This window comes from Caloenas nicobarica, chromosome 4 (genome assembly GCF_036013445.1).
Source record: "Caloenas nicobarica isolate bCalNic1 chromosome 4, bCalNic1.hap1, whole genome shotgun sequence".
NCBI lineage: Eukaryota > Metazoa > Chordata > Aves > Columbiformes > Columbidae > Caloenas > Caloenas nicobarica.
This window is the reverse complement of record NC_088248.1, coordinates 12521295-12633560: the sequence shown is the minus strand read 5'-3', so window position 1 is coordinate 12633560 and position 112266 is coordinate 12521295. Positions and strand designations below refer to the sequence as shown.

General features: G+C 41.6%; 2 protein-coding genes across 2 annotated transcripts in view; both read left to right on the top strand.

The window, feature by feature from the left end:
- Positions 1-6508: 6508 nt before the first annotated feature.
- TNIP3 (TNFAIP3 interacting protein 3) lies at positions 6509-69706 on the top strand. Its single transcript, XM_065633875.1, has 13 exons — positions 6509-6571; positions 17565-17650; positions 27215-27347; positions 38114-38200; positions 39790-39879; positions 40998-41063; positions 42399-42530; positions 46255-46383; positions 51486-51602; positions 54622-54747; positions 57660-57818; positions 61008-61068; positions 69675-69706. Exons 1-13 carry the CDS (start codon positions 6509-6511, stop codon positions 69704-69706), a joined length of 1281 nt encoding a protein of 426 aa, XP_065489947.1.
- A 20918-nt stretch (positions 69707-90624) lies between these two features.
- NDNF (neuron derived neurotrophic factor) overlaps positions 90625-112266 on the top strand; it is a 23283-nt gene continuing 1641 nt past the window's right edge. The window contains exons 1-4 of the mRNA XM_065634468.1: positions 90625-90798; positions 109754-109948; positions 110978-111102; positions 112024-112266. The exon at positions 112024-112266 is cut by the window's right edge and continues 1641 nt beyond it. Of these exons, the coding sequence (XP_065490540.1) occupies positions 109755-109948; positions 110978-111102; positions 112024-112266 (562 nt within the window). The 5' untranslated portion in view covers positions 90625-90798; position 109754. The remainder of the gene's footprint in view (positions 90799-109753; positions 109949-110977; positions 111103-112023) is intronic.

Genomic DNA, 112266 nt, shown 5'->3' with positions numbered 1-112266 from the left:
GTTGTAGGGTAAGCAAGCAATGTTGTTGCTACTTTTGTTTATTATATTTGGGGATAAATGGCAATTCCAGTAAGAAGTAAGCAGCTTAGAAGTTTAATAGATCAAAGCCAATCTTAAACTGAAAATATTATTCAGCAGTTATGTATCTCTGAAGTTCTGTACAAAATTAAAAACAAACGAACACAAAAAGTAAAGAAAAAGAAAAAACAATCAAAGAAAAACAAAATCAAATCCACAACAAACCTAAACCATAGTCATTCATGTCTTCCCAGTAATGAATATTACAATTTCTTCAGTGTGAAGCACAGTCTGGTTTAGCTTCTTTTTGTGTGTTTATGTGTTGGTTATGGATTCAAAATTGAATTGATTTAAAAATGTTTCTTTCTGGCGTGGAAGATTGCTTTGAATTTCCTTCTTTCATTATAAATCTGACTATCCTTGTATCTACATTACTGTTGGTTTAGCCCCTGTTACTTTAAGATGCTGTCATCTGAAACTATGGTCTATTGGTTTCTTTCATCTGGAGTGACTGCTGCAACTGTCTGTCATGATGGAGTTTTCATCACATCTCAAGTCTCTGTGTGCACACAGGAGACGGAAAATTCAGTTTTAGTAGCCTTTGGTTCTGCCTTCTCATGTCTGCTGAGATACACAGACATTCCAGGTGTATTCTCCAAATGCTTACTTCGCTTCCCCTTTCAGCTCTGGATTTCCTTCTTTATTTTCAGAGTTTACTTGAGAGCTCCTACAGGCTCCCCCCGTTCTGCTGGTGACAACTACGTCTGCATTCAGCACTAGGTGAGACAACTTGTTCTCTGCTTCTCTGCTGCTTTTGGACTCTGAAAGACCTCCTGGCTTTTTTTTTTTTCCATGTTCTTTTCTGGTTTTATCTGTCACTTAAGCAGAACTCAACGGATCCAGTTTTACTCTAGGCCGTCTAGGAATGCAAAAAAACCCCCCCAAAACCCCAAAAAACAAACAAAAACCACCACCACCAACCAAAAAAAAAAAAACCACCAACAAAAAACCCAACAAAAATCGAACTCAAAAGACATAATTTGAAAGCAAGTTGTATCAGTGTCTTCAGTATTAAGATTTGGAAGGTGATGGTTATATATTGAGATGTGGTGGCTGAGCATTGGACCATGGGGTGGCTGAAGGCCCGCAGTAACACTCAAGTTTGAAAGGAGTCTCACTACTGGTTTTACAGCATATTGCTGTAAAGGAAATAAGTTAATAAAAGCCACAAGGATGTACTATTTCCTATAGCCTTTGACTAATGCTGTAAGAGAAAGAACATTTAAAAAATACTCTTAACTGAAGGTGAGGGGATTTCCTTAGGAAGACTACTTTTAGGGGGCCTTGCTCTGAACCAGTGACCTCAGGAAATAGTCATTTCCTAACAGCATGAGGAGTATCTGTGCTGATGATTGGGAGGACACAGACAGCTCTATCCTTCAATCCCCAAAATGCTTTTGGGTTTACCTTTCTTCAAAGGTATTTGAGTGCTTAAGACTCAGAATCACATAGCAATGCCCTAAAATGCCAAATTTGCTTAGCTGCCATCCCCTTAGGGTAACAGGACCAAATGAGCTGGGCTGCCCCCCAGAACAGCATATACTGCAAACGGGGACGGTGTGGTGCAGAGGTGCTCAAGTGGGTCCCTGTTGAGACACTCTGGATCTGGAAGCTGACTGGCTTGGCCAGTGCAGGTCAGCCTTCTCCAGTGAAGATCACCAGTGCCTGACACTGGGCTTCCCCACATTCCTCCCATGAAGATGTCTCAGGGTCCAGCAGTGCAGACTTGTCTCATGTTATACTGAGCAGAAACTGTTAAGCCCCATCACAGTGCGAAATCCATATGGGTCAAAGCCAGGTCTGAGTGGAGTGGTTTGTCTGTGTCTCCAAGGTCCAAAGGCCTGGCTGCAGAACTGAGACTTTTGTGTTGGGTGGTGGCCCAAGCTAGCTGTTCATGGGAGTCGCATCAGGAATCTGTGTCTGTGGTCTTGCTTGGACTCAGCTGGATAAAACATGGCTATTGGGAGCTGAGTTGGCTCTTGGCAGTCCCATATGGCATCTATGTGCATAGCATGGAGCCTGGCTGGTTTGGAAAATTTGGACATGAGTGCTTCTGTCACTTCTGAAAATGGAAAAGTTTCCATGAATCCTATAGAAATTTTGAAAATAACACATCATTTATGCAGTGAGATCTCTACACAGACAATTAAGGTTACCTTGGCACTTTAATTAGACTATGAACTGCTAAAAGTCAGATATTTTGTTTTAATTTCCATGACCATTACTATTTTTCTCTTGTGGTAGAATGTCTTGTCTAAAAAATCCTTTCAAACATATTCAGTCACTTTTCAAGATCCATCTTAAGTTTACAAAATATTAATAAGCTTTTTTAGGAAATTTGGGTGAACTAAACTTGGATCCTTGCTAACTTTTAAAAGACTTACGGGTAGTAGTGGGATATTTATTGGGCTAACTGGCTCTCTGGGGTGGTTTAAGGCTTCTACTGCAAAGATTTAGGGTAAGATTAATGGGTGGATATGTAGCCCTACTTGGTAAAATAATCTTCAGTACTTAATCTTTTTTTCAAGGTTTTAATTACTGGGAAAGTACATAGAGGAAGTAAAACTGTACATTTGCTATAGCATCCCAGTGCTTCAAGCGCTTGTCTCTTATTTTCTTTCTTTTCTCTTTTTCAAGGAAAAAGAAAAGAAAAAAGAGGCACCTTATCTCCACTACAGCAATTCATTTTTCCTTACATAATTTATAAAAAATTAATCATTTTAACAACCTTTTTATTTACTGTTCAAAGAATTTTTACATTTTTCTTGATTGTTCCCCAATGCTTACACACTGCCTCTGTCCATGTTTTATGAGCAAAGTCTGAATAACACAAGGGTATGGTTTCCATAAAATTAAGGTCATATGAGGTGGAAATAGCAGCCTAAGATCAGGAGTTCCTTCATTTTTATAGTCCTTTCTTTTGGTAACAGGAAACAGTGCAAAGGCAGTTTGCTTGTAGGATGATAGATAGGAATGTTTGCCCTTATACTTTTTGTGTGTGCGTTTGTGTCTGCGTGCTTATGTGACGGAGAACTGCATTAGAAATGTTTAGATCTGGCTTCTAACAATGAGAGAACTCTCTCTAATGTGGCTATTAGCTTCACCACACACTTGTATGTCTTGCACAACCATATAGCAAAGTTGTAAGCAGATATTATTCTTGATTTTACAAAAAGGGAAAATTAGATTCATATGCTTTATGAGGGGGGGAAAAAAATTCTGCTGTCTGTTGAGTATTAGCGGTTGTGAAAAGGAGGTAATCAGATCCTCCAGAGCAGCCAAGAAAGAGTACAATTTTCATCTGAAACATAGCAGACGTGTCATCCCTCACCACCCTCCTCTCCTGCAAAGTGCCTTTCTTGCTGTTCACTAACAACCAGGATACCTCCTACGAGATGCCTTTGCTTTCCCTGTTTGCCTTTGGTCAGCTGCAAACCCAGGAAGAGGTATCTTCTGCTACTCTGCCACCTGTGCTGATAGCAAACACTGGCTCTTACTGGGTACACTGGATCTTGTTTCCTTTGTCCTTTGATTTTTAAGCCAGGCTCTCATATCTCTTGTGTGTGACAATTAACAACCTATAATACTGGTGGTAGCTGACAAAGGCAGGCTAAGCTTACTGTTCAAGGGAGTGGCTTTTCTGTACAATGCTGTTTGATATTACTGTGTATTACCCTATTCAGTATCATTCTAGTGTTTCTTTACCATGATCATTAGCTTCTAATAGTGCCTTAGTTAATGTGACCAAAACCTCTGCTATGCTTGAATTCCACAGTGCTCTATACAGAGGGACAAACAAATGTAACGGCTAGTTTTGTAAGGATTTTTTAAATTTTAAAATACACATTTTTGCATTATCTATTTTAGAAAGCCTGGATAGTGTCAACAGTGTGTGCCTTATGCTTAGAGTGTGCAGTGATGTGGTTTGTGATATTCCTTCGTTCTTTTCATCACCTTGAACTCAGCTTTGATCATCTTGCAATCTGTTCGTGGCATTTTCTGTCGAGGTGTCCACTGTTCCAGGTAAACATAGTAAGTCACTCCACTCTGCTGCTGAAAAGAAAATGAAAGACGAGGAATTTGGTTTTGTGGTAGATCATCTAGCTGAGCAAATTCTTTGTATGGTTTTGTAGTAGTACCAGGTGTTCTAGGCTCTGTGTCTTGTCTTATTTTTGTAGCTCAGCCATGTAATCACAAAGGCAGGAAAGTGTCTGCAGCTTGCAGTTTTCAACAGTCCCTGAATCTGGGTGAACATGCCTCACCTCATCCAAAAAACCCCTGTCTCCATGAGGTAAAGATCATGTTTCTGTCAAACCACTAGATGTTGCTTTCAAATTTCACTGACGTATAAAGTAGGAAACTTAGTATGGCTTCAGCGTTGGCTTTTCTCTCTTGATAATTGTCAAGCAGGTTAGCCCATGTATAGATAGGAATGAAATCTTTCTGACGCTTATGACAAACCCCTTTCACGCAGGAGTCAGACCTTGCCTAAAACTTTATTTAACTCCTGTTTAGAACAGAATTTAAACACTGCAATATTTCAGTAAAAAAAACAGGAGTGGTAGAAACCAATGGGTGGGCAATCACCTGGAGAATGAGGCGGCCTTATTGGCCAGAAGAAGGGTTTGTAGTCAAACTTGGTTGACACTGAGGTGTGTGCTTAAAGTTCGTGGAACTGAAAAATGTGATGGTAGTGATGCTCTAGTGGAACCCGTTGCTGGCCTGCTCTATAGCCTGTGTTTGTACTTGCTATTGTATTAACTTCATGAACATCTTCCTGAAAATCCAGATAAATAGCATAAGAATGTATTTGAGTAGTAATAAAGAATTGGTTGAATCACCATCCAAGACCTCATAAAGGAGCTGTGGCATTTCTGATGTTTCTGCAAGGAAGGGAGAAACTGTTTTGGGTGGTCTTTCATTCATGGCTAAGCAGTAAACCACAGAGGGAGCAGGAAAAAAATGGATGGGAAGTGCCTTGACATTTAGTACATCTCGGGCAAAAATTGACTGAGTCCAAACTAACAACAAAGCAGTTCACTGAAATTTAGGGTAGAACTTCATAGCAGCATCTTCTTCCCTGGGAAAGTCACTTCTGTGAGCACAAAAATGTGTTTCAGTTCTGTCTCAAGTGTGGATAAGAGGTACCCACACTATTAACTCTTTAGTTGACCTCAAAAATACAACAGCTGGAAATGAGGATAGCAGTCAATGTATTTCTGTCAGTGAAGCAGAAGAGAGTATTTTAACTTGACTAAAATGCAAATGCATGGGAGCAGTTCTCAGTCATGCACCAAAAGTAGAGGAGGACAGCTGTAGACAGCAAGTGACACTCGTGTCGAGAACAGTGGGCTGTGTTGTTTCAGCAGAATGAATTCTTAACACCCTAAGTGTGGCATCAAAGTATAACTTAAACCTAAATCTCAGAAACTTCCTGGGCAGTGAATCTGCCTTCAGCTTCCTCTCAAGAATACTGGAGTTCCAGAATGTTTTTGAGCACTTTCGAAACTGCCTTTTTTCCAGTCTCTTCTTCTTTGTAGTGATCTTTTCTCTCCTGAATAATACTTACACGGCAATTAAGCCCTTTACAAGTCACCTAGGATCCGGTACTTTAAGCTGCTGTCTTTGCATTATATTAAATTTTCTGTAACTCATTTCCTTATTTTTCCCCTATGGAAAGCCCCTAAACAAACAGTCCTTCAGTGGACAATAAAATAATTTGAATGGCAGCCATCCAATCTGGGCTTTCTCTAGAAAGTGGCTTGGGTATGCATAAGAAGCAATGAAACTTTTATTATTCAGTTGAGTATGGTGTAGCCAAAGGGGTTTTCCTTTTACGAATGGGGGAGTGGGGAGGTCAGGTAAAAAGATGCACATGTGATTTCTGCTGTACCCCCACAATTTTCCACTGTTAAGAGACAGGGTTCCCTCTTCAGTTTTTCCGTTGACTACTTTTCTCTGCCTCCACAAAACATTTTGTTGTACCTGCTTTGCTGTGATCAAAATGTCATTACTTTCATATCACTAACATTTACAGGAGTTAAAACTGAAACGATATATTTGTTTGAGTCAAGGTGGCTGTTAAGGTGGTGTTAACAGGAAAGGAAGAGCCCGTGTTTTCATCTCCCCTTCTCTGGTGGCTGCAAGGATGCTGTTCCCGATCAGTCTCTGCACAAGGCAGCTGTTGCTGCTACATGTGCTCCACGCATGGCTGTTGAGAAGTGCTGGAAGTAGCCCAGCACAACAGTAAACATGTGCGGCTCAGAATGACTCTGTTTGCAATAATTTTCCATTTTATTCAGGGAATGCTTCCCAGAATTAATTGGCCTCTTTGATCACTTCCCTTAACTCACGGGTTGGCATGCTGCCTTTCAGATAAGAAGGCACCTGACCTTGAAGGCTTAACTGTCGTGGCTTCACCTGGTCCAGGATGAGGAGAAATCTTATTATTCCTGGCCTCCTTGGCTGGAACCACAGTGATGCAGTTGAACAGGTGACGGATATTAAGCCCAGGAACAGCACACATGGAAAGTTTTAATTTAGTCCCATCATTGTTGCTGAGCTGATAGATGGTGACAAAATGACAACACCACCCCGAACTATTTCCACTCCCATAGAAATTAAATGTGTTGGTCAGTCCAAAGTTGAAAGCTGTGTTTGCGTGCAGTGAATGCCAAAAACATAGAAAGCTAGATTCACTGTACTCTGTGTGAATGCATTACTGAAGAAGTAGTAATGCTATTCTCTAATTACTCAGCCATCCAGTGGGAAAAGCATTTCCCTTCCTCAGAGGTGTATGTCTTGCCTTCACTTTCTTTTGCTGCTTGGAAGGATCCGTGTACATGCCACTCGCCTCCCATGACAGTAGTCTAGCAGTGTGTTACTGCGCGTTTGCTGGTGGGTTTCTTTCAGCCTCCCCCGTGGAGGCTGTTCTGCTTTTTATAAATGCTTATATAAAACTAAACTAGAGATCAGGGTAAGACAAAGTGACTGATGTGGAGCTAAGTGAATAGGATACTGTTCTGAGAAAAGGAAGATGTCGGTGTTGTGTCTGTTGTTTGTTTCTAATTTAATTTTCTTTTTTATTTTTTAATTTATTTTAACCAGGCAGACAGTAAATCTGAACTCTGGCTGTAAGTGTCTGAACCATCAAACTGAAGTCACTAAATTTTCTCCAACAAAATAACAGTAAATACTTCATATGTAGTGGAGGACAATTATTGCAAAAACTGTAGAAATTATCCTGTAACTCCAGCAGTTAAAATGTTTATCCAGGAGTTATGAACACAGTTAAATTCCCTTCAGGGAAAGATGGGGAAAGAGTTGAACCTTGGTCTCCCACATCCTGACCCTGGCCTGTTGTTTCCTCCACTATAATTGCAAATGCCTCCAGAACAGCTCTGTTTCAACAAAACAGCAGTGAACTGAACATGAATTTGCAACTGATTACTCTCTATGTGCGTGTGAGTAACAGCGGGTAAATGGTTTCACAGAAAAAGATCCGCTGTGTGCTACTGAGGAGCTGTGATATTTCTGCGAGGAGGATGAAAATGCTCTCAGGGTAGTTAGATCACTAGTATTTCCAACCCAGAATTCACAGGAATCTCCTAAAAATGTCAGAATGGTTTCTACACCTTGGTGTAAAACTGCACAGATTTTGTTATCATCAAAACCGAAACCAATACAAAAATCAGCCTTAAATATGAATATTTTTCTGAATATACCTGCATTTCACTTCTAGGCATGACAATGTTACTTTTTATCATCTGTGAAACTTGATTAATCAGCTCCTATGTGCAGTGGACTATAGCCTGAAATGAGTAGTATACTCTTGAAAGTGCTGCATCACTTCTTGTCCGGGTGAAGGGAAGACGTTTCTGCAAGTCTCCGCCTCTATACACCCTCTTACTCAGAGAAAATCAGATATGATAACGTAGTGTTTCTGGTTGGGGGAAGAGCTGAATGTCTCTTCTGATGAGGAGACTATAGCTGGCTTAACCGAGCGCTGATTCTGCAGGGAAACCTTTAGAATAAATTCTAATTAAAATGCATTCCTAGAAGTGAGTCCCTGACCTATCTACTCCTTACAGTAAATTCTTCTGCTTCTAGATTAATACTTGTGTTCTATACCTTTTGCGCTGATGCAACTTTTCCACCGTGCTAGACCGCTGCTTTTCCCACAGAGCGGCTCTTGCTGGTGCGTGGGTGTGCCATTGTGTCACTGTTCCATGGTAATCTGAAGAACGAGAGGGAATCCTCTGTGGTCTCTTACAAGCGGTGCTTTCAAGTAGGTCTGTGTGGGCTGTGTTTGAGAGATATGAATATGCTCTCAACGTTAGAAAAACTTTAAGAAAGGGGTTTCCCTAAGCCTGGGGTGTAGGTTAAACCTTGAGGTAGATAGGTATATATATATATATATATTTGCCTCCAAACCACTTAGTTCTCATTTGATTCAGAGGCCTTTATTGAGACTAGTCTGTCCTAATCTAGCAGCACAGAGACGATCACCTTCCCTAAATATGGTGAGTAACTTCTGCATTAATATGAAGTTTATATCAGTGGGTCTCTGCCTAGCCTCAGAATGAAGTCATGTGCCTCTTTTCTCTCGTCCTCTACCAAAGAGACCTCAGATCCAAAACTTAATATTTTAAAAGTTTATTTTTCTAAATTGCTTTTTAATTTCTTCATAATTTTTGTATAGAATAACTGTAGCAGAGTTCTTTTACTTTCTTTTCTTGCACAAAGTTGGACAATGAAAGATACAGGAATAGTGAAGGATTATTGCCATATAGAGCATTAAGACTAAATAGTTATTTTAGAGTAAATCTAGTGATACAAAGATTTGGTGCACCTGTACTGGGCTTGACCCTCATCCCTTCCTTGGGTAATGCGTCTGTCGAGACCTTTGGAAATTTAACCTGTTCTGTAGAGTTTGGGGTATTCCCTGTGCTGCTGACTGACTGGAGCAGGCACAGGATTCCCTTAGCTGGGTATGTCATTAGGGAACAGGAGGGCCTTTTAGCCACATCTGATACAACTTGTTTTCTATAATCCATGTAGCATTTGAGGTTGGACTAGGGCTCTGGGCTGGTTGATTTTTTTTTATTTTTTTTTTATTTTTTTTGCCTGCATTTTTTCTGTAAATTGGCGTTAATGCTGTGTCTCAGAAAAAGTTTTGATGCATTGCAATCTTGAGTAAGGAATACTTGTCGTCACAGTATTATAAATTTCAAGTGGTATATTTTGGATTAGTAAGTGTAAATGAGGTGAGCTATGAAGACTATTGAGAAGAGGTTTGTGTGGAGGGAGAGGAAAACAAACGTGTTTTAATTCTTTGATAAAAATGTAAAGCTGCGGTACTTCTATCCATCGTAGTGAGAAGTAACCCTTCTGTTTTCAGAGCCAGCGTTTGCTGCCAGAAGGCATGTGTACCCTTTGTGCTAGGACAGCCGTAGGAATTCCAGACTGCTCCACTTCCCACCTCTCAAATTGAAGAAAAATTTGTCAATATTCTTGTGAGGACTACAAAATGCTCACAGCAAGCCATTTAGAAGTCTGGGGAAAGATTTCTTCTTAAGGGATCACCTTCCCCTGACTTGCTTCTGGATCCTTAGTACACCCTGATATGCTGCTGGCAGAGTCCCAGTTTCTAGCAGCAGTAGTACGGTGTTTCCAGAAGTGTGGCCACGGGCACGCTAGAATGTATAGAAAGCAATATGCATTTCACAGGTCTCCGAGTTGCTTAGGACTGGTGTTCCTCCAAGCCAAGCAATACCAAAGTTTTTTGCAGCTAGCTTGCTAGATTGTTCCTACATTTGTATGGGCTCTGCTTTTTGATTTTTGTCCTGGGATTTTGAAGCTTGGCTGGAGAGCATGAAATCAAAATAAAATGTAGCTGCACCTCTCATCTAAGTCAGATGCTTCTTCCCTTCTCACTGTTAAACTTCAGTTCTTGTAGTTGCATAGTTTTTTGTAGGTAGGTCTACCTAGATCTTGAACTCTTTTCTCACAGACTCCCTTCCTTTCCAGCCACATGGGCCCCATCCTTGGAGTGGTTTCCTTTCTGTTACTGGACTAACTCTTTGTACTCCAGAGATTCGATTCCAAAGTCATTTGAGTTGATCGATCCTAAATTTTTCTCTCTTGACTTGAATCGCACAAGAAAGTTCCATCATTTCTCTTTCCTATCACAGCATCACAGTTTCACTGTAGTGAGATCTTAGTAAAAAATTTTTCAGAAAAATCATCTCGGGCACTATCAATGAATATCATAGTTATTAATCCTGCTGTTGTCCTGAGGCATTTTTCCTTTTCACTTCTGTATTTTATCTGAGTCTTTCCTGTCCATACTTTGGCAGTGAATAATAATAATCATTTTTACTGCACAATTTAAAGCTGATATTTAGCTACTACGTAAGTTCTTCCCATCTTGCCCACCTCCAAATAATTTGTCATGCTAATTAAAGTTGGATACAGAACAAGATAAAATACTATTGGAAAGACTCATGGAGTGCTATTCCACGCAATATGCCTAGTTTGCAAGTGTTTCTCTGAAGATCTGTGTACTTGACAGATTTCTCTGTATTTGACAGGTCTATGATTGCTTGATAAATGAATTTTAAACAAATCAAAGATATTTATTTTTGGGGGGTGTATTTTATCAATATGTTTTATGCTTTTTCGGAACTAATTTGTATTCTATGAGCAACAATTTGCTTTCACGGAAGTTGTGTACAATAGGTATTGTTCAAAGTATCATTGCCTTTGCCCCCAGTTCTGTGTACAATAATTGGATTTAGTTGAACCTAACATTTTCCAGGGAAGAAATAATCTCTTCTAAACATTAAAAATCAGGAATCCATGTGCAGTATCTAGAAAATTAGTGACAGGCTGCATTTAAATATTGAAGGGGCTCAAATAACTTCAAGGTTAAAATTTGTTTCGAAACACAGAAAAATTTTCTATAGGCAACATCTTTAGTTGTCATCATACATTTTCTAGCAACTTCTTAACATGTCGTAAAGCTCCCTCAAACAGAAAAGCTTAAATCCCCTGAACTCATAACCTTAAAATAATTAGAGGCTAGCATTTTCACCTTTTTTAAAAAATAGCCTTAGATGATGGGAGAGATAAGGTGATTAAAGAAATCCAGAGAAGTACTGAGGATGTTTTGAGGTATGCTGTGTGTATCTTCCATGGCTTGATATTTACAACTTCCTCTAGTTACTTCTTATGTGACTGCTTTGCATGTTAGAAGTGTAGTCAAGATATTTTTGGCACTGAACTTATGACTCGTAGCCTTTCAAATTAGCCTGTATGCTTTAAACTCATCTGTGCAGATGCCCAAAAGTTTGTATCACCTGAGCCCTGGGCATGACTGTGGTTGCTTTTTGGTTTTGTGCCACTGATTTCTATTTGAAGAACGGCTTTATACTCATTGGGGAATATTTTTCTCACTTCTAGATGTAGTTCTCGTGATCTTCAGTCCAAAGATATTTACAAACGGACCAATCTCCAAAGAGAAAAATATGCCTGAAAAATTGTTTTTCCTTCTGTTTTGATTTAAGAAAAAAGTGATATATTGATTTTTAACAAGGTCATGTACTTTAAAACAATGTTTTGTACCCACCACTTTAGCTAGTTTGTGTGTGTCAACAGAAGTATTTTCAGACACCCTGTGGTGAACCAGCACTTGTAGGACCAAAGAGCTATGCAGCAGCCACTGTCTTATCTGTGCGGAGTCACTCTGCTACATCCAGTACGAGAAAGCAAATGCAGAGATTACACTGCACGTTTTCCTTTCCTGGATTGGAGCCAGAGGACCCACAGTGCAGAGATTCCCTGGAGTCCCATCTGCTCTCTGCTGAAAGCCAGGCATTCAGCTCTAGGTAGAAATAGTGTGTTCAGCCTTTAATTGGCTCATTCCTTGGTCTGATCCACTTCAAGGGGTTTCTACTGGTTTGGGTTTTGAGTTACTTCAGTTGCTGCATAGTTTGAGATTATCTCAAGAAATGTAAATAGACTGCTTCTCAAGTTGTGGATATCACAGCTTTGTGGGAGGGCATCTGTGAATTAATTTTTTTGGGGTGTTCACTGTTCTGAATCCACTGTTACCCTAACCAAGGAGAATTGTACTTAATGGTGAGATCAGTTTTAAGTATTTAAGTATTTAAGCATTAAATCTTCCTCCATCACACAGGGCTGGTACCATTTTCATTTTATCTGAAACAAATAGGGCAAGACAGAACTAAGGAACCTAAGTACTCTATTTTGTCAAAAATCAAGCCTCAAATTTAAAATTTTGATTGGAAACTGTGTACTATTGAAGTTTCAGCACTTTATCAGGAAATAACAGGGAGGATGAGAGGACTGGCAGATCTTGCTCTGTTTGTCAGTGGCTTTTTCTGGTGCTGCATTTACATGACTGAAGCTGCATTTTTAGCAGAGAGTGTTGGAAGCAAAAGCAGAAGTAATGCAACGGCTGGTTCAAGGCTGACTGTACTGAACACTAGTGCTATTATGAATACCAAACCTGGGAATATCTAGGTAGGAGGAGATCAGAGAAATATTATGTGTTTGACTTCTTCGGAGCAAAAAGTCTTGAAGGCTTTATTGCTGTTTCAGACGAGTTTCAGTGAGTGTTGCTTAAGATCTGTTTCATCTACTGCTTTTAAAAATTTCTTTGGTTGTTCTTCCATTTTGATCACATTTACAGTAATGATCCACTTCTCCCTCCCACTCCTCCTACATAACAGCCACACACACAGATGATGTAAAACCTGATGGTTGTTTATCAACAGCATTTATGATTATATATGTTCCACTTTGTTTCGGTGCTATTTTGCAATACGGGTAATACTTAAATGAGGTAAGTTTACTTGGTGGGGCTGTGACAGGCCCTGGATCTTTTGCAATACAGAAATGAGTATCACTGAAAGGGTAACTTATTAGTGGATTTATTCCTTATGTATCATTTGCTAGTATATATTTCCGTTTATTTGGCATACCACTGTTTTCTGCTCCTTCCACTGTGACAATATGTCCGTTTATGTGGTGATGGCCTGTAAAATTGAATCATTGAGCTGTTCCAGGCAGGAAAAAGCAAAACAAACATGTCCTTTCCCTTCTCTGCCTCTATTTAGGCTGACTCATTTCTGACATCCATATTACATTGCATCCCTACAAAATATTGCTTTGTTACAATTGAAGAACAAGTGAATTACAGAGTGGGCTTGTGGAAAATGAGCATCTGTTTGGAAAAATAGGATGCCTTTACGCTAGAACTAGACTTGGAGCAAGAAAAGAGAATGGTGCAAGAGCCATGCAGGATTTAACATTTACAATAGTGATGTTTGTGAAGTTCATTTTGGATAACATTTTTAAACTCCAGCATGATGAGTGCCTTTCTGTCTGTGGTCATTTTTGTAATTAAGATTCTATTAGAATTAGTAAGTCGTCTTGTCATTCTTGAGTGTTTCCCCCCTCCTTTCTGTCTGCTCTCCAAATGTGATTTTTGTATCTGGAAAACTTACTTGTTTTTTAATACAAATTAATAATCCAACCAAAAAGTGCTGTTTTCAGCCTATTTGAATGTACCTAGGAAGTACTTAGGGCTTAGATTATTATTGGAAAAGTTATAAATTTGGCGGGTGAGCACCAAGGGAATTTTCCTTGCTTTTTACCAACTATTTTCAAAAAAACCCATAAATCTATGAGCAAAACTGATCCTGTTTTACTTCAGGGTATTCAGGTTCTTAAAAGCCTTGACAGAAAACAGAAAATTTATGTAATTCTGAGCAATTTTTTGCATTACTATTATAGTCCCCTATTTTCTACAGAGCCTTAATTCTTTGAAGTAGCTGAATTTTATCCATCTTGGCTTCAGTTTGTCTGATGTAATAAAAACTTACAGCATTAAATTGCATATTATAGTTGTAAAAACTTATAGCTGTTTTAAAACCAAACGCTTGCACGTGGTACAATAACCTAGTTGCATCTCTTTTGTTCAGATTCATAGCTGTAGCTTTAGCACAACTTGTGCTGCCAACACAAGTCAGATTCATTGCAGTAAATTTTTTGTTGTAAAGAATAATTTAATTTTTAAAAAAATAACAATAAAAAAGAGACTTTCGGAACTAACATGCTCTACCAAAAAAAACCCCATAAGAAACGAAAGGCCAAGACATTACTCCGTATCAACATAGTCCCTTGTGCATCAATACTTTGGTAAACAATGAAAGCAAATCCAAGTGGGTGGTCATGCTGCAATGCTGCTAAGCTGGCACTAGCCTGACCATGCTCAGCTGGGTGGATCATGCCAGCTTTCATCGCAGATAATCTTTTGCTACTTTTCCCCATATCTTGGAGAATAGAAGAGGGAGGATGCACTCCCATGCCGTGAGAATGAAATGGCTCCTGATAGCTGGGCTGGCTTGTATAGACGTGTTAAATCAAGGTGCCCAGCACTGAGGGACACGTTGCAAAATCTGCATATGACTAAGAGTCAGCAGATACATACAGCAGACTGTGTTGAGCCGCAGGGGAGGGGACCCCCCCACCCCAGCAGAAGTTAGCAGTAGGACTTCTGGAGAACTGCTTAGTTATGCTAGCTGGGCGTGCAGCTGGGCCACACAGTGATGTGGGAATTGTCAGCTTTAGCAGCTTCTTTCCATGCGTTTCCCTGGCTTGGCAGAGCAGGGCCAGGGAGAATGCAGAGCACCCACCCTGCGACCCCAGAGCATTCCCCAGCAACAGGGGGTGCGCAGCACCTCTTCCCTGCCTGCCCCTGAGCCTGGCTCGCTCTTCTGTCACTGCAGAACCAGGAGCTGACATGCCTGATAAACACTTTTTCCTATGTTCTTCATGTCTTTTTTTCTTTTCAGTTTTTCAGAACTTTCTTTGCTTCTTGCTGTATCAATTCTACCAGCATAGGTATTTTCTTTTCTGTAACACCTAACCTATATCTCTTTAATGTGGCCTATTTTTCAGCACATGGGCTGTAATACTGTGCGTAACTTGACAAATGCATCTGAGGCTGCTGAAATGTCTAAGCCCAGTGCGATGAATTAGAGATGGACTAGTGGTTTGAATTCTCTGATTTGTTTTTGTTTGGTTGTTTGCTTTTTTCTTCAGATAAGTACGGGCAGATTTCATCTAGGCATTTCATTTTATTTCTCGTTCAGTGGGGGCTGGGAGCATTAATTCTCAGTCAACATTTTTCAAATTTTATATTTTTAAGTTAGACATCTACAAGCCAAGTTCAGGCAGTCCAAAACAAGGCTTAATTCTCAGTGGTATTAGTGTCTGCAGCTTCCACTGAAATCAAACAAATACAGCTTTCCATACTTCAGCATGTTTTTGTTATGATTAAACATACTCGTAAAACTCAGACAAGCTGGAATCAAGTTTCTTTTTAAACTGAATTGACATATTTTCTTAATAGGATCCCTGTAATTAGTGATTACCAGATGCATTTAAAATGTGTGAAATGCCTGCAGGAATGAGAATTAAGATGGGGGAGGGATGCCAAGCACCTCAGATCTTCTCCTCGCAAACTTTCATTTTAAATTTCTACTCTGCACATAGATGAAGCAGCATGGTTTCTATAAAATGTTCAGCTGTGGTTTCACGTAGAGTTGATGGTACCAATAAAAAGAGTGACTTGTAATTTAAAACTTATTTGGTTATAAATAGCAGATTTTGCTCTTGATGGCTTCCCGCTTTTTTTTAGTGGTCACGTTGCTATCCTTATGATAGGTGTTATGGAATTGCTTAGGTCAAGATTAGCTGTAACCTACCAGTTTGCTAATTCCAGCAACTATCATAATGCTATTGTTTGTCATTTTGATCTGAAGAGAAGAATAAGACTTTTAGTCTCCTCTTCTGGTGAACTACAGATGTCTCATATAGCCCGAAGAAATGTACCCAGGGCTCTTACCAGCCGACAGCACGGGAACAGAATGACTCCTCTGGATGAGGGAGCATTGGCTCAGTCTGTTCTCCTCCTTGTGATGGAGAGGTGATGGTACCTCATAACATTTTAAAAGCTTGGTGTTTTTTTCCTGTTTGAAGTTCGAACTGAAATATCTGAGTGAGGACTGCGTACTGTTATCCTGATACGTGTCCTTTCCTCTGGGAAAGGTGTTTTTTCTTCTCTCTTTTCTCTTTAGAAATGCAGTGCCAAGACAGTAGCTGGCCCTGACCAGAGGGAAACTTGTTTGGAGCCTGTATACATTTGGGAAGTTTCTTTTCCCTAGGTTTCCTGAAGCAGAGAGTCAGGCATGGATTCCAATTCTTCTTAAATAAATAACTTGTTTGCAAGGCATGCTGTAGAGAGCAGCTCGAGCTGGGTGCTTCCAGAAGAGGGACCCCTAGTAAAGAAAATCCTGAGCAATGATACCCTTACAATCTAAGCTTCCCACTCCTTACACATCATTTTGGACCAACTGTAAAATTAGATTCTGGGGTCTCCCCATCGTTAATTAGATCCCTTAATTTTCATCAGGCGGGCTGTTTCTTATCTCTCTGGGCACTTGTTTGTCCGTTACCAGTCAGACTAGATGTCAGTCTAAGTCCCGTCCTTTAGTAGTTGTTTTGCACCTGCAGGTGGGGAGAAAAGTAAGTTCTTGGCAATAACCAAAACATTCTTCTGTTTCTCATCTTCTTTTAGATGTGCGGTTCTGTTCCTTTACTTATCTCTAGGGATGTAGGCCATGCTGATGATCAAAAGCTCCTTTATCTTCTTGCTTGAACAAATTCTGGGGTCCTATTTTGCTTAACAAGGCAGAAAGTTCAGAAGTTCATAGCTTGTGGCCTAAGTTACTTATGCTAAGTGAGTTCTATATAAGCTATTTCTAACTAAGTTCTATAAGAAACAGTATACCAAATAATTCAATAAGCTAAAGCAGTCTATTCCCTAACATACAGTTCTTGGACAATGCACTAGTGCACAATAACTCACACATGGCTTTTTTTTCTCTCCAAGTGATGTAGATCAGACTTATTACTCAAATTCACTTAAATTTGGAGCAGTAGTTTTACTGAATGTTTCCATGAAGCATATGAATTTTCTGATCAAGATGAGGACATGCTTGATCTCTAGAGTATTTAAGATAGTTGATTATTTTAGGATGAATAATATGAGCCCTTTTGGCAACACTTCCAATGTTCCTCCCACTGCTGACAGCTTTCCTCCTTGGGGAAAATCTTGCCACCACAGCCAGAGACTGGTATTGCTCCTACCCTTGCAAAACTGTACCTGACAGAGTGGTGGAATTAAGAGAGGATGGTGATGGGAGGGAAAAAGTAGATTCCTGGCTTACCTGTCAGCCATTTACAGTATATGAAAAGGAAAATAGAAATGTGTGCAAGACATGGTTATCTCTTCTTGTTGTAATTGTGCACTTACATTTTTCTTCCTATATAGTTAATATTTTTATTTCCCCTCTAAGTGTGCTTTTTTTTTTTTACCTCCCTGTTTCTAATAGCTTCACTGTGAGCACCTCAGAAGGAAGAATAAAGATGCAGAGGATAATCTAGAATTGTGGCCCCATCAGAATGTTGAGATGGAAAGGTATTTACTATCTTAATTTTACACATAGAAGCTTCTTTTGTCTTTATTTTTTAAAAAGCGATTTACATTACATTATTGGAAATATATAGTCGAGTGTTTTCTGCATTTGACAATCAATTTATCTTCCAGAGACCCAGGTTACTACTTTTTCTTCTGCTATAATCTGTCCTGTGGAGGTCTGTATCGGTTCTGTTCAAGTGAAACAGAAATTTTCTGTCCTCAGAACAGCAAAATCATAGAGAATAGTGTAGGTGAAAGGGACCTCAAGGTCATCTGGACCGACCTCCTGCCCAAAGCAGGGCTAGTTAGTTTAGGTTACTCAGGGTCTGTCTTGGTGAGTTTCAAATATCTCCAAGTATGGAGATTTCACAACCTCTTTGGGCACCTGCTTCTTCATGAACTAATGTTAGTTCTATTGATAATGACAGTAAAAGAGGTTGTACTGTATGATATAAAGAGCTCATCTTATGGCTACAGCCTCTAATGAGGCTGTGATAATGGTAAACCCTTTCTAAGACTGTCAGTGAGTAATAAGAAGCTTTAAGAAAATCAATAGTGCTGAGTATTTCAGTGAATACCACTGTAGGCAGCAAGATAAACTCTGGCTTCAAAAAAAAAAAAACCCACCAAACCATAAAAACCAAACCTCCAGGCAGTTGAGGATGATTAAAAGGTAGCTTTAAAAGCTATTAAGTATAGGGTGTGGATTTTAGAGAGAGATAAAAAGAAAAATTATTTTAAGATAACTGTAGATTGTTTGGGGAAGCTTAAGAAATAATACCCTACTCTTCTTCCTGTCAGAAGCATTTTTGTCCAGGTTAGTTTATTGTGAAATAACGGGATTTGAAGTCCCTTGTGGGCTGGGATTTCCCACTTATTCAAGACGTCAGCTGCTGCCAGTGTAGTTTGACTCTGTGGAGGGCGAGAGGCACCAGGTTCCTGTCTGGCGATGGCAGCTCCGATGAAACCGATACCAGTCGCTGGCAATTCAAGCCCTGGATCTGTGACACAGACAGCCATGCAATGAGCTTCCTCCCCCTTTTGGCTTGGCTGCCTAACAGCTACCGCAGGCAAGAAGTTGGCCTGACTTAACAGAGTTGGTTGTCCTCTGTCAGCTACTGTATGTTGAATTTCCTGGCCGAATTTCCAAATGGTGTTCATCTGTTTATTCTGCTTGCACTGCTAGTAAGTCACTGAAAATGTTAGGTCCCTGTGGGAGACACTAAGCCAAATGAATCATGGATGTGTTTTTCTCCAAGGGTGCAGCCCAGCTGTGAGCCCAGGTCAGTAAGATGTTGGTGACACATCCACATTCTGGCCAAGGCTGAACTAGGAGGCAAAACAGTCAATGCATAGATCTCGTTCAGTTTGTGGTGATGCCTGATTTGGGACAAGAAAGAATAGTGGTATAAAGTACCAGTTAAAAATGTCAATGATATAATTGCATCAGAATCACAGCTTTCCACAGAAATGAGTATGCGTGAGATGTGAATAGACTCGTGGTGCTCAAGCTATAGCTGTGGAGCAAGCAGCCAGTCCAGAAAGGGCTGTTGGAGGGAGATAATTTCAAAAAGGTGCCTACTGAGGCTAGGATGGTGTCCTAAAAGTTGTGCAAGTTTTCTAGCTATTGGTCTCAATAGAAGAAGAGCAGGCACCTGAAAACATCTAGACCTGTTTCCCTTCTTGTTTTGTAACTCCTAGTTTTCAGTTCTTTCAACATTTTTCTGCCATCTCCCTCCAGCTTTCTGCATGAATGCATTCTGGTGGGGGAATTCATGTGCTCAGAAAGCACATGCTACTTGGTGGCTCTTCTTGACCAGCTTTCCATTTGATTGATTTTCATGGCAATACTTCAATTCCCTTTCCACCAGTGATCCTCAGACAGCTACATGAGTCCTGGGTGACAGCATTTTTTTTTTTTTTTTTTCCCTACTGCCCCTGCAGAGACCCAGTCATCTGTAACTCACTCATGGCTCATTTAAAGCCCAAGAAAGAGAGTGAAAATAATTAAATTGGCTTTCTTGAGGTTTGAAGTCGGCCCAAATATTGTCCATCAGGAAGAAATTCAATTACTGTCTTGGTAGCATAATTAAGCAGAAGATCCAAGTGAAAAGGGTATGTTGTTATTGTCCTGTATGCCTGGGGTACAGAAGTGAGGCAGCCGCATTGGAACACAGTCCCAAAGGACAGGAACCTCCAGGCATGGAGGGGTGCAGCACTTTGTGATAAGTAATGTGTTATGTAAAATGAACCAGCCAGTTGTCCTCTTCTTGCAGGTTACATGTTTGTGGGGATTAGTCAAAGACTGGGAGATGCTAAGTGTCTATTTATCAGTAGCTTTACTTCTCTTTCCACTGAGATGTGACAGATTATAGGTGCAGCTTCACTTAATCACTGGGCCTTTTTTTGTTTTCTTTTGGCTTATTTTCAGAGAAAACCAGATGTGTTTCCATTAAGAACATTCACCTCTTTTGTTGTTGTGATTTGTGTAATTCTTAAAATTAAGCAAAACTATTAAAGAATAATTGTTTCTGTTCACATTAACAGCACACAGCTTCTCCAGATGTGGGATTTAACAGCCAAACAGCTGCTGGCTATTAAATGTGCCTTAAAAGCTCCATTCCTTTGTCGTAAAGGGAGCAGAAGTGTAGGGACGTTTATGGGGTGATAGGCAGATGTTTTGGCTAAATCAGATTTGAGCGAAAGTTTAAGTGGTTTCTCTGCTATAGTCGCAGTATGTACATGTTTTAACCCCTATCATACACCTTGCTTTATGGAGCTCTCTTCTTGGGACTGCAGTGAGATTATTTCTTATCTCACATGTCCCAAGCCAATAGTGCCAGCACTTTTTTTAACATCTGGGACAAGTCCAAAAACAATGCAGTTCTTCTGCTAGGTGGATCTCAGCTGCTGCTGGTGGCTGTTTTTCCAGCTATGCTTTTGAAATAGAGGGTGAATTATTTTTAATGAAACTTGAGTCAAAAAATTAAGTTGGAAATAATTTGAAATAGCATGTTGCTTTTGGTTTGGTGGTTAGTGTTCTTTTTTGCTGTTGTTGTGTTTCCCCCCCCTTTCTTTTTAAGTATATCCTCATAATCATAAAAGGGAGATGTTATTTTTGTGTTTGCATCAGTGCAGTACACTTCGTACCCAATAAACTGTTAGTTGTGGTGGTTTGTTTTTTTGTTTATTGGTTTGGTTTGGTGTTTTTGGTGGTGGTGTTTTTTTTTTTTTAATAGTGGTAATTGTGAGGGGGAATGTAGAACTAGTGGAGCTCAGTTTCAAGAGATCTGGCTCAAATTCCTAACCCTAAACTCTGAACAGAGATTTGCTCACTGGGTGTTGAGTACCGGAATAGCACCACTGATTCTTAGGGAGCTGCACCACATTGTAACTATTGTCTGTCAGCTCAGGATCTACTAAATTTGTAAGAGTTCATGAGGCTGCAGATTTTTTTTTCTGTAACAAAAGTATTTTTGTTTTCTTGGCAAAATTTCTTCCCATTGCTTTTTGGACTGGAAATTCTTTGTCATTCAGTCTTAACTGGAAAAGATTTTAATATAAAAATCCCAATGTATTTACATGAAAAAAATGTAATTCTACAAAACTAAATTAAAAGAGAACAATAATCCTGTAAAATCAGATGGAATGTAAAGGAATAGGCTAGTTCTACAGTTAAATTGTAGTTTTTAAGAATTATATGTTTAATTTTATTCCTATTTTAAGTCTGTTTCCAGCAGAAATTAGATTAAAAATTCTGTAATATAGGTCTCATTCTCCCCCATATTCTAAAGGCCTTTTTCTGAAGTGAAATGTGCCATCATAAATAGGGGAAATATTAGCCGAAATGGTTTGCTTTGAAATTTGCCATGTTTTTAAATTTATCCAAACCAGCTAATCTTCCATACTTCAAATGCAGAAATTTATTTATTTACATGGGTCTGCATTTCAGACTTAGCCAAGGAAGAATCCTACATGTCCCAAATGCCCACCCAAGGGGATGAAGCATGTGTTTAACCCCTACACTCTGGAATTCATTTCCCGTCAAAATAGGACTCTGTGGTGTTGGCGTCTGGCTGTAAATCCTGGCCTAAAACATCTCTCTTTTTTTTTTTCTTTTTTTTTTTTTTCTTCCCCCGCCCCCCACAATTGTGTATGTGTGTATTTGCCCTTTCACCAATCAGAGGAGAATGACCGGAGCACAACAGCCTTGAAATTTTTATTTCAAATAGATATGTCTTCTGTGTTGTTTTCATGTCGCAATAATTGCCGAAAGATGCATTGTAGGTATGTCCATTGTTGCCACATAACTACTATTTGTAAGCAATAATGTTGGTTCCCAGTAAAAACCAGAGAGAGCTAAGAGCTCACAAATGGTACCAGCTGCACAGCTGGGACTCTGCGTGGGGCTCATGCCTGGCTATTTGGTAAACATATATTTCTTGGCTATCAATCTATGCTACTACAAGCGCGAAGCATGCAGCTCACAAAAAGAGCATGGATGCAGGCCATCGGGAGCTGGAACTGGTTGCTGCTCCATTATTGAAAGCATGGATTGGTGGCAGTTGTTTTGTCTTCTGCTGCTTCCACTAACCAGGAAAAGACTGACTGCAAGGAGAGCCCTTGATGCTATTTGAAGCCATTGGTGTCCACAGCTCATGCTTCCTTTCTGGTGCCATCATATTCCGCATTTAGTGATAGTTTTGGGCCAAATATAGGGTTTGCTCTGACTCAGTTACATGCATAATTTGATATAATTCCCTGTGTGTGTACAACCAGCACTTCATTGCCTAACCCTGTGAGGACAGACAGATCAGCATAGTTTATTATGCCATGTGGCTTTGATCTGTGTAGTAATTTCGGTCCCATTAATGTACAAAGCATGTGCTGGGCACAATTATGTCATGACTCTCAGCTGAAAAACTGAATTGCTATTAAAATTATGCAACCATTTATAAATAACTACAAAAAGCTGATAAAGCCTAGAAATTGAAGTGGTGCAAAGACATACCATAGAGCAAAAAGTCAAAGCCATTTTAAAGGCAGCTAGGTGAATACAAGGGGAAAAATGAAAATGTCTGTAAACTGGTGCACAGTTAATCTCTAGCAGTGAAACTCTACATGTGCGTGGCCACTTGCAGACAGATGCAAACAGACCTATGGAATTTCTTATTCTTGGAGAACATGTCTAGAATGATATTGGCTACTACTTTTCAGATACGACATGGAAATTAGGAGTAAGGCTGTGCTTTCTCTTTTTTCTGTAAGCTGCTAAAACTTAGGCAGGGAGACCAGCTTCCTCTGTTAACATCTGTAGGTTCTGCTTCCATGTGAAATGTCTTAATTTTCCCAAAAAAAGGAAGTTCAGCAAGTAACTCAAAGTTTACAAAGAGGAGTTAATCTAACCTTTTATTGGCTTCTGCATTTATCATAACATAATGTGTAAGTAGAATGGGTTGTGTATTTTCTCTATCTTCCTGTTTCTATACTTTAGGAAGCTTTTACACATAGAAGAGGGATAACTTTGCTTCATATGACCACATGAAAATGCTTTTAATATTATGTGATGATTGATTTTACAAAACATGAAAAACTACCTCCAAATTCGAATAGATTTAATTTTTCTGATTTTTTTTTTAATTCTAGCAGATTGCCTATTTGCTTTCTTTGCGAAACCGTAATTTAATTGGTAAAATTTGAAGTACCTCTTCTTAGAAAATGTTACCAGTGATGTAGTACAGTAAGGACATTAATGCAGAAACATAACTGTGAACTTCACAAAACAAAAGTAGTTTGGAAAAACTTGCTTTATGTGGAAGCTAATGCTGTGTGCTCTCTAGAGCTCACCAGGGGAAACCCAGGTAATCATCAGGAACTGTCTGGTTCTGGGGTAGCTCCTAATCACCAGCACTCAGACCACCTGCGTGCTTTGAAAGTGTGGACTGTAACGTTTTACATCACCATAAGTATATCATTCCAGTTATCTAAGTGACTAATATAAAATACAGCTAAATGGAGTAATATTTTCCGGTCAGAAGACCTTAGTCTGAAAACTGAGGGAAAACCAAATGCACTGAGAATTCCAGTCAATGAAATAATTTTTCTGATTTTCGCGACAATGTCGAAACACCAGTGTATTACAGAGCAGCCATCAATTTGTAGGGATTTGAGTCTTTTGTGGTTCCCTTTGTTTTACCAAGGCACAGCTGGTTCCGGCTCTTGCACAGGCACCTCTAAGCCCAGAAAAGAGAATGCAGAGACAGGATGGGAGCAGCTGGGAGTAACATCATGTACAGCCAGAGCCTCCGACTGCGGGGAGCAGAGGAATGAACGCTTCCTGTCTGAAAAGAAATATTTAAAGCCAACCCACCACCTTCGTGGGGTATTTCCCAGCTTGATTCACGCTCTGATCTCAGGAGGCTGTGGTCACGCATCTCCTCTCTCTGTGGCTGAACCTGCAGCAGAGATGAGTGCAGCTTGCCTAAATACTTGCTGCTGCTCTCCTGCCAGCAGTTGTTGCTCGTCTTACTGTGCTCTAGATTGCACCTAAACATTGCTACTTTATGTTGAAGAGTTGTTTTAGTCGAAGCTGCTTTATTTTACTTAAAAGGTTTAAGGAAACCCTGACTGCTTTGACCAAGCCAGGTGAGTGGGCTGTGCTGGCAGCCGGGGATGGTAATTTGCCATAGAGAAGTAGCGAAGGTGGAAAGTGGCTGGGGCTGTAAAGGAGTTAAACTCTTTGGCTGGCTTTGCTGTAGCTAGAGCAGGATGTGTGACCGCAACCCCAGGCAATGAGCAAAATAGTCTTTACCAGAATCCACTTGTAGGGCAGAGTTGTTTCTCTCAGCTAAGGGTAAGCTGGTTACCCTACTGATCTCACACAGGAGGTGTGTGGAGCAAGAAAAGAGGAGAGAAACTAGCCTGCATTTGGCTGGTTGCTTAAACACATTTAAAAAACCTGAAGTTTCAAAAGCTCAGTCTGAAAATGTTGGCTTGTGGTTTTAGCAGTTCTATCCTACATGCCTCAGTACTGCTCAGTAATGTTTCACCTTGCTTTACTTAACCTGTCCATTCCTTTTGCCACATTTCTTGGGTCCCTAAGGAGGCTGCAACAATAATTTCTCTCTTACTGTGTATACATAGTTTTACACACTTTTCCTAAAACTGCACCATGAGTGACTGGTTCCATGATGTAGCTTTTCAGTTTTTTCCAAGCATCTGCAAAAGCCCACAGTGCTCTGCAGAGTGTATATCCAATTCTTTCACTCAAAGCAATCTCAGGTGAGGTCAGGCATGGGAGTTGAAAGGAGCTGAAGATGCTCTTTTGCAGGGGAGTGCACTTGAGAGTGAAGGGGTGTTGCTACATAGGTTGCAAAGTTCACATTACACAGCTGATTAAAAATGAAGGCTACAAGCAGAGTGCTTGGTCATGCTGCTGCCTGAGAATTTATTGTTGGGGAACCTTAGTGCAGAATAGTTTAAAAAAAGAAAAAGTGCCACTTGCACTGGTTTGTCCAGGATTTTGCAACATTTACCAAGATAGAAAAGGGCTGGATTTCTTTCTCAAGTTTCCTTGTTTTCCTTCTGTAGCTCTCCTCTTGCTGTACACGCGTTTGTGCTGACAAGGCTTGTGGTTCCTTGATTGTGTGCATGGCCAGAGTCCTGCTCATTTCCTCAAACTAGAAGCCAAAGGGAAGCTGAGAAGCATGGAGATCGCGTGCTGGCCCTGTGGTGAGCAACCTTGCTTGCAAGCCCAGCCCCACGAGCCGCCACGTGGTCCCGTGCTGCTGGGGCTCACCTGCCACCCACGCACAGCTGGGGCTGTGGAAACTGCCACAGGCGTTCAGAGCAGCTGCAGCCTGCTGCGCCACCGAGACATTCATAAAAATGTGCATCAAGTCTTCCTCTTACTCGTCATGGCTTTGGAAGGGAATTATGGCCAGTTAAAATGGTCTAACAAAAGAAAATACTCTCTTCAGCTGGGTACTCTGTTTCTTTGAACTTGTTCTAGTTGCTATACTGGTTAAAAAAAAAAAAAAAGGATAGTACTAAGAAATATCTTTCTGCAGAGAAGAGAAAAAATCACATGACGTCCTCTAGTGCTTCAGAACTTCCAGAGCTGAGGAAACCTGGTCTTGGTTCCTTGTGTAAAAGTCCTATTTCGTGTGTCAGAGGTCTAGCTTTCAAAACATACCCAAATATCTTGTTTCTGCCATTAAACTTTTTTTTTTTGTGGGTTTTTTTTTTGGTGCAGTCAGGCTTCATGGCAGCTCCAAAACTGCCATGAAATTCCCACTTACTTGATTATTAGGTGGCAAGTAAAAAAAAAAAAAAAACACTGGAATTTTACTTGTCCTTATCTGCTGCTGTTGGTATTTTATTGTAGTACATCTGCAAATGACTTTGCATTCATGCTTAACGAAGATACATTTTTATTACAGTCTCTGTAAATACGAAGAATAAAATTAATCACTTTATGCTGTCAGTACGAAATCTGCCACACTTATTTACTTTTATATTAGGATAGATGCATTTGTTTATTGGATAATTTTATCAATTGCCCTTCCAAAGTTTCCTCAGAACCTGCAGTGTGATCCCTGTGGATTGCCTGTCTAAACAGAAATGAGTATAACTGTTAAATTTTTATCGCTCTTGTTTTTTTCTGCTAGCTCCAATGGAGAATTTATTATTTTCTGCCTAAGTGTTCCTGCTATAGCAGATTGGTAATACTTTTGAGTCTTGCAGTTTGCTTTCTGGTCATGCATTGCTTATATTTTAGAGTTGGTTTAAGCTGATTAGGAAATGGAAGTCTGAGCTTGTAAGAGATGAGTAGTTCTTGAAAACTTGGGTTGGGTCTAGAGTTCTTGGAGTTTGTTTTAATAGTGCCCTGGTCCATTCTCTGAAATTCACATTTCACCATTATGTTGTACCAAGTGAATCAGCCCTAATTGCTAATTAGTTCTACAAATTTGAAGCAAGCCCTTAAGTGCACTTAAGTCCTGAGTGTGCTTAGCAGAGATACTGAAAGAAAATATTTTTTCCACCAAACAGGGGAAAAAGAAAAAAAAAGAAAAGAAAAATGTATGTCAGGTATCTGTTATGAGGTGTTACAGAAAAGAAAGTGTATCACCAAAAAACTTGGTGAACTGAGCACCTAGTTTGGAGTTCAAAACGAATTTAACCATTTTGATAGCATTTCTGTTAAAGTTGAACTCAAAATGCTTGAAATCGGAGGTGGATGGGGGTCAGGGCACAGGGCAGGCTTCATATATTCCCCAAAAGTGTTGACTTGGATTTTCTAGATGCAAGGTGGTAAAATTCATTAAGACCGCTTGTTTGAATATTTTAAATGGATTTCTATCCCAAAGCACTTAGAGATTGCCCGCCTGTGTGACACTGCTCTTGTGCCTTCTGATTGTGTACCAGGAAGGAAGGCAGCAGGAGCTCGGTGCTCGACCAGTTCTCTGTCTGTGTTGTCACATTAAGAAGACAGCTGACAAATTTACTCTCTCTGTGCTTCAAGCTTTTGTGCAAAGTATAACATTGCTGTTTCTTTTTAAGCAGGTGTGAAAGTAAAGAGCTTGATGTTGAAATAAGGAACCTGATAGAAAAGAACAACGCTTCCCAGTCCTGTGAGGACCCTGAACCTGTTGCTCAAGAGCATATGAATCCTCAGAGAATTTTGTGTTCCCTTAAGGTAAATGCAGTCTGCTTTTGAATGTCTGTCTGTCAGGGAAGAGCATTCAGGGGATGTTCCCTGTGTGACTTGATTATGCATGAAACTTATTGGTTTCTGATATGATGCAATGAACTTACTACATGCTGTTTTCCTGATACAGCTACTCTCTGTTACAAGGAAGTCTGAGTGGGAAGACACTTTTTATAGTGCTTTAAAAGGTCAGGTAAACATGCTGGTTAGCTTAAGTGCCACGCTCTGTAGTCAGCTGTGCCTTTTGGATAATGTAGACCCACAAAACTGCATACCCAAAGAACACTGACATTTCTTTAGGTTATCGCATTTGGTAGTTCTGATTTCACTGAGGATGAACAGAGATGTCGGGGACGAAGATATTTGGGAGTGTCAGAAAGGCATTTAGGTAAATAGGAAGAAGAAGAAAAATGATGATTCAAACCCCCACTTCTGTGGTATTACAAACAGAAAGTTGTAAGCCACCTGCTAAGATGGTTGTCTTTGCTTGCAGTGAAGCGGTGGTTAACAAGCATGACAGAAATGTGTTCTAGTTTTCCTTCTTGGTTTCCCTCCTATCTCTTGAAATAGCAAGCTACTTTTTATTGTGCAGTAGGAGGACAAAAGGAAATTCCAGTTTTCTGCAAACTGGCAAAGGGAGGAGTGAAAGGTGTGGAGGATTAAGCCACGAATGCCATTCAGCTGCAAGGGATGACACAGGTACCTGCCCGTGTGACTCTGCTGGGGGAAAGGAAACCTTTGAAGGCAGCAGCGTGGGGCGTGATGCAGGAAACTGGTGAGGAGGTTAAGGAGAGATGACTCCCTTCTATGAAATACGAAATTACACATAGCTCCTTTCACATGTAAACCGCCATCTCCAAAATGACTCATGACCTTGAGGCACGAAGCAGAGCTGAGCCTAAGGAGATGCCCCAAGGTCATACTAGTGGGATTAGAAATAGTGAGAGAGAAGCCAGAGGGAAGAACAGGGATTCCCAGCCCCAGGGAAGGAGTAAGCGTGGTGAAAGAGAAGTCAGTGCAGAACTGAGTAGCACTGAAGTATGAAATTACAGGGCAGAACAGCAAGATACAGATGGTCTCTGGAAACACCTGGTCCCGCATATTAGCCTCACTCCAACAGAAGGAGAGGTTGGAAAGGGGAGATGTTGGTGTGGGGAGGAAAAAGAAAGGATATACTCACCCTAACCTTTTCTGTGGGATGCTTCAGCGCTTCACACAGAACACTGTGATGGTATTTCATCTGTAGTGCTTTTATGTTTCTTGCATTTATAGCACTTGTTTGCCCATGTAAGGTGTGCGTGGTTTTCATAGCTTAAAGGAGGCAGGCTTATGATATTTCCACACTAGAACTATAGTAGCTATTTTTTTCTTTATACTTTTAAGTCAAACAGCTTATCACTTGGTTGCTTTTTGACTTGGACTTCAAGTGGGTGACAGCTTGACAGTTGTGATAAGATCCAACAACCTCAGTATAAGATTCTAGGAGTACATGTATCAGATTGTGTGTTTTGGAAAAGGAGGTAATATTTTTAACAAACCTAGTATACTTTTAATTAAGAAGCTTATAAAATAATATTAAAATTAAAAAAAAAAAAACCAACAGCTAAACCAAAAATGTTAGTTTATGAAATGAAATGCTGATTTAGACTTAAAATTAGGGCAAAATTCTATATTTAGGAATTGGGAAAAAGTTAATAATGAAACAAAAGTGTACCCTTCCCTACAGTGTTGTTTACCCTATCAAGAAGCAATTTGGCAGAGCCAGCAAGTCACATTTATTCTGTAACACTTTTTTCTGCAGTGAACATAATAATAAATTGCACACTGCAAAAGAGCATTTCCTTCTGAGCTTAAACCACTTTTGAGACTGTTATCTGGAAATGTCTGTAAGGAAATTCCTTTTTTCACCAGTTTCTTTTTTTTTCTTTTTTTTACCCCCACAAAAACATAAAATATTGTTGTGGTTTTTAAAGGCAAATATCAGAGAGAGAACACGTAGGTCTGCAGAATGAACTAATTCTCAGCACATCCTTCAGCCTATGACTCCTTTATCTGTAGTGTTTTAAGTGCAGCTTGCCATGATGCTACGTTCCTCCCTCCTGGAGAGGGAAAAGAGGGAGGAGATTAGAGAGAAACATCCTTACCGGCAGGTCACAGCAATTAGAGCCTGTTGGTGTACTTGGGTCCCTGACACCCAAATGTGGTCCATTGGTCTGATATGAGGGACTGAGTGCCTGCGTTGTCTATGTAGTTTGTCTAAGTGAGCAAACTGGTTTTTTTAAGTGGTAAGCTGAAATGAGAGGTGAGACCTGAGTGTGGCATCATTATTTTGCACTGATTTAGGCTCTTCTTAGTTTAATAAAACATGTTTACTTTTGCTAGAGCCATGGACCAAAGAAGGGAAACATATGATGAAATCTTTACTGATTAGAGCAATTGATGATTTCTAATTCACACATACTTACCTATTGCCCCTGTCTTCTGTAACATCACTTACTTATTGCTGTGACGTGCAGCCTGAGTGTATAGGAACAAGAAGGACTGCAAGCTCCAGTCCTGCAGAGGCTGCAGTCTGTGAAATTGCACGTCCTCAAAATGTGCCTCGGGAAGCAAAGGGCTCCTTGTTCTGCCTTTTATAGAGGGGGAAACTGAAGGCCAAAGGGATCAAGCAATTTGCTATTTTAATATAAAAAACCAAAGAAACACATCTCTTACCAGAAAGGCAGCTTCCTTTTTTCAAGTTTAAAGTTGATTACATTTCAGCTGGAATAAGCTAGACTAAATACTATGGACCAAAATACAAATATTACTAAAAAGTACTCTTGCAGAGTTTTTTCAGTATGTTTAGGGCTTCATCAAGACTTTACACAGATAAAGGGTATTTTCTGGGAGAGGCGAGGGCAGATGAGAGTATCAAATAGGAAGGAAAGAGTAGCAACTAAAATAAGTAGTGGTGTGTCAACGTAAATTTGACAGAGTCAATATATTTTATGGGATCAATTGGTAAAACAAACAAGCAAATCCCACAAAAAAACAAAAGCCAAGCAAAAGCCCAACAATAAACTTTCAAGCACCTAAACTGTTTTGGGTATGAAGTGAGGAAGAAATATTTTTCATTTAGGGTCTGTCTATACTTGCAACAACTGAGTTGTAAAACTCAAAATAGCCTGTTTGCTACAGTTAAAAATTGTCATCCAATTATTGTACCATGAAACTGGGATTTTAATCATGAGGCCTGAGTATGCAAATGCTTAGGTAATGGAGTAGCTGTGCCCTTATGGTTAGTCTCATTGGTGATGATGGAAAACGGCGGATAAAGGAAATACTCAAACAGAATCCTGTGCTGTGTTTTACCTACTCTGAAACCACATCTTGCTCTAATTTTATCTGGTTCCCACATATGAAGAGACACACTTTGCATCTGCACATATTTTTCTGTCAGAGTACCTAACTGAACAGCACAAGAGATAGAGGCTGACATACAGGAAAATCCCTTTCTAGCACACTTTGCTGGGTAAAGCACATGGACCAGGTTTAGACAGGAAGAGGTAGATTCTTCTTCTGGTTTAAGAGCCGATTTTATTCTTCAAGTAAAATTCCTTAGATTTTACCATTTTACCCTGTGCACCAGAATGGGAAAAGGGGTTGCAAAGAATATTGCAGCGAGAACTATTGGCATAACAACAGCTACAGGAAAAAAGCCAAGAGAGAAGCTCAACCAGAATATAAGTAAACAGAGGGCTCCCCAGAGGCCACCAAATTTTAACCCGAGTAATCTCAGAGTAAATCTAGCTTCTAAAATTCTGCAACTGAACAGTGCAATAACTAAATTAAAAAAATCCAGAACAAACCTTGCAACAGACACCTGATCAGCTAGAAAGAAAAAAAATAATTAGATGATTTTGCCATTTTGTCATCATCAAGGAAAGATTTCGTTTTACTTGAATCAAACATTCTACTGGTTTTTGGTTTCACTGCAGTTACTGAACAGCCGTAATTTTCAGAAGTGATAAGTTGCTTTCGTTATCTTAATTTGTGAGTGCCTATTTTGTAATACTGTAACAGAAGCCTTTCCCAGAATAAAGATCCAACACCCTCAAAATGAGAACTTCTCTCTTGTGGTGCTGATGCTTGTGACAGGGTTCAGTATTGGCTATGGCACCAATGCTTCGATTTTTCTCCCATTGCAAGCTTTCCAAAGATGGCTAAAAGCATTTTACACTCAGGAAGGTCAGGTGTTCCTAGAGTACAAATGAAAAGAATTCTCGGTTTTAAACAGGGGGGAAAAAACCCGACCTCAAAGCTGCTACTAATAGAAGTTATAGAATACCATAGAAATAGACTAGAAATGAATAAAAGGCTGCTAAGCAGTTCAGCCCACTTTGGCCTTGCTGGCAGGGTTGTGTGCTGCCACTTGTGAGTGAACTTGGTGAGTTTCCGAGGGGCAGAAAATCCTCAATGGTCCCATTTCCTTCCTGGGAAGCATTTTCTGTAGCCGGTAGCTGGCTGACTTATTCCTGTTCCTCACAGCAGCCTCTCTATGGGAGGTTTGGTCTCCCAGCTCCCTGCCAGGCATTCCCTGGCAGCACATTCCAAAGTGTCTGAGATTTTCTTCCCTGAGTGTGCTCAAACTGACTGCAATACAAGAGGGTGTTTCCCACTTCACCCAGTCTTTAAAGTAATACAAGACCACTGTGAACAACAACGAAACATAAAACAGGTACCATCTGTCTTAATGATCAGAGCTGCCTGATGATTTTTGAAAAACACATGACCAGTTCTGTCACCACTGCCTGTAGTGTGGACAAAAATAAGAAATTCCAAGGATAATGCTTCATAGGCTAGGTATGTGAACATGGATGGGGAGAGCAAAAGGAGTGTGAAGAGTGGGAGAAAGTTGGGTAAAGGTCTGACTAAGGATTCAAGCTGATTAAGAGAATTTAAATGTTTTAAATTGTGATTTACAGACATTACAGAAGGTTTCAGACTGTTAATCAAACTTACAGGTGCAGGTTTGCTCTGTATAATATTTTCTTAATATTTTCATGTTTTGATCAGTCACAGTAATAGAGATAAACTAGTGGAAGCAAAGGAACAGAAGGGCTCATACAGATGTTAAGGAAACATTTTTATAATACACATAGATAGAAATTATCAATCACTATTCTAGGAGGAGCCAGATCTGACCAGCTTTCCAAAGACAGAAAGTGTGATCATTCTTTTTGTATTATCTTCATTTTGTACAGCTAGAGAACTCCACTTGCTCCTCTGTCTGTTTCTCGCCTTCATTTTCTGTGTTTATGTAAACTATGCTCAAATGTAAGGAAATGTTGATTTATATTCAGTGGTGGCTAATGCTACAATTACACCTCATAGCCCAGCAGCGGGAGTAATGACATTTTGTTTCCTTGTTTGAGATGGATAGAAGGACTCTGCAAAGGAAGTGACTTTCTGGAGAGAGAGTGGAAGTAGAAGTAAGGGATGAGAAACAGATGAAAAGAGAATGCACGTTACTTACACTTTTCCTATAAAATGTGTGGTGGACTCCAGCTAGATAAAGGCCTTGTATGTCTGTGTAGGTTAGGGAGGCTATAAAAACTAACACAATTCTGTCTACTGCAGGCTGTGATGTGGTTTTACATGTGTTTATGGAGAAATCAGAGGTAGTTATACTGCAAGAGGTTGCAAAGTTTGTATTTCTCCACTCAGAGACTATTCCCTGCAGTCTGTTTTCTCGTTTGTTTTTTTTTTTTTTTTCCCCTCAGTGTAACCAGTAAATGCTGTGACATGGAGTGATTTCTTCATTTAAAGAGGAAGAGATTGAATAATCCGGGAAATTAAGGTTCACACAAGCATTACATTGAGATTTATAAAACTTGCTGGCCAGTTTGTCACTGCTGTTACATCACATATAGCAAGTCTTGATTTTTGCATATTAGTCCCTAAAGCAAGTGTGATTTTGCCACAATAAAATCTGATGTTCAGTTGTCTGTGATGAGAGAATGAGGTTTAGATTGGATATTAGGAAAAAATTATTCACAGAAAGGGCTGTCAGGCATTGGAACAGGCTGCCCAGGGAAGTGGTGGAGTCACAATCCCTGGAGGAGTTTAAAAGGCATTTAGAGGAGGTTCTTAGGGACATGGTTTAGTGCTAGAGTTAAGTTATGATTGGGCTTGATGATCCTGAGGGTCTCTTCCAACCAAAATGATTCTATGATTAGATTTTCCCCACAAGCCGTTTACTGCAGTGTTAGAGATGGTGTTAATGTGCATGGCAGTGTCCAGCATATATATGGTCAGGAGTCTGTCCATGGCTGCTAGAGCTGCTCAGATAGCTCCTGGGGGCCAGTCATCTTCATCAGCATCGGTGCACATCCTTCACACTGTGCACAATAGACACACTTGTTTTCTCCTCTGGTATCTTCTCTACTTTTCTGTAAAAAAATTTACCAAACAGTGCAACACCTAGCAAACATATGCTACCTTGCGTTTGGACAAAGCTGCTAAATCTGTGTTTTTCCTCCAAAATTTACTTTCACAGTGTTTTGTGCAGACCTGTTCACACTTTGCAGACACCTTCTTCAGCTGTTGCTTTTGCTTCCTGCAAAGCTTCCTGTGGCTGTGTAACACTAGGACAAATTTTTCTCTTTAACTGCTCTGGTTCTGTTTTGCAGGCTGAAAAACTTAACATTTTTTTTGAAAGTTTGCTTGTGTCTGTAAGCAGTCTTTTGTGACTACGAAGTCTGGTCTTCAACTAGAATTCTCCAAGTAATTTAAAACTGCGTATTTGATTTGATAGCTTCAAACCACGTATGAACGCCTTAAATTTATTTATTTATTTGTTTACTTCTGAAGTCTGATACTTGTCAAAAAGAGTTCTTCTTTCAAGGATTTTTATATATCTCAGATTTCTGAAGTGCTGTTGTACAACTAAGTTGTTCCTCATTGTGTAGCAGTAGACCAATAAAAAAATGTAGAGTCTTTATCTCTGCAATGCCAAAGAAAATGAATGTTGTCATCTCCTGGTCCTTCTTTTCAGAGCCATGAGCTATTTTCACAGAGGACAACAATTTTGCTTCAACCTCTCCCAGTTATCACTAGAAAAAGACCACCACCTCTGGAAGGGCTTGAGCTTTTGTTCCCTACTTGTTGGCATTTCTGGTATCCCTATAGACTTTAGACATAGTCTTCTCTTTCCAATACCCAGTACTGTTCTTACTTGGCAATCAGTACAGAAAAACACTTGTGAGGTAGGGAACAAGATACCTACCTCCTACCAAGCTGCTCGCACAACTGAGCAGCACCGTTGTTCTTAGGCAGCACATTCTCTCCCTTGAGATGTATTTCCTGTCAAGTTTCTTAAAAGGCAGTTGACTTTAAGTACTGTGGGAAGGAGCATCACTGTTATCTGTGTGCATGCTATGCTTGCCTAGCTAGGCACTGAAGAGTACTTAATGTCATTTCTATTCTGTCATATTTTGTATAAAATACCTGTAGTGAAAAGCAATAGCTAAGATGGCGCAAGAAAGCTTGGCACTGTTTTTGAATGTGTATATGTGTTGCGGTTAAGATGGACAAATGACATAGACAAAGTTCTTCTTATGTACAAACAGCAGTCTCCATTTATTGCCACAAACACTTTTTTATATAGTCTTTACCAGCTCGTGTCTTTTTGCTATTGGTTACAGGCTGCAATAGTAACATATCATTGGCTAATTTTGCTATCGTCAATGTTACTCTTTTACTCCCTTCTTTCTCACGGGTACACCTTAATATCTTCAAGGTCAATTTCTGTTCCCATACCCTCTGTCAGGGAATCCATGGACCCACCATAGTCCCCCACATATATGTAGGGTGGAAGGCCAGTAACCAAGCTGAGAGCTTCTACACAGGCACGCCTTGTTCAGAGATTGTTGATTAGTAGCAGGGAGCGATGCATCTTTCCAAAAAGACAGCAATGTTTGGTGAAAGATTTGCGCAGTAAACGAGGCCAGTATACACTGCATTCACAGACAATGCCAAACTGCATGCACACAGCAGGTATTTCAGAGTTTTGACTCCAGTTTTACTGTTTGCTGTGCGTAGTCCTAGTGTGGGAAAGGGTGACGGCTGTGGCTGCTCAGCCACTATGGTGGGCTCACGAAGAGTGAAAATGGATGAACGTGTGGGCCAGTTTGGCATGGAAAAGGGGAGACGTGGAGACACTGTTGCTGTTGCAGCCTCTATTCTTCCTGGAGCTTCACTTGTTCACCAGGTCTCCCCAGATCTCTCACAGCATCACAAGGGGGGAGGTGGATGAGGGTGGAAAGGAGCAACAGTGCACCTAGCTAAAATCCCTATAAAAGGCACCTTTCATAAAGGTATTTCTTATTCAGCTAAAATCCATATTTTCACAAAATATCATCATTAAAACACTGACATTTGACAGAATTTCATTAGTTGTGGCAGAAGAGGAATTAGAAGGAATGGGAATTAGTTGAGGTTTAGTCTAGCCTAAATGAAGTCACAGCCCTGTGCTATAACATAACATAGCAGTTTCCAAACACCTTCAAATCCTGCAGTCCAAGAGAGAATCATTCACTCTCAGTAGTCATTAATACGGTCATTAAGGTATTAACAACAAAGGACTTGGTGTCTTAAGGTCCACTCAGCTTTTCAGGAAGCTGTTTTGAACTAAATAATGGTAAGAACCATGTGTACTCCAGGGTTTTAGCCTCATCCTCTCTGAAGAGTAATTTGAGTACTAACATATTTCAGGTGGGAGCTGTGATTCACGAGTAGGGCTGTGCCCTCAGTTTGTTCTTCTGTCCCCACTGCAGGGACCACTCAGCACCTCCTGTAGCACATTAGGGTGCTGTCGTGAGGAAATCAGAAACTGGGACAGATTTAACTTAGCAGGCCAGACCATGAAATGCAGCCGTTTGATCTAAGCTATATAATATAATAATAATATAATACTTTTAATAATAATATAATATAATCATTTTTAAAATGCAGGGTGCTTCCTCTTCCTTCTCCACTATTGGGATTTTACAGTTTAACTGTTACTATTACGTTCTCTCAGGTAGCACGGTGTGTTTATTCATTTTGGAAGCTGGCCTTCTCACATGTCTCTTTCCCAGAGGACGACCTTCTCCTTTCACTTAACCTTGCTCAGGTGCTACAGAGCTTGACTTTGTTTCATTGCCTGAGAGTTACTGGCTTGTATATCTTGCAATGTATTAATCACTACAGAAATGTCAAGAAATGCTATTGTGGAAACCACTGTTGTGTTATCAGCCAGTAGTTCTTCCTTCTTTAAACCAATGCTGTACCTGGGTGGGATATTTGTTCAAAGACTAGTTTTGACGTAGGTACTGCTGAAATTCTTTTATTTTTTGATGGGTAGGATAACTCCTATGCAGAATCAAAAATGTCTTTATTAAAATAACTTTTTAAAAGATTTGTCTCTTTATACCCCACAACTTTTCCATCTGCTCCATAAACTAGGCAAAAATAAAAAGAATGTCAGGGTAGGGAGGATTTATTTCACATGTAAATATTATGAAACAGTAGCTTTCTTTCATTTTGTTTGTTTTTTTTTTTTTAATCTTGCAAAACAGGAGTTGCTTAGTCACACATTATGAACCAGAGATCTGGAATATGGCTGTTAAATTCCAGCATTTCACAGGATTACTTTACTTGGTTTAAATCCTTTTTTGGTATTTGAAAGATCTCTCATAGACTTATATTATTTTGTGTTAATTTTTCATGGGCTAGCTTTAATTCCATTCCTTGAAAATCAAATAAGCATCCTCTACTGAAAAAGCCTTAGAGCCAGGGATCTTTCCACAATAAGGAAAAATGTACTTTTCTTTCACATTTCCTTTCCAAACTCCTCATTGTTCAAAATTCCAAGACTGAAGATGACGACACTGTGTGCTTTTCTATTTCATCCTGACTTTGTATGTGAAGTCTATGGAAGCTTTTTCTTCGTTAATCTTTCCTGTGAGTTTAACTTGGTAATGTTAACCTCTTTTTCCAAATTGGAAACTAAGACAAGTTTGATGTGTTTGGTACCTTGAGTATTCAAGTGAAGAAGACTTAAGTAGCTTGAATCTAGATCTATGCTTAGAAAAAGTAAGTAACTGCAAATACCACGTCCTTAGGAGAATAATAAAAACACCCGTCATTCTTCATTTTTGTGCAGCTTTTCTTCAGGGAAAGTAAATCAATTTTCCAATTATGGTTTTCCCCTAAACATCTTAGGGTTTGTATGGGTGTGCTCTTCCCCATAGCTGTTAACAGACTTCACTGTTACTCCTTTCTAAACATGACTCACTAATGTTTCAGTCATGATAGTTCCCATTGTCTTACAGTCACTTAATACTTGTCATACTTACGTAAGTCCGTTTTTACAACTGGAAGCAAGGATAGAAAACCCTGTCTACTTATTTACTGAAAAAGTGTACCCTTCCTTCCCTTGTACATGCAACTTCCTCTCTTGGGGTGAACAGGCTGGTTGATTGTGATTTATATGCACATTAGGCAGAGTATTGCCTTGCCCGGCATATTAGTCATAGGCAGTGTGCTTCAACCCTGCTGGGAAGCCCCGCCAGGAAGGAGGAAAAGGTTAAAATCAGAATTCCACCACCTATTCTGAGCCTTGGCTGCTTCTACAGGCAGTGCTCGCGGATCTTCTGGGTCTGAATGCGATTCTCCCACTCCTTTAGCCTATGTAAAATATCTGTTTCATCGCTATTTTTCTTTCAAAGACCTGTGGAGAAGCAAACGTTCAAGGCCATTTTGGATGTGCGTGGGCAGATGTAAGTGATATGGAAGCCCCAGCAGACCCGCTAGAAGTAAGTGACTGTTTCAGCTGTCCTCTGAAGCGTTGTCTGATTAACAGGAATGGCATGAGCTGGTGGCGGTATCATGCACGTCACTTTATAGACTGACAATTAATGGGAAAGTGTGTCTGTTCCAGTAGGTTTGTCTGAATGATTTACGCTGTTTAAAAGTAGAAGAAAATGTTAGAAATATTTTTGGATATGGTATTCTTAGAAAGAAAGCCTTCCTTAGTGGTTTTTTTTTCCTCCTGAAAGTATTTTTTTCATAATTTTTTTTTAAAATAAGGACCTTTTAAAAAAATAATTTTAATTTGTTATTGTACAAAAGGTAGAAACTGGCTAAAACAACTTCCATGAGCAGGATTTGGGCTAGTTGGTGCCAAGTATATATATAGCTGTTCAGTTTTTGAGTTGTCCTGTTGACTTTATTAGGACTCTTCACGCACTTAAATACGTGCCCCAGGCCCATATCCTGAAGACAATTCAACACATTATTAGCTCCATTGACTGTCAGGGAATTGCTTCAGATACTTCAGGTGAAACATGTTCATGAACTTCTACAAGGAGAGGAATTAAGTGTTTTCTGGCATAGAAGTCAAGTGCTCCACATTAGAGCCTGGCAGGACTGGCCAAGGGGCAAATAAGTGATCAGGAGTTTTGCATGTGAAAAGACACAACAAAACTATTATTTGATCTTCTTCATTAGTGTTTGGCACTAAATTCTCTAGTCAAAGAAAATAAATTTATTTCGGGAGATTTAAGACCTCAGAAGTGCTCACACTTTTATTCTGTGGTTTCTCATATGTTGGTCGAAAATTCAGAACAGGGGAACAGAAAAAATCTCTGACCACATATATGAACAGAGAATTGTTTTATTTTTATGAATATTTATCTTTTGTGCAGTACAGTTCTCTTGATATATATAAAAATATAAAAAAATAGAGCACATAATTGTTCTCATGAGAATCCATAGAAACTTACTGGAAATTATGATATATGAGACTGCCATTATAAGAATGAGGGTTTAGGTGCTGTTGTCCTGCATGGACAAAACACCACACTTTAAAAAATCGAACAATTGCGGAATGATTTCCTAATTTCTCTAAATGACCTAGTTGTTTACTGTATTGCTTGTTTTGAACACATTGTGCTAGAGTTTATTGCCTTGGGCTTGCAAACACTTACCGGGGCAATACTACTAATTACTCTAGTTCTTGTAAATGAAGGGAACTACTTATGCCCACTTCTGCTTATGCTTAACTTTTGTGTCTTGTACAGCTTATTTGTATTACCATCTGCAAGATAATTAAAATCCTATTTTGTCTTTTATGTCTCAGATGGTACAAATGGACATAACTGTGTTCATTTTAGTGTCTTTTTGCATAATGCTTCAATTAAAATACAGATTAAACTGGGTTAAAGCGGATGTACAATTCAGAATATGCTATCAGCAGGTGTAAAGGTACTGAAATGCAAGTGCAATGTTGCTGTTTCAGTTTCTTTACATGCACATGGCAGGGTGGATGGGAATTTTATACTGCAATCTTGACTTGAAGAGAGGATGCTTAAAGCGTTCATTTTTGAAGATTTCTTTTCTCCAGTCAAGGCACATACTAGTGACCAAAAAGAAGACTATATCAACCAGTTCGCTGGAACAACAGATCCTCTCACTGGAAAGACAAAGACGAGAGGTAATCTTAAATTTACCCTTAACCTAGGTAGTTATAACCTCTAAGGCAGACATTACAATATCAGTAATATGTCCAGGGCAGGAAATAATTAAATATGTTATCACTGTTACACTGTGTTTACACTGCAATTGGTTTCACCCGCCAGTCCAGCAAGGCCTTGTCCTGTGCTTTTGTGAGATAATTTCTATGTGGAGACTTTCCGCTTTGTATTTCTTCACAGTGCGATGTGTGCAAGCACTTAAAGTTGTGGTTAATCTAATTCCTATGGTCTTACTTCTCTCCACCAAGCTAGGCAGAGTTGTATTTGGAGAACTATTCCTGAGAACAGATGATGACTTTTTGTAAGGCGGCTAAGAAGCTAGAAGAGCAGAGATATATATGGTACAAACGGCAAACTTTCTTAATGACCACTATTGTAAAGGCCAACGAACCACCGGGAGTAGTAGCCAGTGGTGTCTGGGTCCCAGGAAGCAGCAAACTGGGAGCTGTTCTTTGGCTGAGCATCCTAAAGAGTGACCCTATATCATACAAAGCAAAATGCTTCAGAGGGGCATATTTGGCTTTCTCCAATAAAAATGCATGCACATCGACTTCACTCCTACCACTTGCATGCGTAATGTTAGCCAATATTCCTGGTCCTGCATGCATACACTTGCTTGGTTTAGTGGTACTGAGAAAGGTAAGTGGGGCTTCCACCTGGCAGTAATTGCAGTTAATAGGAGCCTTCAATTCACTTGTTTGAAGTTGGAGAGCTTCTAATTGGAAATATGTTTATGTAACTTGAGGCAAGCTATCCAGGAAGTCCTTGGCCATTTAGGAGTTGCAGCTTGGGATTTGTATAGTGTTGCAAATGATTCACCTGTAGCTTATTGTGTATTTGCTTGTTTCCTGAATGTGAGTTCCTGAACGTTCATGTGCTTTAACTGAAATACTGAAGCACTGGCAGATGGGCTGTAAAGCTTGCCAAACCTTAAACTTGCTTTTTGTGATATGAACTGGCCAGGTAATGAGAAGGTTGTGAACACTCATAGCTAGGTGATTAGAATGCCAGTCTATTTTTTTACTTGTTGTCAATGTTGAAATAACAGTTATTTACTGTGGCTTCCTGATAATTACAGCTTCTGGAGGTGAACAAGCAATGGGATCATCAATTTAGAAATATGAAACAGCTTTATGAAAAACAGGTAACAATGTTGACTATTTCTATTGGAATATGAATGCCACCTGATGACAGTTAAGTCTGTGCTTGAAGTCCAACCAGATGTAGCTACAGTAAATACCTTGAGGGGAAAAAAGAAAAGATATCACATTTACTTTGGCCTTTGCTCACAGTAAAAAAAAAGCTTTATCACATGAAAGTGAAGCTAATGTGGGTACAATCTTCAGTAGTACAAAATAACCAGAGAGGCCCAGCATCTCTAAAACAGTAGGCACCAGGGTGGATATGACAGCAGAGATCTTTGTGCCTTCCACAAGGTAAGCAAAATTGCTCACACTTCAGAGCATAATTAACTGAAAATTAGCCTGCAGTGTCTGGTGTGCCCAGCCATTGATCTGTATTGTCACATGTCTGTTGGTTCTTGTCCCATCTCTTGTGGCTGGCTTGTGAAACCTGAAAGCTTAACGGGGCTCCTTGTAATGGGGGAGGTCTCCAATAAATCCTCCATGAATGCTGCCTTCTATAAGCAGAGAGCCTTTTTTGCTTTTGAGAAACTTCTCTGTACATACAAACTTCTCTCTCTTCATTTAAAAACAATGTAAATAAATACCTTTTTTTTTTTTCCCCTTTGGTCAAGATTCCATTGCCATAGCTTTCATTCCTTGCTTGTGGCTGTGTGGCATCTTTGCTCCAGGCACAATAATCAGCTGCCTAGTGAAGCTGGTCGCTTACAATTTTGCCTGGTGTTCCAAAACCTAAGTTGGTTCATTGACTGACACTTCTCATCTCCTGTTTCCTGTGAAAAGGATATTTGCAGAGTGACCTCATGTCACTCTTATCAGGAAAACTTCCTCTCTACTATTTTCCAGTAAACTCTACTGAGAGCCGGATCATTTATTTCAATTTTTTCCTTCCTTTTTTTTCTTTTTTCTTTCCCCAAATTGAAGAGGAATTCAAATGGCTCTTTCTCGGTTAATGTGGGACTGTTTTATGCTTCTGGCTAGATTGTCTGGATGTGCAGCATTGCATAAGGAGTCCACACCGCAGAAGGAAACAAAAAGAACTGGTATGGAGGCACAGACCTGTGGTAGCTGCCCTTTGGCAGCAAATCAGTGCTAGAGCCAGCTGGGTTAACACCAACAGAGAACTTGCCCAGGATCATTAAAAGTCTCCACAGCAAACACGTCAGCAGAACTTGGAGGAGAGAGGGGGGAAGTCAGTGGCTGGGAACCTTACACCTGACCAGATTAACTCCTTTATGCGAATCTGCTGAGACCCAAAAGGATTTGAAGGCACCTTTGTGTGCTGTGCCTTTCAGGATCCCCAGTCAGCCCACTACAGTCTGTTACTTGCTTTTCAGCTGGCAGAAATGAAAACAAAACTGGACATGTCAGAGAGGAGAGTCGGTGAGCTGGAGGAAGAGAGACATCGACAGCATCCAGAAAATGAGAGGTTGCGAGTCCTGGGCAGAGAGAGGCCATTGCGGGACACGGTAGGAGGGTGCACGCTGTTACCCTGTTTGTGCTCAGGGCTGAAGGCTGCCTTGCTTTTCCTCTTTCTCGTTTCTTGAGTGGCATAGCATGGGTTGTTGCACAGCCGGGTGATGAGATCGTGGTGTTGGGTTTTCTTCAATATCAAACCCAAGGCAGTGGCTGATCTTCTGTCTGGTCAGAGAACTTATGTATAGAGAGACAGTCATTTCCATAGAAATTGGCAGAGAACACAGCATTAGTGTGTGTGGGGGAGTAAAGAGCAGATTGATATGAATAGTGCAGAGATTTCCTCCTTTACTGTTCAGTTTGGGGTGAATTTCTTCGTGAACAAAAATGCTACAGTGATTTGAAATGGAATAGGAACATCATTGCAGATGTTACACAAAACGCTTGGCAATAAATACTCGAGGGAATGAATTCAGCTCTAGACACCCATGTTTTGGTATTGATAATATGGGCTTTTACACGTGGGCTGGCTATCTCAGCTCTCTGTAAATATTGGCCATTTAGTCAGCACTGGCTGATCAGCTGCTCTCAAGCAGTGTTCACCTCACCCTGAGAGTGGCTGGGCACATCTCTTGGGACTCCTTAGGCACTGGGTCTTGTGTGGGCACTCACATGTAATGTTAGATGTCTAACCTGAATTCCCAGCACAGTAAAACCACCAATCCGATTGATCAGCATGTATATGCCCAATGTATACACAAAACTTGTACTCCATTTTACAGGCACCACAGAGTGTAACACCTCCTATTCTCATTCTGTTTCATGGAGTCACGTACTTCATGACCTCTTGGAAGAGTTTCTGGATGGTGCTCTGGCGGTTGAGGTTGGGCTCCTCTATAGATAACATGAAACAACTCTGAAAACAAGTGGCAATTGTATCACTTCTGGGCTCAGATTAAATGTGCATCAGCTGCTGCAGGGAAAGAAATGCAAAATCCTTAAAATATTAATAAGCAGGACATTCATCTTACTTGCTTATCAGTTATAATATGGTCTTAGCTCAGCCCATGCTTGATTTCCAACCAATAGGACAGTTTAAATGTTTTAAAGCAAACTGTGTCATTATGTACTTGCTGACTCACTCCCTGTATTTGCTGAGTGTGTAGTCAATGAAGGACAATACATCTTCCTATTCATATTACTAAGGTTTTTACTGCTTGCCCTTTAATATATGGTAGCTATGAAAAATAGCCCTAGCTACCGTTTTGAAAAGGGAAGGATGAGCAGTACATTCTCCCATTTTTTTTTACTACACACATAAATAATGAACAAAATAACAATATCATAAAAATCTCTATGGGGACAGTAACCTGCGTGGAAATTCAGCCTTAGATCAGCCATTTCTTTACAAATTATTATATTCATCCAGTAAGTGCTTCTATTTACTCTGAATTTCTTTACTTTTGGATGTCATGCAGGGATGCAGATCTGCACCTTTACAGGTGTAGCTGCTAAAAGTAGAGAATTTTGAATGAACAACATAGATTCTAACACCCATGTCAGCAGCTGTGCCAACTCGAGTTACACTATAGTGACCATGGGGCAGGATGAAGAGAAAACAGTTCAGCAGATGTGGAAGGGGCCCAAAATGACAGATCTATTAAGGTTAGAGTTTTAGGGCTTGATGTGTTATTTGTTTGTTTATTTATTTCCTGCAGCAACTAATGTTCTTCATACCTGCATTTGGATTTATATATATACATGTGTGTATATATGTATTTTTTTCTTTTCTTGAAAGATAGTAAGCCTTTATTTTTTAAATATTTTACTTATCCCCCCTATAGCCAGGGAGCTGCAATACACTGTATAGGGCAACTGTCAGAGCAAAGAAAGAAGATGTTTGTTCTCTACTCGCTTATCTAGTCCAGCAGCCTAACAGTGCCTTTTAAGTTTGTTTACTCAGAGTGGCAGTTTTCTGGATACTTTGCTGAGCCATTCAGGGAAAAACAGCAGCACCAAACAACCCTGGAACAGATTAAATGCTGCTGCTATCTTACAGAGCTATTTCATTTGGTTTTTAATGCACCAGGAGGTGTGACTCTCACAGAATGATAATGTTGTGAACCTTGTCTGTCCCTATGTCCTCCAAGGCCCACAGAGGTATACGGGCTGTTTTGGAGGTTTAATTTTTTTTTGTTCTTTCTAGCCATGGGCGTGTACCCAGAGACAGTAATTAAAGGTCAGCCTAGTCACTGGAAAGTCTTGGTGCCATAACACCTAAGATTCCTTGTCAAAGAAGCAGCAATGAGATGCACGAATTTAGGTGGTTCAAAAACCTGAACAAACTGGAAATGTTATAAATGGCCATGATCCCCAAGGTGTCAGCCTTCAAGAAAGAGAATGTGTGCTAGGAGTTTGGAAAAGGGGATTGCAAAGGTGTAGAGAAGAACATAGCTAAAAGCCTATATGAATTTTAGTATTTTGTTTTTCTTCAGTATCTGAAAACATACATGCTCATGGCAGCCTGAGCTAGCTCCCTGGGTGAGTTCCTATATGTAATGCAGAGATACTCTGCTAATCTTGCCTAGTTTTGGGAGAAAATGAAATGTTCTAACTAACCTAGAATGAAAGAAAATAAAGCTACCTCACATGTAAGCAACAGTTCCTCATGGGTGTTTTTCAGTGGCTCAGTTAGCACACAGGGATGCACTTCTCACGAACCCGAACAGTAAATGCCCAGAGTAGCTGGCTGCACAAGGGATATGCCTGTTGCACAGAAAATAACATTCATAGGGTGGCCTGTGCATGTGATTGTTGGATCTCATTTTTATTTAATCACATAAAGGAGCTGCAGAAGAATATTTGAAATTTTTTTTTTTTTGGTAGAACAAGCCATTCTGTTTCATGCGTTAAAACAACTTTGGTCTAAGACAGTCTGACAAAAGTGGGCTAGCGAGGAGTGCATTAACCTGGGAGAGAAGGGAGGGAAGCTTATATGTTGCCACTTGCTTCATGGTCTCATTTGGATCTTAGCTCCCTTCACTGTAGATTGAAAATAGCCAGGCTGAAAGCAATAGAAAAAGAGAATAAAACTTAAAGTTTGGCAAATCTGTCCTAGTAATTCCTATATTATTATCTTGGAAGACTAGCGTGTAAATCTTTTTGCAAGTAGTTTGCTGCAGTGGCAACAGTGTAGGCACACGCACTAGGGAGGGTCAAGCTCAAGACAACAGCAACTGTGATGGGGTCAAAGTGTATTTTTAAGCCTTGGTTGGTAGCTTGGTAATTCTTGAGCAGGCTGAAACCTGCCTTAACCTCTCATGTTGTGGAAAAAGCCCTCAGACTCTGTGATGCTGAGATCTGGTTTTGTCTTTAATGTTGTATGACACTGGGCACAGCTGGGGCTCCAACGGTGTTTAGCCCTGGCCTTACACTATGAGTACACAGGAGTAGTGCAGGTTTGGAATGATCGCCTGTATGGTACCAATCTGCTTGGCCTGCCACACCTTTGTGTAACTGCAGACTGTAGAGAGTAGGGCTTTAGTCTGGTACGGTGTGTGTGTCTCGTCATATGGTGAATGGTCAAAATAATTTCAACAGACTTTATCATATCTGGGTTTTACTAATCATCCGCCTTCCTGTTGCTTCTCTTCCCAGCTGTGTTTGGGACAACAAAAACGCAGCACATCTGCCAGACAGCAGATATGCTGAAAATTGTTCTTGAAAGATGGTTCCATCTGCATTTGAGCAGCATTTCTCTGTATTTTTGCATCCCAGAAAGAAACAACGGTCCTTAGTGAAGCCCTTCATGAAATGAAGGAAGAGAACAAGATTCTGAAGCAGAAGAATGCCTCAATGATCAGAAAGAAAGAACACTATGAGTGTGAAATAAGTCGTCTCAATAAGGTATGGATGAAATGGAGCCACTGACCGGGACCTCTTCCTTTAATTCCCAGGGTCTCTGTTGTCAAGCAGTGGCACTACCAGTTGCCCATCTTTTCAACCCTGGGAGAACAAGCTGTTCACAGGAGCAAGCACATGAGCACCATAGGGAGCTGGGGATAAAAGCAAGCACTTACTTTAGCTAATACCTGTGCATGCTGTTCTTCAGCATTGTATTCTAAAGAGCAAAGTTAAGAGACTCTTTGGCTTCTCCTGTGAAACCTCTCTGTGTGTCATATCTAAGCTCTTCTATGTTCTCCTTCCTTACAACAAAAGGGAAATGACACAAAGATGCTTTCATATGCATCCAGCAAAACATTATGATTAAAAAGAAATCAGTTTAAAACCTGTTGGTTTACATATATTCTGTGTTTGAGAATAATGGCATCTTCTCAGAAGACATGCTCCTGTCTTACTTTTTATGTACATATATATTTATACATATGTTTGTGTATATATGTCTCATTGAGGAAATTGCCATAAAATAGGTGCATGGAATTTATTTTTTTTTAGCCAAGAGAAAGTAATAAATGTAACTTTGTTTAATCAAAAGATCACATAAAGCAGTGGGTGTTTTCTAGCAATTTTGTATTTCATGGTGAACCACAAACACTTCCTGAGGAAATGCACTGTATTAACCATTGCTGTGTAACTTTAAGTGATACACAATCTATTGGGCCATGATGTGCGGAAGTCAAGGCAAAAAAGTAACATTGCTATATTAAAAAAATGACAGAATGTATGATCTCTGGCTCTTTTTGAAATTCATTGACAAGATTTCCTCCAAGATTTAGTGTAACTTTCTTTCAAGGCACTGTTTGTAAAACAACTTATTTCAATGTTTTATTTTGCCGTCCTATCTTATCATGTGGTTGTAACTAAGACAGGGGGTAAACAGACCATATTTTTCAATGAAACATCAATGTAATGTAACATACTTTCCCATGAATAATACTTTACTGATTTTCCGTGTATTTGCGTTCTTCAAATCTCATGTCCTGAATGCAGGTGAGACTGGAGAGGACCCTCTGTGCTCTTTTAAGTCCAGTCTCCTGCTATTGCATATTCAGTGAATTGAAGTTCTTACAAATTCTCCAAAATCAAGCAACATTTCCTTAAAAATAATTGAGCTCCTTCTACTGTGCTTCTGTTGGAAGGCTGTTCTGGAACTGTAACCCTTCTTTCATTAAACGCTTTCATCTGTTTCAATTAGGCTGAATTTATTCTGGGCAGATGATATTCATTTGCTCTTTTGGTAGCCGTGTGCTACAGATCTGCTGTTGAACAGATCTTCACGCCTCGTGTGAAGCAGGTCTGTCCTCTCTGTGAAGCAGAACTGTCCTCTAGTGAAAACATGGTTGCTCCCAGGAGCACTTGCTCTTTCCCTATAGCTACAGAGAATAGTCATACTTTCACTAGAGGACAGTTTAGCTAAGCTGACGCAGCTCTTTGGGTCTTCTAAAATACAACTATGCCTGTTAATATTAATGTTTTTCATCTCAGTCATTTTAAACTGCTTAGTTCTCAGTTTATAGAAGACCTTACTACTTGTTTCTAAGTACATTCACCTTTTTACTTTAAGTACATTCATCTTCTAACTTTTGACTTCATCTAACTTTGATCCTGACATCCAGAGTAACTAAAGTATAGAGTCTGATCTTACTTTGGTGTCTGCAGCATGAAAGTGATGTTGCAATACCATAATAGCTTGCAATGCCATTTACCAAGAATGTTGTCTTTCCTGTGGCTGTTTTCTCCTTCACCATATAGTTCAAGCCAAATTTCTGACTTATTTCATAACTTCGCTGCAGTGTCATCTCAACTGATATTCAAACGTAGACTAACAAGCTCTAATGTATTTCCCCTGTTAAGAATTTCTTTTTAAGTCTCTTTTTTATGAAAGACATCAGGTTGAAGAGTGCTTTACTTCATTCCATTTCTCATGTCTGTAAGGTAATTCTGTTCAAAATTTCCTTCCAAGTCTGGCACACTCATGAGGCTAGATTCAGAGCTTTCTAGCTGCATGGACTACTTGTTCTTTTCATAACTTTGGGGACCAAGTTAGTTATTTATCAGTCATACAGTTCCATTTTTGATGTTGAAAATTTCAGAAAAACTCTGTGCTGCTTGTCTTGGAATTTCAGTTTTCAGATCTCAGTACTTCTGAATGAATATTATTTAACACCATATTAAGTCAAGCTCAGTTTAACTCGGTGAGCTGTGAGTTCTTTCTCATCCATAAGTTTTCCTTGCTGTTAGCCATCCCGCCACTGCCACAGTGCTCTGTGTTATCCTTCTCATTGGAAATACTGTCTTCAGTCTTGCTTTCCTGTGTAAGGCCTTCCTCCTTCTACTCATGTTTACAGTGAAAAAAATATAGTTATGTATATATTTTATATTATACATGTATATATTCCACATAGTTTTGCAACATACAGCTCAGTGTGACTGTCTCTCTTACCCAGTGCTGTCATCTAAAAGCTACGAAAAAGTGATAGCTTTTCTTGAGATTAAATCCATTCTCCAGTTCCTAAAGGCATTTTAATTTTTCTTCTTGAAATTATTAATCTAGCTGCCCATCAAGCCTTTTCTTAAACAATTTTTTTTCATCTTCCTTGAGATATTATTTTCCAGGGGCTGGAGTGGATTGTTTAGTTGGTTTTCTAGTATTTGACTTTTAATGAAGTTGGAGTAGCCAAAAGATCTGCAAAAATTGCATACGGGACATTATAGAAGGTGCTTAGAAGTTCTTTGTCATTTCTGAAATTTGCTCATTTGAAGTTTAGAATCCTAGTTACCTATTTAAAATAGCTTATTTACTTTTAATTTGAAGCATCTCATCATTTTATTCCCATTTGTTTTTTAAATACAGGGAACAGTAGTATCTTCATTTCTTCCATAAATTACTCTAAAACAGCCCCACCTTTTTTCAGGTCAGTGTGATGGGAATTTTGAAAGAAAAGTATTCCTGTTACGTCTTTGAGTCATTAGCTTTAGTAGTGCTTAGTTTCCATTTTATACTTGGGAACCCAAGTCTCCTACAATGACATAATTCTCAATGATTTGCTATTGATCTAATAGCAACATTACAGAATTTTACTTTTTTCCCCATACCTAGAACTTCTCATAATGTCTCTTACAATCTTTCCTTAAAGATTTTGATCTGGTTTTAGTATGACCCTAAACTAATTCAGCTTTATTCGTGCTTCGGTTTCTTACAATATTGCTTCCAAATGTGGTTAAAAAAAAAATCTTCACCTTATTTTTCTCTACTGTTAACCTTTTGAAGATCAAATTTTCTGGATTTCTTTTTTTTTTTCCCCTCCACAATCGTAAGATGTAGAACATTCTCAAAAAAACACCCCAAATAAACAAAAAAACCTGAAGAACTGTCCAAATACCTAGTAGGTCTGTGTCGTTATATGATTCTAGGAAGTCAGCTAGAAGAAAAATAGTCAATATAGTGCCATTTGTTCAAGAATCAAGCGAATCATCAATGGCTTATGCATATACATACCTCAGCTTTAAAGGCAGGTTACCATTTGGTAACATCAGGATGGCCATGGTCAGTAAGATACACCCACTCCAGTGAAGGAGCTTTAACAGAAGACAGACACACATAAAAAGTGGGTGCAGCAGATGACTGGGAAAATGATATGCTGTGAAGGAAGCAAGACACTCAGTTATCTTTGACTTAGGGCATCTGAAGCGCTTTCTTTTGAGAGTGGTCAAATATTAGAAGAGGTTGCCTGGAGAGGCTGTGGGATCATCTTCCTTGGAGGTGCTTAATGCTCAGTTGACAGGCCCTGTGCAACTTGACCTCCCTGGCTCAGCGCTGAGCAGGTTTTCGGACATCCAGAGGTCCCCTGTGGTCCAGATGAGTCTCATAATTCCGTCATTGTCAGCAAGATCGAGATATATCCCACGTAGGCAGGTGGAAGAGCAGTACACTTAGCAAACCACGCACCTGGGAAAGGATCTGGGTTGCAGTCAGCCAGGGAATGTATCATATGTACCGCAATACTGTCAAACTTCACTGATTCTTGCTGCTGCTGGCGATCCATGGCCAAGACCTGTTTCGATTATTTATTTTACTATTTGTGCAGAGCACTGCAATGTGCTAGTCCTTGGGTTACTTTAGATACTGGTTTTCCTGCTTGCCCACATTCCCCTCTGCCTCTTCCCCCTTCAAATTATCTTTCCTCCTTCCCTTATGACATGAATGGACTGTGGCCAGCAAGAGGGAGATGTTAACTGAGTCCATATCTTATGTAAAAGACACTGAAAAGTACTGAATAGTCTAAAACCAAAATATACCATATGTGTACTGCGTGGTTATAGATAGAGGGGTAAGAGTGATTTAAAAATTTTTTCTAGTCCAAGGAAGAGCTGCGTGATACTGCTAGAAGTAAATAAAACCTGCCAAGAACTGTGGCAGAATTTGACTGAAAAATGAGTAAGAGCATTATCAATGTAGTGTGTGTATTCATAACTCCCTCTAGTGACGAGCCATAGAGACTACATAACTTCCTCTTGGCTGGAGGGTTTACTTCGGTTCCAGTTGAAGAAATTTGTACGCTTATTGCAAAAATGCTTCAGATGGACTGTACTATAGACACATTTTTAGACCATCTTTGAATATTGCTTTTGTGTTCCTGGGTTTTTGGTTTTCTGGCTTTTGGCCTCAACTGAATTTAGACACCTGTCTTTGTTTTCCCAAATTCTGACTTGCACAGAGAAATGGTGTTTATGAATGAGATTTGCAGCTGTGATTTCCACAGGTAAACATTGTTTATAGTTATAAGTAAAACCACAGTCCTCTAAAGAACACTGTCTCAAATTCATGAATGTAGTGTGGGCACTTTGAAAATTTGGACCTGGTCATAAATATATGTTATTCATGGGTTTTATATCTAATGTATATAGTTGAAGCAACTGCAACTTGCTCCACAAGTCTGTGACTTACTCTGATCTGTTTATTTAGAGAGAAAACATTCTAATAAACTAAAGGGACTTTCTGGATGTAGTGAATCTCTGTTTAGTAATTTTGGTATTTGACATTGCAGGCCCTTCTGGATGTGTTGAAAAAGCAGCACTCATCTGTTCCTGGGACTCCTTCAAAGAAGGATGACAGGAGCAACCTTGAGGACATGAGAATCCAACTTGAAGTTCTCAGACAGCAGGTGAGAACAGCTAGAATTCAGACTGGATGAATTTCATGCAGCACAATTTTGCCCTGTCTCCTAAGAACTGTGCCTGGTAGACTTGATATAATACAGGGCTTTTGAAAGGAAGACCCACTTTAGCTGTGGCCCGTTCGAATGATGTTTCCTAAGATGCTGTCATCACAGCAACATCCGTGAAGTGAAACTGAGTCCTTGCAGAGGACTGGAGAAAGGCCTTGTGTAGGACTTGAAGCAGCAGAATGGCTCTTGGGACTCTTGGAGAGATGCCCCATCAACTCTCTGCTAGGGGATGAATTTCATCCAGAGGTAACACCAAACTTCATGAGTTACTGATGAATCTGTTGCCTGTGTTGTCTTCTCTTTTTTTCTTAGAAGTTGAAATTGTAGTGAATTATCTAAGAATCCTGGTCTTGGAAAAACAAAGTGTTGGCATTGCAACTGCTCAAAGCATGAGGCGAAACATTTGCATCTGTAACCTGCATAGCAGCCACTATAGAAAAGTGTATTTATTATTCTTAATCTGAATTCTGTGCTTTGTGCTCTCTTTTTCTTTCCATATGAAAGAATCTGTTTAAAAACACGATACTTTTCAGATGATTTTACCTTTTAGATCTGTCATTTTGGGCAGCGTTAGGGTTAATATTATTGACACACACACAAATGGATGTGATCAAAATGGGAATTTTATTCAATAGGCATAAAATACTTGTTTCTGTCACGTTTGACAGTGGAGCCAGATTTTGTTCTCTAACGTAATGCTTGCCACATGCTGGAGAATAAAATCCTGCACTAGATTGTACAGTAATGAATTATTTCATTCTACACAATAAAATAGAGTAAACCATTTTTTTTTCCAGAATTCTCATGGGGTAACCATTTTATGAATGTCTTTTTCTAGTTGTATAAATCAGTACAGTGAGCCCAGACTTCCTTCTGCACGAAATGGAGCAGGAGGCTTTAACTGTACGGAAGAGGGACTCTTGGGACAAAGAGTGGCATGACAGAGTCTCACTAGAGCTTGGCTGTCATCAGCCTGTCACTGGCCACTGCAGAAGAGATGAAGGCATTAATTCCTTGGGAGGTGTCCCCGTCTTTCTCAAGGCAACTGAGAAAATGGCAAAACTGTGAAAATGTTGGTTCCCTTGCAGCTTCAACAGATCATACAGCTGGGAAGCGGGAAGGAGATGGGACAGCAGAGAGGGAATCAGGAGAGAAGAAATGAGGAAATACTGAGGAGAGAAGCATATAGGTGGGCAGGGATGCAAGAGACCTGGATTTCTGCAACCGACAGCTTTGCCTCTGCTTCAGAGGGTCAGGGGCACTCACATCTTCTTCAGGCACAGGCTGTGGAGCCGAGTCCCCATGCAGCCACACAGAAAGTCTTTGTTCATTTTACACAGTGTTATTCAGGAAGGGAGTTATATCTAGTTGAGGCTGTTTGGTATGAAAAAAACCTTGCAAAAAATAGCTGTGACAGGTAAGTTGTGAAAATAATTTGTAGAACCCTGTGTTGACTTTTTTCTTCCCCTGAGGTATTAACATTTCTCTAGTCCTGTGAAGTCACAGTGCTGCTGCCAGCAAAAGAAAACTGCATCTGTATGATGGGCAGGGCATGAGCCACAATAAGGAAGTTCTTTGGTGAGATTTAGTGATCAACTGAGAGGACAGGAAAGGACTTTTTAAAATTCTGGTGGTGGTTCCAACCCCAATGTGCTTTTGCTGTTATTTGTCAGGAGAAGCGCCATCAACCTTCAGCTTCTTACCAGCTAGATGCCTGCCCATTAGCTGAAGAACTAAGCCAGTCAGCTTAATACCAATTAATTTACAGATTTGTGTTTTGCTTCTGAATCTGTGTGCTTGCTGCCTGTGCCTCTCGTGGTCAGATATTTTTTTAATGGGATGAAGCACTATGATTCCCAGTGACATAAGAGCTAAGCCATTGCATCCTTCAGTACGTGGAACGCAGCTTATCTTTTAGGGACAGGGTCAAACCACTGTATTTCCATTTTGAATTGTGTATGTAACGTTTCCCTCTGCTTCTACACTGTGGTGGGTAGGCTCTTTGGGCTGCAGTTTGAGAGGATGAACTAAGGTCCAGTATTGCAGACAAGAGATAGACGGGCCAATTATTTTTTTCCACATGTAGTTTCTAACATCTGGGGCACGATAGCCTCCTACAGGTTTGTTTTTTTTTTTCCACAGTGCTCCAGCCAAGGTCTAAATTCCTTGACCAGGCTGACAAGTCCCAGTCTTCTGGTCATTCATATGTGACCATGGCTCTAGATACTCTCACTTATTCTGCACAGATTAGCCCTTTGGGTCACACCTTAGTTAGACAATGAGCACAGTGGGTAAGGTAAAGCTGCAGACAACTATCGAAAAATGTAAAGCAAAGCAGGCTTACGGTCAGTCTCATCACATTGGTATTCAATAGGCTATAAAAAGGCAGGATATTATTTGATCATATTGGCTCATTGTTAGGTTGGATAAGGTGATAATGTTCTGTCAGACTGCATGCTACAAGTCAGTTTTTCATGTTGTGCCAGCACGTGCCATCTCCACCAGATGCTAACTGCTTGCATCCAAGGTACAGAGGGGAGATTGAAGTGCTCATAATTGAAAAGAAAACTGGAAAAAAAGTGTTGGTAAAGTGTCCTACTACTGTTTATCACTTTAAAAGATTTATATGTTTAGTGTTTGCTATTTTATTTATAAGAATATTTAAAACTGATGTCTGCCAGACAGCCTTTTAAATTACAGGGATCTATAAATACAGAAGGTGTGGAGTGTTTTGACTAACAGGTGCCATTGGAGAATAGCCGTTGCTTGTCACTTTGTATTGGTCATTAAAAAGATGAGGGAAGCTTTTGATTGCAGGATTGTAAAGAGGAGGGATCCTTTTGCAAGGTACCCTACTGCTTGGCTAGTGTTTAAAAACCAACCAACCAACCAAAGTGGATGAAAATTTCCATTGTGCCTCTGCTGAATTTCACATACTCTATCATAATGATTGCAGGTAAAAATATATGAAGAAGACTTCAGAAAAGAGAGATCTGACAGAGAACGACTTAATGAGGAGAAAGAAGAATTGCAGAAAATAAATGAGAGATTACAGTCTCAACTGAGTAAACTAAACCGTCAGGTATGAATCAAAAGAAAGCTTCCATTGCTGGCACATATGTATTTTATTTTTATTTTCTCACTTTCCACACAACCCAAGGCTTTCTGGCTTCCATTAACTGACATTGGATTTTATATGAGGTCACCACCTGGGATGAAATAATTCCAAAGCAATGCAGTAAGAAGATGAGAAATGATTAGAGACTTCTTCCAAATTAAGAAGATGAAGGGAGTGTTTATTGCAAAAACTCTTCAAACATGTCTTAAAATGGAGGGGAGGGGGAACCAAAAACAAATCCAGAGGATTGTTGGTTGTTTCACTGGCACTTGATATAAGAGTTGTAACATCAAACCAGCTTTTGAAATAAAAAGCTTCTGTGATGAATTCTGACTTCTGCTTTGGGATTACAGAGTAATGCTAATATCATTGAGAAAAAAAAAAAACAACTTGTCTCCATCCAAATTAGCTGAGCAGCCACTGTAATAGTTTTTTTTTTGCAACATCCTTTTTATTTCTTTGCAGTGGTGTCAGGATTCTGCTCACAGACATTCAGGAAGCCAAAGCAAAATCACGGCATGCAAAACTCTGAGCTTTCTCAATACCCTTTAAAAATGATGTAATTTTGAGGTTTCCTGTCTTGACAAAATTGTGCAATGTTTTAAGAGAACGGCTGATTCCCAAAGTGTTCTGTGGTGATTTATTGTGCCCTCCAACGTTGTGAAGCAGAAACTGGCAGTACTGGCTTATTCTCAACCAACCCATGCACTGATACTAGTAGGGTCTTGCAACAGAATCAGAGTCAAGGTGCTGACAAGGGCCCCTCACTCCCATCACCTTCAGCTGGAGTGCAGAGCAGGTTGGGTGTCCTGGCTGACACCGGGCGCTGCTGCAGCAGAGCCTCAGGCTAGTCGATGCTTTAAGGCTACTTGGAAACATTGCAAGTACACAAATAGCGGTGCAAGAGGGAATGCCATGATTGCCACTCGGGGCATCCCAGTCATGTAGAAATGCCTGGACAAATTTGTTAGTATTGCCTGCAGTAACCTCTAGGTATATTTCCCCCACCCACCAGCCCACTCCTGCGTGGTTCAATAAGGTAAAGAATTTTTTTTGTAGGGGATAGAGTACTCAAAAATGCCTTCTTCCTCTATAGTTTTGCATTGTTTAGAGACTATAAAAGACTAAATTTCTGACACAACTCCAACGGGTCAATGGACTCTGTGAGAACCTCTCACAGCAGTGATGGTGGAGAGCAGGACTAAAAATGGGGCTAAAAGGCCTTTCCCACTCCTCGCCAGCTGCTCTAGATCAGGAGAAATGCCAACTGCAATGCACATGTACAACATACCCGAAGGGCTGTACAAGTGCTGTGTAATGTGCATGTACAATTTGACTGTTCCTGCATTGCATCAACAGGAACAGCTTTGGATGCGGCTTTTGAGGAGTTGATTTATTAGGGTGAATATTTCATTTCTACACAGATTAAGACCTGTTTGAAAGCAAAGGAACAACTAGAAAGACAGAGCGGCTGATATGCTTTCATTTTCCTGTGCCTGTTTGTTGGATGTCACTGAAATGCTGGTCCTCAGATGCATTGAGGCATTATCTCAATTTCTTACCACTCCCGGCACCTCCTTCTGTTTGTCAGTCACCAAAGCCAGTGGCAGTAGATGTGGTGGGAAGAGCGGCAGGGTTTGAGCTCTTTACATTTTGAGAACAAGCGCCCTCCTTCCTTCCTCCTCTCTTAGCCTGCCAGAGGAGCAGCTCTGTAACTGGAAATTAGCTGCAGGACAGATGCTGGGACTTGCTGGTGTGTTCTAGTGGAAACGGAGGATGCTGGAGTTGTGCCTGAGGCTCACCTGCACAAGGAGGCTCAGCAGCAGGCTTTTAACTATCCTCTGTGCATGTTTAACTGCAGTCGCTGACCTCAATTTGTTCCACAGATTATTTGTGGCCATGGGCAGAAGAGAGAGAGCAAGCAGGGTGTGAATTCGCAGTGCCTCAGCTGTTCCACAGCATTCACAGAATCACAGAATCACAGAATGTTAGGGATTGGAAGGGACCTCGAAAGATCATCTAGTCCAATCCCCCTGCCAGAGCAGGAACACCTAGGTGAGGTTACACAGGAAGGCGTCCAGGCGGGTTTTGAATGTCTCCAGAGAAGGAGAATCCACAACCCCCCTGGGCAGCCTGTTCCAGTGGCATTTGCCGCTGTGCAATTCCTCCTTTTTCACGGAGCGCTGCCTTGCCTCTACCACAGCGCACACAGGCAGTCGCTGCCGAGTAGTTGGGGCGCTCGGAGTTTGCAATTGGAAATCTTGTTTGTCTTTTCCTGCCTTGGGATTTGATTAAGCAGAGCTCGTGAAGGATTTTAAATGTGAGAGGAGCCATACAGAATATTTATTAGTTTGTTTTCTTAAGTCAAATTATTTAGTTGTGATGCTTCTTTTACGCTTCACTGCTCTGTCCTTAGGCAAGTTCCCATTGACTGCTAGGAGACAGAGGGTCAAAGAAAAGGCAGATGCAAATCTTGAGGCCATCAACTTTGGTCTTTTACCAAAATTATTAATTTTTCTTATTATGCAAGTGCCTGTCCATGTAGTTCTATTTCAAACTACTGAAAACAACTACGTGTCACGAAAATGCTTCTTGAATGTAGAAAACACCCAGAAAACTGCTTGCTGTATCTTGAAACCAATATTTTCTCACATAAAAAGTGTCAAGACTCTGGCATGGCATAAGTCAGCTTTCTTAAATGTATTTTTAAATCATGAACAGTCCGATGGAGCTAAATGAGCAGTATTACAACACATGCTGAGAGAGGAGGGTTTCTTCCCTGTTATTTTTACTGATGAATTTGTACATGTATATTCTGCTGGTCATCGTCTCCCACTACTAATGCATTTCTTCTTGCTTTTCTTATTTTTTAACAGACAAAAGACCTCCCAGTACAGTCTGAGAGGCCCAGCTACCCACCTTCACACTTTCGTTCACCATGTGCTAATTATGGAAGCCGTGGACTCGTTCTTCACTATCAAGATCCTCAAGAACATCCAGCCTCTCGTAGGCCTCATGAGCAGCAGCAGCACTCAGTAAGGTGTCCACTGTCTCCCATTTCACAAGGGCACTGATTTTTCTCACAGCATCGTGACCACAGGAGAATAATGTGGTGCTGTCACAGTGCCATCCTCACCAGTAAATAAATCTGTTGTTTCCCAGTTCGTTGTCGGTTCCATATAAAGATTTTTGTACTGGTTTTAGAATTAGCCTTAGGTCTGGAACAGCCTTCCTGATCTCTGTACAGTCTTTCTTCCCTGGCTATCTGCAAATCAGTGCGTAACCAACAGAAGCCTCTGCCCACAGAGGAAAAATTGCAGGGATTTAAATACATAGTTGATGAGTTGTATATGTTCTCATATATTTTAAATTTACTTTGGCAAATGCTATTTATCTATACTATCACTAAGAATAAAAAAGGGATTATTATACATTTGTTTTCGATGATACCGATGGTCATTCCTTAATTAAAAAAATAAGGTTGATTGATTGGACTCTTGCTAATTTCTTAGATTAATTGACTTCCAGGACACACATTTAGAGCCCTGTCTAGCTATATAGTAACCCAAGTTCATAAATATGGAGATGCTGTCTGGAGCCCACTTCTGGGCCTTCAACATACATGATAGTGGCAAAAATGAGAAACTGTCTGTGGTCAGCATTATTCTGGTCACTTCCCTTTATTGAGTCTAGGAAATCTTATCGACTTATATGTCTTATTTCCATGTCTTACACTGGGTATTTCTTCCTTTGGCCCTGTCTTTGGAAAATGACTTTCCTTCTTTACTTGCAGCTTCTGCATTCATAGGTAATATAACTGTCCTACTGTCAGACAATCCCACTGTAGCCAGACTGCACAATCTCACATTCCCCGTATGTACTCCGGGGTGGGCAGACAAGCTATCAACAGGATACGCAGCGCTGCTATTAACCTGCAAGGTTGAAATCCCAGGTGCTGTCTCTTGTACCGAGTAGTATCTTCCCTCTGGTACTCTGCTGTGAAACAGGATTACGCGAGGGATAAGGCTCTACTGAGGCTGAGACACTCTGGCTGTGAATGCTTTAGGAATGCCTTTTTTTCCTGCCACACAACAGGGTTCTGTCTTCCTCAGCATGAAGAAGAATAACTTTGCACAAGGGCAGGTTATGTGAGGCGGAGTTGTCTATTTCAAGAAAAATAGTGCTTCAAAGAATGATATTTTTTTGAAGTGCATCTAAGTGGGCTTGTTCAAATCTAGTGAGAATGCATTTAAACATGGTGGATGTCATTTTAAATACACAATATCTGTTTCTGGCTCTAAAGCTGTCACATATTGAAAGATGCTAATTATTAGAGAAATTATACCTGAATTTGCAAAATGCTTTCAGACTGCAGAAATCCACTGGAAAAGCTGTGGTCAAACAAGTAATTTCCATGTTTCATGAGAGTGCTTATCTGCCTATTTATCAGTTGGAAGTATTGCACAATGTTTTTCATGGCAATTTGGACACTGTCCCAGATTATCCTCGTGGAATTAGAAACCCAGATGATGAAAGTTATCACCAGGTTTACAACTTTGCCATTCCTGCCAGAGTGCTGGGGTCAGTTTGACTGGTTGCTTTGTAACTCCTAGTTTCATTCTGAGTTTTCTTTGAAATTCTTTCTCTGTGTGAGTGCAGCGTTGCTGCTCTGAGCTTTTGATACCTCCCTGAGCAATTTGCTAGCAATGAAGAAAGGTGTTAGAATTTAATGAGTGTCCTGAGCTAACATACGTAATCCTGTGTGTTTAGTCTATGCTTTTGCTTTTTCATTCTTTCTATATTTTGCAACTTTTTGTTCCTTGTTACGTTGTTAGTCAAAGCATTTTGCTTAGTCTGATGTGAAATACATCTCTAGTCTCTGAAATTTATTCGAGTTTGCATAGTGTAAGCACCTGTGAAAGAGAAGGGTTGATCAGAGAGCAGAAAATTCAATGGAAACTCAAAAAAAGCAATGCAAATAAATATATTTTGAGCCATCAGATGAAAAACTACCTCTGCTTACAGTAAAGCAGAGTCTTGCTTTGTATCAAAGCCTATTTTCTTAGCCCACAAGCATAGAATTAGTTAAGAATTCCTGTGGATGGTATAATTTCAGTGAATATAGGACAGTTCCTTTTTTTTCCTAACAGCATATGATAGTGGTTACTGCTGTGTAACTATGGATGACAGCATACATAAAAGTTAAATCTGTTTTCTGTATCTACAGCTTCATCCTGCCATCTTAATTTAGGCAAGGCTTCTTTAGAAGTCAATTAAATTTTTTTCCCACAAGTTGAAATCTGTAAGATGCTCCTTGGGACTACTCAGGATTTTGTCAGAGTAATTTCTGCAAAACAATAATTATTTTCCCAGTTTAACTAATTTGAAGCAGTAATTACCTGGAATTTGGCAGGCTTGCATGTGCTACTCAAACCCCATAGACAGTTTAATACAACTTCAACGGAACTGTCTGGTCCCAAAATTGTTTTCCATAGTGGTATTTTGCTATTCATTTACCACTGTGTGTGGTATAAACTGTAATGCAGTATTTCTTTCTTCCAGGATTTCCCTGGACACAACCTTCCCAATACTTTCTCTCATAAGAAAGAAGGGGAGTTTTCCTACCCCACAGTATTTTCAGGAAGTTATGTGACAACAGCTAATGTCATTGTAACACTAATGCTAACCTGTGGGGAAGGGAGGAGGGGAGAGAACTTTATTAAATGGGTTATTCCTATCACACTGAAACATACTACATGTGTTATACGTATTCAAATTGGAACAGCTTCACCTGTCAGGTTGATGTGTGCCAGGTTTCTCTGGGCTTCTTTAGTACAGAGGATGGAGCCAGTTAAAAATATGATGTCTGCTAATATCTTGCAGTGCACTTAATTCCTTTGCCACAGTATACTATAAAGCTCTTTTAAAATCTGTTTTGTTTCTGTTAATGTTTGTTTTGATTTGTGAGATCTAGCAAGATTTTTACACCAATATTTCTGATGAGTACAGCATCTAAACCACATGCCATAAAAAAGGAAGCAAGCTGAAGACTCAATCAGTGGAAATATAGAGCTAAATATAAGATTATTTTTTTTGTAAACTACTTTTGTATGACTAGTAAAAAACTTTACAGCACAATTATATTTTTAACATGTCACTGTTCTTTTGTTTGAAGTGTCTATGAAGTCCATATTGCTGTAATAATGTTTTATTGTTCTGTGCAGCCAGACTATCAGTGGTATGTTCCTGACCAGTTTCCGCCAGATGTGCAGCACAAGGCAAATGGTAAGACAACAGCTGTACAGAGTGTATTTTAAATGTACTTTTTTAAAATGGGGGCCTTTGAGGGATGTGGAGTAAACTTTACTATTTATCTGTAGAGTGCTTACGTGACAGCTTTGCCTCAGAGAGCCGAGGCTGATGTACGTGCAACATAGATGAGGTTTCTTATGTAATATCATCTACACTACGGTTTTCAGCTTCATTGCAATTCATAAAATGTCTCCATTACACACTATAAGATCACTCATTTGCCTCATTAAACACCTACTAAGGGTCCTGAAAAAAATATATCCTCAGAGTTGTCCTTGGAGCTTCTATTGCTCCAGCTAAGACTAAGTTTAATGAAGTGGTGAACCTGGGGGCCAAGGTGGGGCAGATTTTAGAAGTCCTTGATAAGAAAGTACAGGCTTTAGCATGTTGTTTTACTTTAAAGGCAAAATACCCATTTCTATTCTTGATCTGCTCTGATAGTTTAAGGTGCCAGGTCTGAAAATAAAACCATTTAAATGCACAAAGTTAATTAGTTGCTGAAGTGTGAGTGCAAACTGTCTTTTGGAAAGCAGGAGGAGTATTTAATATTTGTGCCTGGACTTGAATTCATGCCAAGTTCTTGGGTGTTTTGAAGTACTTGGTTCAGACCACTCAAATGATAGACACCATAGAGCACAAGGAAGAAAGGACATTGTTCTAGGTGGGAATCTGCCTCTCTGGATCTTCTCTTTTGGAAACTCACCTAAACTACCCCTTTCCCCTCAAAAGTGGTTGAGGATTCTGGCACCTAAAGTTTTGTGTTTGTTCTGCTGTCGAGTCTAGGGGCCCATTTGTAGAGATACCATCTCAGATGAACGATACATCACCCTGCTCTGCACAAGGGGACCATCAGAGTTTGCTGATGTGCACGACAGGAGTGTGTGTGCCTCACTTGTCTGACATTTCAGCGTGAGTGGGTACCATATAGGCTGGCAGGGGCTCATCACCAAAACTGTTTTGTAGTATCTAGAAGAAGAAGATGGCTGCAGAGGAACTCTTCTATTGTTTATTGTTGTCCACATTCACACAGAAGAGAGGGGAGGTTGAGGAACGTATCTTCTCAAAATGGAGGATGAGCTTCCCACAATTGCATGGCAACTGTTTGGAGGGTTCTGATGTGGTCATAGGGAAAGTAGTGCTGTGACTGCAAGAGAAGAGATTAATTTTGTAGTTCCTCCCACTTGAAGTGATTTATTGCACCAGAGAATACAGAAAGGATGTTTATAATAGCAAACAAAATGTGTCCAGCCACCAACTGCAGCTGTGATCCAGGGCAGTACAATGAGGGGCTCTAAAGAAAAGAAAATCCTTCTTTTAGCCTGCTTGGTTATATGACTTGACTTCCATATCCCTGAAAAAAACCCCGTTTTTAAAATCCATGCTCTGTCTTTTTATTATTATTTCTTGTCCAGAATATCCAAATACCTCCTTCTCAGCGAGATGGGGAGTAGAACACTCACAGAGTTTTCCCTTCCCTTTTTTCTTCAGTCCCCATAAAGAGAAATTCTCAGCTAGTCTCATCATTGTACTGTGTGGGATGTCTGCTTTAACATCTTCAGGGCTCTTGTTCTTTTTAATTTGGCTGATAAAACAAAGATTATTTTATTAGCCATTGATCACAAAGAAGTCCAGCTTCTACTATGAAAGCGCACTAGTGTGGATTTATGTATTTTATATAGTCACCTATAAAAAATTGACATTTAAGGAAATTGTTTTGAGAAAGGTTTGAAGGATAGAAACTAAAAAGGAAAGAATGTGTTGAAAATATTCTTGATGATCTTTCCATTTTCTTTGCCCTATTTTGTCTGAGTGCTAATTACAGTGATGGGTTTAAATGAGCTACTATGTGTAGCAACATTTCTGAGTCTAATTTCTCATTTTTCATTTCCTCAGTAGGAGATAAACTCACCAATAAATCTTATCTCTTTGGAGTTAGGCCTTCATTATAGAAAAACAAAACATCAGGCAGCAATTCCTAAGCATGAGACAGTTTCCTTTAGAAATGTTGTTTCAGTAGATTGGTGCTCCTAGGGAAAAGCTTTAAATTTTCCTTAGCTGAACAAATTTTCTTTTGACACTGGGTGTTTTTTCTTATGGGGTAATTATGAAACATGGGTCACAGGTTTTAACTTTAGAGCTTGACACAAGTGAAATGAACCAAAAAACTGCTATTTTCTATGATATGCCACCCAAAAAAGTCTGTTTTAAAGATATCTGAAATATATGAGACTCTCTGCATCAACTCTAACTAGCTTTGGGACAAAGATTTGATATCTAGTTTGCTATGTCATTGGGACCGTAAAGGCATATTGTTATCAAGGAGGAACTTTTTGTGTGTGTGTGTGGTTTCATACAGATGTACCTAGATTTGTGTTTTCCTCCCTCTCTCCCCTCCTTTGTGGGGCAGGAAGGTATTTGCACCCAGGTACCTTGGGCCTCTGACTTAGGATCTCCAGGTTCTTCTGTAACCAGGCATAATCTCATGGTTATTTGCTTCTTGTGTAGTCATGTCTGTACTTTTCTTCTGACTGGCACCACTTTTCTGAGCTGCTGCCCTGTTCAAAGAAGGCTTTCTTAAAGGACTGCAGCCTCTGTGAAGACTTAGCTTGTGTTTCCGTTTTCTGTAATAAACTCGTCTTTTCCTGTATCTACAGTAAAAGGATAATCATGGAAATATGTTTAAAATTTTTCAAAAATCTGCTACAGAATTTGATCAATCCTACTTGATCCTATTTTCCAAAGTTTCTACTCCACAATGTTATTTTCCCCACAAATCTGTTTTGGTAGTTGACAGAGGATCAGTTATATACAAACTTGAGGAGCAGTGTTATCTCCAGCACTGAACTTTCACAGTGGTATGATGGTTTGGATCTGGCACTTTTTGATTTGAGCACTTTCTAATTAGCCTAGAAATAACTTCATCAGAATACAGGAAGTATGAGAGGAACAGGTGAGGAAAAGGATTTAAAAATAACACTCAACCCCCCCTGTTATACCCTTTTTTGCATTAAACCTTTCCAAGATGAGAATGAACAAGAATTGTTCCACAGTAGTAAGACAATTTTAATTATCTAAATGAAATCTATACATTTTAGCTTTATGAAGAGAGTGAAGCTAAAGGAAGCTACTAAGAATACAGCAACGAAACATGGCTATTTGCAAAAACCACGTGTGTCTGTGCAGAGTTTGGATTTGTGAACATCACTTATTACTTAAACATCGCTACCTCAGCTCCCTCTTTCTCAAGAAATGTGTCAGTTAAGTGATGTTCAGCGACATGCTGGGTAGTCCTCAGTTCTTTGACTAAAGCATCATAGAACAACCCTATGCTTCTTGTCAGTGAAGTAACCTGTCTGTCTCTGTATTTTGCAGCTAAGTATCTACAGACCACTTAAGGATTTAATCCTACTGAAAAGAAGGGTCTGTAGGCCTTGCAGTACTTGAGCTTAATTAGTTGGTTTTAGTGATCTGCCTCTGTGTTATACAGTTAAGTACCTATGGGCCATTTTAGTGCTTAGTCTGGATGAAAAGGAGGGTCTGTAGCCCTTGTGGGATGTAAGGCTGAAGTTGCTCTATGAAGAGAGGCAGTTATTCCCAGAAGTGCCACAGGCTTGCTGAGTCACATCAGCATCTCCTTGAACACAGAGTTCAGAGCATGATGCAAGAGAATGCATGAGCATCTTATCCCTGCCTTAGTTCACCTGGAACAGGGGAATGTGATGGTAGGAGTGTGTGTGTGGAGGTGACAAAACACAATTAGTAATCTTGGTATGTGTGTTTGGTTACACTTGCTATTTTTACTTCTCCATATGCCTAAAAAGTAAAATAAAAGCTACTGTCTGTACGTAGACATTCTGGGATCTAGGATGGAATTCTGTGGCCTTTCTTTATGTTTTCGAGTCATTAATCAAGATTTAAATGATTTTTTTTTGCATTTTTTAATCTGTCCAGAGTTGCCCGCAGTTATTTTTGAATTGCCTTCTTTAACCAGAGGTTGATGATCCCCCTGGCTGCTTAATATAGACCACTCAACTTGTTTTTAAAAATGTCTTTGGCTTGGGGGCATTTTCTTTAGGGAGTTAACAAAGAACCATTCAGGCCCCTCTGGCCTTGGAACCCTAGAAATGGTTTTAATAGGCTTCATAGTTCGAAAAGCACAGCCTTTCCATTGGTGAGCAGAGAAGCTTGGAGACAGTTTGACCTGACAAGGGTGGCATGGGACAGTGAAGAATTACCACATAATATATAGATTTCCAAAAAGGATGGGAAAAAATGTCTGTCTCTGACGGTGTGTTTACTGACTTGAAGTATTCCACGCCCTTGCGCATTTGCAATGCAGCAGGTACTAAAGGCGTATCTGTAGGTTGGGGTGACTTCCATACCAGGCTGCACTGCAGGGTGCACTTACCTGCCACCTGTCTGTCTGCCTGGCCACAGGAAGGTGAGGGTTTAACCTGGATCCTTTGCTCTTGCTCTTTCATGCTGCTATCTTTTCAAGAGTTTGGTTTTCCATGCCACCACTGGGATCTGAACTGAATCCAGAAATATTCAATGTAGATGTAAATAGGAGGGTGTGGGCTGTATTCAGGTTTATTGGCTGTATTTTACTAGCATTTTCTTCCCATTTGTGTGCAGAAAGTTTCAAGTCGCACATCTTGTTAAACTGCTTACAAACCTCGGATAAGTCATACCAGAGGTCAGCTTGTCTGTGAACATCAATATTTCTTCTCCATACCTTCCCAAACATGAAGCTCTCCAGCTGAAAGCAGGCAGGGCACAGAGATGGATGGATGGATAGGAATGCTTTGTGTGCAGCCATGCTCTGTAGGTAGGCTGCAATGGAGATAAGGCTGCCAGGGCAAGACCACTCAGGTAGTCCTCACAAGGGAACCACTTGTCTGCAAAGCAAGATTAGCGGGGAATCACTAGGCTTCCACAGAAGTGAAGTGGTTTCCTTGAAGGTCACAATAAAGAGAGAAGGGCAACATGTAAAGGTAAACTATGGGAGATGGGTAGAGATTAAGGAAGAGAGATGTTGTCTCACTGTACCAGCAGTGTATTTCCAAGAGGATAATTCTTCCTGCCTGCCTCTGGCGTGGTCCTTCCCCTGGGACTTTGCTGTGCAGGTAGCTGGTCCTAAACTGTGCTTAAATCCTCCCAGCTTAGCCTTGTTTGACCAGATTGCTTTCTTTGGAGGGACGTTGGCTCCTAACTCTTTCTGTGCTGTGTTACTCAGCGTTGCTGGAACAGGTATCTGAACCGGTTTCTGATCTTTTTGTTCTCAGTTGGTTAGGCGTGCGTGTGTGTTTGTTTCTCTTTAAGGAGTGAGGCAGAATGATTTCCAGCAAGTGTACTTAGTGTCATTTTATTTGGCAAGCAGTGTTGACTTCCTTCCTTATCTGACTGTGCAAAATTGGAAAGACAGTTGGAAAAAAAAAAAAATTTGGAGATTTTCCCTGAATATAGTTTTTAATGAAAAATTCTCTGGAAAAGAGGTTTATTGCTCAAAGCCTACTCAGAGCAAGAACCTTTTCACATGCTGCAGGCACATATTGCCATTTTCACTTTCAAAATTAATCTTACTGTATTTGTTTTCTTGGCAGAAAGAGTCTCAGTACCTGCATTTAAGAACCCCAGTTACAGAATCACAGAATCGTTAGGGTTGGAAGGGACCTCTGGAAGATCATCTAGTCTAACCCACCTGTTAAAGCAGATACACCTAGAATAGATTGCACAGGAACGTGTCCAAGTGGGTTTTGAATGTCTCCAGAGAAGGAGACTCCACAACCTCTCTGGGCAGCCCGTTCCAGTGCTCTGGCACCCTCAAAGTAAAGAAGATTTTCCTCATATTCAGATGGAACCTCTTGTGCTTCAGTCTGTGCCCATTGCCCCTTGTTACCTTCAGAACCTAAACAGTACATTTTTGGTTTGGATCCAGTTACGCCAGGCAGAGGGAGAAGCCCTTCACCTGCCTCTTGGTTCAAAGGGTATTTCTGGAGGCCTATGGGAGAGGTGAGAGCAGCTGGTCACCACCTCGTCTTGGTACACCCAGGGAAAGCAGAAATCAACCTGCAAAGCCCTAGGGATGCCCAGATCAGCACATGAAGTGTGATGTGTCTGCTTACTTTCATTATAGTATCGTCTCTTCTTCCCTTCCGTACTCAGCTGCTTTCCAGACTTTTACCCTCAAGGTACTTACTCTGCTGCTAATGTTGTTATAATTACAGCTAATTGGAAGAAGGGGGAGAAGTGTGGGGTCTTCCACTGAAACTAATGACATCTGTAGGGAGAGGTGAAAACTGAAAAATTGAAAAATGGATTTGTGGAGGTCTTAAATGAAAACCAGACAGAAAAAAAATCATTTAACTGACATCTTAATTTCCCTGGAAAAAATCCCAAACCCTAAACAATTTTGCTATTAGCTTGTCCTCAGTGTGTACATTAGAAATTATCTGTGCTCCCAAGTAGTTGAGACAGAAATTTAATTAGTAGCTTGCCATTCCCCCTGGGAATGAAAATGTGATTGTTTTCAAGATTTTTACTGATATGAATTGATGTCAGCTACTGCAATGTAACACAAAGATCATTAGCACACCTTTAATTTCTAACTTCAGAACATGAGAAGTTATATTTTTTAGAAAGTTATTGCTTTGAAAAGTCAATGTGAACTAAAGATCACAGAAAATTTAGTTTTTCAGGGTACCATGCATAAAAGACTCATGCAAAGAGGAATAGGTTGTGTAATTTGAAAAGCTGCATGATTTGATGATTTTATTTCTATGAAACAACATATCAGGATTTATCATTCAGTACCTGTTAGATTTTAAATGGCTTCACACACACTGGCTTTTTTTTTTTTTTTTCCCTCTGAGGAGGAAACGTAGGTAAAAATCAAGATATTTAAGGGGGATTGCCTGAAAGGGGACCTTGATGGTGATCTTCTGGTGACAGGTTACATGGTGGATGTTTTCATTAGCTCATTCTCTCTCCTGGTGATTTGATGAAACATGTCTGCTATCTGGAAATATCCTTGGTTCCTCATTGATCATCCAAGGAAACAATGTAAAAATTCATTCCATCCCATTTGCTTGTTAAAGTAGCAGTAATACTGCAGTAAAGTGGAGTCTACCTTTCTTTGCCTGTTGCATGTGTTTTAAGTGTAAAAGTACTCTGCACTGGGCTCTGAAGCCTGCTTACACTGCAAAGTATCTGGAAGGTTTTCTGAATTATTAGTGCCATCTTAGGTGAGAGACACTCTTTGTTTTTGGGAACTGTGTGTTTTATCATGTTTACCTTTCCCCTCTGGCAGACCATGCCTGCAGTGTTGTGGTATCTGCTGGTTTGCACCAGCTGGGCGAGCACTTAAGGAGCCAAAAGCATCTTGGCATAAGCAGGGTGACCTCAGTGTGTCTCAGTGGGAGATGGACTAAGAAAGAACAAAAATGATCGTGGGACATTGCCACTGTATAGCTGCCTGAGGTGTTCGAATATACAAGTCCTCTGTGTTGTGGGTTTTGGTGTCTGGTTTTGTTTTGTTTTGTTTTTTTCCCAAGTTATATTGTAACACAAATACCAATATTTTATGTGAAGCTTGGAAGCACATTTCTTGTTAGAAAAGTTTTGTTCCACCCTCTTTGCTGTTAGAGAGGGCTATTTATTTGAAATGAAATGAACACAAATACCTATATTTATTTTTCTTGCACAAATAACCAGTCTGCTAATTGTTGCTCTTCCTGGCATTCGTGAACAAATAACATGAATTTTACTGCCTGCAAGGAAAAGGTGTCACCAAAATTGATGATTCACTGTACTGCTTGCTACAAACGTGGTCCTTTTCAATCAAGTTTTCTTTCGTATACATTTGGATATAAGCAGCACTGTGGGTTTGGAGGTGAATGATGGGGTTACTGTGTAGCAGCTGCAGAGCAATTCTCCTAGGCAAATTCAAAACCCTGCTGGAAATATTTCACTCTTAATGTTTCTCTTGTAAGCAAAGTACTGTGTGCACTTGTGTGTGTGCTACTAGCAACACGTAACAACATTTCCAGAATCCGTTGAAACTTCAGGAAGGAAGTATGTGTTACACTGGCAATAGTATATTTCCTTTCTTTGATTTTATTTTGTTTTCCTAGCTTGAGCAAGTTACTGTCAAACACATCTTTGAACCACAGACACCTACTTAACAGTAGGTACTATGACCTAATTCTTCCCTCTGTCATACTGACCTACTGTATTGGGTGCACCTTATGCTAATTATACCTATGAGCACTGCTGAATGTTGGCTATTCTTTTTAAAGGTCTAGAAAGATTTTACATGGGGGCTTTACGTTATTAGAGCCTGCTGTTTTCTCTGTCTCTCAAGAATCAGGATTAGATGAAAGTCAAGAGACTACTAGTGCACTCTATGATCTCCCTGCCCTCTATTGCTTCTTCACTCTTACTGCCATTTGTGTTGGTTACAGGTTTATAACAAATTACGGTATTGGTTCTGTGCATGCGCATGTTACGATATAGAGGGAAACTAATCGTGAGTTGTGTTTCTCGGTGTCAAAATAATTTGTATTAATTTACTTTTGCAGATTCATCCTCAGAGAAGGGAGCCCATCGCTGACAGCCTATGACCTGGAGGAGTGTAGACCAAAGACTGCAAGCTAGTCTTGCAACTTCATTATTGTTTTGCTCTGCCTTTTTTTTTTTTTTTTTTTTTTTCCTCTTTTCCTCCTAGCTCCTTATCTCTTCAGTGCACATTATTTATGCCTGGTGAAATCCCTGCGAGGACAATAGAAAAGCAGATCATACAGGCTTGTGATCCTCAGGATCCAGTTAAACTCTGCTGGGAAGCATTATTGCCCTTTGTTCTGAAGATGCTGTTTGTGCTGCCTGTGAGAATCGGTTAAAAAGCCTTATGATAAAAGATGTAGCTATTGCTGAGGATTCAGCAACAGTCACATCTGGTTTGAATTCAGGAGCTTATAAGACCAATAGGGTTGTGATTTTGGTTTTGTTTGAGAATTATAGCCTTTTAAATTTGATTCCAGGGAATGATTTGTTGATGTACCATCTTGAATTCTATACAATTTTTCTTGGTTGTGTAGTAAAAAGGAAATCTGCTTCACTGTTTTAACACATTTGTGTAATTGTAAGCAGGGCACCGCTGATGCCAGGCCAGGTAGAAGGTGTCTACTCCCCTTTTTGAGTCAAGGCCAGCTTTCCTTCTGTTTTGGCTCCAAAATCATATGAAAAATGTAACAAGTTTTTCCTGCATGTACTTATTTGTATCAGTAAAATTTTAGCAGAAAGATTTCATGGGTTTAATTTGTTAGTGAAAATGGCTTTATATTTCCAGATGATTCTTGTAATGAATTGAGCTGTAATGAATCTGAACATTGTTCTGTAACCTCTAACCTGGGAATAAAACTGAGCTTTTAAAATGAAGTTGTATTTAGACTATGCGATTTTTCAGAAAATTGTGGTGAATGCTTGTTCAGCAAACGTTACCTGATTATTTACTTGCAAGATTGACTCTTCCCTTCAGGCAGGTATCCCACCTGAAAGAAGGAACCGAGATTTTTGCACCATAAGAAGCTGCATGAGGTGTCCTATGTGCTTTCCTAATAGCGCAGAAGTAGTTTGTGTGCTTTTAAGTTCTCACACAAACAGCTTTTTGAGCTATATGAAGTGATCAGTTAGAGATTGCCTGCATGTGTCATTTCTGCTTTTAGAATAGATATTTCCATTCCTATCAATACACAAAGGCCAGTGCATTAAAATAATAACCTTACAAGATAAAACATGTTCAGCATTTGATTTTTGGACACAATGGGGAATAGTCCATGGGAAAGGATTTTTCTGCTGTGAAATTTTACAGCCATGCTGCTTTTGCCCACACTGATCAAATAAACAGTGCTCCTAACTTGTGATATGAACTTGGGAAGAATAGGAGCAAAGCACTGAGCGAACCAGCTTTTGGAGAGAAATTGCTTTTTCATGAACTATAGAAAATTAGAGTTTGACTGCAACATTAGCTACAGAATAAACTCCCAAGTCTCTGTTAGAGGGACAGGAGGTTTTTATCTCTGCATGAATTTGGAGCTGGCTTACAGACACTATAGCAGCAGATAGTTTGACTAGCAAACAATATAACTGTACTATTCCTGATTACTGATTTGGCTAATAAGGGTGAGATCATGGAAAATGCTAATGTGGTGCCTTCGGAAAATCCAATTATAATGTAACCTAACTCAATGCGAGCTCTCAGCAGGTGACCAATGCTGTGGACAGAGTACCCCACACTGAAAGATGTTGTGAATCCTCAAAACAGATGAGCTTCTGTGTAGCTGGTGTGGGAGGCAACAAACCCCTGTTTCATTCATTTCCACTGTTTGCCCCAACTAACTGCAAAGGTTTGTGCCTTCCATTTGAGGAGCTTAACTCATTGTCTGACAACTTGTGCAGACGTTATCTGGCCCAAGCGGATGATTCAGTGCAAGCCATTCACCATAAGAAAATAGAGTTTACAGGGCTATCTTTTTTTTAATTGTTATTTTCTTGGTTTAGTCACAGGCTTTTAATGTTTAGCTGGCTTAGGCACAAGACTGTAAACCTAGCCTTACACAGATCATGATCATGCTAAGTGTGGGGTATTCCTTGTATTATACGGTAGAGAATTTGTATCTTCTAAAATGCATATAAAGTGCCTCTACAGCTTTTTGCTCTTAATTTTCTAGTAATGATGTATGTTTCCCAAATGCAGGTGCTGTCATCTGTTTGAATTAGGGTTGTCAGACTCAAGCAGCCCCAAAGGATATGCTTTCTTCAGTGACCCAGACAAGTGTGAGGGGGTGAGTTATTTCAGTTACAATCGACCTGTGGTACTCATAACAGACATTTTTTCCTTCCTCAAGCATTGCCAAAACTGGGTATCAGCACTCCTGGTTCTTCCTCTGGCCTTTTAAAGACCCTGCTGGCATTTCCCAATGTTTGCTACATATTTTATTTTCCAAACACCTACCAATTTTTTGATCTGAGCCTTTCTATTTGGCTTTCTCCAGTATTTTTGTGTATGGGTGGTGAAGGAGCCAATTTTACAGTAAGGGCTAATCTCGGATGTTTGTGAAAGGCTTTTTCTTTTTTTCCTTCCTTTTCCTGTAGCAACTGCTCAGGGTTTGGGAATGCTGGAATTACTATGCACATTGCTAAAGAAGTAATTCACATGGGGAGAGTAACTTTCTTTTCATACTGGACCAGGCACTTGTTTGAATACCCAAACCTGTAACAGCAGTAATGAGCTGCACCCATTGCTTGTGCCCTCCTGACTCCTTCAGTCTCTCACGGTGGCTTGGGGAAACAAGACAAGCACAAAGCAATCTTGTGTCAAATCCTCTCAGCAATTTCAATGGAAGTTTACCAGCCCTAAGGCTTTCTGTTTCACCACAGGGCTCTGACTGTGGCCCACTGTATCCTGCTGAATGATGAATGCAGATTACCGTGCCAGCCACTGCTTTTCACTTGTCCAGGAGATTCACTAATGTGACCAGGCCACATTTGTCCTACCTTGACGCTGGCCAGTCTGTTCACAAGGAGACATGTAACAGCAGTGCTTGACTCACATCCCTGTGCTACCGTGTCATTAGGTCTCACCTGCCATGTTAAAAATGCTTGCAAGGCGGTGAAGTTTTAGGTACGTGACAAGGAGAACTGACCCTTAATGAAGCTGATTACTCAGCATGTTAAAATGACTAGGGGGTCCAGGTGCTGGTAGCAATCAGCCCTTGGAAAGCCTTGTTTCTTCCAGTGAGAGCATGTGTGCTGACATATAGAATCATAGAATCATTTAGGTTGAAAAAGATCTCTTAAGATCCAACCTTAACCATCGGACCTTAACCATTTAAGGTCCAACCATTAACCTAACACTGCCAAGTCCATCTCTAAACCGTGTCCCTAAGAACCTCATCTACACGTCTTTTAAACACCTCCAGGGGTGGTGACTCCACCACTTCCCTGGGCACCCTGTTCCAATGCCTGACAACCCTTTCTGGGAAGAAGTTTTTCTAAAAGACAATCTAAACCTCCCCTGGTGCAACTTGAGGCCATTTCCTCTTGTCCTATCACTTGTTATTTGGAAGAAGAGACTGACACCCACCATGCGACAACCTCCCTTCAGGTAGTGGTAGAGAGTGATAAGATCTCCCCTCAGTCTCCTTTTCCCTGAATGGCAAGTTATGACAACTTGAAATTTTAACAGATAACATATCCGAGGGAACACTTTATATATCTTTTGGCATGTGTTTGTGTAGACTTTTCTTCTAAACTGAACTTTTTCCTTTTGGTTGCAGCGTTATATACTAAATATGTTGTGGACAAATTTTCACTTCTGTGAGGGAGAGCAAGTCTTTGTACGTCAGGTTAAATTCTCTGCTTCTGATATTATTTTCAGCTAGATTTGCTGTGTTCACTAAATGAAGTTTTTATTACCATAACAGTAATTATCCAGCATTAAAATAGGAGCATGTTTGAACTCATGGGGTCATTAACACAAATGAGGTACTTTAAAGCTTGTGTCTTTTGGAAATGTTTGTCCCATCGTGGGATGTTTTTTTGTTTGTTTGTTTGGTGGAGCTAGCAGATGTGACACCAGCATTTTGCTGACTTGAAGTTTTTCTTTTGATTTACCTCTATTTTACTTCCCAGGTATTTTAAGCTCTGTGCTTGGAAAAAAATTATGTTGTTTTAAAATTCTTTCCCTTCTGAAAGCCTGAAGTGCTATTAGCGACAGTCATGCCAATGCTTATTCCGTTCTCTTTCTATGGATATTTCTTTCTGACTTTATATATAGATATCTTAAGGGTCTCTTCCAACCAAAATGATTCTATAATGTGTGGCATGATGTCAAGATTTCGTTGGTGATAAATGAGTTGTTTGTGTTCAGTAATCACTAAATAGCTTCCCTCAGTCTCAGGCTGTGATTTGTTATAGGAAGCAAAAGTTGCTACTTTGAAATTCTCAGTAAAAGTTGGGAGCTGTTTGAATTGCCTCAGGAACTCAAGATATAAGAGGAAGTGGATTCATGATAGTGGTGTAGGCAAAGTACATGGGGTGCCCCAAATACACACCTATCCTATCCTACAGTAGGAAGGCTCGCTGTCATAGCTGAGGATGATCTGATAGATTGCAAGAAAAACTGTGGATCACATTACCTTTCTCCTTCAATCCATTCATTATTTTTTATTTATCTTTTACTGCATCAATATTAGATTTCTTGTCCAAATAATAAACCTTAATCTCTCATTCATCTCCCACATAACATTTTGCTCCCTCGGTCTCTCCTAGTTTCTTATCCTTCCTCTTGCTTTCCGGAGCACAGCTTTTGCATCCTATATAATAAGAGGTTGTTGTTGCAGAATCTTCAGGTTCTGCCTGTTAGAAACATTTCTGTCTTCCTTCAAGTCTGTCCTGTGACCCTACTTCCGAACTTCCTCTATGTATGATAGAATTCTAAACCTTCTTTACTTGCAATGGCCTTTCAAATTCTAGTATACCATTCTTATTTGTCTTTTAACAATATCTAGAAGTTCAGGGCTTTTTATCTGGATCTCCTGGCAAGGAATGCCATTCTACAATCCCCTAAAAGGGATGAATGCGTTACTCTCAGCAATGCAAAGTGTTACATTGTTTTATATATAATCTCATTAATTAAATTAAGAATACATCATCAATGAAAATATTTTCTTCTGAGATTAAATGAATTATGTAAATAGTAGAACTACAAATGCATTGTGAATTCTGTAGATGAAGGAATGCTCTTGGTCCCCATACCCAAAGAATTGCACTTCATTAGCACTATGTCCTGCTCCCAGCCTCCTATCAATCATTTCTCTGTCAGCATTTCACTTTCCATTACAACGTGTTTTGGGAGAATTAGGATTATAGGATACCCAAAATTTCCAGTCTTCATCCCCCTCTCCCTTTCTATAGTCTAGAATAGAATTAGAAAAAGCTGGTGTTGTATGTTGACACCCTTTGGTCAAGCAAGCTCAGCTGCTCCAGCTCCCCCTGTTCTTCCCCCTTAATAGGCTAGGAAGTCAGCCTTACCCTAATGAGCTGGAAATTCTGCTAGCATTGCCTTGCCTGTACCACCCTGTGCTGACCTTAGAGAGTATTTCTACTCAAGTTGAAGTTCTCTTGTAAAAAAAAAAAAAAAAAAAAAAAAAAAAAATCCTCAAGATTCGAAAATGGTTTCTGTATTTTAACTTTGTTATGAGAATGACGGAAGAATTTATCTGATTTTTGCAGATGCAAGTTTAAAGGTCTATAAGACACCACAGGGTGGAAAGTATTTTTTTTATTAATAAAACACTTTCCCCCCAGGAGCCAGGATGCTGGCTAATGCTGTGTTTTCACTTACAACAGCAACAGCCTGGCTTCCACCTGCCCTGTAAATGGGGAACACCCAGGTGCTTCCTGACCAAGGGCTGCTCATGTGAGAGCAAAGGGCCCACACTCACCACCAACCGTGCGACGGGCTGGTGGTGGTGAGTGCAGGGCTGAGGGCAACGAGGGCACACGATGGGCACGGTGACTGAGACAGTCTGTTGATGGCTGAAGAAGTTAAGGTCTTGCAAAAGTGAGACCGTAGATTGCAACTTTGTTGGTCTAATGGGAGGTATCAGATCAGAGGTTGGGGGTCTTCCCATGGCTAAGGGAAAGGGTTTGGAGAAGGGAAATCTTGTGGAGTGAAAGCAGGATGTGTGTTGCTAATGCTTATATAGCATAACCAGATTAAGAGGGAAGTTACAGCTTTGAGGAAGAGTAAAGCTCCTTTGTTGACATTCTCTTGGTTTCTTTCACTTAATTATTTGGTTTAGTTGAGAAGATAAAGGGAGATGTTTTCATTTTCTTGGAAGAAGTTTTCATTTTGTGCCTTTCCTTGTTCAGGCACCCTGTATCTTAGTTCTTAGCCCTGTAAATCCCAAATTAATCCATTTAAGGCAATAACATTACCCTGCAGAGCTGGCACATGCTTAGGTCCTCTCCAAGTTATTCACAAAACCAGATATCTCTTTGACTAAATGCAGCAGTCACTTAAAACTGTTACTTAAGGCTAGGCAGAAAGCACCAGCTAGATTACTGCCCTATGATAAAATCTGGGACAAAGCTGTACTTGCCGAAGGTTGAGATATGAATTGGTCTTTTTGTAATTTGTGTTCTTTTTCCCTCAGTCTCCACAATGCCATATTTGCAGCCTGTCCTTTCTAGTTGTGATTCAGCATCAAATCTGTAGAAATAAATTTTCAGAAGAAACAATCCTAGTTGTGCTGAACAGAAGAACTAGCAGAGATATGAGAAAAACATGGTCGTCGATATCAGAGAGCAGGATATTTCAAATAAAATGCTTTCTGCATAAATTACTTATTCAGACCAAAACAGCTTTGGAGGGACAGTCGATCTCCCCATATTTTCAGCTTTCTTTTAGGATGGAATGTTATGGCCGCACAGGAGAAAACCTGTCACTTATGAACTGGTATAACGATGTTCTCTTTACATTTGCAGTAGCAAGGGAGGTATTACTTTATTCCCTTTTATAATTCCCCTATGGTCAAGAGTTAATGAGAGTGGAGACACCAAACAGGGGACTCAGAGACTCCAGTGACGTACTTGCTCTAGGAGGGAACATAACTCGCTAAAATCAGGTTTGAGTCATGAATATTGCCTTATAGTTAGTGAAAAGCAGACTTGAGTCTGGCCTATTATTGGTTGCTCACAGGAATTGTTCCTAATCCTTAATAATGACAATTAAAATTCAAAGTGTATGTGTGGCATTGCTATCTCACTAATCATGACTTCTGAAGAAACATCTGACTCCCCTAAGGATTTGGGTGGGGTTGGGTCAGAGCACTGTAGTTGCTTTTCTACTTCTGTCTGACAAATTAATAACTCAGGACTTTGAAACACAGCTAAGAAAAAGCTGCAAAACCAGAAAACCTCGCCACCAAATCAAACCCACTGCATTACAGGGTGACCTTTGTGAACCACAATTTTGCATTACAAGATACCTGTTGGGCAACAGAAAAAAAAAATCCTTAGGGAAAAAAAAAGCACAATTAATCTAAATGTGCTGTTAATTTAATAGTATTCCCACGGGGAGCCTTAGACAGTGCTACTATTCACAAGCTTACCGTAACTTCCTACTGTTCCACAGATGCTTGTGACAGGCTCCACTTTTCATGCTCATTCCTCTGAAGTCCTTTAGTTTGGAGTCACAGCAAAGCATCTATTTGCATTTCATGAGTCAAACAAGGTTTGTGGAAAGTAGAATTCCCATTGGAAGACAACTTAAAAAGGTGGTGTTGTACCAATGGGAATCTTTTCCAAATAATTGAATTCTTATTAATAGAAATTTTTGCGCTGCTGAATGCAAACATTCAAGCTATAGCATGTTGTGAGGCTTTCTGTCTGAAAGCACAGATAAGAGATGTGTGAAAGGCAAACAAAATCCTCTCAGTAGTACCGGGAAGGGGGAGGATATTAAGAAGAAAGGAACATCCCTTCTGAGTTTCATGTTTCTTCTGATTTATTCAGCCTCCTCTGCCCAATTTTGTTTAGTTTCTGTATATAAACGTCGCTACTGTTTCTAAACAGTATTTAATTTAGTTTTAGAACAGCTTAATTTTACGAAGACTGTGAGCCTTTCTTCATCTGAAAAGAAAATGATACAGACATTGTACCTCAATTTATTTATGCTAGATGGTGTAACACTGACATGATGTTTCATGAATACTAAGCAGCTGTCATTTATCTTGGTCAATCATTCTCAAAAATATTTCAGTTGCAGGCATATAAATCTCATTAAATTCTTCAGGCTACTTAAACTTCTACAGATTATTCCCTGAAATTCTGGAGACTTTCTGCCTCTGAAATCCACGGAAACCCAGTGCGGCTCTGCAGAGCCAGACTGATTCTGGCTTTGCTGAACTGCACAGGTTGATCTATAGGAAAATGTGTGTAGATAACTTGTGTTCTTCCAGGTGGCCTAAGGACTGTACATGCCAGTGGTGAAGTTCATGCACCTGTTAACACATCCCAGTTTGTGCTCAGGTGCATACATGCCTATTTACATTATATGCATAGAAAATAATTGTTCAGTTATGAAGGTTTGAGTGTAAGAGCTAAATATATAAATATAAACACTCTTTCCTCTAGGAAAGAAGCTTAGCAGGATTGCTAAAACTTTTAACCTGGCCACATAACAAGAGTCAGTATGCCACGTACCCAGCAGAAAGCATTCTAGTAAGAGAAAATGAAGATTTATTTTCAACATGGAGTTCAAGCTTCACCAGGCTCTACTTTTAAGTCTTCTCAGCCTGAGAATCTTCACCTGTGTTAAAGATCCATTGTGTTCAGGGCTGGCAGAGTCCACTCCCTGCCACAGTGCTTACTTTCTCAGCACTGGTGCTTTATTTACACTCTAGTGAGGGGGAAATGCATATCCATTGATTTTATTTACTCTTTTATGAGAGTATTTTGATTTTACTAGAACAGTATAATTGGGCTCCAAATTGGGCTGTGCTGCTCAGAAAAGTGTACTGTTGTTCCATTTCTGGTTTTCTTTTCAGGATTAGGGGTCTCCAGAGCTAACGAGCAGTCTCCTCTTTGCCCACAGGCTGCAGGAAGGCTTGTTGTGCACCTCTGTGAGCATTGCTGGAGTTGCGCTGGGCGATGGACAGCAGACACCTTTCCTCTTCTAAGACTCTCACCCGGTGGTGTGAGGTGTTTCAGCAGGATGGAGAAGGTCGGTGCCTCTTGAGCAGAGCTGGTGTAGCATGGCTGTGCTTGCAGCCGAGAGGAAGGCTGGACCTGTCTGAAATCACGTAATTTTAGACAAGGCTGAAAAAACACTCCTGGTAATTTAAACACCTTTTCTTTGTAGTGAGATAAAGTAGGGTATAAAAACTGGCTTTCCCAAAAGCTTCCCAGGACATTCTGTCACCTCACAGACCTGGTTTCCATTGTGCAAGGCACAAGCTCTTCATTACAGGGAGTGGATTATTTCTAGGAGTTCCCGAACACAACTCCAAGCCCACCTGACCCTTGCACTGAGGGAAAGAGGCCCAGACAGAACAGGTCTGTGCTCTTTGCTTGATTTCCTATGGAGTAGCTTTTATGAAGCTGTGCTGGCCATGTGCATGCAGATACCTTAGAGTGCATGCATGTGCCCACCAGGCCTTCCCGGTGACTTTGTAATGCCTATGAAATGTCGCATTTACCAGCTTCGGTCAAATTTGATAGAAAGCTGGGAGGTCTCAAAGGTGTTAGCTTCCTAGAGGTGGGCAGGTTGAAGATAGGGGGACCTCTTAGCTCAAGGAAATCACAGCATGAACTCAGGGCTTAATAGACATCAGGTAATCCAAACAAGCCCTCAGCCAGGTGAGACCACATGGGAACATGACTTCAGCAACCTGGGACCACACTGCCTGTTTGACCTCCATCCCTGGTCCTGCAGGTCGCAGAGCTGGTGAGATTTTTCTGAGAGTGGCAGGCCATAATGAATACACGTGGGACACGCATTATGTCAGATGTAAATACTGTGTGCTATGGACACTCAGATAATTACGGAATTAGTGTGATGTTTCTCTCGATATTACAGTCTGCATGATCTGAATCTTGCACAGTTAGGCATGTGATCAACTTCTGCCTGAGTGGTTATGCTACAGACCGTATGGGCATTTTTCTGATATACATACTGTTTCCATAAAAGTATTTTTATTTCATACTCTTCATTTTGTGCAGGGACAGTTGTCTTTCAGAAGGCTGTCTGATAAAGACATAAAAGGCAGATACGTGGGGAAGGGTGATCAATCTTTATTTCCATTATGGTCACAGAACAGAAGATAGGGTCACGTAAGATTACACTCATGTAACATGATAGGTTCATTTTCCAGTGTTTCCAGTGGACTAGTGTTTCAGTGAAGGAAATCTCCATCTGTATTCAGCACTGAAGATGTATCACAAGTAACCTCATGCATAAAATGAAGCCTAGTGCATTCCTCTGTTTAGGGAACTGAGGCTTTATGTTTTATATTTTACATTTTTAGTGGTCATTCATTGATGAAATTTTATGTCAATAGAACAGTAAAGTAAGAACTTAAAATGTCAGTAATATATGTGCATGTTCGTGTATGTATAGATAAAAAACAGATCAGGAAGTGTAATTCCATATGCATTGTGGGTTCAGAAGGTGGAGTCCATCCTGTGCATTTTCATGGAACTTTGAGTAGGAGTGTCAAAATATGGTCACTGCTGTACAGACTCATCTTTGCTTTGGAAATCATAAAATTCTTCAAACAGCTGCAAATGCAACTTTACGCTAGAAAGTAGCTGTACTGACTTTAGAGGGAACGAGCACGTAAAATGTAGAACATTTGTAATCCAAATCCAGGCCAATTCAGAGGAAATCTGTAATGTTATCAAGGAAGCAGGAGAACTTTATAAATGACTGCATGACATGCTGGCAGAGTCTGGACAAAAAATTGAAATGTTGTTCTTGACAGCAGGCTGAAGTTTGCACGGCTGAAGCAGTTTGATGCTGGTCTTCCTGCTATTTGACAATGGGATTTTTGTGGAGTTACTGCCATGACATGGTCGCCATCATTTTGATGGTTTCACAGAGAAACCATGCTATCTCCTCTGGAAAAGCTGGATGTAATAAGTAGTACATGAGGATTCTGCCCTGCCTGTATAGTGCCAGAGCTTTACTGAAGGAGCATTGCATTGCTGCAACTGATGCTAATTCTGTCTCCTCCTTTAGTTCTCCATCATCCCATCTCTTCCTTAACAGGAGAAAAATACTATTTGAAAACAAATATACCTCATCTCATCCTACTTTCAAAGATTATGACAGTGATGGGGAAAATGAGTGGCTTCAAAGCTGTCCCTTTCTTATTTGGCTTTTGCTTGGTTTTAAAATGTTGTTTCCTTTCCCTTTCTCCTTGCTGAACTCATAAATACTAGGAAGCAACTCTGCACCCTTGAAAGACCTATTCTTTTAACAAAGCTGGTGATATTGCCAGGTAGCAGGTGTCCTTGGGACAACTGGTAGAATCACCTGCTGGTTGTAGGGGAAGGCATTGCTTTATTAACCAGTAAGGCTCCTGCCTCACTCCCAGGAGTAACTCCTCAGGCCTCAGCATGGTGCACGGCCCTTGAGCAGGGCTGCTGCAGACCATGTACGCAGTTTCTTGTACCCCAGGTTTAAGGGGCATTCCTCAAGGAGTGGTACATGCTCCAGCATACAGTCAGCTCACGCGGTGCTGGTGTGGGCTCAGATATGGCTTTGCCCTCTCTGCCTGGGTTAGCTGGTCAGCACTGTGCGGGTACTCTCTAGACAGTGTGATGGAGAGCATTCCTCTCCTAGGGGAAAACTGTTTGCCACAGGGAACTCCTTTTCCAAGTTTGGATTCTCATTATCCCCAGAACCACAGCAAAAGAGGAAGAAAAAAACCGAGCTGCCTGTGGACCCCAGGAGAAAGTAGATTCCAATAAGAAGCTGAGGGCTTGTGAAATTTTTTGCCTGCATGTTTCTTGTATTTAGTTTAAGAGTTTTCTAAGTGGTAATCTCAGTACCATGCCTCAAAGCCCTTCGGCACAGCAGGTCATGGTGTTTACAGACAATAAATGCTGGTTCTTTGTGGAGGGGTAGTAGAAGAAACTGGCATTGCAAAATATTTTTCATTGGCTTGTATGAAAACCTTAAAGCTGCTGCTGAGAAAAATAATTATCTTTAAACAATGCCATTTTGAATAGTAATACCCCAAATGTATTTCCAGCCACCCAGTTCAGGGGTGTCTTTTCTACTCTTAACTTTCTGGTTTAGTTGATTCCCTGTGTTCCTACTGATGGTGTTATAAAAATGAGAGGAAAGAGTAAATAAATGTTTCCCATCAATTCCTCCTTGGCCCTTATGGCTTCAGTAGTAAGCTCATCTGCACAGATTTCTTAATGTCTTGAGGCAAACTCTCCCATGGGCTTTTCCTAGGACCACACACAATCAGTTCTCTCCTTGCAGTTTTCTGTTAATTGCCCATCTTCTAACAAGCAGTCCTTGGGCTTATCAAGAATCACAAACAACTTCTTTTGAATAGCTCTGATGTGCTTAGCTACAGGGAAATTGCAAATAGGAAGCTCTCTGTTGCGCCTTTTGCTCCTCACAACATACAATTACTATGAAAAAACAGACCAACTAGTTTGGCCTGTGGACTACACACGCACATCTGTGGCTATGTGCAAGCTGTTCACATAGTCATATGAATCCTGCTACCCTACCCAATTTGTGAAGACACGTACAAGAGACAACACAGAAAATGCTTCTGAAGGACAACGTATCACGTGTCCTCCCACATGCTGTGTTCTTTAGCCAGAGACAAATTTCTGCTGTTATATAAGATGTTGGTTTTCGAGCTTTTCGTAATTGTGTTCTATATAATTTTAATCTTGTGTGGGTTTAAATTTTGCATTCCTGACCAATGCGATTTATTACAGTTAAGTTTTAATCTTATATATTGGTCTTTATCATCTATTCACTTGAGACAGGAAGCAATTATAGATCTTTGACATAGATGTCCTACTTAGCAACATATCTTTAACAGGATCCGGTGCTTAATAAGAGAGGATTAAAACCTATGGCAACATCCTCAAATGCAAATTTGGGAACTTCGTAGATCCTGAGCTGTGCTGCCTCTCATTGATGTGGCTGGGTGCAGTAGCTGGAGAAGGTGTCTAGGGATAGGGGCTCTTGTCACTGGTCTGCTATGTGACCAGAAATAAGTCACACTTGGCTCAGTTTGTCATCTAAAGACAGTCACCTAGTGCCGTTGGAGATGCCACTGGGTAACGAAAACATCTGCAGATACGATACTGGGTAACAGAAGGCTTATGTCTTTCAGCATGGGCAGCTACTGCCAAAGAGGGCACCCAGAGACATCTCAGAGAGTGTTATGTGCCTCTCTTCAGGAAACTGAAGTAACCTTTATTCTCCCTGTGTCTTTTCTCTGTCAGTAAAGACCATGATACTGATTGCACAGGGGTGTTTTAAGGCTTGGTATTGGAAAGTGCATTTGAGACAACTACATAAGTTATTTTGGGAGCACAGAAAGCGAGAGACGCTCTCTAACACAAGTCTGCTTATGACTTTGTGAGAGCTGAACAGCCAGCCAAGGTGAGCTTTCGGTTAGTTGTCCTTTGAACAGAGTCAGGGTGGACCAAAGCAAGACCAACTCTGTGCCAAAGCACGGACACCTGCTGGCCGGTCCTCTCAGTTCTCGTTGGAGGGGTCTGTACTCTGGTTTGACCCTGAGGACCAAAACTAATCCCCCGGCACAGGTCATGGCAGAAATTCCCATATGTCGTTGGTGCATCTGAATTTGGCCCTGGGAGGGCTGGATGGATGCTTCAACGTTTTGGGAAAGTCCACCAGATGGAGCTCTTGTTTGAGGGATAGAGCTCCAGCAGGCTGCTGCAGAACCTGGGAAAACAGGACATAGACCTTGGTTTTGTTGGATTTTTTCACGTAGCGGGGTTGAATTGAGCAAGCTCGTCTTCCCAAGCACTTGTTTTTAACAGACAACATCCGACACTAAAGATGTGTAAAAAGGAAATGTATTTTTGTGGTTAGAAGTTCTCGAAGCTTTCATTGATGTTTTCATTTTCTTGTTGCTGACTTGTTTTGCAGAACTGTTGTAGCACTCATTCCTTCAAATCTTTCTGTCCCTTTTTACACTCCCCATATTTAATTATAATAATTATACCCTTTGGCTATTAAATCCATATAAAATCAAAGCACTGGAAAACTTGCTTAATAGTTTAGAGGAAAAAAAAAGTACAATTGGAGTGTGAGAATGAAAAGTATTCGACCTTAAACTCGCTTACCTAAAGGACAGCTAATAAAACTTTGGAGAGTGGCAAAGAAAGCAGAATTAAGCATGCTGTAGTCTGTGAAGTTTTCTGAAAGACGTAATTGGTGAATTCAGAGGCTGAGCTACATGTCATTGCCACCAGGACAGCGCTAGTTTGGGATGTACATCACCTCTCAGATTTGTGCCTCAAAAGCTTTTAAAAAAACATTTTTAGAAGCACATTTGTTATTCATATAATCAAACAACTCCCCTAATACATCACAGAGCAATGTAAACACTCCGCCTATGAGGACATTATGCTTATCTTCAACATGGGTGGTATGAGCAATGATGAGATTTAGACCCTGCTCCTTGCAGCGTGAGGTAGTAATAAGCCACGTCCTTCATGGAAAGTGAAATGTGTGGATATCACTAATTTCACCTCCTAACGAGGCAGCAGAGTCACTGCAGGCACCTTTGTTCTCCGTAACACAAGGTGGCCGTCCTGACAGCACAGAGGACATCCCACGGTAACGTAAGCTGAATTTGACTCACTTGCTATTTAATTTACTTTAAACTCCACCAACTGACCAAAAACCACCAAACGGCCTCTAGTTTCAGACAACATGAAGCAGGCCTACAGCCTCGTACCATGGCATTTCTGGTTTTGTGAGAGCAAAAGCAAACAGTCAGATGATCTTTTATTCTAAACCATATAGGATGAGCTTCCCTTCAATAATGCCTTTAGAAGAGCCATTTTGTAGGTCACCATCCCACTGTGTTGTTGCCTGGAGCTCTCCTTCCCTCTGTGTAGGCAAATGCCAGCACACAAAACAGGGCTGCTAATTGCTGGGTGCTCTTGGATACACTTAGATAAGAAAAACAGAGCATACCTGAGTTAATGTAGCTAGATGTATACTTTAAGTGCTCTGTGGTGGCTAGTTGTAGTTTTATAGTAGCCAGATGTTGTACCATGCTTAATTTAACCTCTTTTTGCATTGTAAAAGCCTGTAGTGTGGACTTTGAAAATGGATCAAGTTGGAACCTGGGGCTCCCCAGAGGAGGAAGGTTAAGAGTTCTTTTCCTTGTTGGTCCATATCAGTAATTACAGAGAATCAAATCTTAGCTCAGATATACCTTAGATTCTCCCAGCAGAGGTGTCATCTGGTCAATGACCAACAATTTCCATTTTGCTCTTTCTTTCTCAGTGTTTTCTGTCCATTAAGTAAATTGCATCTTCCGATGTCCTAGGAATGATGGCTGTCTGCTGATTAAATACACTCGGTGACATGAGCCAATGTTCACTCAGGACTATTCTATTGAGGGAGAGCCATGCCTACTGCACACACATGTTATGTGCCATAGATGTACAAAAACGTTAAGAATTCTGAGCATCTTCATGTTAGGCTCATCTTGGGATCCTGGATCTTCTGGGAAAGTCCAAAGGGAAAAATGTTGTCATGAGGGTGATTTGGGTGTTTCAGCTCAGCAGAGTTTTTAATTTTTTTTTTCCTTATCACTAGTTAACTGGAAGAGAAGTCTCAGTCTTAAAATGGGAGCTGGTCTTCACCTAGCAGGAGGAAGGAGAAGAAGAGGAGGAAGACATTGATGTCATAGATTTTTCAGTGGCCTGAAAGGAATTAGGACACTACAGACTCCCTTCACCTGTCCTGTGTGAAGGTAAATCCTTCTCAGGTGTCTGACTCAAGGTCAGTTTTGCAAACCAGTTCTAAGTTTCTGCCATGTAAGCTGCAATCTTTTGTGTTTGACAGATAAGTACTTATGGAGCCCTCAAACTGGCCCTAAAAATTGCAATTACTACTTTTGCAATGAGGTTTTGTGAGGAGCAGAACATCCTATTTGTCCATGTGCCTGCACAAGCTTTATGTTTAGCTGTTCAGTTAAGGACACATGAAGTATTAAATGCAAAAAAAAAAAAAAAGTGTTCAGTTTTAAGTACCATTTTTGAACTGCTGATTCTTATTGCCAAGGAAAGAATTTGTTGTTCTGTTGTGTGAGTGTGTAATACTGTCATTCTCCTTTATTAAATTAATTTGTTTTAATTAGAGGAATAGATATTTTGCATCAGAGTTTAAGGGGTCTATTGGGCACTTGAGATTAAATCACTGGTTGGTTAACAGTTTTATCTGGAAAATAGATTGGATTATTTAAATTTTGTGAAATAGCATAATTTTTCTTTTGTCAGTAGAATAAAATTATGATTAAGAAATAATGCTTGGAGCATGAGAGCTCTGCTTGTCATTTGTTTTCACATGGAGATTTGTGATTTTACAGGAAAATCATTCATCTTTAGTCTGGTTTTATAATATTATATCTAATTTGGCAAAATAAAACAAGTGCTACAGTGGTGTCTAACAGCAGGTATTTTCCAATGATGATATGGGAAATGCCAGTGCTGGCTACTCTATTCAATAGCACCATATTTTAGATTTGTGTTTTATTTTTTGCTGTTGGAGCAAAATGTCTTGTTAATCAGTTCATAAAACAGTAGGATTAAAAAGAATGCACTGGAGGTGTAAAACAGTCAACACCAAGAGATTTTAAAGATTAGTTTAATAAATAAAACATAATTGGATAAAATAGGCAAGTAATGAGTTAAGGGCAGCCTAAATGTGTAATTTCTCGGGGTCAGTGGCAATGTGTCAGTTTACGCTAGCTGGGTAACGCCTTGAGGGCAGGTAACAGGGTGCTGTGAAGTTGTGTTCACCGTGCTCTGCTGTTGAGTTGTCTTGTTTGATCCTCCTCCCACCAGCGCTTTTAAGTGATGCAGGGGAAACACTGAGTTAAATTGTGAGCTGCACGCCAACTGCTGCACGTGCTTTTGATTTTTCTCCAGGTAGGGTAAAGAAAATGTCTCTTATTAAAACAAGAAACTGTAATTGAGGTGAGAAGGGAGCCAGTGGAATGCCTGCAGGATGCTCATCACCCTGCTGGTTGCAGTAGCTCTGGGGTTTTGGTGGAAGTGTGCTGGGCACGCTGCTCCCCACCTGCCAGGGCTGCACTTGGTGAAGCAGCAACACACCAGGGGAAGATGTCCTCACAGGCTCCTGCTTCACCCAGCCCTGAAAGGCCATCACCTCCCATGCACAAGTCACTCTGCTTCAGGCAGCACCCCCGTGCTGCCCAACAGGCAGAGGAAAAACTTGACCGCTTGCTCAGATGAAATCCGTGGCCTGGCCTCGGGCAAGCAAAACCTAGTAAGCCACATCAGCGTTTCTGCAGATGGTGGGAGGGTCATTTCTCTGCTTTCACAAACGATTTTTGTTTTATCACTTACCTGCACGCTGTCACTGAAATCTTTGTATTTGCTGAGGCTCCACCTGGATGTTTATTTGTTGCCCTACTGGGGGTGGTGGCGGCAGCTACTGAGCCAGATGCTTCCTAGATGCCTCTGGAGGCCCCTGCTGCCCAGCCCATTCCTCTTCCAAGAGTGATCACTGTGTGATGCTGCATAACTAAAGCCCATCATAGACTATGAGGCATAATTGATTGATAAGTCCGGTTTAGCATCTCGATTTCTGAGGTTAATAGGTAACAATACCCTTCTCCTAGCAACAAATGTTAATTGATGGATTACTAATAACAGATCTTCAGATCTGCATTGCAATGCAACCCACATCATTGGGTGAAAAGTATTGTATATACACACAATTAAACACACACATGCATGCACACACAGGGTCATCTATCCTCCATGCCAAATGCACAGTAACACTGGGTGGTAAAATTTGCAATGAATTATTTATATGATGAATTATCCCCCTCTCTCTGCTCCTAGAATATCCAATTGCCCATTTTGCTTCAGAAAGATTTGTTATTCAGATTTATTAACTGGATAGCTTATTAAACATTTCCTCCGCTTTTTCTCCCTAATACACATCTTGTTTTCTGGTAGCACTTATCCATTCATGCTAATAGGGTCTCCCAGCATGGTGAAACTGTGAAAAGCACAATTGTTACCCAGACAGTTTACAGTCACCTTTGTGAACCAGCTACAGATATTCCAAATTTTGGATATTTATTTGCTCACTGAAGTCAAAACAGTTTCAGTCCCCAAGTAAACAATCCACAGCTACAGAACAAGATTGCAACTACATGCGAATGAATAATTTGGTTCTCATCGGTGTTTAGCATGCAGCTTTTGAAATTCATTCTTGTGCCCACTTTTGCTGGTAAAACTCAGTTCCCTGGAAGCCTTTGGAGGGTGCAGGGAGACGATGAGTGCCTAAAGCCAAATCATCTAGAGGTTTTCTGATCTTCTTCCCCTTTAGTTTCTCAGTTTTGCTGCATTGGCATAGGGAATGGCATTTTACAGTTCAAGACTTCTTGCCCTGCATGTTGCATGCTGCCATGCCTAAGACCTGCTCTTGTCAAGACTGTACAAACATAGACCGTCTCTGGATTGAGAGATCAGCATTTAAATACCCATTTCCCAGGTGCTGGGATAGAATCTGAGACAGATAAATGGATTAAGAAGGAGTCACCTACCACAAGCCTTTTCCGTATTTTGGACTTTCATTGTTTGGTTTCCTTTTAACTGGCTGCCCTACTACCTCCCAGATATTCACGTAATTTTCAGCATTTAAATCCCAAATCCACCTTCCATATCTGTGTTTAATATTTTTGTACCTTGTAAATTTCAAGACTGGCGAACATTGTTCTTAAAGTGTTTTAACGGTTCCTCTGGCTGGGAGTTGCTTTGTGCTTTGCTTTAAATCATGATAGAGATTTACAGGTGTGATAGAGGTGGAATTGCAAGCATCCAAAAGAGAGTTATCTATATGCAGAGGAGTCGGTATTCACATACCTCAGTAAATAATATCCTGAGGATGTCATCTCGCTTCCCTTGAAATCATAAACAGTAATACCCTCTAAGAACAATAGCACTAAAACTGTCCTTGGGTTAAAAATAATCGGTTTGCCTGTGTGTAAAGCATACGGTCTCAAGAGCTCTTTGGCTGGGTAGCAATATTTTACCTCTAATGACCTCAAACCGGAGCCAGCCATTTTTTGCAGGCTCTACAAAACACCATTGTGCCAGGAACAGGACCCGAAGGTTGCTGCCTCCCTTCACCTGAGCACATCCCTCTCTGCCGGCTCTTGCTTTCTCCAAATACTTGGGGAAAAACTAGTGATGTTGCACTGGATATTCTTTACTAATTTTGGCTTTCTTAAGTAGCCACATTCTCGCATTTTTGGATGACTGAATCTCTGTGTCTTCTGCAGCAGAGGAGGAGCACGTGTAGTTTGCTGCATTTATTTTTTTTTTTAATTGAGGTGTTGCAGTTGGAGGTTAAGAGAGGAAGAAGTCGGGATGCTGTGTGCAAATACCAGGTATTTTTAGGTTCTCCTTAAATATGCATAAATTAGTTCTAAACTTCTGCATGTTTCCTCCATTCCCCAAACTCTTACTCTTGAATCTATTTGAAAATTAGAAATATAGTTGTGATATGTGTAACGATAGGGATGTGGAAACAGAAGGATGACTGGGTGTGGGCTCCTATGGGGCTTTTTTTCTTAATCCTGCTTTTTTTTCAGTGAATTTATATATTTGAGCAGACCCTCGGGCAGAGTGCTCACTGGCTTGCAGTGAACAAACCAGCTACTCTGTGAGTTGAGAGTGGGAGGTATGTGGCAGTAACTATATGGCAATTAGCAGGGGTCTGGACAGCTACGCGTCCCTGAAGACATGAGCTGTTTTGGGGGTTATGTCTTCACGGAGTGAAGCTGATTGTTGCCCTACAGAATATGACAATTTGCATCCCTCCACCGAGGCTTCACTGCCAGATTTGCTCAGCAGTCTTGCAAAACAGGAGGGGTTTATTTTATTTGTGCCCCTGCCGACTTGTCGAAGTAGTAGGGAAGGAATGATTACCTTCAGGGAAATTACCCATCAGCTTCAATCGTTAATAACTTGTTTAAAGCTTATGTGGCACCTGGCGTTTTTATGACTGATGTACCAAAAAAGAAACGAAAAGAGAGAAGGGTTTATTTTTAACGGCAAAGGATACTTTCTACCTTTTCGTTGCAGCTCCCAGGTAAGAGTAAGAAAAATGCCTCTCGCTGCCCGAACCTGAAAGCCGCCTCTGATCGAAACGCAACGAGGGAGAAGGGGCGAGGTTGTGTACGCGGTTTCGTGTCACCCGTCCCGACTGCCGGGCAGGAGAACACTTCCAAGATGGATGTTGAGCCGCTTCTCGCCGTGCAGCGCAGCAGCGGAGGCGAGCGCGGCACCACGCCGGGCGGCTCTGCCGGGGCTGCTGCTGCCGCCGCCGGGGGGCAGCGCGGGGCGGGGGCGCCCCTGGGGCCGGGGCTCCCCCGCGGGCCCGCCCCTCCGCCCCCCGCGGAGAGGCGCGGTGGCGGGGCGGGGCGGCCGCGCCCGCGGGGCTCCCCTCGCCGCCCGCTCCGGCGGCAGCACCGAGACGCGCTGGGTGCCGCCGCTCCGCGCAGCTGCTGCCAACTTTTGCCGGCGCTCAGCTGCGCCGCCGTTCCTCCCGGGAGGCGAAGTCGGGGCCGTGCCTTCGCCCCGAGCGGCGGCGGGTGCCCTCGGGGGGTACCGACTCCTTTGCCCTGTTTTTTTCCTCTTTTTTTCATTTTTCTTTTGCGCGGAGGAGTGGGGAAGGGAAGAAGCTATAAAGCGCGAAGGGACGTGCGTGGCATAGTCCCTGTTGCAGCCCGTCCCCGCTGGAGCCGGGAGGCTTAGGTAAACACCCGCTCCCTTAGAAAAAGGGGCTCCCCCCCTCTCCCCCGCCGCAGGAGAGACAGGACGGGACGGGACCGGACCGGCCGCCGCAAGGTAAGTCACCGGTACCGGGGCGCGGGAGCGAGGCCGCCCGCGTAGCCCCTCCTGGGCTCCGCTGGGGCAGCCCCGTCGGGGCGGTGGGTGCAGGTGGAGGAGCGCGGTGTCCTCTCCGGGTGCAGGACCTCTTTGCGAGACGCGGCCAAACGGAGCGGGGGACATGCCGCCGCCAGCAGCCACGCGGTCCCCGGTACGTTCCCTCCAAGCCGCGGCTCCAGCGCCGACCCCCTCGTCCCGGCACTGCTCTGCAGCGCGTTTGCGGGATGCTGCCTGTAGGACCTCAGCCCCTTCTTGGATACTCCCCAGCCCTTTGAGGTTTGTTTTTTCCTCCCCGTTTTGTGCCCTCTTGCAGCCCGCGGCGGCCCGTGCCCGGTGCCCGGCCGCAGTGCCCAGGCTGCCGCCGGGAGCCCCGGCTCGTCCTCCGGCGCAGCCGCTGAGCGGGTGTGTGCCAGGCAAGCGACGGCTCCGTCTTCGTTAGCTTCACACTTTGTTTTAGTGGGGGGAGAAGGAAAAAGTGGCTACCAAAAAAAGTAGATGAAAACCTCAGCGGTGGGATGTAAGTGCCGAGACTTTTGCTACGTGTGGCTTGAGTCGTGTTTTTATTTCAACAGTGCAGAGACAATAGCTTCAAAGCGTTGTTTAATCACTTGCAGATCTATAACTTTTATGTATTTAAACCTTCATAGTTAAAGATTAGTGCAGATTTTTGAAAAACAGTAATTCTCTTAGCGGTTTTGTTCTGGATGTATTTAGCACTTGAATTTTAATGTGCCTGGCTTTTCTCTGGCCAGTTAGGTTGGTGCCGGGGGTAAGCGTGACCTTGCCACTGCTGTGCTGCCCAGGGCTGCTCTGGAAATTGTCCTGGTGGGCACCTACGTGAACAAGACAAACTGTGAGGCTGGTTTTGGAGAGTGGGTTGTGAAGCTTGTAGCATCCCTTGGACTTTCCCTCCCCACCAAAGGATCTGGTTAGCATCTAGTTACAATCGTTAATTAAAACACACGGTATCACTGTTCTTGTGGCTTGACTGAGCTGCAGGAGTTGGGCTTGGAGCGGAGACAGGGTCCCCAGTGTAAATACACAGATTTCCCTGGCCCGGCTGTCTGTCTGCGGGCAGATACTAGGCGACATTCGGTGACACAAACGTGGCAGCCTGTCTCTATCAGGGCATCCTACAGCCAGGTTGTGTTGGCAGCCCCACCCAGAACTGTTTTACGATGGGTTTGCAGCTTAAGTACACAGTTCTCATGCTTGTTCAAGCTGGTGGAGTTGTATCTGCGTAAAACTGGAAGAGATGAGAACAATTTGAGGGTGAATTCCTCCCTGGGCAGCTGATGGTGAGTGATTTATATGCTAGTAACCCTGGCAAGGCGCTGCTAGCTTGGCCATAACCTGGTTTCCATAAAAATAGTACTTGGGCATTAGACATCCGCAGCACCCTTGGCCGTGCTGTAAGGCAGTGAGGAGAAAAACTTTATGATTCTGTTCAGCCTACTTTGAAAATCGCTGATTCTTAGCTATTTTAGGAATGGCATTTTGGATTGCTTCTTGTCAGGAATGCTTCATCCTCCTGGCCCCGCTCTCCTACCTCGTAGCAAAATGCATACCTGCAAGAGGAGAGCTGTACCGCTAAAAGTTTTTGTGAGTACTTAATGTCAAGAATGTAAAGCTTGTTAATATTTGAAGGAGGAGAAGACTTTAAAAACACTGAGATATTTTATGTTCTATTCTGACCACTAAGAATGTGATGAAGCAACAATGTGCAGTTGTGTATTGTATGTGTGCACTGTACGGATGTATTTGGGGTCCTGTGGCGGTGTGTCATCCTGTTGTGAGGAGCGCGATACCTGTTCCTTGCAGACTAACATTCTGCATCAGCAGATAATGAGCCCCTCTTAATTTGAAAGAACTTTGTAATACATCTGAAAAACTACTTCAGCCTTGTCATGTTTCTGTGATGAGGACTGTGGGTGCATCACACTGTCCCTGTTTCTGCATGGCCCTGGACAGAAAACCCATTGATTTTTCTGCTGTGGGGGGTGGGCAACTCAGTGCGTTATTGCGATTCTGCCAGTGAGGTGAGGTGCATGTCCTGCACCTGCCTGGGAATGCACCATACTTTGAGGTGCCTGTGAGAGCAGCCGGCTCTTCCCTGGTGCCAGCCACACCTGACAGGCGATGGCACATGTGTGACGTGCTGCTGGCACCATTGGCCCGTGGGTTACCTTGCATCACAGCCCGCAGGGGGAGTTCAGGGTTTGGTGATCAGATACATAATTTGAGAGAGGATTCGAATACAATGTAGGATGCTGAACAGCTACTCACGTGAGTGATCCTGCAGAGATTAAAACGGCTCCCTTTTTTTTTTTAGATTTTACGTAGGTTGTCACAGAGGTGAGGCAGAGTTGTGCAGGATCACCCTGCGTGCCTGTTTTGTTGTGGATGACTACTTTGGAAACACCAAGGAGAAGAGTTTAGGTTTCCAAAATGTTTATAAATACAATATGGTGCAAACTGTCAAGCAAGCTGTTCAAAATCACGTAACGCCTGTGCTGCCTTCCCTGTTCGGCTCGAATGCCTTCACCACATACTCGGTGTTCACGCAACGTTTAAAGCTCTCGGTGTGCAGCTACGGCCCATCTGCCGCAATTTGTCCAGCATGTCTCTCATCCTCCTCTAAGCTGGGCTGGGGATGCAGTGGTGCAGGCAGGATCAGTACCGGGGCTCTGCTTGTGCTGTAACCCGCTAATTGGAGCCCTGGGTCTTGTTCAGCACTGCGCTGCTCGGAGCCAGACGGGCGAGAGCCCGGCTGCCCCAAAGCAACCTGGCTTGTCAGCCAAAACTGCGCGTAGAGGCAGAAACGGCGTCTTCAAGTCCAGTTTGTCTTCAGCTGTGGTGTGGGCTTGCTGGAAGCTTTGGGGGTCATCCATCTTGCCTTGCAATGGGAAAGAGTGGTAGTTTATATTAAATTAGATTTAATTGGCCTGTACAAAATGGGTATGTAAAGCACCTTAGAAGTCCTCAGAAAACAAAGCAATAAACCCTTTTCTGGGAGGTGCCCTGAGAGCTGGAGCCAGTTCTGGGTGGGTTACTGGAGCCGGAGGAACGGGGGCTCACCTTGGCTGCACAATGTGGTTTTGAGCCTCTCAGACGCGCAGTGACTTTCCACTCCCCATCCCGTGGCTTTGGTAGAGCCGGATGGAGCCTGCTTGCCAGACGTTCCACTCTGAAGTGTGTCAGGGTCTTCTGCCTAAATATGTAGAAAAGGATGAGATGTTTATTAAACTCAGACCCTGCTTTTTCTTATAAAATTTATGTTCCAAAAGGCTGGTAATAAACAGTTTATTAAAAAGAAATCCTGATTTATTTCTGCAAATGGTTACATTTCAAGCTGGTATCAAATGGTTTTGTAGGAGACCACCTTTTATGCTTCCCATGGCAGTTTAAAATATTGCTAGAAAAATAATCCAGAACCTAAGTAGGTTTGGATAAAGGCAAGCCAGGACTGTACGTCAGGGTATGTGCTGCTTTCATGCAGCAGAGTGGCGGATTTTTACCAGAGAACATCTGGGTACTGGCTTCAGTTACAGCACGGATTTTCGTGGGATAACAAGTGTTGTTTGGCTTCGTGTTCATTTTGAAGTCACTAAACTTTATACGAATAATAAAACCGTAAGCCCATTACTTCACTGTTTTCAAGGGGCTATTTCAGTCCTCCTTCAGTCTCTTGCATCTTTCTAGAGCTGGTTTTATTTTGTTTTACTAAATGAGTTTTTATCTTTTCACTCCCCAGCTTTCCTTCACAGGAGGGAGATTTACTAATCGATACCGATGGCTACACTAGAGACGGCAGGTTTCCATTCGACCTTGCCGAATGTGCATATTTTCTGCATTAAGGGCAGTCTAATGAAAACTGCATGTTTCTTGTTCAGTGCGTTCAAAGGGGCTGCTGATATTAATGTGGAAAACTATAGAGCTGCTCTGGGCTACCAATTCGACCACTTGTGATAGCTAAAATAATGGCAGATGTTTATGTTACAACCAAGAATACACTACTTCTATGACAAAAATCTTCATTAAATCAAACAGGGGTAGTTTCTGCCTGAGAAAATGACTCAAGCTACTTTGGATGGATGGAACTTCAAAGGCTGAGATATTAGGTTTGAAATCTTTAAGAAGATGTCATTAAGAGAGAGAGTATTTGCCCTCATATTGGGAAATGGATCAGGGTAATAAATCATAACTCCAGGAGAAAGTGCTTAAAGCTGGAAATAAACTAAGACTAAATATTAAAAAGAAGTTTGTTCTTTCAGAATTAATTTTCTAATTTGCAGTATGCAAGGATACCCACTGAACTGGAGAAAGATAAAGGTTAACACAGAGCTGTAACAGGTACCAACCAAAAATTTCATGACTGCATAGATAGCTTTGATTGCACCCCAGGGAGCGTGTTGGTTGCATGGGACACATCAGAAGCAGGCAAAGTGTCGTCTTTTTCAACTCATGTGCGTGATAGCTGATATTGTGACTTCACCAAAAATGCAGTGATTGTCTCAGAGACATTTTGCTGGATGGGTTTTAAATGCTGTTTGAGTGATTGGCAACTCAAGTGCTCCAAGAACCCAGCCCCTAGTCCATGACTGCTTCAATAAACAAAAACGTACCTGTGTTATCAGAGGGATGGAGGTGAATCCTGTGCCAGGTGTCTTTCGGTGGGCTGTGTCCTTCCACCCGAGCAGGGGTAAGCGCTCAGGTAATCACAGCATTTTCAGTGTCTTTCTCACATTGCTCAGGAGTGCGCAGGACTGTTGGGGTTTTGGCCTGGATTTGGCCCATTGTGCTGCACACCAAATGAGACCGCTCTGGTTTTAGGGTAATTAAATTCAGTAGTTGGAGAGATGTTTGTTGCTTGTGTGACAGCTGAGATAAGAAGCAGTGGTACTTACTGCGAGCACCTGGAAACCTGAAAAACAAAAGGCAATAATTTATCTTTCCTACTTCATTCCCCCTCCACGGGTCCGGATATGAGTGCCCCTCCAGCGTGACCCTCGCACACTCACAACGTGACACACCACTGAGTCTGACACTTCCGCTGTGATTTACAGGGGAAAAGCATTGTTCTCCTAATTGAGCATATTACATTTTTTTTTTTTGTGTGTGTGTGTGTGTGTGTAAAAATAACTTTAAAGGAGTTGAAACTTTATTAGGGTGTGAGAAAAATGATGCTTTTAATCTTTCTCACTTTTAACTTTTTCAATATCAAAATAGAGCAGTGCTAGACCAGCTGCTGCTCCTGCTGCAGAGGCTGACGGGGAGGCAGGAGGCACGACAGGATTGCAGGTTCTTCGCACACGTCTGCAGGGACTGACTGGGGTAGACGGCTTTTACAAATCAACCCAAATGTCGTGAAGACGTGAGCGCGCTCTCTCTCTCTCTCGCTACTTTGTTTAGGTGCAGAAGATTTACCGCTAATGTGTTTATATTCAAACAGTCTGAACATGTCTCAGCATTTTGAAATCCAGAAACCTGATGCAAATTAAGTAGTTTACAGATCAAGATGCTGATGGTACAAGAAAGCCAAGTATCTCAGAGCTGCCAGCTGGTCTCTGGATGCAAAGGAAAACATTAGTGAGCAGCGTTAACTGTTTCTAGTCCCCAGTCTTTCTCTTCCTCTAGCTACTAAATCTGCATTTTATTCCCCATGGGCTTTTTCTCCTGAGTAAGAATTACTTACTTGAGTATGATTTGTAGGACTAACAGGATCTTATCCTTATTTGGGGAAGACCCTAGGGGCTCTCAAACTGGTTTTTCAGTAATGAGAAATAATGAATAAAAATCTAATAGTCCTAGGGGGTATGAAAGTTACAATTTTGTGGGGAAGATTTAAAGTCAATCAATTAAAACTTTTATAATCCTGTTACAGTACAATTGGTGAAAAAAAAAACCATACCAGGAAAAAAGAGCAGGTTTTAAGAGCCTTTCATATCATGTGAACAAGTTTTAACTTAATTTAACATTTGAATTAAGCAGGTATTTTAAAGCAGAGGATAAGAGACCTCTTGCAAGTGTGTGATGGCAGGATGGTAGGCTCAGGGAAAGAACTGTGCTGTGTTAATTTATGGAGCATGTTCAAATTTCCACTCATTTAGGCAGAAGTAGTTACAAGATGTTTATAAGAAAATCCAGGCAATTAGCGCTTGAACTAGAAAATGCAAAATTTGAACATGCTAGTGAGATGTCCTTCCAGGACACCAAAACACGCCTTTGGCTCAACCTTTTGCTCACTGGGTTCGTGGCTGTCCCCCACTAGACACTACGGGCTCAGTGTGGTTTTGTGCAGCTGGGGACTGTGCAGACCCCGACTTGCATCCTTTGGTGAAACGTGTGCACAGAGTGAAGTGGGACCCAGGAGCTTCATGTCCCTGAGCAGAGACCCTGGCCCGGCTCCAGCCCAAATCCCTTGTGCTTGCTGAAATGCCTCCATTGGTAAAACACCAAAAAGCTGATACATTTCTGAATTTGCAGCTTTTTGGTCTTTACAGTGCAACATTAATGGTGATGTTGAAATGGCACTTTGTGGTCTAGTAGTAGCTTTCATCCAAGGATCTCACAGGCATTTCCAGTCACTAGCGAAGGGACAGCCCCAGAAGGCAGTGCTGGGTTCCACACCACAGCTCTCACCACATCTTCCCCCTTTGGGAAAGGCAATGCCGTTGGCACGCGTTTCAGCCGTCTCTCAATGCAGAAATTCCTTGCTTTTCCCTCCTTTTCCCTGCTGCCGAGTGAGGAGGTATCGTTACCATAAGAAGGTCTGAAGGCTTTGGGGTTGTTTGGATGTCCGCTCACCCGTAACAGTCTGACCTGTGTGCCTGTATGTGTTCCTTCTGCTTTTGTTCGTGGTAACTAGATAAAGGACTAACCTTTCACCTGCCAGGCTGGACAAATAAACACTGGCCCAGCAGTAGAGTGGAGCTGAAACTGACCCTTTCAATAATCTGATGTTTGAAATCCCTTATCACAGCTCTGCAGTTGACCCTGGCAGGTTTGAAACCCTTGCGGCACTTCCCTCCAGAGCACCCATCTTTTCACACTTGGGAAAGACTTTTCAGCTTTGTCATGCAGAAGTCCACCACTTAGAAATCCCCACAAGTATTAGCCATCCTGCAGGCTGGCAGCTCTCAAATGTGCTCTTATCCTGCTTCAGTACAACAGGCTGGTAGCTGGCGAGCCATGGTTGGATTCACGGTGTCTTGTAAGCTCTTCAGACAGATGCACGTGTCACTCTGACTGTAGGCTCACCTGTGGCAGCAATCAATAAGAAGTTAATCTCTGTGGCCATGCTTCACCATCTCTCTGGGCATGTATGGTCTCGCCCTTTGGAGGCAAATCCTTTCTCCATCGAGTGGCTCCTTTGCTCTGGAGATGTTCAATGGTTCTGGCCGAGCACTACCCCTCCATGCTTGCTGAGCAGCTCAGGGCAGGCACATGGGCTGTGTGGGTCCGTAGCTCCTCCAGTGCCTGGCCATGCTTGTCCCAAATCTTTCATCTGCTTCTCAGCAGCTGCAACAGCCTTGAGTAACATTGGGAGCCATCCCACACCATATGGATGCTCTCCTCCTGCAAGGGGCCCCACTCCCTCATCAACACGGGGCACGCTCGCTGCTGTCATTTGTCCCCGTGACTAGTGGGAGGATTAGGGAATTGGGGCCAGAGCCTCCATGCGCAGATCTGGGCAGGATGAATCTTGCCTATCTCTTGTGCAAAGGTCAGGCTATTGGGGGAAGCAGGAGTTCAGATTTTTCTCTCGAGCTGGTGGGAAGTGGCAGGCACTGTGGGGGCTCACCGCAGGTAGCTGCATTGAGAAATTTGGAGAAGCTAACATCTTTTACTAACAATTTTTACTAATTTGCTGAGTTGCCCTCTATAGGAATCTGTGTGTTTTAGATCAGGATGCTAAGGAAATAAATGCTGATAGGCAAAATGTAACCAGCATGAGCATTTCTGCTTTTTCTCTTCCCTACCTGCATAGTGTATAGAAGTGAGTGTGTAAAAGAGATAATTTTCTCAGTGAGATCCAGAAGACATGGTGAGGCTGATCGTCCCCCCCCGTGAAGCGGTTCACTTGCAGGGGGCCATCCTGTGCTCTCAGCCGCCACAGCCTCTGGGGAAGTCACCAAAGCTAATCCTGTCACTAAGGAGCCGTGTGTGCTGCTTTCTAGGGACAGTGGAGATCAGCATGGGGGACGATACTCATGCTCGGTCTCAGGAAATCTTCAGTGCTGCAACTGTGGATAACGTCTGCTAGCTCTAACTCACAGCGTGCGGGTAGAAATATGTAAATATAAATATCTTTAGCACTACATCTGATACTTTCCATTTTCAAACACTTGACAAATGTTTACATATTTTCAGCAACCCTTTTCTAGCTAGGGAAAATTTGACCCAACATCTGTGAATTACCATGATACGTAACAAATCATTATGAGACAGCACCTTAAGAGTTTGTTAAGGACTTGCAGGGCCCAAGATTCCCCTTGCATGCCTTCAAAGCTAAAGGTAGATAATGTTAAAACTGGATCCAATTTTGGACAGTAAATTCAGTCAGAAAAAATTGGATTCTGATGATAATTAAGAAAGTGGAAATTTTAGGGGATCACCTGTCAGCATTACATGTATTACTGCAGTCGTAAGTAATATGGACTAGACTCCCAATTCAGCAGAAAAAGAAATAGTTCCTTTGAAGTCAGCTGAGGATCTGGTTTACATGATTTGGGTGTAACTGAAAGCGATGCAGGGGAAATAAGTATAAGATGGAAGAAATATAGGAAAGAACAGAATGCAACAGAAAAAACTTTTTTCCCCTCTCTATATAAGTTGTCTAGTTAACTACAAGTGTTCCTGGATTGAAAAAGCCTAGAATCCAACCTTACAGTTGCATCTGCTGACAGATGTCTGCTAGTTTCTATGTGAGTTCCTGTTGCTGTATCTTTGCCCCAAGATATCCCCCAGCACTGTAAGTGCCTGTGGGACACCCTCCTGCCAGCAGCGCGGGAATGGACTTAGAGGTTTGCCTGTTGGGTGCAAACACCATCATAGGGGTTGTTACAGGAGCAGCTGTCCTGCTTTGCTCACACAGCTGCAGTGCAGCTTTTTGGAGAGCTGCTGCTGTTACCTCCATGATGCTGCAGGCATTGGCAGTGGCGGTCGTTACTGGTTAGACTGGGAGCACTGAGAAACCCTATGCAGTATAAAAAAAGATACGGTAAAATTGCAAATGAGAATTTCTGGGCACCCATTGCAGGAAAACTGTGTGTAGAGGTAGGGAAGCTGGTGTGAATACTAACGTACTTGGGCTGGCTGTGGCTTGTGATCCTATGTACGTGTGTGGTGGTGTTTCTGACGCTGAAGAAAACTGTGTGTCTGATGGAAGTTGAGGGAAACAGCCTCTGCGTGCTTAAAAGGGTTCCAGAGTAGTCAGCAATTTTCCCTTTTTCACTTGTTTACCAAAAAGCAGAAGGGAAGAAGCATTCAAGCAATTCCAGCGTGCTCACAGCACAGCCTTGCACAGAATGTGAGTGCTGTGGTTGTTGCTGGGGCCACTGAGGGCTCGGCTCCCCCTGCTCCTGCCCATGCACCGGTGACCCGCAGCCCCTCGCCTGTTGCTGTCTCTTCCCAAGCTCCTTGCCCTGCACCAGCCCCGGCTTTTCTCCCCTGTAACAAACACCTTGTCTGCCACAGGCAGCTGCCAGGCCAGGGGTATTCCCCAGGCCCTAGGAATGGCTCAGGCAACTTAAACTCTTGTGGCAGTTAATGCAGTTAATGACTTTGTTTTTATGTTTAGCACTTTCCAAAGGTCTTTCTGACCTCCAGCCGTAAGCCCTGGTGGTCTGAGGATGCGACAGCAGGATGCGAGGACCCCAATTCTGCTCTTAGGCCACCGTTCTGCTCTTCATCAGATCCTGACACTTCAGTCATTCCTGTCCCTCGTGGGTTTTGGCAAGGGCAGTTGCTCATAATGTCATTCAGAAGTATTCCAGAGAAACAGTGGGAAACTTCGTAGCAAATACCAACATGCTTGTGTTGGTTGTAATTTCTAATTGTTCATACATTTTCCTCCCCGCTAATCCCCTTGCTGAAATTCATTATGGAGAGAGAGCAACACGCACTCAGAGAGCTGTGCTGAAGGCGGAGTGACTTGGCCGAGGAAAGTAGCTATTGTTTTATGATTAAAGGAAGGGATTATATTGGGATTTCCTTGAACAAGGAAAGTCGCTGCCCCACTTTTATTGCTTGTAACAAGGGGATAATAATTACTCTCCACTATAAAACACCTCCAGATCTTGTGATGAAAGATTTGTGGTAGAGCTGTGTGGCATTCAGGGTTGGTTATATTAAATGGCCTGGAGTTGTGCAAACTAAGATTTCTCTGCCTTTTATCTTTTTTCTCCTACTGGGGCTCAAACCCTGCTGAAACTATGGAAAAAATTCCCCTTCTCTGAGATGGGCTTTGAGTCAGGCATCTGAAATCAGCGTTTCCTCTGGTAGAGCTGATACCAGTCACCCATGCTGTGACACTTGCCATCTCCATGAGCAACATCCAGCCACCCGGGGATTTTGTAGAAGCTTGGGAGGATGAGTAGGTATGATGGTAAGGACACAGGCCAGCCTGTGCCAGAGCAGCAGAGGGAAGTGGAGCACGGGATGGGGGATGAGCCGGCAGCTGGCTGCCACCCAGGGCTCCAGCACATCATCCCTTCCCGTGCCGCTGCCATCCCCTTGCAAAGAGAGGTATGAGAGAACAACTGAGCATTGTAACGGAGACCGCTGGGGGCTCACAGTTTGTTTGGTTTTTACACTCACCAGTGAGACGCATGGGTCGAGATGGCCGTGAAGGAGACAAGTGCTGGTGTGTGGTCTCTGATTAAAAAGAGAAAATCTACTTGGCATTTCCTCAAGTGTCCCAAATGGCATCTCCTGGCTCAGCTGTTTTTTTGAAGCATCCAGCTACCACCAGCTCCAGGATGGCGATTTCGATGTAATCAGAGTTGAATCTGTTTCCACTAAAAGTGGAAAAATAAATAAGGCTCAGTTTAGAAACAAAATAGTCCATGTAAAATTTGATTTTTGATACCGTATCTCCCTGAGTGTGTTTGCTTTTCAACATATCTAACTTGAGACGGTTTTACATTTTACAATGTTATCCCTTCAGATTTAACCTCTCCTCTAAATTATACTTCGTTGCCACTGCTCGTCATTAAGATTTGGTAGAAATGTACCCTTATTTCTTCACACCGTCTTGTTTTTACATAGTTGGACTTTTTCCCCATACCACTGAGATTTGCTTTGCTAAAACAATACCCCCAGCAAGGAAAAATCGTGGGTGGAATTGGAATTGCAAGAGGTGGTTGGTTAATCCACAGATTACTGACACGGTGGACCCTAAAACTTCAAAGGCACCATTATAGTCCATCGTGTCCGTGCGTATTTAGGGGGCTGTAATCCACGGATTACAGGCGTTACAGGGTATAAACGCTCCTGCCCTCCCAGTGTCCTGCCAGTGGGAGCTACTATGTCAAACCAGCTGTGGTGCTACACCAAAACATTTCCTTAAAATCCACAGAGACAGCAAAACACCCCTGTGTCCCTGTCGCAGCTACGTTCCTCCTCATCCCCCCTTTCCATAGGGAAAGGCTTTGGGCTGGTGTGGAGCGGCTGCCCGGGCTCCTGGCGAGGCTCCCGCAGCCGAGCGTGGTCCAATGCTTTTCCCCAGGCACATTGCAGGACCAGACACCAAGTTTTCAAGAGGGCTGCAAAGCATACCAAACGTTTTCCAGATCCCTTAGGGAATATTAAGTATTAAATGGCAGACCTTCACTTTCCCTCTCTGTTCTCCCCCTAAACAAACAAACTGAGCAGCTCCTGGTAAATATGTAGAATTTCAAAGGCATTATTTTTACTTCTTTACACTTTAAAAATAACTGATTGTCTTACAGTTGAAATTGGTGGGTGCTTTCTAACTCCTCTGTTGCTGATGTGATAACTCTGTATGCCAAGGTGCCTATATTTGTGTTATATATCCCCAGAAATGAAGGCTATGATGGAAAAGCTCACAGCTTCTTTACTGGTAGTGTTCCTATAATAAGTCAAAGAAGTTACACAGTGCCCTTTTATTTCTGAAGCTGGACTTAAATCACATCAATAATTCTACAGACTTATTATGAGATGCAGCATAGGTAATGCGAACAACCCAAAACCTCCCCAATAGACCAGAGTTTAAAAACAGGATGTAAGGAAGAAAAAAAGTTAACCATCCATACAGTAAAAATAGAAGAAATGCAACACAAAAACACTGTCACAGGCAATGCCTTGAAATTATCCTCACTAAATTACAGTTATGGACTTTCCACTCTCTGTAATTAAACATTAGCGTTTATTTATTCCAGATGCATTTGCTTCAAGTAAACCCAGATTTTTTTATTATTATTTTTTGTTATTGTAAATCCTTTACAGGTCTTTGTGACCTGCAGACAGCTGAGAAGTAGAGTAAATTATTTCCATAGATCAAGGCACTTGAAGACGACTTGTGAATAGTACTGGCATTGTAAGAGGTGAATCTAATATTCTTGCTCCCTTTTTACAGAGCGTGGGTATATTCAGTGACGTGGAGCCTTTGTGTGAGTACATGCATCTGTGCGTGAAATAAGTGCAGAATGAAATCTGAACAGGAGTACTCAACTCCTTGTTTTCCAAGCAGCCAAACAAAATGGATTCTCAACTTTCCGGGTCGGATTTCTGTGATGGGATGCAAGTGAGGAGGCTCAGATATGTCGTGGGGTACACTCTATGCGACTGCTGACAGGTCAGCTTCTTCTACTAAATTTAATTTGTCATCCTTGGTGTACTATATTTTGCTGGAAAAAAATGGCTTGCTTAGTGTAGACAGAAAATACCTAAGGCTTGATTGACAAAATAAAAATGAGGCGATTTTATCTCAAAAAAACAGTGCAGCAGAACTCCCAGGTATGTCGGCATGTATTGCTGGTCAGGTCTAATGGCAGCGTGCACGGGCACTGCTGTGACGTGCTGGGGTGCTCCTGCCTGATGGCTGCTGCAGACCCTGCGCCCCACAGGCTGCCCTCCCCAAGGCCACCCCTTTTCTGACTGTGGTTGAGGATTCACCCACCTTCCTGATCCCACAGCCTGTGGGACGAGGGTGCAAAGTGCTGCTGCAGCTCCAGCTGATTTGTCTGTCCTCCAGCTTGGAACCTAAGCAAGTTGCAAATGCCTTTCTATTCACCGTTTCTCCCTGTAATTGCAGCTACACAAAGGTCTTAAAGGCTGGACGGAGTGGTTGTGTACTTGGGATTTTGGAAGGGTTGGGAAGGCTCACTGCCCCAGTGTAAATCCTTCAGAAGGAAGGAATGATCTACAATCATCATCAAATCTATGATCCAATTTAATGATAATTTCATATATGCACTTATAGCTCAATTTTTTAAAACGGCCAGATTGCTGCTTTTGTTTATATTTTCTGAAGGAAAAAAACAACTTCTGGCAAGGTGGTAGATTTTCAGGTGTTGAAAGTAATTTGTATCCCACTCCAAATGTACAGTGTGCATTTTTGATCTGTTGATCTTCTTAGCTGAATACATGTAGGTTCATTAAGTAAACCTTTTCCGAAGTGTGGCTGTTGCTACCAGTGTGTGTGTGTGTGCAGAGGAGCGGTGCAGCCCAGGAGCTGCTCCCCTGGGGCAGTGCCACTACCTTCCAGGTTAAAATGATGGGAAACCCCGGCTGCCTGCCATGGCCATTGCTGCCCCAGCATCACGCAGCCCATCCAGGCTCAGTGGTCCTGTGCCCAGTGGGGCAAAACCAGGCGTCCCGTCCCAGTGGAAGCCAGCCTGGGAGCAGCCCTGCCTGGGAGGAGAGGGGGACCCCTGGGTGCTCCCTGCTCACAGCCTGGCTCCCCAAAGTGAGTCAGTCGGTCTGCAGGGGGGAGGAGGAGAAGGGGGGAAAAAAATAGAAAAAGTAGAAAAGGAAGAAAATAGAAACCCCTTTTTTCCTTTTTTTTTGAAACAAAAGAATAGGCAAGCAAGTGATATTTTCTCAAGGATGTTTTTCAGTGTAGCCCTTGTTGCTGGTCGAATGCTGCTGGTGCCTGCGGTGCCGTCCTGGGCTCTCCAAGCTGTGATGGGTTTTTACCTTTCTCTTCATGATGCGCTTGTGGTTGCTGCCAGGTATCTCCCTCCTCTTCAGCGGCACTGGGAAGGCTGCTGTCCTGGCACGGCCGGGCTGAGAAGCTGTCCCTCTCCCCGTGCCAGGTGTCACCAGCGGTGCCAGCTTTGTCCCTTACCCTCTGCTCTTCCCCTTCTCCTTACCCCGAAGTGAGTGCCAGCCTCACCCAGCAGGACAGGGCAGGAGGTTTGCCTTTGCGCTCGGGTTTAAGACTCGGTTTAGAGTTTGGGGAAAAAGTGAGAGGTAAAGATGGGCCATTAGAGGGCACTTTTGCAATCCTGGAGAAGGAAAACGGTGCTTATTATTTCACTTAGGACTGTTTACTTTGGCGCTCACTAAAATTCAGTGACAAACAGCAGGCAAACCCCTCCAGTCAGCAGGAATATATCAATAAAATATTGACTCTGAGTTTAAAAGAAAAGAAAACAGGACAAACTTGTAGAAAAGGGAGTAAAAGGCATTTAGGAGGTGGCACAGTCTGGAGAACAAAAAATCACACAGCATATTTCACGTAATTTGTATGGCTTTACAGGGCAGCACTTAGGCCTCAGCTTGTACCTGGCTTCTAGAATAAAACCAGCTTGGACCACAGCACGCCGAGACAACAAATGGCTTGTTGGAAGTTTCCGAAGGCTGGGCGGGAGAGTATGAATTCATATGCTCACAGCCAGCAAGGGCATTTCTGGCAGACTCTGTCAAAGTCTTTGCCCAGAAAAGAACATGGGGCACATAAATTTTTTTTTTTGCTTTCCTCTTGATGTTTTGTGTGAGCAGACTATAGAAGATTTACATTAAAATTTGGCCAAATTATAATTGGTGCACCGCAAAAAAAAAAAAAAAAAATCTGTTTATTAACTGCTGTGAAAGGGTGTTGTAACACTGACAGCATGGTTTTCAAAACCTGTGAGTCAGTTTTAGATGCCTCTCTGCTGTTGAGGTGTCTCACTTTGGGAAGTGTCGTGCATGAAAATTGGGCCCATTTTAAGCCTCTAAGGTTGGATGTGTGAAAATGAAAACACTAAAAATCCTATTAATTTGTAAAGGAACAAAGATTATAAAACTTTTGTGTTAACATCTGACAATTTTGCAAGCTATTTAATATATGGAGTGGGCTGGGGGTGCTGCTTTACCTAGGCTGGGCAGGGATCTCAGAACAAACCTTAATGCATCTTTTGTGGTTATTTTTAAACCTAATTGTTTTTACAATTAGATTCAGGAATCAGAGACAAATCTGTACCTTGTTGCTACACTGCAGTTGTTACTGGGGACAGAAATGCTGTCTACAGGGGTTTTTAAAGTGGATTAGCTAGTGAAATTATTTAAGAAATGAAGTTTAGCCTGGGTAGTCCCGTAATCAAAAATCGTTTATTTTAATAGAGGTTACATCGTGCTGGACCAGATTATGGGAATATACAAGATTGCAGTTTCAAGGGGTTCATGTGGAGGACGCTGTCTGCTGAAAGTGTCAGTGCTCCTTACCTAACCAAATAATCTCCTGTAACTGTTGTGATTAAGTTGGAAAGAATTTCTTCCCTGTTGGCCAACAATAATACCTGAAAAGTCAATAAACATTGTGTTACAGCACACAAAACTCATCCTGCCTTGTGTGAGAGGAGGTTTCTGCTGATTTCAGTGACTCAAGTCAGCAAGTATTTTGACTTATGATCTTTGCTCCAGAAGGTCAAATGTCATTAACTTTGCTGATAGGTATCAACACTTCGGTCTGAATTTGAGGAAATATGTCTGTTGTCATCAAAAGCTAAGCCAGGACCTGGTTGGGATAAATTTTGACAAACGCTGGGAGAGCCAAGTCGGTATTTAACTCTAACTAGCAATTGCATGTCTTAGGTAAATCCCTTTACTCCTTTCCCTTCCTTAGGGCAGAGCACTGCAGTAACCTGTTATTAAAACATCCAAAATGCTGATGAAACGCACAATTTGAAACCTGTGAGTGCCAGACATGAGGCATTACAAACCCTGTGAATGGGGGAATACGGCTGCATGTTGCTCTTGCCAGGTTATTGCAGAATAAATAAGGGTGCAGCCTTCTCCAACTGCAAAATAACTTTTGGAAGCCTCAGGCTTCCTCAGGAGACAGCAGGGCCGGGGGTGCTACGGGGACTGGTGAGCTGGCTGTGGGGCTCCCTGGCACACTTGCTGCTCACTCTCAGGTACACGGGGCTCCTCCACAGTCACCTGCCCACCTGAGACACGGCTGCAGGGGAAACTTTGCCGGGTGAACCTCAGGCATTCGCTTCCATCTTTCCTGTGGTTTTCCACTCAGGAAGGGAAGGATGCAAATGTGCAGTGAGTAAGGGAGTAAGAAAGCTCAGGAAGGTGTAGCAGCCCTTGTTGTGAGGGAAAGTGCGAGCAAAAGGAGGTGAAGATAAAATTGCATCCTGGCAAAGGAGTTTTCATGTGTGTCACCAGTGGCTTGTAGTTCTGTCAGGATTTGTTACGTATTTTCTCTGCCCTCTTGCATCACCAGTTTCTTGTTTGTGTGGGAAAATACAGAGCTGAAGGACAGGGGCCAAGCTGGACAGAAGATTGGGAGGAAACAGTCAAAAGCGGGGTGGGAATGAACTGAGGTAACAGGGCCAGGGATGGCGGAGAGGAGGGAAGGGGGGTGAGTGTGGGGGACCTGTCCCACTGATGGAAGAAGCAATTAAATAATGATGATGTTATAGGCAGAGGAAGCAACAGAGGGTGAAAATAGCTCTCTAGTGGGCCTTGCTGGTGTCAGGAGACCTGCTGTCCTGCACCTGAACAGCTGTGTTTAGACATGCGGGGCGCGGGATGGGCTGCGGGACAGACAGATGCTGTGACCTCTTCTCTGCACACGGTGGAAGGGGAGCTGGAGACAGCAGAGGAGGGGATTTGGGAATATTTTTGTCAGGAATTTGGGGCAAAAAAGTAGATGGGACCCCATGCAACGTATTCCCACATTTGGGACACCAGCGCCCACAGTGAGTTTTGGTGGGGACACAGCGATGACGAGAGGGGCAGGGGCTGGCAGGATGCTGGCAACTTGCCTCCATAAAGAGGAGGGTGGGAAGGGGCACATGGGGATTTGGGGGCTGTTGAGGAAGGGGTCTTGCTGCAAGATCCTGAAGGGCTGGAGGGCTTGAGCTGGAGTGGGGAGGAGGGTCCCAACCTGTGACCACGCTGGCTTCCAGCAGGTTGCTGCAGGCAGCTCCTTTTGGGTTTTTGGAAAGTAAAGCCACAGCAGAGGGAAGGAGAAAGCTGCTGGGGCTTCCCTCAGGAGCGCCTGGTTATATTTTCATGAACTGCCTGAAGTGGAAGAGCAATTTTATTGTCTTATACTACATCATGCCACTTCTCAAGGAGCTTTCTGTTTACTATTTCTGCATAAAAGATTAGAGAAAGGTCAAGTAAAGTGGAAGACAAAATAAAGCCAACAATCTCAACAGCAGATTTAATCTTAAAGGTAGAAAGAAATGATTTGTTATAAAGCCATACTCAACTTACACTGCAGTATAAGGACTCGTGCATGACTTCACGTTCAGCCAAGTAACAACAAGATAAAACTGTTCCTGCCAGCTCAGCTTTTATTGTGCTTTTCCTCAAAGCCAATGGCTAACACAGCTTAGGCAGTGGTCTTAAAATCTTTTTTTCTAATTTTAAAAAATGTTATCATTTGGCAGTTTAAACTCACCATACTCATACCAGAAATGGGTTTTGTTTCCCCCCAGCTAGAGCTATTATGTATGAGATCATCTACTGTACTGAAAGGAGATTTCTAGCCTGTCCCACTGTATATCTTAGGGTAGTCATTACTGACCTAGTTGTAGACATAATAATGAAAGGTTGAGATTATGAATTATTATGCCTAATTTGTAAGGGATTCTCTGCTTTTGTGTTTTGCAATTCCCATCAGACTTGAGGATTAAACCCTGCTGAATTGCATGCTAATACCAATGCGCTTTGAATATGTGTGGGTTTATATCACATGCTTTCCTAATTTACTATTTTTTATAAAGAACAATTTCACTGGAAATATTTACTTTTCAAAGGATTTTTGGAGGTCCAACCAAAATCTCCTTAGGAAAGTGAAGGCGATATACCCTCCATCTGCTCTGTGCTTACTAGAGCTCCCATGTCCAGCGAGCTCTATTAATATTTCTGCTATGGCAAAACATCCAACTGTAGCTCTAGCAAAGTATGTGGAAAGCTTTTGCTCTTTGTTCATGGGAGGGAGAGATATCAATTTGAAACCAGTGCATAGGCTTGCTTTCAATTACAGTTCAAGACGGAAAAATCTTATTTACATACTTTGTGTATGTGCTGTGATGATGCAAGCTTAGTCCTTATGTATTCCCAGTGCTCGTATGGCAGTACAGTGAAGGTGCCTGTGAAGCACAAAGTGCATGCTGTGTTGTTATAGCTATGCCTGCATTTTAGCAGTGGAGCACACTTGCCAGGCTCCTATCTCCTTTCTAAACTGTCCCTGTGCTCTACAGCCTTGAAATGCATCTAGGTATGAAGATTTGCTGAAGGTGGTAGTAAGCTCTCCAGCAGCGGTAGATCAGCTGGCAGGAGCTTCACGAGTGTGCAGCCAGCTGAGTCAGTGACCGTGGCTCACAGATAAGCGGGTGTTTGGCCAGGCTCTCGCCCGCCAGCATGAGAGTGGCTGGTGGCAGCTCCTGTTGCCCGTGGTGCAGCTCTCCTCAGGTGGGACTCCCTGTCGTTGCTGTAGGATGCTCCTGCTGCGCTGCCCACCACTGCCGCTGCTCCTGCTGCTGCCGCTCAGCTCGAGGCCCCAGAAGTTACCTACCAGAGATGAGGAGCTCTTCCAAATGCAGATCCGGGACAAAGCTTTTTTCCATGATTCATCAGTCATCCCAGATGGAGCTGAAATTAGCAGCTACCTCTTCCGAGACACCCCTAAAAGGTATTTCTGTTTGTATCAAGTGAAGAAGTTGTGCTTTGAAAACAGTAGCTTTATTTGCTGAGTGTTTTGAAGTCAATATTGGATCCAAGTCACAAAAATAGAAATGCCAGAGTTCTGTCTGGTGAAGTAAGTAATTAGGTGAGTTTCCACCCCAATCTGGACTCTCTGACTGTGGTTCTATCCGATTTATTTAATTTATGGGATAAGCCCAGAGCTCCCACAAACCGCAGAAGTTCCCTGAAGTGGGGCCACTAACCATGTCTGGAAGAAAAAGGAGCAGGAAGAAAATTAGAAACTATGGGTTTACCCCACCACACTTGTCTCTTTTCATTATTTCATATTGAGCTTTAAAGAAGCAGGGTAAGCCCATCTGTTTTGAACTCCCCACTTCCCAGCTTCAGCCCTATGGGTCAGAAAGCACTGAGGTTAGACTGGGGAAAAACCTGAGGCTCCAAAGAATTGAGGGAAGACCACCGTTACCACCTTCCTCCTCACATCACACACCTCCTTAAGCCTTCATTGGTGTGAAATATTTTGTAGTAAATAACACGGGGTGCTTGGGTGTAAGTGGGGGGACAGTTGAATGTATATGTTTCTATACGTGCTTCTAGGGCCCTTAGCTGGACATAACATAAAATGTGTGTCCTGCTTTGAAGTGCATACACTGAAATTCCAGGAAAGATCCTGTTTCCCTCAAGTAAGCCTTGGTGACCACTTGTACTGTATATTGTTAGTGTAGGGGTAAAAAGTGCAGCTGGTGGAGGGGAGGGCAAGGCCAGAAACCCCTCTGCCATGTCTTGACAAGCAAAGTGTGAACTCTGCAGCACTGTGTCAATGGGTGGATACCCCTCACCTCCTTAGCTCTTGCCCACTGTCCCTTCCACGTTCCCTCTGCACACGCTTGTCTGTAAGTGATGCTTTTGTCCCTGTTGCCCCACCAGGATCAAACTTGATCATGTCAAGTCAGTCCCTGCTGGTTGGCTGCTGTCAGGATTTATTGATGTTATGGGTCTATTAACCTTCCCCTAGGTATTTCTTTGTGGTCGAAGAGGACAACACTCCCTTAGCAGTGACAGTGACACCATGCGATGCCCCTCTGGAGTGGAAACTGAGTGTGCAAGAGCTCCCAGAGGAAGCCAGTGGAGAGGGTTCAGGTAACAAACCATTAATGAGTTTCCTTGCAGCTCGGAGAACTGCTTTTCTCCTGGATTTGAAGCCCCTCAAACCCATCTCGGTGTGATGCCATCTTGCAGCAGGCCCCTCTTTATGGCCTCACGCTGTTTGGATCTTCAGCCCCAGTCCTGCCTTTGTGCAGGAAACTGGCAGCAGATAGCAATGTGAGAAGGAAAAGAGCTGCAAAGAAAATAAAGGCTGAGATTATAGTTACAGAATGCAGTGAATGCTCCCACAACAAACTTTTTGCCCAGAGTAACTTGGTTTCACGGGGGCTTTGCCGTGAGCTGTTTGTACAAGACAAGAACTGAAGAGACAGGGCTGGCATTGCGGCAGGGCTGAGCTTGCCCCTCTGAGGGGACTCATCTGTAGACATGGAGCTGATTTGGAAATAGCTGTACAATTGCTACTCAGGAGAGAAAAGGTCTCAGGCTTCCACGGCCTGTCGCAAAAGTGCTGAATGTCATACATACCACGTGGGATTGTATACACACCTTTGGCCCTCACCCTATTTAGGCACATGGCTTTAGTAGAGGGACTCGAGGATCAAAGCTAAGGGCCCAAGTCCAAAACCAGGCAGTGGGGTCAGTTCCCCCTGGGGAACTGTATGGCATCTCCAAGCCGGATACTTGAAGTAGTCTAGTGGAGGGTATTACCTACCACCCACAAGCCTCCCTTAATGCTGGCCAGGTGCAATTTCTATTGCATTTCATTTTAAGCTGAGTGCCAAACCAGTCTCCCTCTCTGATTTGACAGAAGTATTGGTTACATCTTCCTCAGAAGATAAAACCTTACTTTTTTGTCTCACTTTTGTATTTTATGTAGAAGTTTCTGTTGGAGTTTTATTTTCTCATATTGGCAGATTGTGTCTGTATAAATGCTTTTCTTTGCTTATAATCTAGGTGAACCAGAACCTCTTGAGCAACAGAAACAGCAGATTACTAATGAGGAAGGCACAGAGCTATTCTCTTACAAAGGCAATGATGTTGAGTATTTTGTGTCCTCTAGTTCCCCATCTGGTTTGTACCAACTTGATCTGCTGTCAACAGAGAAGGACACACATTTTAAAGTGTATGCAACCACTACTCCGGAATCGGACCAACCTTATCCTGAATTACCTTATGATCCCAGAATCGATGTCACTT

Coding starts and splice junctions, on each gene's coding strand:
- TNIP3 (XM_065633875.1), top strand. CDS start 6,509: ATGAGGAGAAATCTTATTATTCCTGGCCTCCTTGGCTGGAACCACAGT. Junction 42,531..46,254: donor AGAGGCCATTGCGGGACACG/GTAGGAGGGTGC, acceptor TTTGCATCCCAG/AAAGAAACAACGGTCCTTAG. Junction 54,748..57,659: donor TGAGTAAACTAAACCGTCAG/GTATGAATCAAA, acceptor ATTTTTTAACAG/ACAAAAGACCTCCCAGTACA.